We start from the raw sequence: 144,179 nt of genomic DNA, 5'->3' as shown, positions 1-144,179 counted from the left end.
TTGTTGCTTTCCTAGTAGTGGAAAAGTTCGTTAGGATCGTCAGAGGTGGCCATGGTCATACACACGGCGTACACCATCAACATAATGCAGAACCTCAGCAGGGTGATAATGCAGAACATCAAGAAAGTGAGTTAAGACAAGTGTTGTTTATTATTTTTTTTTTATTATTTTTATTATTTTTTTTTAAGTTTCTAGTTGGTGGTGGTTCAGACTTGGAAGAGTAATGGGTTACAATGTTATTGGAAAATAAGGCGTTACTCGAGCAGGCGGTTCTACCAAATCTGGACAGATTCCATACATTTTCATGTTATGCTAGAGTTTCTAAAGGGTTATTTTGACAATGGCCGCTCCAGCTGGCATACTTACTATTAAACGTGGAAGTACGCTCTATTAATTTAATGGAAATAGATCAAAACTTCTCTAACTTTAAGCTAATCCGTTCCTATCCCTTCTCTACTTATCCCTATCTTACTCTACTCTTCTATACCACTTTAAAGCGGCATTACTTATCGATGCGCAACTGGAGTGTGTATTGTAAAGTTTTCGCGTTCTAAAATACAGGTAATAATTCTTGGGAGTATGTTTAGTACAAGGGGTCCAGAAGCACGTAAAAAACACAAAATTTACAGGAGAAATGAATGATGCAAGTACTTCGACGTAACATAACGTAACCAAATCTAACCTAACCTACAATAAACTTACTTAAGCTAACCTAAGCTTACCTAATATTAGTAGAAATAAGCGAAATTCTATCGTTTTTTGGAAAATTATGCGGGACCCCTACACTAATTTAACATAAACTAACCTAACCTAAACTAACCAAATGTGAAAAAAATTACCAAGATTGTAACATTTTTTTTTAGAGAAAAGAGCTGGACCCCTTCTGCTAAACATAGGCCAATTCTTGCTTTCAAAACGGTTTTATTGCTTTCCCGGGTACAAGTGGACCGCTGCGAGGGGAAATTCGTTGGCGGCAATCGACTTTATTTGAAAACATATTCGGGTAAATAATCTTCGAATTCACTACCATTCAAAATTCATTTTAATATGCTGTGTATTGACAGAAATTACTTACATTAACACTCTCATTCCTTCACGTATCGTAGCATCGTATTTTAACTATAAACTTTTAGAACCTTCTACTTGAGTGAACCGAAAATAATAATAAAAATAGGCGCTTATTTCTCACATAAGTAATAAGGTAAAGAAGTTGGTTCATGTTTTATGCTATAAGCCTTACGTTCACACGATTGACTTCTTAAAGTCAATCTATACACATTAATGCAACTCCTCCCTTCAGAAGCACTTTCTAAGGCAGTTCCGTCACTTTTTGGCAGGCCATACTCGGACACGAAACATTTCGAGCCAGTGACCTGTAATCAAGCTTCTGATTGCCCACTATTCCTATTAATGTTTTTTACGGTCACAGTTCTTATCCAATCCAGAGCTTAAGCTTTTGCAGATCCGTATTTTCTCATCGTTTCATTCAGGTATTGTTCTACCCGAAACAGTTTTATTTCAAACAATTGACTATTTCTCGTCGCATTTTTTGTTTCAGATATACAAAATGTTCTATTGTTCTTTTAGAGCTATCCTTGCGCCGCCTGTGCTTCAAGTCCAGTCAATAGTTTTGGCGCTCCACTAGAAATAATTATTGAAAAATTGTAGGTCTTTCACTAATTTCCTTCCTATTGTCTTCTAAAAGATTTGCGCTGTGCGACATGAAAATATATCACTTGGCATAGATAAAATTCAAGGGGGCCACCAGAGATAATTGTTAAAAAATTACAATTCTTTTGCAATTTGCGTATAAATACTGTTTACGGATGTACGGTATAAGAATTATAGTGCAAAAGCACAAACCAACCTGTGCTAGGCGGCCACTAAAAAGCACGTATGTTATCTAGCGATAGCGCGGGGGTGCGTCCGAAGGGAGCAGACGCGTCAATGTTGGTAGGAGTACGCGTAAGCGAAAATAGTGAAAAAGAAGTGGATTTTGGCAAATGTGCGCGTTTCAATAGCACTTATTATGGCTTTACACTAGTAAACATAAAATACTGCGTCTATACACTGTGCAGAAATACACTGCTGCGGTAAATAACAACTAATAGTCGTCTTTCATATGCACTCACTCATTTTATCTACCGTAAAATACTTGTAATGATTTTATACTAGTAACCGTGCATTTGTAAACCTGAAATACAGCTGTATTAGTTTGTATAAAATTTTGTCGCCTGCAGAAATATGTTCCTTATGAATATATCTTTTCATACAAAGTATTCAATTTCACCTGTAAGTCTTCCAAAATATGATGCGCCAAAACTACACCAGCACCCATTTTTGTCCCGTTGCGACAAATTTTCGGTGTCCTCTATCATCGAAACGATGCACTTTCGGTCTCTTGTTCCTATTCTCAAATTGATTCTTTTGTGATTTTTTGTTCTCAGGTCGCGGAAACACCATATATATATATAAATCCATTTTTATACCAGTAATTGACGAATAGCTTTGCACATAAAAAGATTTTATTTCTTATGTTGAAATAATTTCTAAGTTCACAACACAGACATTTTTATCTTTTTCCTACCATTTTGTTTTTAAAATGAGGTGTCTTCAAAGAAGTTCATATTTTGATGTGCCATGTTGAATTGTTTCTTATATATGTGTGTGTCTTCTTGCCTTAAGTGTCTTCACTACAGCGAAATAATACTACCGCTAATTTTAGTTTCCCTGTAATATTTTAAAAACAAACAAAAATATTCAAAAAGTAGAAACGTAGTGAACTAGACAATACGATTTTGCATGTAATACCGTTATCACAACTCATCCATCTGCTTTCGATTTGCAACTATAGATAGATTTAGCATTTTTTTGCGGATTCTGTAAATAGCGGCGTACCTAAAGCAAATAGGTGAATTGTGGTAAAGCTGTCACATACAAAATCGTATTGTCTAGTTCACTACGTTTCTAGTTTTCAAGTACTTTCACTTGTTTTGAAGATATTACATAAAAAACTCTAAAATTAGCGATAGTTTAATTTCGCTGTAGTGAAGACCCCTAATGCATGTGAATGTGTTTTGAGCTTGGGTGGTTCTTCCAGGGGTTTGGAATACCCCTCAGTCGAGTGGATGGTTCGAGAGTTTTCCAATAGAAATTTTTAAATACTCGGTTTTTGAGCACGTTCATGTATAATTTTTCCGTAATACAACATAAGGGTATATATATATATATATATATATATATATATATATATATATATATATATATATATATATATATATATATACAGTAGAGCGTCGATTATCCGAAGTAATTGGGGGACATGGGTGCTCGAAAAACTGGTTTGTTCGGATAATCGAACTGTACATGTTTATTTGCCATGCGCGGAGCGGCACGCCTCAACTCTAAGCTGGCGCAGCTGTTGCTGTGAACAGCTTTGATACTGCCGCTACTTCTACAGCCAGTGCCAAACCGACAGAAGTATGCTGATTGTTGAAACACAGCGACTGGCGGCTTGGCCGGTCAGCAGCGCCTTATGAAGGCCCCATTAGAAGCAATGTTCCGCCAGCGGTGGCTCAGTGCGGCGACTACTGTGGGAAACTTGGTTTGGGAGTGAGGGGGATGATGGACGGTAGGGTGGGAGAGTAACAGGTGCGAGCGAGTACACAGTTCGGTTAAGCGATCGTTCGGTTGACCGACGTTCGGATAATCGACGCTCTACTTCTACTGTATATATATATATATATATATATATATATATATATATATATATATATATATATATATATATATATTCAGAAAGTTCTTGGTGGGGGATCAGTCTCACCATACCCTCCACCCCCCTTCGTAACTATAGAGAAGCTCTCGAATGGTTTTGCGTCATTATCTAAATAGAAATGCAATCTTTTAAGTAACATTTGTGGCAATTCAGTGTACCGTTAAGTTTGAATTGCAGCTTGTCAGTCCACGCACACTTCCTCCTCGCCAATTATGTGATCAAACCATTCACAGTTATCCATCCTTCAATCTGGATCGTCTTTATTCATCGCGTGTAGCGGTCTTGGAATGTACACCTTCTACTTTGCCCTCGCCAGAATGCGTATATCACTTTTGCGCGCTTCCTGGTTCACTGATTTTTGTGGTGATCGGGTGAAATGTTGCAACACCGCAGCATTGGACGCCGGACCTGTAGCTGTTCATGGTCGGCTGGATCTTTCCTTGTGCACATCTTTAACTATTCTATCGGCTTCGAATTCACCACGATTGCGGGCAATTTTTTGACGTGTTATTGTGTAATTCTAAACTCTCCCTGCCAATGCCGTTGTACCTTGTGAATGTTCCCGTACTTTCAGTATCATTTCAGTACAGACAGACCTAAATGAACAGATTTATAACTTTCGGGAACCTGGTAACATGAATAAGTACCTATCCTTATTTCCATTTCATTTGATGGGTATAATCACGTTAAAAGGAATACATATTCCAGCATATCTAAAACTGACATCACCGATAAAAAGTAAGTTGGACAATCAATTCCCAGGTCGGCAACACATTAAGTAAGATTTTTAGACAGTATGGTTTTCGCACAGCTTTGACCACCACCTCCCTCCGAAACGAAATAATGGTAAAGAACATCAGTCAGTTTGAAAGCTAGTACACCAACCCTATCAAAAAATCAGTAGTCTACGAGATAAAATGCCGTTACTTGTCTTGAGGGTTATATAGGCATGACGAAACGAAACTTAAAGAGTACGGATAAAGCAACACCTCAGAGATGCTTAAGCAAAATACTTTTTTAAAGGTTGCTTCAAAAATTTTATTTGGAGCCAGGAACGAAATAGATAAACTTGTTTCTGAAAATTTCTTTATTCTTTAAAGAGAAAAAAAATTCAGTTTAACATAGATAAGCAACAACTAGGAGGCAGTAATTAAAAAATATATACAACATATACACCAAAATTAAAACAGCAATATGAGCTAGCAACCTTCCCTACGTGAACGCTCTTCAAATTGAGCCATTATTCCATAGTGTGCTGCACCACCATTTGCCTAGCAACTAAGAGAAGTGTTCTTCGCACTGTCTTGTGCGTCTGTCCCTTTTTATTTTTTCCCGATGTTTTTATTCTTTTTTTCCTCCTACTTTTATCGTCCGTGGATTAACACCCTAGGGTAGAGCGGAAACCTAGGAAGCATAAAGGATTTCCAGGAATCACAACTACAAGTAAGTAATGTGATCGTTAAAATTCCTGAGCGGATTAGCATATTTTCTAAATTAAATGTCCTGATTAGTTCTACTAAGTAACAGGCTTGGCTGGTTTAAACCAGCTGAAAAAAAAAAAGTTTAAATCAAAAAACGAAAAATTTTCTTAAAAGGGTAAGTGTTCGTAAAATCTTGAACACATATTTGTGGGTTATAACGTTTCACTCCCTTATATTATTCATATATTCAGACCTAAATTCCCCATTCATTACTCAAAAAGATTAAACTACAATGAACTTACTTGGACTAAATTAGTTCTTCTGTACTCTACAGTATTTTGAAGTTGTTCATTTGTAATTCTGTATAATGGTTTTACTTCTGCAACTGTATATCTTTTTGTCCTTCTGAAATAACTCTTGATAAAGTATGTAAAGATCAGTACGCCGTATTTTCATCAGGCAGGCGTATCGCATTTATGCCCAATTAGTCCCGGTTTCGAGTTCAAATGGAGGACAATTTCTCTCGGATGTAAGCCGAAAAGCCGTTTGGATTCCGCTTTGAGTGTATGTGACCCCTTCCAGCATAACCTGGTTGTTGCATAATAACACCAAGGCAAAACAAACTTATTTCTGTCCATGTGTGATATAAATACATAGAGCAAATTATTTAAACCAAAAAACCGGGTTTAAACCAAAAAAAAAAACCTACTTTTTTAAAAAAAAAAAACATGGTTTTTGCCAACCCTGCTATACGCTCTGTAAAAGAAGCAAGGAAAAATCAAATATTTACATTGTGCTATCAGCACACATTTTTCTCTCAACAGTTTTGCGTACTCTGATTTATTAAATGTTTTCTCTTTATTTCAGCTGGCATATATAATATTTTTATTTATTTTTTTCTTTCTTTTCTAAAGATGATATCCAAGTTGCTGGGTATCTAAATTTGGCAGCTGATTTCGCTCACAACTTCACTGATGGTCTTGCAATTGGTGCATCCTATCTTGCTGGCAGAGGTATAGGCATTGTGACAACATTCACAATCTTTTTGCATGAAATACCTCACGAAATAGGAGATTTCGCTATTTTAATTCGATCAGGATGTGGTAGAAAGAAGGTAAGTGTTCGTTTTGTTTAATTTTCCGATAATTAATATAAAAAATATTAAGGAAGTCCAGTCATCCGTAAAATGCTGCATTACGAAATTCAAATAGGTGGTTATTATATATAAGGAGATAAATTTGTTACATACCTTGCATATAATTTTCATTCGTAACTTTATCATTTCAATGCCCCCATCATAACTGGCATCTTCTTGTGAGAATGTTATCTTTGAGCGTCTAAACTTCTCATAATGCTTTACACATTATTGGACAAAATAACAACACTTCTCAAAATCTACCAAATTTAAAAGCTCAAAGACACTTGATGATTCTTGCAAAAATAACCACATTTCTTACACAGACAACCACAGAATCGCTTTCTCAAGTTTCATACGTACATATGGTTGCTTGTTTGCAGTTTGTGGCTTAGATGCTCAAGGATAACATCCTCAAAAGATGCCTGTTATGATGGAGACATCGAAATAAGAATATTAATAAAAATTGTACAGAAGGTATGTAATAAATTTATTTTCTTACACAACCCAGTAGATACGGGCATATAAAATCAAAAAACAGTATAGCGTTTTAGGTAGTTAATATTTCGTGATTTGGAGACAATGTTCTTGTAGTCAATAGAAACTCAACTCTGAATTTCATCCTCACTTTCAAGTTCATGAGTAAATGTAGACATGTTCTCGAAATACGTTTAGTAGTATATAATTTATAATTACGTGAGTAAAACAATAACAGCTTATCATTTTATTTGTAGGCTATGCTTCTACAATTAACTACAGCTATTGGAGCTGTATCTGGAACATTTGTTTCATTGTTGGCAGAAGGTGAAGGTAGGATAATATATACTTGTGTTTTTCTTATATAAATATTAAACTTATTATGACACACTTTTCAATTCATACTAAGATCTCTTGCATTTCTGTGGTCAGTGCTTATATTTTAAAATTAAGTATAAACCTCTTCTAGTTAATAACTTAACGATTATAGAAAGTCCCTTCCCCTTTCTTCCGTGTCTCATATTGATTGGGTGGGATTTGAGTTTAGCGTCCCTTTCACCAGCGAGGTTAAAGAAGACATGGAACTGTAGCTTGTGGGATCCGAACCGTAGGAGTTCGCGCTGGATGTCCCATATTGAATTCGGGCAAGTGACTGATATGCATAGTTTGTGTGTTGCGGAGCTCACATGCACCAAACGTCGTACCTTTACGACTAGCAGTCAAAGAAAAACACGAAATTGTTTCATATATATATATATATATATATATATATATATATATATATATATATATATATATATATATATATATATACATGCATAATATATAGATTTGAAATATGTAGTAACCTGACATAGCACCATGTAAAAAAAAAACAACTTTATGTTTAGTTGGCAACATTGTTAACCCTATAGTATCACAAACTACGTCAAATAATGTTCCCCTGTCGATATTTGGATGGTACAAAATTTCAGCGCTTTTATCGATTAGTTTAAAAGTTACAAGACGTATCAAGATGAATAGTCCAACATGTATATACAGTATATATTTTCCAAATGGTCTGACATGTATATATACATATTTTCAATTGAGCTTACTCGTAAAAGTTCATTGAAAAATAAGAGAATTTCATGAAAAGGTGAAATAAACCTGTAAAAGTTAAGAGAATTTTAAGTATGGATCTTTACTTCTCAGTTAACCGATTTTTATATTTTATTTTATTTATTTATTTTTGCCTTACGCGGCTATTAGGTAGGGTATATTTTATAAAATAAGTATTGCGTTTTCCAAAATTTCTCTACTTATACACACACTATATACATGTACACTCATGTCCAGAATGATTGTCGCATATCTATAACTGTCTTCTTGTATGAATATAATTTGATGATGATTTTGCAGGGTACTTTTAATACTGATACTATGTGTATAATCGGGAAATGTATATTTGTGGTAAATTTCATAGGAAAAGAATTATAAATACGAATATTAGAACTAGTAAAACAAAATGTTGCCAAATGGACAAGAAAGTGTTATTTTCGTTTTATTGTTCTTATTTACTGCTCTTTTGACATGAAATTTGCCACATAGATGTCTTTGCCGATTATACACATACTAACATTATAAGAAATACAGGGCGAATTAGTTATCAAATTATATTCTTAGAATAGCATATTTATAGACATGCGACAATAATTTTGGACATGATTGTACATGCATAGTAGATAAAGAATTTCATGATCGGGAAAAGTATTGTTGTTTTTTATATATTATACATAGACCTGGAAATTTGTTAATCGTGACTGGGGAAACCTGGACGTCAGTTCGTAGTCTCCAAATAAGTGGAAACCCTAATATTGGCAAGCAGCCGTTAAGGTTTCCTACAGACGTTCTAAATGACTTTTCCCAAAGTCGATGGATAGCAAGATCACTGCCTTTATCTCAAAATGGAAATCCACTCCATTTTGTGATAATTGTTCGTCGGAATTTTAGGCCTTTCCTGAATGTATACCTCTAAATGATCTTCCGAAAGTCTCTGTCTTGCAACCGAAAAGATTCTTCCTATTGAATGACAGTTTTTTAGCGAAATCAATAACCTCGTTCCCAACCGAAGACGGTGCATTAACTTCATTTTAGGAAAGCAAAAACCTATTCACACGTTGATTTATCTTTTACGCTGTTGGTCAGCTCCTTGGAATTGGGCATAATTCTGATATGTAGCCTATATCTATCTGAAGAGTCCAATGAAAAGATTGATGAAGATTTTGTTGAAATCGATCCATTAGCTTTTGATTTAAGTAAAAGCAAACTGAGATGTTTGCAAGCGTACGTTGGTTACGTGTAGAATTAGAATTAGGAAACACCATAATTGTGTTTTTAGGTTTATAAATCCACAAAATGGGAGAGGGCTCACTACGAGTTAAGTAGTTAAGATAGAATGATGAGCTTAGATATAATAAAAATTGCCAATATCAGTACAGAGGAATGTAATTTTGATCATTTATTTTGACTTCATTGTACTTGATATTTGATTGCCAATATTGTGTGCTGTCAATACTATGTACCGCCGATGTTAAATGTCTTCTATGTTTTACCGTAATACCATTGAAACGTAGTTGTGCGAGTGCATAGTCGTATGTATGTCTAGAAGAGTAAATAGCATTTCAGAAGTGAGAATTTTTTTTTCAACAATTTTATACATGTATTTGTCAATATTTAACAGAAAATAAGAGTGAATATGAATGGACAGACTTATTTATTATTGCTAATATTACTAGTATTAAGACCTACTTATATCAGATCCAGAGAATCTCGTTCTTTCTTTTATATCCAGTTTGAAATGTGTTTATTCAGTATTGCTATAAGTGCTTCGTGTACGCATATTAGGTTTCAGAAAAAAAAAAAAAAATCATTGTAATAAATTTGTAAATATATCTACTCATTGACGTATCACTATACTGAAAGTTCTTAAAGGTAACAGTGCCAAAAATACCTGGGGCATATAGAACATTATAGATACCCCTACTATTCATTTCATAAAGATAGGCCCCTGACTTCGCGGTGCTGCCGTGACGTTCAGTCAAAACTTATATTTCATTGTCGTACCTCGTTGGAATTGCTGGAATGTTGTCTTTTCAATACTTAAGACATACAAATTTTCTTTGTACTATGTAGTGAGAAAAAAATAAAAATAAATGGAAAAGTGCGTATTTTTTCGTACTTTTTTTGGTAGGTCAATGTTTATAGAGCTATATCTCAGAAAAGACATCACGTGAAATAATTTCCTGTGTACAATATGTAGATGCATCCATTAACTGTAAGTTGTGAAAAGTTCAATTTTCATCACTTGATATTTTTTGTGTAATTAAAACAAATGTACGACGCTCTGATCTCCTTTACCATGGTAGGTAGAGAAACGTACAAAACACTGTTCGAAAATTTGGAAGTCTAGTGTTCCAAATATTTGGAACTATTAACAAAAAAGGGTTTAGTTGGTAGAGTATTTATTTATTATATATATATATATATTTTTTTAATGTTTACTTCAATATATTCTCTGCGTTAAGCGGTGAGCCATGTTGCAGCCCAATCTTTAAATTCCCCGCGCTTATATGAAGAAACAGCATACAGTAAATGAAAGTGCGGTAACACTGTCGTGCAGTGTTGTCGCGTTCAGGAAGCTTGTAGCGCGAAGCCTACTTCATAAGAATGTAATATGAAAAAGTATTTATTATAACCTTTCACAACATCATAAAAATATTAATGCATGTACACTCATGTCCAAAATTATTGTCGCATGTCTATAAATGCGTTATTGTAGGAATATAATTTGATAACGAATTCGCCTGGTATTTCTTATAACGTTAGTATGTGTATAATCGGCAAAGACATGTAGGCTATGTGGCAAATTTCATGTCAAAAAAGCAGTAAATAAGAACAATAAAACGAAACTAAAATGTTCTTATCCATTTAGCAACATTTTGTTTTACTCATGCTAATTTTCGTATTCTTTTCCTATGAAATTTGTTACAAATATACATTTCCCGACTCTACATATAGTATCAGTATTAAAAGTACCCTGCAAAATCAAATTATATACTTACAAGAAGACAGTTATAGTTATGCGACAATAATTTTGGACATGAGTGTACACATCTCAATGTAATCGAAATAAAACGTTGAAGTAACACATCCAAAAACTCATCTCTTAATCTATTTACTTCATTCACTTTCGTCATGGCTTTGTTGACTCATCGCTGCTCCAGCTATCTTCCCTAATATTTATAAACAGTGGCTCCATTTCTACCTCAAGATCTATCAGTATATACACTCTCCAGCTTACGAACATGTTAAAGGTTAAAAAGAAATGTACTGTAGCCTTGGCAATCATGTGTTCACCCAAGTTCTGCGATCAATTCCCCTGCCGAATGTAACACAGAATGAGTCCTTTGTTTTCTTTCAACGAAAGTAAACAATGCAATGAGTAGGTGACGAGGGCTGTATTTGCGTCTAATCACGTCGCACTGATTAAGTCTTCAATACTTCCCTTCGGTTCGTAGGCGTCAAAAACTTACACACACACTCACATCATATGGGTTAATTGCAATGAGACGGACGAATGGGCATTTATATTTTCGTGAGTATATCTTGTGCTTTTTGATTGAAAAAAACATGGGTATTCCTTCACGAGCGGTGGTATTACAAAAAGAAGAGGCAAAATGTTTAGCGATAATGAAATTGCAGAACTGATGAATGACTCCGACTCAGACGGTTATCAGTTAGTAATTAATAGTAAGGACATTGATTATTCTGTGCTCAGCGGCGTATCCGGAAGTGAACAAGATAGTAAGTAACTCTATTTCAAGTAAACCTGAGGCTGCGCCGGAAAAAAAAAAAAAAAACGCGTCATTCCTATTCAAAGGCAGATTCTAATGTAGCTTGGAGCTCTTAGATCTGAAAACAGATTTTCTGTGAAGTGTAAACTCATATTACATATTCACTAAGGTTGTATCATATAATAAACTTTGTGCGTGTTTTTGTTTCTGTGCAAGTGTATTTTGTACTGCGTGCAATAAGTGAAAAACTGACAAAAAGCAACAAATTTCCGAGGACCATCATATGCAAATCCAAACAAGATAAGAGTTCGCTTTTCTAATTTTGAACATTTGGTACATTTTCTGTATATCCTGTTAATTTCTAAGAAATTGGTTTAAAATCTGTGGAGATATTACATTTTAAAAATATATCTAAAAAGTGCCTGACAGTGTGCGTGACAAGTTTAAATACCCGTCCGGCTGAGAGTGTATACGCGCCAGGAAAATGTGGCAACGTAGCACTCCGTATAAACTGCTATAGCGAAGGGCGCAAAGCAGAGAAAATCATAATGTCATATTTGTGATTGATTATCTTTTAAAACAAGTCAAAACACTTTGGTTGAAAAAGCTACTTTAAGATCTTTCTAAAAGTTTTTTCAGATTGTTAATACACCGCAGCAATTCAGAGATAATGATGTCTCACTTTTTACTGAATAACAAGAAAATTACTACGTGTTGAGTAATGAAATTTCCAGAACTTACAGGTAATAGATGCACCTACATATCGTGCACAGGAAATTATTTCATGTTATCTCCTTTCCTAGATATAGTCCTATAAACATTGATTTACCAAGAAAGGAGGAAAAAATACGCACTTTTTCATTAATTTCTATTTTTTTCTCACTATACAGTACAAAGAAAATTTGTATATCTTAAGTATTGAAAAGACAACATTCCAACAATTCCAACGAGGTACGACAATGCAGTATAAGTTTTGACTGGACGTCACGGCAGCACCGCGAAGTCAGGGGCCTATCTTTATGAAATGGATAGTAGTTTAGGGGAAGAAATATTTAATTCTTAAAAGTACTTTTGTCAGAAATATATTATGGTACTCTTTGAAATGCTCACCTTGGAACCTTAATTCCTTCTGTAGAGTAATATTGAAATGTTTCAGTAAGTTTTTAATTAACTTTGATTTTCTGCAATATTATTAGCGTTTAACGGATTGGAATATACATCAATCGGTAGGTCTCATTAAGCTAAAATTATTGATATGGGCGAGTTTAAATCTGCATATACTTTTCAGTAATCAAGCTTTATATTATGACACTAGCAAGATGACAGTATATAGTGTGCTTAATGAGTAGTAATTCAAAATTATCTTAAACTTTAATTTTTGTTTAGCTATAATATTGTTTAAAAATGAGACATAACATTAATCCAAAGATCACCTAGAATTGAACAAAATGGCATGATTGAGGTGTTACACCCCCGTAACAAATAAGGTAAAAATTAGTATGTGGTGTGATGGGGTTTTTTGACACATGGCGTAGCTTGAATAATGCCTGGGTCAAGACACTCCTGGTACATCTTGATTTCAGCCGAAAGCTTAGTCAAACTCAAGCGTTGGATGCATTTCGAGAGAACCCGAAATGTATGGGATCCTTTATTCTAGCCGGTATCCATCCTGTACCGTGGCGACCCAGAGATGGTAGAGCATTGAAGTTATCACTAAACTTGGCACATATGAGAGGTAGGCGATCGAAACACTAGTATTTGAGGATTGCACCTTCATATAGCATGTCTTCCAACCTAAGAAATAAATTGACCTCCTTTATACATATCATCTTTCAAGGCTTTCTCTAGAAATTAAGTTCAACTCTTCGATTAAATAGATTTATTAAAGAAAATAATAATAAAAAAATACAAAAATGAGTTAACAGCATACCACTCGACTACGGCCGAGAATGATACTTTGTTTCAAATTTCTAGTCTAATTACAGCTGATTCTTCTTATAACCCTGGTGCTGGTCTTGAGTTCCCATGGAAAACTAGAACTAATAACAGAACCAGCCCTTCAGTATTTTACATTGAACTTGGGGCAGGGTTTGTGAAAAATCGAGAGAATTTTCCAAAATTTTCAAAGTTATCGTGGAACATTTACTTTGTTGAGAATTACCAAGATTTGAGATCACGATTGAGTATAATTTCCGACGGGAGGCTTGCTAGCCATGCAAAATCCCAAAAACTAAACGAATTCAATCTAATCCACTACCTTATGCTTTATAAGCCTGCCATGAGCGACCAACTACTAAAAGGGTTTCAATTGTAAAATCCATATCTTGGTGAATAAAAAATTGTCCTAAAATGCTCGTTTTTTGGATGTAAGAGGAGTTCCGTTGTTCAGGTTCTGTTCCTCGACGGTTAGACATACTACATGTTACCCGCTCCAGGGTTCTTCTCTTCGCCACTCATGAGCCGAGTACTTTACATGATGTCGGATATCGTACTCATCCGATGAAATTTCTCGCGGAAGAACTTCTCCACGACCTAGCAATGTCACACACCAATACCTCCGTCGGGGAAAAAGGGCACCCGCGCGGTTTCGAAAGCTTGCTTATATGTATACTCCGGAACAAGGTGATTTTCACCTTGAGCCCGCCTCGAGAGGGAGGGAGGGGAGCTTCCTCTATCCTAGATCAGGCCCCTTTAAAGTTAGAGGGCGAGGAACACAACGAGAGACAGATAATGTTTTCTTCCGTACCGTCTTATTGCCAGAAATTGAATCTTTTTACGAAATCATAGTTTTCCACCAACACACAGTTTTATGTGCTAAAACAAAATACAATGCTTAAAAAAAAATCCGTGTAGAATAATTAGCGTTTCATAACAGCATTTCTCTTCCCATCTCTGTTACACATTAGAGATGGCCACTAATTCTGCTTACCCACACTCAATCATCAGTCATTACCTGACATATACCTTGCTTCTTGTATTTCATTACATTCCTAACGCAAGATTCAAGAATCCTCTTCCCGGCTGGTCCAAAGTAAGTTTACGGCTTCGCCAGTAACTTACTTCGAGCCTAGGATAGATCTTTCACACACTAGGTATGATCACGCATTTAGTCGGCCAAGGTTCCTTTTGCGTTCAGTCAACCAAGTACAACTCAGTCTGTATCATGCTTCAGCTTTCTACTGTTTTATTACATAACTTTTCGGTGTGTACTGAACTCGATTGGTAGTCGAACGCAGTAGATATATTCTGTTTCAACCCACCAGAATAATGCTGTTTTCTTTTTCTATCATGGTGTCGCTGTGATATTGCTTTGAATGTAAAATCTGTCATTATCGACTTAATCATTATCCTGTTTTAATTTTTATTTTTAATTCTTTTTCTTTTCCTATAAGCACTGTTTAAACTTAAAATGAGTTTCTTATATGTCTTCGCTTCCGATGCTAAACTCGACTACAATTTTCGTCAACATCCTATGTCAGTGTTTATCGCTTGCAGCTCTCTTAACTTCACTCATTCGGAGTGTATGTATTTGGTTCCCGGTTAGTCTGGACAGGGCATAGGGCCCCAAAAATGTATTGTAACAGGGTAGATTCGCATGGGTAGACATACCTTAATCGAAAGATTACATAGTAATAACAGAATGGCACGCTTGATCGTAAATTCACGTGGGTAGCTTTCAAGAAAATCGAAGAAAACTTGATTTTTCTGACATTAAAAAGTTCATCTTTAACAGTCTGATGCAGTTGATAGTTTTTATTCTGTTGAAGGAAATTTAATTTATTATTTTTGTACTGTGTTTGAAACATATACGCTGTTAGTAGGTGGCAGATTGTATCAATTGTTGTTTATTTTTTCTTAACTGTGACACACACAGTATTAACAGTGACGCACATACAACTTGTAATAAAGGGGCCATGGTGGCTCAGTGATAAAGCGTTCGCCTCTGGTGCAAGGGGTCCCTGGTTCGATCCCAGGTCACACCAAGTGAACTTTGTGGTGGACAAACACCGTATGCATGGGTTTTGTCTGAGTTCTCCCACTTTCTTGATTTCACCATTTCCTTCATTTCTCATCAGCACCGTCTCCTTTAGCGTAATCGGCATACAATAACTGTGGGATGTAAACCTTAAAGATTTCTTTTTTTTTTTTCATTCATTTTTACAACTTGTAATAAATACACATGGAATGAATTAAGCTTTAAGAATGACATTTTTAAATCAGAAATGTCATTATGCATGTTATATTTACATTTGGGGATTTAGAGAGTATGTATATGCAATTAAGAGAAGTTAAGAGTAATATCCTCATGAATCTTCTAAACTTACTGTTTGATTGATACCGACAATGTATGTGTCAGTGCCAAATAGAAACATTCATTTCTCATCATTGATAATTTTTAACTTCTTTACTGTACTGTAAAATACGAAATTTTATATTGTTAACTGCATTCATATACTGGATGATAATCAGAGTGCATGTTTCCTAAGTAATTTAATACAAATATAAATCTTAAGCCAGTGTTTCTCAACTTGGGGATCGCGAAGATAAGCGGAAGATGAATGAACTGACCAAATTTGGTTTTAATCCATTCGCTTTTAAGGAATTTACTGTATCCACTATATACAAGAAATGGATTCTACTATTATAGAAATAGATAGATACCATAAGATCTCCGCAGTAGATATATTAAAAATCCCACACAAGCTTATTACAAACCAGAAATTATAAGGGTGTCGCTGGCAAAAGGATGTGATAAAATGAGGGTCCTATCACATTCCTATGAGATGTGATAGGAATTAGGTTGAGAACCACTGTCTTAAGTTAATATTCATAACTAGTGACTAAAATCGAATTGTTCTTCATATCTTAGGAGATGCTGCAGGTTCCTGGATTCTGCCATTTACAGCGGGTGGATTCATATACATAGCTACTGTTTCCGTTATTCCGGAGTTACTAACTGATTCACAGCTCTGGCAATCTGTGAAAGAAATTGTAGCGTTACTTGTAGGTGTGTACATGATGGTGTTGGTTGCGGAGTATGAATGAAGTATATTTCGTAAATCAGATGCATTTTTCTTCCGTGTTCCGGAGACAAGAAAGCGATTACATGATCGGTATTATTGTTTTATTTTTATCTATTAGTGCCAGAGTTTTGACGTAAAGGTGAGTGAAAGATTCAAACTGGGAATTTAATAATTAATGTATGGAAATGAGTTATTTGTAATATTATTTTGTACAGTCAACAGTTTGTCTTGTATTTCTTTTGTTTGCAAGACTTGTTTTCTACAGGTATGAAATTTTATTTTAATGGTGATAGAAACAATTCAAGAGTTTTCTTCATTATTCAATAATAAATAGGTATGGTAGTATTGCTTTCAGGATATGTAATTGCTGTCTTGTTGATGGCTACACATTTCTTGTATTTCTGTGATAATTCATTGTTACATAATATTGTGTAATCCTTTGGTGAAATTTGAAGTGTAGAGAGTGTGGTAAATGTGAAATGTTGCCTTGAGTAAATTAACAGCAGTCGACTTCTTCATGTGAAATTAAACATGATAAACTTTACGAGCTTCAAGAAACAGATTATGGAGTATAAAGAGCTATTTTCAAATTTGAATATTCAAAGAAATATCGTTAATGAACCGCATATAAATTGTTTCAAAATGATAAAAGTTTCCCAGATGTGTTTACATTTTTCTGTTATTTATGAAAATATTCTGAACAAGGGCTTTAATTATTAAAAAAATAAAAATAAAAAATAAAAAAGCATTGTTAAAGTGATCTACATCGCATCAGATTGTACCTTGTCTTATCATAAATTCTGAGATATAGTGTTCATTAAACCAGGAAGACAGGAATCCAGATATTGTAATTATTGTTATTATTAAGTATTCTGCGTGTGGGAAAGCCTTGGGACTAAAAGAAGGTAATCTTTTTAATCTTTAGTTTCGGGTGTAGAAATGTCTCTCCCATGTTTCTCAATCTTCAGCTTCTTCCTTTAGCTCCTAATATTTTCTTTTATTTTTCAAATAAATATTCTTCCTACTCGCTTTCCTCCCATGTTTTCCTCAAAGACGTTAGGAAGAAAATTTCTTCACAGGATGTGTCTAGTCGAATTGACCTTTTTGTGAAGGATACTATTTAAAAGTGTCCTCTTCTGTCATCTGTTTCAAAACATCTTCGTTGATTGCTCTCCCTGTCCATTTTAACTTTCTCCATCACCACATTTCGAAGTTCTCTAAATATTTCTTTTCTAATTTCCATAATATGCAAATGTCCCAACCATATAATACACTTTTTCATATATAGCACTTGATCAGCTTCTTCTTCCTTAGTCCATTGTTAAGCCAGCTAGTTATGAATGATCTTTACTTGTGGAATGCTTCTTTGGCTACAGCAACTCTTTGATGCAGTAAGCGTCTCTCGTCAAAACCTTTCTAATTTACATTATTTGAAGATCGTATGAAACTTAGCACCAATCACTTTTCAAAATGGTTGCCATGGGCCTTACCCAGTCTTGAAGTCGCTGGAGCCAATTATCGATGGCAGCATGCATGATTTCTAATGAGAAAGGCTGCTGCTAATGAGCGCTTGGTTGGCTATACTGGAATTTTGATTCGTGCAAACAAATCCGTCAAGGATTGACCATAATATGTATTTCAAAGGATTGAGGTTTACACAGCCAGAAGACAAATGATCAGGAGCAATGGAGTTAGATAGAGTCCTTTGGAATCACTACCAAATCATTCTTGTAGACCGGCTCAGAATTCTATGCAAACATTCATTGTTGATTATTAAACACCGTGTAGGACGTCCTTCTGCACAGTATATCGATGCAGCTATGTATTACCGTCGTACCATATGCTCCTACCAAACCCCCTACCTCTGAAGTAGAATTGCAAACCAACTGAATTCCCTCAGTTGCAAGCAGCATCTTAATGCATATGCGGTTGATAATTTGATGGTTGAAAGTTGCATGATCGTGAAAATAGTCTAATTGCTGTACTGATTTTCAGTATAATGTTGCAGAAAGCTTTGAATTTTATAACCTTGTCCATTTTAACTCAGAGGTGAGAAAATCTTGTGTAAACCAACAGTTCCAATTTGCTCGAGTGTGATGAAATTTTGGCGAATTCTGGCCGCCATTGCTTTCACAATCTCTGGTATACGTACATTTTATGAAGGACAGTCCTAAAGCGGTATTGATAACTCCAATTTCCATGAAGCTCTGTATAATCCGATGTGCAAACTTGTTACTAATTTGCAGCTCATCAGTTTGGAATGTTCTAAAGTGCTTTTCATAGTTTTAAAATGCTATTTCGTCTACATATTTTTCATAACAATTGCATTCTACCTTTATCATATAGCTGAGCACTCATTGCGTCTTGGACTCAGATGCAGTTTGAAGCCTTCAACACCGACTCATGCCATCTAACGAAACTTCATATCAGAATTTATGATGAAACCAGGTTGATTTACATTGTGTAGTATCTGATAACATTTTAAACTTGTACTCCTGAGTTGTAAGGAAAAGAATATTTCAAGTTGTTTTAACATTTGAGATGTCTGTGGACTATACAAGATTTACTTGGTACACCTACTGCAATTGTCTGTATTCAGACTTTTTTTTTTTCCTCAATCGAGTGAAAACTAATTTAAGGAAAAGACCGGTACAAGAATGTAAGATCAAATCAATTAACCAAATAGATAAAACTATATTTAAAATGAAATGTGAAAGTAATTTGAAGCCGTTGAATCTGGCAAAAAAAAATTCAAATATTATTGATCAATTGTGTTCACTTGACTCTGTTATATAAATGTTCTGATGCTGGATCTGCTTGATAATGTCTGTGAAATGAGGGGAAAACATGTAAACTTGAATTTCTTTGATCTTGAAAGATATACGCTTATGGAAGGGACATGTGAATTTGCTAGTTTAATTGCTGGTATATAGTGATGTGTGTGTACAACGATTTCTGCTTGAGTTTGAGTATGTGTTGATTGATTCTTGCCCTGACTTTTTAACCAAAGAATTAAGCACAATAGTGTTATTTCTTAAACAACGCAATGAAGCTGCTGCTTCGAATACGATAATATATTCACTAAGTTACTTAAGTTACTATTACATACAACGTAATATTTAATTCAGGTCATTCCATGTGCTCCTGTAGTTGTACATGTTGACTAAGTTTTTTTTTTCTGTCATTGTGCATCGTAAGTAATACTGTATACATCAATATATGGTCTACTTAATTTGAGGTTGCTTTTTTTAAACAAGTGTTTTCTAAAGCAATAATAGTATTTTCCTTGCACTTTATTCTGGCTATGTAACAGTGATACTGTTAGTAGACAATATAGTTAATACACGACAAACATTTAAAATAAATAAATCAGTTGATTTTTATTTTCCTCAAAAATAAATAAATCAGTTGATTTTTATTTTCCTCAAATAACATAATGCAAGACACAGAGTAAAATATAGTAATAATAATAGTTTTCACTAATAGTTTAGAAATTTCTATATTTGTGTTGCTGTATGGAGTTAACAGATTTTTAATATTGTAATGCGGCCCCTCTCAGATCTATCTTGCAATTTTTTAAATCAGATTAACTCCTCGGAACAAGGGTGAATATCGCAATATTTTGAGAAGCATATCCATTCAAATAAAATTATTTTCTCACACAACTACTCTATAGTTGTCAGCCAAAGAAAATACCCACCTCATATATTTCGTTTTGTTGATCTTCAGAACGAATAGACTTATTTCTAATCTTACACAGTTAAAAAAAGTGTTAATTCAACAAGGCTCTGTGTTCGTAAAGTTGTACTAAATTTTGACATAGGTCTGGTTCTATTCCAACTCCATCGAGGAGCTAGTGTCTCAATGGTAAAGCGTTCACCTCTATTGCGTGGGCCTCTTGATTCAATCCCAGCTCGCGCCAAGTGGGGTTTGTGGTGTGCATGTGTTTTGTCGTTTCTTTAGTTTCCTCCCACTTTTTTCATTCCATTATTTGATTCATATCATCGGCATAGTCTCTATTAACCTCAGTGCAAAACGTGGGACTTTAAAATAAATAAAGTTCAACTCCATCTGGTTTTGGTTCAACTCCTGTTTCCTGTTAAAATGGAAGTGGTTAAATTAAGTAGGTGACATTGTGACTTATAGTATGGAGTGATTTTAGTAACACACCATTCATATTTTGTGTACAGTTATCACATATTTAAACGGAAATGATCGTTATGAGCGATGACAAAGCTGGTAGAACTATTTATAACTGATTGCGGCGTATAAGTAAGATATATAGTCGGCGAGGAAGAAAAACACCATGAACTTTAGTGTTGCGATTTAGTAACCACGCTTCTTATATGAGAAAAGAGCATCGGGAATGTAAAAGTTGAAGTTTTTATGAGTTAATATATTACATGAACAAATTTAAAAAAACAGATGGCAGCACTTTTACTAATGAAAATTGTTAGAAAATTCATAGGCTCCCAAAAGTATTTTCGTGAAATATTACAAAAATTGTTTATTAGTTACAAAAATATATGTTGTATACAAATATCAAATGTATCCCGTAAAACCTTGTTCGTAGCTTAAAATAAAAACTAATACAAATTGTCAGTGCAGTTTACCTAAATATTTTGCTCTCTGCAAGGCAATGTGAACACTAGAAATCACAGTATAGATGTATCTGCCTGATACACAGAGTTTTAAAACAGCTGTGATACGTATTCTAAGTCATTAAGCAAAAATAAATAAAATAAAATATTTGTATGATCACTGAAAACAAAATAGTTACCAGCGTTAATATCTTAATAATTTGCGTTCATTATCCTAGCTGGTGTGTTACTAACAATACAAGGTATATATTGAAAGAACACGGTGGCTCTGTTCCTATTTCGGCGTTTCTTTGTCCATGCTTTTAGCTCTTTAACACTGGTTCTGTGTCAGCCCGGTTACATTGGGCCTGTGTTAACCTCAACACCAGATCTTTGATGTTGAAATAACACGCTAAAATGATGTATCGTTTTTTGAAGTGTACTTTGCCAGTCCTATTCCTTTTGCGAATGCCCGAATTTTTGAGTTGTAGGTGAATCTTTTATAGGGGTAAAGTTAAGAATAGCTTGGTCAGTGTTTTTCACACATCAAAATCACAGATGTTCTCGATTCGAAGAGGATAGGTTTTGAGTTTCAGAGGATTGAGACGAAACTGTGAAATTGAGAATATTCATTGGAGTATAAAATTAATGCAGGAACATTATTTTTTAATGCTGGAAAGGCAGATAGAGGTCTGATCGTGTGCAGTAACTTCTTCGAAGATAACATTACAATCTACAATTGGGCGGTATTATGCAACTACCAGTCAACCCACAAAATTTTAAAACATGAGTTAACCCTGCTGGAGGGTTCGAACATTTGTAAGGAATATACTAAAAAATCCTGGTAACGCGTTTGCGATTGGTGTGCCGTCTATGAAGAGAAAAGTCAACCCACATATGGTAATATCTTATAGGATCGAGAAACCTATATCTGCGATTTCCTCAAAACTGACTCGTTATGAGTTGAATGGTCGTTGCACAACACCGCCCAATTTTGTCATCAGTATAATGTAATTCTACTGTAAACTATTGAAATTAACATGATGTTTAATTTAGATTTCAGCTGTTTTTTATAATAAGTACCATGAAGAAAGGAAAAATATATATTTTCATAATAAAAATAGCTTCAAAAGTAATACATAAAATAGCCTCGAAATTTGCACGATTTTATAACGTACTTATCGAAGGCCCGAATAGTTACGTATTTTTACGGTAAGATTAAATAAAAAGAAAAAGCTAAGAACTAATACCAAGGGAACACTTTCTTTTCCCGTATTATAAGTTGAGAATCACTGTTGTAGATTACTGTACATTCATTGAAAGAAATGGAGTAGGGAAAGTAAGGAAGATATTTTATGCCTTGTTGATTTGTTATACAGATTTTTTTCCCCAAGATTTAAGTGTAGAATACAGCAAATTAATATCCGAGATTCTTGCATACTATACGGTATTTTTTCTATTTCCGATTCCAATTCTGCCTCATAATTGAAAATCACAAACGTTTAGAAGCAGAAAAATAATTTTTTGGTGTTGTACAATGATTGAACCGACAAGAGCTACTAGCAGTTTTCTATCATTGCTGCTATCAAATAGATGTGCTATATATAGATCGTAATTACAATGTAATAAGTATATATTGTTTTATTTGTTGTTTCCACGCTTTTGGTATTTTTTTAAATGTTATAAAGCAAAGTAATCAGTAAAATATTAAGAAACTCCATATGTTTATTAACTTAGTATACATGTACGGTTACGGAAATATAGTTGCTATTAAATAATAATAATGTTACACATTCGCCAGCAAAAATTCGCACTCCTCGCTTTCTTTTTGTTTTCCAGTTACTTCGAAACGAATTTATAGTTTTGGTTTAGGAAAAACGCACTTCTCTACATGGTATAGAAATTGCTGAAATAAGACATTTTGTCCTGAAGTTATTGCTAGAATATATGTGTTTGTATGTGGAGAGAATTTTTTATTTGTTTTTTAATTAATATACATATACATTTATTAAAATTGAATTAAGAACCGATAATTGTTAACATAAATTTGGTGGGTAAGCCAGGGACACCGATGTCGAACCGTTTATATTAATATGTAATGCATTTTACACACAATATATAGGAATTCAGTTTCATTCAACCATCAAGACTCGATTGTCGAAGTTTACTAATTATCATGATACAGTTAAGTTTCATCCAGATGCGTGTTAGAGTAAGCATGAAACAGGAGTGGTAAAATGTATCTGTAGATCGTTATATGGAAATTGATCTCACTTACAGATAGTAGCAAATGTTATGGGTAAATGTAAAAAAACAGTGGGATGAGGGACTAAGGGTACAATGATTGCTTCTAATTGTAATTTGTGTTTGTGTTGTTTAGATTCCATGCACGTATTTTGGTTTAAACTTCAATTATTTTAAGTTCAATATCAGTAACTTCTGGATATCTTAAATTCATTCATTACGTACATCTGTGATATTATAAACAGATGGTGAGTGTAGAGTGTATTAACACTAAATTACTTTTTGTATTTATTACAAGATGTAATAGTTAAAACAAAATTTAATAAACAAAATAAGTCATATTGTAAATGAATGAATGAAAAGTGTTTGCTGCTTAATGAAACATTTTTCTGTCTACCCTGTTAACAATTTTAACATAATTAGTCACTATCTGCGGTGTCTTCGTGATACTTTTGATATCGCCACTGTATTATTTGCCATTCTAGGATTTTAATAGCAACATATGAATACGACCTTGTTGAAAAAGAAAGGGAAAAAATAATGTAAAAATCATCATACAAAATTCATATTTGCAACATGTGAAAAATTCATCTTTTTATGGATGGATTATAGCTTAGTGTCTTTCTCAGCAGCAAGGCTGTATGAGATGTGGACCTACAGCTTAACGAGGGATCTGAACCACATGAGCTCCTCCCGGAAATCGAACTTGATGATATAATTGTTAGTTCTTTTAGGATATCCTTTTATATTATTAGCAGGAAATAGATCTGTTTAGTCAGTTAACGTTACTCCATACACAATTGCTGTATACTTGTGTTATTGTTTTCAAAAATAGTAAACATTTTATACAATTTGTTCAAAAAACCTCTCCGCAATGTATATAGATATTTGATATTATGAGTGCATATTACATACAATCTATCGATCACCAAACTTAACTTCGAGTGTTCGCAAATGAAATGAAATGAAATCTGTAAGTTTTACGTCCCACGGTTATGCCGGGTAGGCTAAAGGAGACGGTGATGATGAGAGATGAGTGAAATGGTGGAATGAAGAAAGTGGGAGGAAACGGGAGAACCCCGAGAAAACCCACGAGCGCGGTGTTTGTCCACCACAAAGTTCACTTGGCGGGGGCTGGGATCGAACCCGGGACCCCAAGCACCAGAGGTGAACGCTCTACCACTGAGCCACCGCGCCCCCTGAGTGTTCGTAAATATGTGTAGGAGATTGACCTCTGTCTTAAAGCTAAAGGAAATATTTTTCAGCATTTTCTGTAGTAGATAGTAGAGTGTTTGCTTGTATCTCTCTGCCATAATCTACTGCGGAGAGACTTTTTGAACATACAGTATTATTCCAAAAGCATTGAGGACTTAAAATATTTTTCGAGGGGTTTCTGAAAGGTTGTCACGTCAGGAGGGCCCGGACAAAAAGGCCCGAGTCAAAACAGCCTCGCATCAAATGGACCAGATATATTGCCTAAAAGAGCTTGGAAAGTGTAAATAGCTGTTGGATGAAAAATATTCTGTAGACAGTACCTGATTTATTAATGTTGAAAAAACATACATGTGGATCTGTATATAGGGTTAGTCAAAAGTATTACAACAGTCCAGTAATAACGACACGCTTAGACGGAGGAAATGTAAAACTTTTCAGGTGGGTATTGATGAGAAAACTGCATTGAATTGGGTATGGACTTCATAGCAGATACCTTGGATTCAGCCATATTGGGTATTACAAAATATTCTTTAAATGGAAAAGGGGGCGCGGTGGCTCAGTGGTAGAGCGTTCACCTTCGGTGCTTGGGGTCCCTGGTTCGATCGCAGCTCGCGCCGTGTGGACTTTGTGGTGGACAAACACCGAGCTCATGGGTTTTCTCGGGGTTCTCCCGTTTCCTCCCACTTTCTTCATTTCACTCATTTCTCATAATCACCGTCTCTATTAGCCTAACCGGCATATCCGTGGGACGTAAAACTTGAAGATTTCATTTCATTTCATTTAAATGGAAAAGGTTATGTTTGACACGCCAATTTAGGCTAGAATCTTCCCCAAAATGGAAATGTGAACTCTTATGTATCTCCATTCATTTATGGGATAGGGTGTGCTACGTTTGACATTTATAGCTAGTAGACAAAAAGATCTAGATCGGCAAGTACCAACGAGACACTTGAACGGAGAAAAGGAAAAGATTGCAAGTGTGTATTGGTACGAAAACTGCATTGAGTAGGGGTGTGGACATTATAGCAGCCATCTTGGATTCCACCATATTGGATATCTCACAATATATTTGAATAGAAAGTAGTACGTTTCTGACATATCAATTTAGGCTAGAATCTTTCCACAAATGAGAATCTGAACTCATTTTTTACCCATCACCCTTCTTGTACGAGGTAGGTGTGCTATGTTTGGCATTTGTATATAGTAGACAAAAGTGTCGGGAGAGGCCAGTAATAACGAGACGTGCTACTGAAAGAAAAGTGGGTGTTGGTGCAAAAACTGTATTGAGTGGGGATATGGATACCATGCCAGCCAGCTTGGTTTCCGCTACGTTGGATGTCACACAATATTTTGTAAATGGATAGAAGACATGTGACACATCAATATTGGCTAGGATCTTTCCAGAAACTAAAATCTAAACTCACTTTTAATATATCGCTAATTCTTTACGTTTGACATTAAAGAGGTGAAAATTATCTGAAAGAAGGTTTACGGTATTCCTGTGGGTAAATGTACAGTGCATATTACAGAGAGGATGAACAAGGCATATAATATTTTACTTGCATTTCGATTGTCTAACAATAGGCCACCCGGTCGTAAAAATTGGAAAGTGCATGCTGTATCATATCACAAAGAAGTCTTCTGGTTTCTTTCACAATGCAATGTTGTTAACAAGGGCGTAAATAAGGGCCCCGCAGACCCCGCATTGCGGGGGGAAGCCATCACGGGGCCCCAAATCGTGATGTAGGACGTAGAGAAGGGGCCCCATTCCACGTTGTCTGCGGGGTAGCCCCCAAGCCCTTAGTTAAACGCCACTGGTGTTAAGTCATTCAGGGATGTGGTTCGATGTGATATACCATGTCCCTAATGCATTCCTATAGAAAGTAATCCAGGAGTGATACACTGGAAAATCTTGCAGACTATTCAATCACACTGGAAAATCTTGCAGACTATTCAATCACACCTCGTCTTCCAAACCTTCGTTGTAGAAAGTTTTATGTATTGTCAAAAATTCCGTCTATAATATGGCGGCGCTCCGTCCTGTTGGAAACAAACTAACTAACTAACTAACTCTATGGCCTATGGAACCCGGAGGTTCAATGTCGCATTCACAAAAGCTCTCCACAGACTTCTATCCTTAGCTAACTGCATCCAGTTTCTACTTTGTATTCCAATCTCTGCGAGATCCATCTTAATATTGTCCTCCCATCTGCGCCTAGGTCTTCCTAATGATCGTTTTCCGATTGGTCTTCCAGTCAAGACTTTGAAAGCGTTTCTACTTTCTTCCATTCTAGCTACATGACCCGCCCACCTAAGCCTCCTAGATTTGACGACCCTAACAATGTTGGGTAAACCATATAAATTATGTAGTTCCTCGTTATGAAGTTTCCGCCATTCCCCATTCCTGTTCCTCTTGGGTCCGAATATTCGTTTCAGGATCTTGTTCTCAAATACTTTGTCTATGTTCTTCCCTCAGAGTAAGTGACCATGTTTCGCAGCCATATAGAACAACAGGCATGATTATTTTAAGCTTCAAATTCCTCGACAGAATTCGCGACAACAAGAGATTTTGAACCGAATAGTAACACGAATTCCCTTCTTTTAGTCGACATTTAATTTCTCCGTGAATATGATTTTCCTCTGTTAATATTGATCCTAGATATTTGAAACTATCCACTTTATCAAAAGTATTATTTAATATTTTAACGCATCCATAACTTGCTGTATTCCGGTCCCGACGCACTTCCGTGTATTTAGTTTTCTCTGCATTTACTTCTAAACCCATGTCCCTTGCAAGCGTTTAATAAGATCTCTGCATTTCTGTCTATTGTTCTCCTATCATCCCCTATTAAATTTACATTATCAGCATGTGCCATAACCTGGTGAATACCGTTCAACTGTAAGCCCTGGTTGCTATCTTTGATTTTCCTTATAGCGTATTCCAGAACGAAGTTAAATAATAATGGCGACAACGCATCTCCTTGTTTCAGGCCATTTTCGACGTGAAAGCTCGTGGACAAAACTTTTCCTACCCGGACTTTACTTTGGGATTCATTTAAACATATCGTAATTAATCTAATTAACTTTCTCGGTATTCCAAGTTCTGTAAGAACGTTGTATAATGTTTCTCTCCTAACCGAGTCGTACGCCTTTCTAAAATCAATGAATAGTTGATGTACCGGGGTATTGTATGCGATCAAAATTATATATGGAGAGTTGGTGGCAAGGAGAATTTGTTTATACGAAGCTCTGTCAAATACTTCTCATCTGTCCGATTGCCGGCAATAAAAAACTTTAAAAAAAATCAGTGTTGATGTTTCCTATCATCCTAACCAAACATTCAGTTTCTGTGGCTAATGGACACCGTCACTGTGTGGTTTCAGTTTGTTTCATCATCCAATGCGGTTTATATCACTTCACCTGACCGTTCAACGTAAATGTCGTTTCATCAGAAAATACAATCATTTATATTAATACTGATGTCATCGATATTTTGCTTCATTGCGGTGGTGAAACCCATCTGCTGTACTAAACGGACTTTGTAAAGTTTAAACTCACTACGCGATAAAATTGTTGCACTGAACTTACTACTATCGTATTGACAACGCTGGTTGTCGATGTTCGCAGAGTGTCCACAAAATATTGTAACACCTAAAAAAACTACCTTATTGCTACATGATTTCGGTCTTCCTGATCACACAGGACGTTAATCACTTCCACTTTCTGCAAAATATCGAATGTTTCTTTCGATGGTTGATTTCGAAACTGGGTTACGTTCGGGGAAAGTATCTTTAAATTATTATCGCCTTGCGATCTCCATAGCCATACATCATTAGTAACATAATACTTTGTTGTTCACTTTGCTCCATTCTGACCATCGACCCAGGCACAATTCTCCTTCCTTAGATACAACACTCATTAATACTAGTAGCTGCATGCGAAATTTCGCAATTAAGATAACAAATACAACTGACTGTTGCATTCTAAGGTTACGTAAAGTTGCAGTCATTATGAGCTAATAGGGGGCCGCGGTGGCTCAGTGGTAGAGCGTTCACCTCTAGTGTTTGGGGTCCCGGGTTCTATCCCAGCCCCCTCCAAGTGAACTTTGTGGTGAACAAACATCGTGTGTGTGGGTTTCCTCCGGGTGCTCCCGTTTCCTCCCGCTTTCTTCATTCCTCCATTTCATTCATTACTCATTGTCTCCGTTTCCTTTAGCCTAACCGGCATAATCGTGGGACGTAAAACTCAAAGATTTCATTTCAATTTTTATGTGCTAATTAATTTAATAAATAACCGTGTTTGTCGTCTTCTACTAAAAACTTCTGGCCTATGAACAGAAACTGATCCTGATCAGCTTCTTTTTATTTAGCTTCATTCTTAATGTTTGCAATTTCGGGCAATTGTGAAACACCCGTATGATTTACAGTATTGAAGAATAAATAACACTGGGAGCTATAATAAAAATGCTTTGGGTGTAATGTTTCATGTGACAAAATTTGGTGTAAGTATCTCTGATAGTTACTGTTATTCCCTATCAAAAATTAAGTGAATAATAACTTTTTTTTTTTTTTTTTTTTTTTTTTTTAGCAGTAACAGCTTTGCAAGAGATGATTGAGAGCAGACTTGAAGTTAAGAAAAAATATTTTCATGGCCTGTCTTAACCAAAAATGTCTTTGTTTCCGAGAAAAGCTGCATATCATGCAGAAGATATCAATTATAAAATATGTCGTTTTCATGATTGAACATGATCCCATTAAAAGCGGAAAAAAGATGAACCTTTCACAGTTTCTATTAAACAATAAACGTACACACATACTTCTGTTGCATAACATGAAAAGTTTCAAAGTTACCATGTTCTCATTGGAGTACCTACGAACAGTTCTAGCTTTTACATTTCAAACACAATCAATCTTTTCAAAACAGAACTTGTATCTATCATCATACATTACCATTGCGGGAGTAGGCAAAATGCCAATAATATCCGACTCTGTAATAAATGAAATGTCAATTTCAGCAGATTTGAATGTTTTCTTGTTCACATCTGATTTAAGGCCCATAACTTCAAATTCATCATGAGGTGAGATAATACTCTTAATACTGTCACATCATAACAATACGTGGTACTATTTCGGCGACCTTCTTTAAAATTTGCAAGAACAAAATCTCCTGATGCCTATTTCACCATTGAATTTTTCGCTTTGCAACTTGCAGCAAGGTATCTCTCTCTCTCTCTCTCTCTCTCTCTCTCACACACACACACACACACACACACACATATATATATATATATATATATATATATATATATATATATATATATATATATATATATATATATATATATATATATATATATATATATACGTACATACACTCAGCCACAAAAATATCTCCTCCTCCCCTACGTGCTCTAATTCCATTACTTGGGGTCCAGGTCTTTTGCAGTTCTGAGAAGGCCTAGACAGACGCAGCCCAACTTACATGTAACTGTTCTCGGCACTGACAGCAATTGGTAGCTCTGATTCAGGTAAAATTGTAAAGTAGGTGACTAACGAAACAGTTCTCCATTCTACGACGAATTTCTATGGTTCGGATCGTGTTTTCCAAAGAACACCATATATTTATCTTAATATTGCTGTGCATGTAATGTATTATTTCTTTATATATATATGTTTAGAAAAATAAAAATACTGACCACGCATGGATCAGAAAATGCTTGAAAGTAGCTGAAAATATAAAATCTAGAACAACTGCTGGAAATAAGTAAGTAAATGATTGCCTTCATTGAGAAACCTTAAATTCTGCTCATTCCAACATCTTTTTCTTTCTGAAGGAGAGAAGATCTTTCTTGTCACACTGAGTATGTATTGAAATTGAAATTGAAACATTTGAAAATGTTTCAACCTGGCCGAGACTCGAACCCGGGCCCGCCGAACAGAAGTTCAATGTGCTAACTACTTACCTGCCGCGTCACTTAACCTTTTATCTAAGCTTTTAGCTAGTTAAAGTCGTTGCATGTAAGTCTATACAAACTACTAATGCTCGTATGAGAAGACGTTCCTTATGAGTGTCACAATCACTTACTCGACATTTCCTTTAACTCAAAAGCAAGTTATATAGACCTTCGTCAATGAGGAAAATATCACGAAACGTTCTTCGAGTTGAGGATACCTAATCGTTTTTAACTGCTCCCGATTTACATTACTACTATCCCTCATCGTAACTTCAAATTTCCAAAGAGGAGGAGCCGGCAGCATTTACGCCGATCCCAAGTGCTTCAGTATTCGCGCGCTATCCTAGCCAGTTGAAGTTGGTCATGTAAAATGTACAGAAAAATTTAAGCAAGAGAATAGAACCTAATTAACCCCTGCGGGACTTCTAACCCGTTACTACTATTACTATTATTATTATTATTATTATTATTATTATTATTATTATTATTATTATGGATCCGTATAGTAAATCTACAAGCTTATTTTAATGAAGTGTTATGAAAATTTAAAAGACCCTTGGGCAAGGTTTGAACCCACGCCAAAAACTATTTTCATTACTAGAACGTTAACCTAGAACACGGCCACAAGAGCCAAGAGCAGTTGGCCTTAATTTCCACTATGTGTAGGTCATGATTCTTGATGTCCTGTCTGTATCGGCCAATAAGATTAGAGGATATCTGAAATTCTTGCAATCTCCCGCATACCGGTTTTTTTTTGTTTTTTGTTTGTTTTTTTCGTTTTTGTAAATTTTTCCTTTTTTTGTCTCTTTTCCTTCCCTATCCTTTCCCTCCCAAATTTTCCTATTTTTTTTCTTTTTTCACTTATGGAAATAAAGAAAAAAAACAAAACTACTATAGAAATCATTCGCAATGATGATAACTCGTCGGTTTTCGAATGCTCTAGGTAACCGACTAATAGTAACGCGACTGAGCGAATGTAAAAAAAAAAAAAAACTCGCATACCAAGGTCTGCGGGGTCGTTAGTTACGCCTCTGGGCCCGTTTCATATATGACTAATTAAGGAAACAATATTGACAAATCTGACAATAATATACAAATATATATTATTTCTAGGGCCCCTATTAGTAGACTTTTTTTTTTTTTTACTGAAATTGGCCTACGACTCACTATTGCTTTATTTACCTTTAGTGTGCTGTTCTGTTTATGTAATGTATTGAACCTGTTTGATGCTTCATTTATAATTTCATTTTCGTATCGTATATGAAGTAAGACAATTTGTCTTAAAATGGGAACCCCTCGAACGGCGAGGAGCTTCCTTGGAGGAGCAGTGACACTCTGCCCCCACAAGTTACGGCCCTGCGTCGTGGCAATCATTTTTTCTTAATTAAAAGGTATTGTTTACGTCATTGATGTTGTAATTCTGTTATTCCTTTATTATTATTATTATTATTATTATTATTATTATTATTGCAAAGTTGGGACTTGGCTACATAGGCCTATTTTATATTTTATGAATTTTCTGATTGGATTTCAAGTGTTTTTGTTGAATAATCAACACACTGCACTTCAGGGTGTTTGGAGGAGGGAAATATTATCCTGTTCCTTTTCATTTGTATACTTGCACGCTACACCAAGCCTGGATACTACATTTCACCTTTCTATATCTACGGGAAGTACCCTAAAGGTTATGATGATCATAAGAGAATAAATGATGAGATCAATGAACTTTGCGTATTAACAAGATTTAAAGTATCAGGTTATCAGAAAAGTCATGACGTATTTCGGTAAGGTATAACAAATAATGGTTTGTGGCTATACTAATTATTCGGATCATGCAATAGTTTGTCATGAATAGCTAAGATGTTGAGCATTTTGTGTAGTAATATTGATCTTTGTTTGGTTTGGTTTTACAGATTTTATCAGAGATGGCGTGGGTCAATGAGAACTTGACCCACCATCCACAGCGGCCCACTCTGACCCATGATCCACTACCCACCTAGGCCCACTCTGATCCACTACCCATGACCCACCACGAACCACTGACCCACCAATACATATCGTCATCAACTCTGACACATGATCCACGTCCTCTTTTCTACCGACTAAAGAGTTTATAGCCTACTTGTAATAAAACCAGGTTGTCAAATTCTAACTAATCGGATTTTGAATTTATACGGTCAATCCCTCAAGCACCGCTCTATTACAATAATGATGGATCTGATCTTTACGACATAAAATGGTAAAGTGTTTGTCATGGGCAAAATTACGATGAACTTTAATTATCAGTCTAATTATTTCCTTGTTGAATTATCGATACTTTTCAGTGGAAAAACGGATGAAATTTGAAAGTCTCAAATCAAGGTACGTAGACCAACATACAGAAGCTTACATTACAAATTTTATGTTTATTTTTCTCACAACTTTATCGGTTGATTGCCCTGTGCTCTAAGCGCTCCATATAATAAACAACCTTCAGCAATTATTATAAAGTGCATTATAAGCATATATGGATATATGAAGCGAAGCACTGTATTTTTTGTTGATTTCCCTTTCAGCAGCGAGGCTATATGAAACATGGACCTACTCCATGCCATAAACGTCGCCAACACCTAGTGGCCCTCTTGCGGGTAAACGTCGATCGTCAATATAGAGAGGAGTCGAATGATTGCTGCTAGTGTCCCACTGCCGGCAGGGTTTCGTCTAGTCGAAACATATCTCGCGTCGGGGTGTTGAAGTTACCACCGCGTAGCAGCGAGGACTTCGTTTTGGTCCGCGCTCGTTCGATTCGTCGCGGAGAATCACGAAGGAACCAACACGAACTATCGCCAGTCATGAGCATGCGATTATTATTATATATTATTTTTTCCTGACGAATTGTTCCTAAAGTGAGCTCCCGGGATCAAGAATAACCTCTGCCTCAACATCATGCAGTGAAAAATCTTGAGTGCGATAATTGTATGAATTTATGGCAACTGTCGTCGATCATTAAAAAGTGAGTATGGGAGAACTATGAAATAAATAGACACGCTTCATTTTGTTATAAAATTATATAGCGAACGCATTTTATCTTAACCCAAACAGTTATCGTCTCATATATACGGTTAAAGGAGCACTCTGATTGACCAAATTAAAAAGATCTCAACGATTTATCCCTTTACAAGCGACGTCTCCTTCACCGCCTCGACGATAATTCGGAAGAACACCCGACCAGTAATCATAAGGTTGGTGGTTCGAGCCGCCTCCGGGGTATTTTTTGGTATTTTTTTTAGTGTTTTTGAGACTCACATTAATGTAAACAAATCACAAATATAGGCGATTTAATATATTTTGGGGGAGGAATTTTGTGGTTCATTGGCGTTTTGTCGCGTCAGAAGATGCTGTCTACAATGCAGTGAGTAGAGAGGGTCGGTGGGTCAGAGTTGCGTCATAGTGAGTGGTGGGTCACGGTGGGCGGTGCGTCGCAGTGGGTCACATGCTGTTGGCCGACTCACTAAACTCGATCAATTTGACCCACACCAACTCTGGATTTGACACCACATAGAAAATGAATGGAAGACCAAAAATTGCATGTCCATATTTTATTGTTTTATTTCAGGCAAGGGAAGAACGCGCGAATAGTGTTTGTGATTTTTATTGTCCTCCATGTTTCTGTGTTTTCGTCCCTGTTCTTAAAGAGTTAGTAGAAAAACTGTAAAAGTAAGTAAAACGCGTCAAATTAGGAAACAAGGTACTGAGGAAGGTTCGTTAAATTAATTAACTTAAAAAAATAATCCAGTGCCCTGAAACACAAAATTCCAATCAATATAAGTATCTGTCCAATGCCGTGCCGTGAAACATCAGGGCCCGGGGCGAGAGCATACGGCAGCGCCTCCGTACATATGAGTTGTCAATTTAAAATTGACTTCTCTGGACTATTCTTTCAGCATAATACTTTACTATTTTAATGACTGAAATCAAAGTTTCAGCATTATTACACTGGTATCGTAAAAGGGTGTGATTACTGAATTCACTGCAGCTCCATTTTTTCCTTCTCCCAGAACAGTGATGTCTTAGAGAAGTGACTTAAGCGTTAGTTTCATAATGTTGGGGACGCGAGTTCGATTACGGCTGTGGCAAGTCACGAAATTTTTATAATCTACAAAACAGATACTTTGATGTATACTAACATGAAAAATATTGAATTTCTCTGGGTCTAAGAGTTGAAAGAACTTTCTTTACAGGTGAAATGCCAACAACACAAAATTACGTCATCCATATCAACCTTCGTAACTGTGTGGCAAGTAAAGATTTTGGACAAGAATTGATGAACACATAAGGGCTAAACACGCCCTTACTGCTGTAGTATGAGCCAAAAACAAGTTCCAAGGAATTGTTCTTAGCTGTGCACAAATTGCAAATAGTGATGGAACTTACAATAGAGATCGCTAGTCACGAAAATGATCCTATTAAGATGTCACCTCGCCTTTCTACTTAGAAGAATGGCGAAACAAAATGCATTACTGTTATCAGCTAACAAATCTTTATATTCCATTTCTTGTCATCAAATGATAATTCTATCTGTAAATCCATAAACGTAATATTATTGCGTTTATGTGTAAACCTAAGAAACATCTGACATACTCTATATCTTTTCTGTTCCTATGAATACCTTCGACTATGTTACTTTTTCTTTCCATTGTGGTAATAATAATAATAATAATGATAATAATAAAGTAATAACATAGTTACAATACCAATTACATAAACATTATCTTCCCATTCACAAAAATTACTAATTACCACGACGGGATTTGAACCCAAGTAGCTGCAATGGGAGTTTCCTGCTTCCACAATTTTTTAAAAACAAATCGCCCCACCCGGCGTAGTTTGCCACTGGCACCTCATGTCCTTTCGACGTATTCCAAACACTACAGGAACACAAACACAGAAATACTGAGGATAATTGAAATTCCGACCTTGCTCTTCAGAGGAACTCGAACCCCTAGTGGATTGCGCCTCATGATCAGAAGCCGAACGCCCGGGATCACTCTGCTAGTGTCACCGGTTCAATTTGCCACAAACTCCTCATATGAATATAAGAAAATAAATTAGTAGTTATGGAACATAAACATAGAACTGTCTATTTCTACACGAGTTGATACAATTCAAAGAATGTGAAAATAATTTGTCGTGTTTTCTTCTTTGGAAATTAGAAGTTATGGTAAAGACGAAATGTAAATGGGGACCACCCCTGCAACCGATGACCAGCACCGTAACTTAAATTCTTTTCTGGGGGGAAGCAATAATAAGCTTATTTGGGCCCTCTAAATAAAGTTGATTTTCTAATTATTGGGCCCCCTCTACCCAACTTTCTCTTAATCTTTATGGGCCCCCCGGAGCCTGTGGGCCCTCCCGCACGGCAAGGTCTGCGGTTCCGTTAGTTACTCCCTGGGCCCATTCCATACACGACAAAATTAAGGGGACAATATTGATTGACAATAGCCATACGAATAAATATTACTGAAATGAGTCCACGACTCATTTTTGTTCTATTTACCTTTTGTGTGCTGTTTTACTTATGTAATGTAGCGACCCTATTTGATGCTGCTTCATTTCTAATTTCATGTTCGTATCGTATATGGAGTAAGAAAATTTTGTCTCAAAATGAGCCCCCTCGAACGGCGGGGAGCTTCTCTGGGGAACAGTTGCCCCCCCAAAAGTTACGGCTCTGCCGATGACGTAGGCTCAACTTGAAGAACATTTCGTTATATTTTCCTCATTGAGCAACGTCTATTTAACTTGTTTTTGAGTTAAACAAGGAAATCTGGAGTAAGTCATTAAGACATCACACAAGTTGCTTATATTTTCTTATTTATGTTTTTATATATATTTTGTTTGTTGTTATATTTGAGTATCTTGTTTATATTTTTCCATGAAACGACTTTAACTAGGTATTAATTTGGGTGGAAGTTTAAATGGCGTGGTAGGTGAGTGGTTAGCGCATTGAACTTCTATTTGGTGGCCCGGGTTCGAATCCCGGCCAGGCTGAAACTTTTTCAAGTGTGTTTCAATTTCAATTTCAATGCATACTTAGTATGACAAGCAAGATCTTCTCTCCTTCAGAAAGAAAAAGATGTTGGAATGAGGAGAATTGGAGAAGGTCTCTCAATGGAGGCAATTATTTACAAAGTTATTTCCAGCAGTTCTAGATTTGATATTTTCAGCTACTTTCAAGCATTTTCTAATTCCTATGTGATCAGTGTTTTTATTTCTTTGAATATACAGTATATAATGAAAAAATACATTACATACACACCAATATTGAGATTAACATATGATGTTCATTGGACAACACGTTCTGAACCAGAGATTGATTTCAGAATGGAGAAATGTTTCGTGCGTTGTATTTTAGCCCAACAAGCTATGTCAATTATCGCCAACTAAAATGTAAATTTTACGCTGCGTTATACAAACCGGTACCCAATAAAGTCCCTGATGTTTTAGTACTATTCATAATAAGATTTTTATTCTCTTTTTTTCTTTGTCAGAACTTTTGACTCAACGCGAACCTCTAAATTTTTCATAGTCTCTCTGTTTTGTAGTTTCTTACAAAACCGCGTCCTGTCGCTTTTGTTTCCCAAACACCCGAAAGGCTAGCCTTTCGTCAGCATTCATCTACTTTCGTTACTTCGTGTTGAATTTGTGTATTCCTCATGGTTTTCGTCTGCTGAGGTTGACGGGAAAGCGATTGGCACCGTCCCATTCTCAAGATTACATGAGAAAGGAGGAAGGCGTTCTTGCAGAAGCTTCAATCTATTCTGGCGTGATGTTTAAACAGTGCATCATAAAATAAATCCATGTTTAAAAAAATAATTGTATCAATGTCCAAAAGCAACATTTCAGGCTGATGTATAAATAAATGGATAGGCTAAGGCTTATAGCCTTAATGGACACTACGTCCCTGGCAAAGTTCTTTAAAAATAATGGTAGAACTCAAAAGCTTTTCATTTTGTAAATTTCCCAAAGTGAAAAGTTGCAAAATTTAATGGTGGAATAGGCCTCTGGTCCAGTGTACTATGTTTCAGGCTCCTCTATTTCGACGAAATCGTCAGGTTGTGGGTCATCCAAATTATCATCAGATGATGATATCAGACAAGCAAGCATTCTTCAGCAAGCTTCTGCAAGAAATTCTTCGCCACTGCTCGAAGAGTCACGAACCTTCTATTGTTTATTCTTGGATGATCTACAATATAGTGACACTGAAACATCATAGTTAGCATGCAGTCCTTTATATATTTAAATGTTATCACATTTCATAATAGCCCCTTAATTTTTGACCCATGTTGCCATGCATCACCATGCATCATTTCACACATAACTTACATGGTCTGTAAAGCCCAAACCATCCTCTACAAAAACATATATTTAGTTAGTGAGGCATTTGATATACGAGATATAACAAAAGTTTTGCAAGAGAAAATAAAGTTTTTCGTTGAATGAATGCTTTCAAATTATTTTTTCTCTGAAAAACTGTCATACTTCAGATATTTGATATATATATATATATATATATATATATATATATATATATATATATATATATATATATATATATATATATATAATATATATATATGCATGCAATAGATATAGCAACAAATTTACTGCCTTGTCATATTTTTGTGGGACTTTGAAGTCACAGGGTTCTGCAAAACATGGGTGTTTCACAATTACCCCACTTGACCCTAATGATGATAAAAAAAATAATACATCTAAACTTAAAAAAATAGAAATCAAGATCATATTCTGACCATTAAAGCATGAGCCCAATAATTTCGTCACTTTCAGTGACAACATTCCAAAAGTTTTATTTTCAGTTCCAAACACAATCGCTGCTGAATACAGAAAGATAGGCTGACCTATTGTTAGCATTTATTTTTATATCATCTTTACATCATCTTTTTAGTTTCGAGAGAAGAGAAGAAAGTGCGGTGATCGTGAAATAATAGAACTCGAGGTTTCAATTGAGTTACAGGCTTCATGGCCCATAGATACAGAAAAAAAAATTTCGACATCTATCAGTATGTTCGTCCTGCTGTACACTCGCCTAGAGACCACGCCGTGTAACGTATCTTAACCAATGTCAAACTTTGGGTTTTTTATGTGATTTCTCGAAAGAGGGGAGGGCGAATTTTCTTCCTACCCCTAAAAATAAGGGTAGTTTAATTAAAAGCCAAAATTTGCGATTTCGAAAACGTCTTATTATTTTGTTCGTGTTCCATTAATTTCTGTGAAACGAATAAAATTATAAGGCGTTTTCGGAAACATTTACCCAGAGAAAATTTATCACCAGAAGTAAAATACCCCCTTGTACGTTTTTATTTATTTATTTATTTTATTTATTTATTTATTTATTTTTTTTTTTTTTGATTCATAAGACATTACTTATGCCACATGTTAGGGTTATCGATGAAATATTTGCTTATAAAATAACAAAATCGCATGAGTGACATTTCATGAATTGAAAAAAAAAGTAAAATACTCCTTGTGGATATTTTCATGGAAGTGTTTTGTGTAACATTATAAGAATAATAACGAAATAGAGCAAAATCGCCTGAGTAGTTTTTGAGAAAATCGAAAAAGATTCACTCGCAAGAATAAACTACTACTCGTAGATTTTTTCAGATCAAGTGAGTTTATGCCATATTGTCAGATTATTAATGAAATATTTAATTTTCAAGTATTAACAAAATTACCTGAATCGTCCGAAGAAAAAAAAATCAGTCCCAAGAGTAAACTAACCCTTCGCCATATTTCCCAGAGAAATGACTCATACCACTATATGGGGTTGTTACTGGAAAATGGATTTATGAAATATGAGCAAAATAGCCTGTCATTTTTGAGATAATCGTCGAAAAAAGAAATAATCGTCGAAAAAAGAAATAAACTCATCGGGAAGAATAAACCACCCATTCCCGATTTTCTCTAAAGAAATTACTTATACCTCATAACGGAGTTGCTTTTGAAGAATTGATTTATTAAAAATCGTTAGAGCTGTTTTTGAGAAAATCGCAACCCTAAGTAAACTACCTTTATTTTTAGGGGTAGGAAGAAAATTCGCCCCATTATGTTACACGATGTGGCCTCTAGACGAGTGTACAGGACGAACCCACTGACATGTCGAAAAATCATTTTTTCTGTATCTATGGACTATGAAGCGTGTAAATCAATTGAAACCTCGAGTTTTATTATTCCACGATCACCGCACTTTCTTCTCTTCTCCCGAAACTAAAAAGATTAAAAGTAAAGATGATATAAAAATAAATGCTAAACATAGATCAGCCTGTCTTTCTGTACTTAGCAGCCATTCTGTTTGGAACTGAAAATAAAACTTTTGAAATGTTGTCCCTTTTGTTGTCACTGAAAGTGACGAGATTATTGGGCTCATGCATTAAATGGTCAGAATATGATCTTGATTATTATTATTATTATTATTATTATTATTATTATTATTATTATTTTTAAGTTTAGATGTATCCTATTTTTTGTTATCATTAGGGTCAAGTGGCGTAATTGTGAAACATCCATGTTTTGCAGAACTCTGTGACTTCGAAGTCTCACAAAAATATGACAAGGCAGAAATTTATTCCTATGTCTATTGCATATATCTCAAGTATGACAGTTTTTGAGAGAAAAAATATAATCTGAAAGCATCCACTTTTCAACGAAAAAAGCTTTTATTTTCTCTTGCAAAACTTTTGTAGAGGATGTTTTGGGTTTACCAAACCATGTTAGTAATGTGTGAAATGATGCATGGTGGAGCGGCAACGGGCTATTATGAAATATAATGTGAGGCTATTATAAAACGTGATAACATCTAAATATGTGAAGAACTGCATGCTAACTAGGATGCTTCAGTGTCACTATATTGTAGAGTATCCAAGAATAAACAATAGAAGGCTCGTGACTCTTCAAGCAGTAGCGAAGAATGTGTTGCAGAAACGTGCTGAAGAATGCTTGCTTGTCTGACAGCATCTTCTGATGATAATAATTTGGATGACCCATAACCTGACGATTTCGTCGAAATAGAGGACTCCCAGCAGAGTACATTAGACCAGGAGACGTTGTTCTTGCAAATTTTAAAGAAGATCGCCGAAATAGTATCACATATCGTTATATTGTGACAGTATTAAGAGTCCTACCTCATGATGAATTTAAAGTTATGGGCCTCAAATCAGATATGAACAAGAAAACATTTAAGCTTGTTGAAACTGACATTTTATTCATTAAGGAGTTGGATATCATTAGCATTTTGCCTACTCCCGCAGTGGTAATGTCTGGTGATGGATGTAAGTTCTGTTTTGAAAAAGATTGTTGATGTGTTTGAAATGGAAAAGCTAGAACTGTTTGTAGGTATCCAATGATAACATGATAATGTTGGAACTTTTCATATTATGGAACAGAAGTGTGTCTACCTTTATTGTTCAGTACAAGCTACCTTAAATTATTTTTCGCTTTTAATGAAATGACGTTCAATAATGAAAACGACATATTTTATAATTATGTTCTGCACGATTTGCTTTTTTTATGGAAACAAATGAACTTTTGGTTGAGACAGAACATGAATATATATATATATATATATATATTAAACTCCAAGTCTGTTCTTCATCATCACTTGGAAAGGTATTACTGATAAACTAAGTACCACAAAAATGAGTTATTCATTTAATTTTTGATAGGAAACAAATGAGTAACTATTAGAGATAATTACACCAAATTTTGTCATATGCAGGGTGTTCCCACAAAAAAGTAAAGGTCGATTTCCCTGACACTAATTCTTGTTTTCCCTGACAAATTCTTGAATATAAGTGGGAAGATATGGGGTAAGTTTCGTCATGCACTTTTTAACGGCCTCTATCCCCATAGCCGTCCAACCACGCCTTTAATTACCATTTACATATTTGTTATGTTCAATATGAGTAATTGTTATTTACACATAATTTAACAAGTAAGTATAACATATATCTTAACATTGCAAATTAGACTTCTTTCCCCTTGAAAAAAAATAAAAATAAAAAGCAGTCAAGAATATACTGCAAACTCTCCCTGAGTCTAATACTATCAGTCCTAATATGATATTACCAACTCTGAAACATGTTAATCCTCACATTTACATTTTTAAACAGAATTTTGTTTTTCTTTCAGCTCTTGACTTTGTTCTACGAGAGCGTCTTGTTCTTGTTTGTAACTTAATTCCACTTGTTTTTCTCCTCCTTTCAGTTTCTTAACTTTAGCACTTAGTTTTCTTCTTTCACCTTTGATTTTACTTTCCTCTGCACTTCGGATTCGTTTTTGTTTAAGGTACTCATCATAGCGTCTCCGAGCTGAACGAACTGAGAAAAGCATTCTTCGATCAATAGTAACAGATTCCACACCTCCATAGTACATAATTGTATCATGCACCCGCCTCTGTGCTACCAGAGAATCTTCGATTTGGTTTTCTACAATAAGTGTTTTATTGACTGAGAACCCGCCCTCCACTGCAGCACTACCGTGGGATAAAATTAAACATATTTTTACAGCATGCCACAAATCGGAATATTCTTGTTTCTTGGACATTACCTTTGCAAAGAAGTCATCTAACCTGATGCTGCCCATCTTCTTTTCGTATTCTCTGAAAACTGCAAGAGACCCCTGGATTTTAATACAGAAAGACATAAATTGACACTTTGCTTTCTCAGGTACAAAATCAGATATTGTGTTATGCTCATGCAGAGTTTGTAGGATACGTTTCATCCTAGTCTGAGCACGTTGTGGGTTGTTCTCTTGTAGCTTGGGGTCCAAAGTTGACAGAGCACGTAGTAGTTTGTACTTCAAAGGGCTCTTTTTCGCAATCTTCTTGATTGTGTACAGCAAAAAGTTTCGACAGTCAAGCCTGAAAGCTAGTTTATCTCTATCTGATGATTTCAGTTCTTTCAGTAGTTTTCCTGTCTTAAAACCAATATCCACATTTCTTATTTCTAGTGAATTTTCGTTTGCAGTCAAATCCAAAGCAAGAAGCTTCACTGCACGGTCAGCAAATTTCACAATGCTTTGTTTGATACGACTCATTAAATTCCTTAAGAAAAACAAGTTCTGAGTACAGGAAACAAACAAATGGCTCAAGACTCTGGAATTTCATTTAAAATGGTTCACACCCTGTTATGACACTTTGAAGAAACATAATTTACACTTCTTAAAGTGTCTTGCACATTTACGTTCCCTAACTTTCCAGGACATTTCACGCAAAATGCATTTCTCCGACGTTTTCATTTCCCTGATTTTCCAGAATATGGGAACCCTGCATATGAAACATCACACCTAAAGAATTTTATTATAACTCTCATTATTGTTTATAGTCTTTAATCCTGTAAATTATGCGGGTGTTTTACAATAGCCCCATTGCTGTTTCAAAATAGCCCCCAATGCCGGGGCTGTTTGGAAACACATATTTTCATTTTTTCCTGGAAAACTAAATGTGATAAGGAAAAGCATGACTTATTTTCAAAGATGTTTATGTAACGTATATAATAGTAATATTTTCGTTTCTAACCCAAGCAGTCTTTGCTGTACACTCAAAAGTATGTTTTTTCGTTTCACAATTATCCCACTTTACCCTATTCTTATTGTTATATACAGTATGTGTGATATTTTGCGATTTCCTCTGGCGCCACCGCCACCAAACTCAGGAATAAATTTATCAGGTTCTGGAATCACTTTTTATTATTATTTTTAATTTTACAAAATCAAGCACCAGTAAAAAGTGGCCAAAAATTTTAAATTGTATATTTGTATTGCATTGTATATAATTAAAATTATTTTACATTCAATTATACCAAGGAAATAAAAATCGTATAAAATTATTCTATGAAATATCTTCTATCGCATATATACAAATCTAGTTTAACAGAACTTTTACATTGACAATATGGTTTTACAAAAAAATATATTTCTCTGAACTATGTACATAGTAGAAACTAGACTCCACAACTTCTTCATAAGCTAAAGTCACTGGTTCTGCACTACGAGATTATGTCTTGCGTATACTATTTCTATCACTTCATTAAGCACTGTATCAACAATTTTTGCACATAATAAATATCTCACAACAAATAATCCACATAGTACACTACAAATTTACCTTAATTATAAATAACGTCACGCGAGTTAATAATCAGTAACAATGCAGGATAAAGGAATGATCTATTTCGGCATTAACTAATGCCCAAGGAAAACGGAATATGCTCAAGAGGAATGTTAAGATTTTTCTATTCGGAAGAGCATTGTAAGAATAGTAAATATACCCTGTTAAGCATATAATTGCATTAATTCATATTTTATACATATATGACGAATATTATGTGAACTAGTATTTGGTCCTCACAAAATTCGGAATAAAGACATAGCTACTTACCTGAGAACGAAATTTTATACTATGACGGATGTTCTCTTAGTTTAAATGTGAAGGCATAATAAATCAAACAGATCTTACGAAACAAATACAGAAGAAATTGAAACACAATCTGACTCAACTGTTACTACTAACTTCATGAATGCTTTGATCTAACATTCATTTGTTTACCAACACTATAACTGCAGTTGTACGTCACGGAATTCAATAACTGATTAGGAATACGGCAAAATAAATACAGCACATCCAAGTAATTTATACACTATTTTTGTTATATCGTGCAAATGATATTTGTTAAATGAATTTTCTCTAAGATCACAATAACGCGCTGAGTTTAGTTCACATACATAAATACATTTCGATAAGGAAATAATAAACAAAAGAAAATAATGATAAGTTACAGTCCGCAATTGACATACATTGTAATTACTATGAAAAGACTTACTTTATGCTACCAGTTTTGAGTAATATTTTGGTAACTGTTTCAACGGCAAGTACCCTCCTTTTCAAATCGATAATTCTTCATGCTTATAGATGTTACGTTCTACTTCTACATATTGATATGTTCTCATCCATTCTATTCTGTTCCATAATTCATATCCTATTCTATATGAAAATTCTGCAGATTATGAAGTATTGGTAGCACTATAAAAACAATGTATTTGAATTAACTGGAAATAAAAATTTTGATCATAGGTTCTAGTTGTAGTTGAAATTAACACGACTTCATGTTTTGTGTAGATTATATGCTGCATTAATAATTTGGGGCAAAATGTTATATGCAATTTCGGTGCCAAATATCCTAGATACCACTGACTACTGTCAAGATGTTAATTCCTTTTTGTGGAAATCAAAACTCAATTCTTAATTTACACCTCTGTATTCATTTATAATGGAATTTATTTTTAATTGATTTATTTATTTATTAAACAAATTCCCAGATACAGCATAACTTTGCCATTTTACACAGGGACATGCTAACAAAAGAAAGAAAAAAAAAACAACAATAACAACTACATAGAAAAAAGAGTGTAAGAGTAAAACTATTCCGTCAAAACTCGTTTAATTGCTCTTTCAAATACTGGGTAGCTCGAAAAAATGTCCAAATCAGTTGTTACTTGATTATAACAGTTTGGTATTCTATAAAAAAAAGAGACTTCTGTATAATAGCCAACCTAGGACGGGCAAGATGGAATAGGTGGGTATTCCGGGTGATGCGGGAAGGGACACGTAAGGATAGTTCCTGAAGTAATATTTCCGATCTTGAGTTTCCATTAACTATTTTATGTAGATATTCAGGTCAGAGATAATTCGGCGTACTTCAGGAGTCTGAATATTAAGATGTCGCAAGAGTTCCTTCTTAGACAATATTCAAAGTGCAGGAACACGAAAACGGACTATAGCGATGAAGAAATTGAGAACAGAGTCAAGTCTGGAGAGATGTGTAGGTGCTGTCATGGCCCATACGGGAGAGCAGTATTCGATCTTGGGCGCTATTAAAGTCTTATAAAAAGTTGCTAATGAAGAAACAGTGCGTAGTTCGGTGAATCGATAAAGAAGTCCCAACATGCGCATTGAATTCTTTAGTATTGAGGAGATGTGGTCAGAGAATGTGAGTTTTGAATCAAAGATGACACCAAGATCATTATGACTAGCAGAATGTGTGATAGGGGAATCGTTGATGTGGTATGTGGAGGGAACAGGAGATAATAGTAATACTGTCACATTTCTTACTGTTGAGTTTCAAGTGCCACATTTTACACCAGCCTATAAGGTAATTTATGTCTTCCTGTAGAGCAATTGTGTCATGGAGACACGATATTTCTCTGTATAACTTACAATCGTCAGCAAAAAGCAGAAGGCCACTAGGTTGAGCTGATAAGTGCGTGTAGGGATCATCCATATACAGGACAAAGAGCAGAGGCCCAAGTACACTCCCCTGAGGCACCCCTGAGATCACGGGTTGGGAGTTAGAAGTCGTCCCTGAAAGAACAACTCTCTGTTTACGGTCCTTCAAGTAGCTTGGGATTAGAGAGAGAATTTTGCCATGCACATTAAATCTTTTGGAGAGCTTATGAAGAAGATAAATGTGACTGACAGAATGAAAGGCCTTCGAGAGATCAAAGTAGATTAACATCTAACTGAGTATTGTTATTCATACATTTGACTGCACAGGAAAGAAGAGTACTTAAGTTTGAGAGACTTGAGCTTTTCGGTAGAAAGCCGTGCTGAGAACTATGGATGTAAGGAGAGATGAATTTAAGTAGCCTGTCTTTGATTATTTTTTCGCAGATAATTGATATTACAGAAAGAAGAGATATTGGCCTATAGGAGGATACATGATCTTTAAGTCCTGATTTATATATTGGGGTCACGTGAGCTAGTTTCCAACTGGTGGGATAATACCCTTCCTTCAAGCATTTATTGAATAAGGTAGATAAAGGAACCGCAATAACTGAAACAGTTTTGTTGAGAAAGAGAGGACTAATTTTATCAGGTCCAAGTGATCTATGTGTAGATAACGATAGCAAGAGAGCCAGAACTTCGCCCGAGGTGGTAAAGAGATTGGATAAGATGTCCAAACAGATGGGGCGGAGAGGGGAAAGATGGGTTGTAGAGGGAAGGGAAGTAAATGTTTTGCAGAAGTAGTTATTGAAGAGGTCGGGTCTTTGATCATCACACGCTTCAGTATTTTCATCTAGAACTGTTGCCTTTATGCCCCGAGATTTTGTTCTAAATTTAATTACAGACCAAAAGACTTTAGGGTTACTAACAGTAAAATCACCAATTGAGTCCATGTATTCAAAATATTTACGCCGCTGTACCTTCTTGGCAAGACTTCTAATTCGAGCAAAGTTTTTGTATGTGCAGTCGCTCGGATGTGATTTCCATAGAGTCCAGGCAAGCTTTTTGTTTTTAAGAAGTTCACGAAGTTCATTGTCGTACCAGACCGGAAACCTGTTCGATTTTGATGCTTTCACCGGCACAAAGTCCTTTATAGCTGAGTGGACAACAGATGTAAATAAGTCCACAGCGTCGTCAACAGTTCCTACCTCTAACAAACACCAAGGAAACAGTTCAATAGCCCGGCAGATGTCACCCCAGGGGGCTTTCTTCCAAAGAAGTTGTGACCTACTTTTGAGGGGCTGGTTTGTAGTAGTGGAGGGAAGGAAATCGAAAGAAACATCCAAAGAATCGTGATCCGAGGGAAACAGATTTCTGCATGGGACAACACAACGAGATTCTAAGTTAGAGAGAATATAGTCAAGATTGCTATTATTGCGGGTATTATGCATATTATGTTGACCTAGACCAAGTCCATGAATAAAATTGTCCATGAAATAACTGTCGTTTCCACCTTTAGCGACGCCATTCTTGCTGTCCTGCCACGTGATGGAAAGGTTGAAATCACCCAATACGATGACGTCACCGTATGACAACGCATGTAACAGTGAGTCATGGCAAGCTTCTAAGATGTGCTGGGGGTGTTCTTGTGCGGCCTATAGAAGCACCCAATAAACACAGAACGACGCTTTGGAATAAACACTTCCACCCAAATGAGTTCACAATCCTGTTCGAGATCCAGTCTTCTCTTGCTTTTCCACTTATTTACACAAATCATCACTCCACCTCCACGAGTTATGCGGTCTTTACGATAAATGGTGAAATTATTAGAAAAGCTAATTTCACTGTCGTTCACTGATTCATTCAGCCACGATTCGGTCACTGCGAAACAATCCAGTTCCCTTATCTCACCTAGGTTCAATGAGCACTCAAGTAATTTGTTTTAATACTACGAACATTTTGATAATATATATTGAAAGCACTGGGATAATATGGACAGGGTGGGACAGGGTTTACGTGAATATCACCACAAAGGAGGAGAAAACAAACGAGAATGAGGCACTGTTTTTTTGCTTTTGACTCATACCTTGGCACAAAATCACTGGTAGTTCCTCCGTCACTGTTAGCAGTACCAAAGAGAGCAATTGGCGGTCCTCTTGGTATGAAGGCAGCAGCAATAAAATGAAATGATATTCCACTACACTTCAGTCCGTGTTTTATTGGCAATGCTTCACTTGGGAAAGTCACAGCACCGATACTACATGATGCAGCACCGATACTACATTTTAAATTTTGAATATAGACTTTTAGTTTCTATAGCCCAATGTCTGCTAATAAGTTATTGATTATACTTTTATTTTTTGTGCTCAAAATTCACACCAGGACTTCAGTTCTCATTAGAAAAAAAATTCGTACTTTCTTTCAGGAACTAGGTAGTTTAATGCTGAACCTTCGCATCTAAGATTCCGCATATAATTCCAACATCACGTGCTGGCTGTGAACTCGCTTCAGACGATATCGTCAATCATCCCCAACGATCAGCAAGTGACATAGATTCAAGTAGTCAGCAACATTTCTCGATAGAACGTGCCGGAACATCGCAGACGGCATTAATTTCCACCGATTGATCATCCATCATTCTCCTGGTCATTGAGAGACACCCACAAGTTCACCAACAAAGTAACAAGTTAGTTAGAGGAACTTGTATTTTATTTGTAATATTTATCACTATTGCATACACGAAGAAACTTCTATAATAAAAGGTGATTGGAAAGTCCAAATTCCCGTGTACCACCATCTTTTAGCTCTACCCTAAAAGAGATACAAATTTACAATATTGTGACGTGTTCAAGTGTTTTGATGATTTTGATATTACTGCATCAACTTCTTTTTCATCTCTGACATGTTCCTTAATCCTTATCTTCATATTCTTTCTAGTCATGCCAATACATTATTTATCACATTCGTAACTATGTATGTGGGATAATACATGAATAAAAAATGTAACAATACATTTCGTTCCGAATTGGATTTTGAATGCACAGAGAGAATTCATATCTTTAGAGTAGTCAGTGTTATGTAGGATATTTCATTCCGAAATTCTATACAGCACCATCAAATTATTAAAGAGTATATTATTGATAACTCTTGGCAGCCAGTACACTCATCATAATTATTATAATTATGTTAATTTCAACTAAAACTGAAATCTGTAAATAAAAACTTGTCAGTAATATTTATATTTCAGTTTTTCAAATATACACTGTTTAAATTGCTACCGACACTTAGAAATGAGCAGAATTTTTAAACAAGATAGAAGTTTAAAGCAGATGGAAATATGTCAATATATAAAAGTAGAACGTAACCTCTACAAGACGAAGAATCGTCGATTTGAAAAAGATTATAGCTGCTATTGAAATACTAATCAAAATATTACTCAGAAGTGCATCAAGTAAGCCTTTTCATAATAATAAAAATAAACTGCATGTACACTCATGTCCAAAATGATTGTCGCATATCTATAACTGTCATTTTGTAAGCATATAATTTGATAATGATTTTGCAGGGTACCGTTAATACTGATACTATGTGTATAATCGGGAAATGTATATTTGTGATAAATTTCATAGAAAAAATATTATAAATACGAAAATTAGAATGAGTAAAACAAAATGTTGCTAAATGGACAGGAAAATTTTATTTTCGCTTTATTGTTCTTATTTACTGCTCTTTTGATATGAAACTTGCTACATGCATGTCTTTGCCGATTATACACATATTAACGTTATAAGAAATACCGGGCGAATTCGTTATCTAATTTTATTCCTAGAACAACATATTTATAGACACGCGACAATAATTTTGGACATGAGTGTACAATACTCATACATAACACAATCTGAATATAAATATATATAGTATTTACTAACACAACAGTGCTTAATGCAACTAGGTATTTAACAAGGAAAAGTTTATTGAACCCAAAATCTTACTTTCCAATAAGAGAAAATAACTGTAAATTACTTTTTTATGTAAAGAAAATGTTGATCTAAAATAAATGGTTTTCTCTATCTTGTACACTTGTACAGAAGATATAAATGACCGATTTGGAAATGCTACTATCACCTGTATAGCTGCGCCAGAAACATGAAACCGGTATCGTTATCAGCGTAGTGTCTCAGCTTGCTGGTTGCCTGGGAATCATATCGGTGGTAGTAAATGTCGCCGAAAGTTAGACGCTATTGGGAGACACATCATAGGTTTTTTTTTTTTTTTTTTTTTCTCCACACTTTTCGAACCGAATAGTGAAAGAATATGGAAAATATTTTAACCATTGGATTGACCACAGTTGAAGATATTGTGGCCAGGCAAACACAAATGAGGCTCATGCAGAAAACAGTCGACAAGCGAATTACCAGCAACAGGTCCTCGTGGAATTCATTGACTGGCAGACCAGGAGAATTCACGGAATTAAATGTGGCGCAGCTCACTGTCAGTCAAGTGATTTGGGCTTGCAGCACGTACATAAGGGTCGGGTTGAGAACCTCCTCTCGCGCCTCATGCTGACGGTACGACAAACTGTTGCAAACTGTACAAAAGACATTGGGAGAGGAAAGGGTCAAAATGGAAGACGTCTGTCATTTTGGATAAGGTCTACCTTTATCTCACGAGTAATGGTAATATATGGACAATTACATAGCATGACACTTCCGGCAAGAGATCTACAGAAATTCACCAGTGCAGAGAGGTTTCATCAGGGAATCGTGATTGCTGCCGGATAACGTTACGAGAAGAAGTTGAAGGAAGAACGTAAGATGGACAAAAACATGAAGGTGAATGCTGCCTCTTCAAAAAACATCTCACAACTCCAACGTAACGGAAACGCATTCCTCAAAGCTGGTGATTCGATAAAACACAACCGGTGGCGAGCAGGGCTTTCCATATGGTAAATATAACCACCTTGAAAATCAGTCAGATATAGCCCGATCTCCTCAATCGTTAACTACACTAGGATTTTGTTTTAATACTTTGATCTTCGATTTTTATTTACTCATACTTTGATGTGCAACGCATTAAATAATTCTTGCTAGTCCCAACGAAAATACGAATAAAATGAAATAAACAGACCGTTCTTAATATACAACTGTTATTTCGAATTCTCATTTTTATATAGCTGTCCTGAGATAAAAGAAGTTGAACAATAGGATAAACTATGCATCCATAATTGGTAGAATAACTGATATAATGCTAAAGCAGCTGGAAGATTATAGCTGTAATGATATTAGAGACCACTGTTAGCTACTACAAATCGTAACATAAAATAGTAGAAACAAAGTTCCAACGACCAAAAGTATTAAAGAGCATTACGAAATAACTTAAGTGCTTAAGGGTAATTGCTACATCTCTGCTGTTTACACCGTTCCAAATTTTCACATTCTTGCAAGTGAAATGTCAATTAACAATATTTACGTACGCACCAGGACCAATATTCACATAAGTACCTGCCACTGAAAGAGGAACGGTAGTAGAAGTTTGAACTTGAGAACCATTGGTCCAAGTCACTTGAGCCACCTGACCAACTGGAAGACCTTGAATACTCTGAACCGGTAAAGTATGCAATTCAGACACCGTTACTCCTGTTGTACTTAGAAGTGACGCTGTGGATGCATCAGGATCATTAGTGGGTGTTTGAGAAGATGGTTCAGCTGCTGCTAGCTGTTGGGAAACACCAGTAAATTGCTCATGAATTTCTACACGTTGTGATGCGGTAGAATCGTCTGTGGTACTGTTAGTATTCGGTGTAATATGTTGGATGTTTTGTGCAGGTAAAGTAACTTCTTGAACGAACTGAATTTCATGTACAGCTTGATTGTGAACTTCTGCAATGTGCTGCTCAACTTTGGACTTTTGACCAAGCACAATGTGACATATAGAGCACTTGTAAGGCTTTGTACCGGTGTGAGTGCGAACATGAGCGATGCAATTAGATTGATTAGTGAAGGCTTTATGACAAAATCCACACTGAAACGGTTTTTCTCCAGTGTGTACACGAGCGTGAACTTTATAATCGTCTTTCCTAGAAAACTGTTTGTTACAAACCCGACACGTGTGAGGTTTGATTCCCGAGTGGATTTTCATATGTCTATCGAGTCGTGACTTTACAGCGAATGACATTGAGCAGAATGAACATTTATGTGGTTTATCACCAGTGTGACTCTTGATGTGAACTTTCATATCTTTCTTCCGCGTGAATAATCTGCCGCAGAAGCTACAAGAGAATGGACGCTCGCCTGTATGAATGCGAGAATGTTCCTTTAAGTAGTATTTGTCCGTGAACGACTTTCCACACTGATTACAAAGAAAGGGTTTCTGACCTAAGTGCTTCTTCATTGAATGTGCCTTAAGGGCACTGCGAGTGCGGAATGAACGCTTACACAATTCACATACACACGGCTTCTCACCTATATGGATCAACATATGCTCCACGCGATGACTGAAAGCTGAAAACAACTTCCCACATACCGGACAAGAATATCGCTTATTCCCATTTTTGCCAGGTAACTTCTTCAATTTAACTTTCTTTCCATTTTTCATATTAGCCATTGAACTTTCTTCCTGATCTTGTACTTCATTATTATACTTGTCCTTGCTAGTATTATTGATATTATTATTATTATTATTACTATTAGCTGTGGCTTCACTGGCTTCGACAGTACCGTTAATCACAACAATAAGATTATTATTTTCCTTTTGGGTTGCTGTTTCAGAATTTTCCTTATCATTTTCATCACAGTTTGACTGCTGCTGATCATTGTCTGCTAACTCACTAGGCTGATGTTGATATGCTGTTTCGTCAAATTTAACAACAATATCGTCACGGATGAGTTCCAATTTGTACTCTAAAGAAGCATAATCAACAACAAGATTAAAACACTTACTACACACTATTTCACTATGTAAATGAATGGAACATAGAGATTTGTTTAATATTTGTCCGACTTTTTGGAATACTGACACTCGAGATTCTTCTCCATCTTTAAAAGGCTTCAGTCTCGTAAACACATTGTAGCTTTCATCTCCATTACCCACTAAATGTTTGTTACATATTAAGCAGTGAGCTGCTGCAACCTGTGAAAACAAGATAAACTGGTAAATATGATGTTCAATGGGAAATTATGTAAAGATAATTAACTAGGTGTTGGGATGATTTGAATGACGGTAAGCTTAGTGGCTAATAGCAATTTGCGAAATAAATAAAAAATAAATAAAGGGTACGCGTCACCGTACTGAACTTCCTCGCTTCACTTCTTAAATTGAATCATATGCTGTGGTCATTACGGAAACGTTATTTCAGAAATATGAACAATTGGCGTTTTCGAAACACTGTATCAAAGAAAACACCTCCAAGAGCAAACTACCCCTTATGGATTGTCCCATGATAAATTATTCATGTCATATTGTAGAATTATAACAGAAATACTTATTTATGAAAAATGAACAAAATTATTCAAGTAGTAATAGAGAAAATCCTCCAAAAAAGGGAACAACCAGGAGTAAACTACCATATGTAGACTTTTTGATGCAAAATGATTTATGCCTATTATTTATGTATTTATTAATGAAACAAAACCAAATAAACCGAATACTTTTTTTGAGCAAATTATCCCAAAAAGATAACCACAAGAGTAAGCTATTCCTTGTGAATTTTTAAAATGAAAAATCGTTTTATATCACATTGTAGACTTCTTAATTCAATATCTATTTATGAAATATGAACATAATTACCTCAGCCACTTTTAAGAAAATCTTCCGGGAAAAGAGTAAACTACCTCTTTTGACTTTTTTAATCAAAAATGCTTTATACCATATTGTAAGCTCATTAATGTTAAAGTTATTTATGAAATACGAACAAAATTATCAGTCGTTTCTGAGAAAATAATCCAGGGAAAACTCACCGCCAAGAGTAAACTACTCGTTATGAATTTTCTAAAGAAAAATTATTTATACCATGTAATGATGATGATGATATTGTAGGGCTCTTAATGGAACATTTATTTATGAAATATAAACAAAATTACCTGATTCGTTTTTAAGAAAACTGCCTGAAAAAATTATCCCAAGAATAAACTACACCTTCTGGATTTTTCCCAGATAAACGACGAACACTAATATAGGGTTGATATTGAAATACTACTGATCTGTGAAAAATAAACAAAATCGTCATAGCCGTTTTCGCGATAACCATATTTTCTCACATTCATCCTTTAGGGAACTACCCTCATTTTTGGAGGTAAGAAGAAAATTCGAAGAAAGAAAAAAACTAGAGAATCGTATAAAAATCTTAAATTTAAAATTTGGCCGCGATATGTTGAACGGTATTATCTCTAGGCGGGTGCACATCGAGACGAACAAAGGAAAGATGTCGGAAAATGACTTTTTCGATATGTACGGGCTATGAAACGTGTTAATTCGTTCAAATCTGAATTTGATTTTTTTCGCCACCACCATACTTTTTTCTCCCCTGTCTTTGCTCTAAGGTGAAAAAAAAAAGTATTTATCAGCAGTGAGAATTTGGTTTATGGTAATGGCTACGTAATATAAATCATGTTTTGAAAGTGCTTCAATCCTGTTTACTAGAGAGTTACATATCTGGTCATATAACCTCTAAGAGGCTTTGAGGTTAATGGTCATACCTAAATATTAAACATGCATTTCTTAATTAACTGCTAACAACTGTTCAGTCTACTGTCTACAACGGAGAATCATTATAGGAAGATTAAGCTGACTTGGAGGTGCCTTATGTACAAGGGATGTTTGCATTCTACATTTAAGGTAATAAAGTAACAATACTCAAGGAAAGGAAAAAACAGACAAAATCACCAAGAAAACTGCCGTCAACAATGTACTACCTGTACAAAAAATCATCAATAATAAAAAATGTATCTAGTACGGAATCTATATTATATAAATAACCGTACAATTTCGAAGGCTAACCTTCATCATTATCAAGGAATTTCCATTGTAATCAGATCTTGAGTTCAACTTCGACTTTGACCTTTCAGTTACAAGGTAACAAAAAAAAAAAAAAAAAATCTTGCCGCTCTTGATGTCCCATTAATCATAAAGCCTGTCAGCGATCGGGAGTTAGTCTGATCATCGACCTTCAGTAATACAAGCACGTTGCGCACACAGCAATCATAGCTCGTCCAATGTCAAAGAGAAACGGAGGTATCGAAGCAGTCTGTTTACGTGTGTTTCTTGTATGACTTTAAAGTGGGCTTTCAGCTGCCGCATCAAGTCGTCGCATACGGCAAGGATTTGGGAAGAATGCCGTGAACGAACGCACCGCCAGCACTGGTTTCAGAAATTCCGTTCGGGAGATGTGAACCTTGCAGGGGGCGACCAAATGGGTGGATGACGAGGCCCTGAAAGTAGACATAGAGGAGGATACTGGTCTAACGTGTGATGAACTTGCAGAAAAGTTCCATGTTTCCGCTGAAATAAGTGGGTATCCCATACATAGTCGGCAGTCAACAAGGAACAATGAGTGACAGCCTGTTTGTCCTTGTTCACTCGACACCTGAACACACCCATCTTTGATTGCCTGCTCACTGGTGACGAAAAGTGGGTCCTCTATGACACTGCCAGGCGTACCAGACATTGGTTGTCGCCACGTGGCTCTTCTACACACTCAAAACCACCTATGTACCCACGAAAAGTGGGTGGAAATGTCGGCAAGTAGTGCATTACGAGCTCCTTCCACCTGGTGAGACAGACCATCACTGCTGAACTATACTCTCAGCAGTTGCAAAGGGTGAACTATGCGTTGCGGCAGAAGGAGCCAGCATTGATGAATCACAAGAGTGTGCTGTTCCTGCACGACAATGTCAAGCCGCATGTAGCAAAGAGAAACTGGGAGACCTTCAGCAACTTGGCTGAGAAACAATGTTCAATAAACCATATTCACCAGACCTTGCGCCAATAGATTATCACCTGTTTCATTCCCTCTACTACCACCTCCGTGGGAGATTCTTCGCAAATGAGGGAGACCTACGGAACGCACTCACGGACTTCTTTGTATCCATGACAACCGAGATTTATCACCAGGGTATTGTGCTTCAGCAGGAACGTTGGCCAAAGGTTTTCGATGCTGATGGAGATTACTTCGAAACCTGTAGGTACGTACAGTCACCCACATAAGTACCTGGACCCCAAGTAATGGAATTATAACAATCAGGAGTCCAGGTACTTATGCGGGTGACTGTACCGTCCACTGTATTGATCTTTGTTTATCACTGCTCTAGAATGGCGAGAACATTTTTAGTTACCTTATTCATAGATTTGAAGTTCTCTTGTTCCTTTATATTTCCAAGTTCCAGAATACACTTTGTCTCAGAAGATTGCTATTAAGATTTTCATATTAATTTGTTCTTATGTAAATTACCATAATGGAATTTAAAGGGATTATCTCTTTCGGATGGACAGTACTGTTGGATGAGTTTGGTATTAAAGTGAAAGTTTTTATTTCAAAAATACATTTTTTGGCATTTTTTTCTTACGTTTTTATGCATAAGAACGTTAGCATATTGATGTTCAAGATTACATCACAAGAAATGAAGTGACCATAGCGGAAGTTCCTTCAACACCATTGATAATGATGGAGATTATCCATCAAAACTGTACGGTTATCTATAGAATGTAAACGCTTGGTAAATAAGTTTTATATTATTATTGAATGATGCATTCACTGATGCTGTAAACACGTTGCTACATGAGTCATTCGCTGATTATAATGAAATTCAAAAACAAACATTCTTTCAATTTTCGGAAAAGATGCTGTATTTTTATTTATTATTTGCCATATAATAATACAGTTTCAGATAAAACTGAAATTATTTTTCATTGCAAGCAATTAAAGAAACATGAGAAGTTCTAAAATACTATCTACTAGGGCTTATATAAGGGCATTATCGCGAAATACCTCTGATAAAAATGTCCCATCAACTGCTGTAGGCATAAATTAGACCCTAGGAGTGTACACTTCTAGCGCCATTGCTTCACACTTCTACAAAGTAGGAAGTCCCGCCATTTGAAGTCAAAGAGGATATCTTGATTTTTGGTTTAAAAATGATATGCTTCTTATTTTTCTGCACAGTGAATCATATCCCTGGTCTTTGGTTGAAATAATTATTAGAACAGATTCAATATATATCTCCCGCGTTCAGAAGCTGTACCTCACCAAAGAAGACATCTTCAACGAATCCAAGTGCTGGAACTGAATTTTACGTGCGGTTTTGGAGCTGTACCGATCTCGTTGTTCGTACATTAAATCTTCTGATGCTTCGAAAACTAGCACCTGGATTTCCTGTAAACAGAATTTTACTAACACAACTAGTAAGTGAGTTCTGCCGCCAAAGGTAATGTGTAAACTTTTAATATGCTAATCAGTCATGTATCTATTTTTTATGTTGCACATGTACCTTATGTTTAGTTATAGTCATTTCTTTGTCGAACACGAGTCAGTACACGGTCTTCACACGTCCAAATTTAGCTGACTATTTCAAAATCCTAAGAAACACCGAGATCTATAAATCAAATCCTAGACTAGGCCACTCGTGTCTCAATCTTTAGGCATCACGAAAATCTTATATTATCATTAAGATATCTTATGTCAGAAAGTCAAACAAGTGAAGAAAAAGAAAGAAAGAAACACAACTTAGAATTTCCTTCCCACCCGTACAGCTCTCCAGTTTACATCTTCGTATCTGTAATTTAATTCTGTTTAATACTAAAATGGCTGAAAACAATGTTTCACTTTGTTTTTAATTGAACACATCTTCCTTACACACAAACAAATACATTTGAACAAAATACAGTATACAATACGTACCTGATTCAAACACCGTGTGCTTTCCGACCTAACATGAGCAGGAAATTGATCATTTTGTACAGAAATAGTCACTGGATGGCTAGTAGTAATCGTTGATAAAATTATAGCTTCTGTTTGAGAAATTAGACCTTCTATTGATTCTTCGAGACCGTAAGGATGTTCCATTGCAACATGTTCTGAAAAGTACAACAGTCATTTCACATCCTATCATTACAAAACAAAACATTATATATCAAAGATATTAATCTATTGTCAAAGATTTAAAAAAAAAAAAAAAAAAGGAACAAATACATTCAAAATATAATCACCTTGTTCTTTCTCTATAGTTCACCAATCGTAGCTAAAAATGACCCCAATATATTGCTTTCTAGTGTACCGAGTTTGAAAGAAATATGTATTTAGAAAATAAGAATACTTTCAATAACCGTTTCATATAGGTGGCATCAGTATTTACAACAGGCGGTATAGCCTCCATAAGTAATCCATTATGCACGGTATGCAAACATGAAACCAGTGTGTGTGAAGTAATCAAGCGGAACCATTGAAGTATCGCTGAAGTAGGTATGTGTATACTGAAAGATTATTTATTGGGACACCTAAACACATGTTTTTATCGTAAATGAAGTAATTTTCCACTATCCTAGTTTACCCGTACACCACCGTCGCTGACGTGTCTGCTCCTCAGGGATGCACCCACGCACGTCTCACTTCTGTGCTCATGCCGCGAGTGTGATAGCTCTTATTCTTCGATGAACTAATATTTTGGGACGCTCAGTACATAATTTATTAGGTTATAATTATGTAAATAGAATGTCAATAATTTTGCTTGTCAAAATTCAAAGTTAAAATCTTATTCTAAACTTAATTTTATGTAAAAATATGAGCAATCTCTGAAATTTAATTCACTTGATAATTTTTCAAAATGCTCTATATATTTTTTAAAAAAATTAGGTATAGTTTAAGGCAATTTCGTATTTAATAATTCTTTATAAAATTCATTTTCGTTTTAAATATAAAGAATTATATTTTATTTTTCATAAACAATTTCCTTAATTGATAGTCTTTCCTGATTGGCTACCCTGTTATAATGTGGTCACCATGGAAACTTGTTTAAAGGTCATTGTTTTATTTACTGTTGCTATGCATTGTTGCTACTCGGTAATATCCCAGTCTTCTTAGAGGACATTGCTGGGAATGTTATCCACTGGCATACTGAAAAAAATGAAATCTTTAAGTTTTACGTTCCACGGTTATGCCCTGTGGTCTAACGGAGACGGTGATGATGAAAAATGAATGAAATGGTGGAATGAAGAGTGGGAGGAAACGGGAGAACCCCGAGAAAACATACGCATACAGTGCTCGTCCACCACTAAGTCCACTTTGTGCGAGCTGGGATCGAACCAGGGATCCCGCGCACCAGAGGTGGACGCTCTACCACTGAGCTACCGCGTCCCTGGGATTATGAGATAACAGAGCAGTTGTTAAAGGAATTTTCCTTTCTTGTTATCCCGTCTCTATGCTGCATGGTGCCCTCAGGTGCTGTTTTATCATTGGTTGATTATAATTGCCTTTGTATTCCTATTGATGACTCATTGTTACCTTGTTCCAGTTAATTACTTTGGTGGGTAATGGAGTTGGTTCACCGCCTACTGGCGTCAAGTGTCAGGCTTATAACGTGTTTGTCAAAAGCCAAAATGCCATTAAGAATATGCTTCCATAAGAAGAAAGCTATTTAATATTATGAACATAGCTTTTTATTATACGAAAATTATATCAGACGTGATATATGACGACGGAATTTTAGTTTCAGTGTGGATTTGTATCAAATAAAAGCTTGAAAGTTAAATAGTAGTGCAGGTTGAGGTTATGCCGTTAATTCTGCACATCGAATTTTCCAGACCATTGTACTGCCTTGTGTTGGGTTACGTGACGAGGCATCCAACGAAACTTGAATTTACTTTTCTTCAGCACCTATTATGAAGGTACCTCGTGAGACCATATTAGATAAACTGACAATAGAGAATAATGTGTCAGTGTTTCAATCCCACTATCTTAGTAACTAACCTAGAATGCAATAAGGGAGAGAAAGGTGCAGATTCTAGTAACACATGACGGTGCCTCACAAGGTATTGACTCTTCGAGATTCGGTGTTATTATCCTATTTTAGGCAGGAGGTGGGGTAGAGCATAAATTTATAACCCCTATGTAAGAAATATATGAATTGACTTTACAATAAGGTGGTATAAATAATCCAAAAAATATCACGATCTTACGTGTTATATGCATAAGTAAAGATACGAAATGCACAGTGTGCTTCTTAGCCATGTAGTGCTGCATATGCGAAACATGAAGTGCTCAGTAAAAGCAATCTACAAACTGATCACGGAAGTGTCCAAAACTGTGGCACATGCAAGGTATGTTTTCATGTCATATCAAGTGCTATTCTACTACTCTCGTTTATGTGTACATCCAACGTCACTGACGCAGCTGCTCCCTACCGACGGATCCCGCGTGGACCTGCTGCCTGACTTGCTTACATAGCATTTGTTCTTTTAGGTTAACTCCAGGGTGTCTACTAAAATTCCAAAATGAAATTTCGTGACTTTTTCGTGACCTTTGCTTTTCCAAACCATAAAATTTCGTAACATTCGAAAACTAATAAGAGTACCTGTATTCTTTAGCACTTATCTACCTCTACTTTCAAAGGCTGTTCCATGGAACATTCACTCTATATAGTATGTTTTGTTTGGTAATTAACCAATAACAAACACTCACAAATTCACTAATCTTAAAATTACGTATCTAAATACACATGATGTACATATAATGACAAATCCTTAGCAGTCCTTTAAAAACGTCACACTGATTGTAAGTTGGCTAATATTGTTTTACCCTTTTTTTCGATCTCCTTCTGAAGTGCTTCAACTTCTTCGATCTGTTGTAACAATCTCCTTTTCTTCTCCGTCAATTCTTTAAAGTATTCTGCTTCTATCTTGATTTTCTGTTGTCCTTCGTGTTCCTCATTTCGTCTTTACTTCAAAGTTTCCATTCGTTTCAACGATGCATTTCTCATAGCCATAGACCATAGACTCTGATCATAGACTGTTACCGATACCTTATGTAAACCTCCACTGAATAGTACGGCACAATATACGGAACCTTGGAAAATTAAAGAATGTTCAGAGAGGTTCTCCACTAAACACTCTTTGTTAACAGAACATCCTCTTTTTACAGCACTATTTCTATGGAATATTGTAAGTATGCGTTTAGAAAATTCTACAAGTTTTTCATTATGATGGAGATTTTCAGAAGAAATACATCTAACCTATCTTTCTTCCAATTAAACTAACTAGATACTTCATAATATGTCGTTTTTCACACGGTGATAGATAACTTTTCTCAATTTTTTCTGCTTCGTCGTAAGCTACATGGCTTTCCGAGGTCAGTTCTTGTAAAGTACTAGTAATACGAGATTCTCTCAAAGAACTACTTGTCATCACATACGGAGAAAGGCATGTTGATCCCCTCAGCATAATCTCGCGTAATGGTGATTTTTGATTAACTAATGATGTAAGCAAAGAAACGAGAAAATTTCTCCAATTTTTTCTAAAAAAAAAATAAAATGAAAAGAATCCAAGTTCTTGTATTCCTTTGCGTGCTGCTGTGACACCAAAGCCAATGTCTAGAAGATTATGTCTGTCACATCCACGGCTATCAGTTGCTTGGCTCTTTTAACAGAAGACATTACATTTCTTCAAGAAGTGATTACCAATACTGTGGACCACAGAATACACTTTGTCAAACATGAATGGTAAAAAACTCTTGCCCGATTGAAAATCTGTCAGATTGTGTTCTAGTTCTAACTACTGATTACAGGAATAAAAGTTTCACTTGTAGCAGATCGTCGCTAACTTCTGTAGAACGTGCAAATTTTGTATGCCCGGAGGTTTTGAAGACACTTGATTGTCATATTTCTTCACGAAGGGCAACATCTCGATCGCTCTTCCAATTACCTTTGAATTTTCGATCCACATAATAGAACATGTTTTTGACGGGAATATAGAAGAACCTGTGATACGCACAAAATCTGCAAGCCTAGAGGGAAAATCTCTGAAGAAGTAGTTATTCACTTCTATTAGTTAACTTTTCGGGAAAGCTGAATAAACTGGTCAGATGCCAGCTGAAGGACAATCTCAAGAGCGAATTTGGGTGCAAATTAGGCCGGATTTTCATTAAATGCGATAGAAGCGTGCTTTGATTACAATTTGGTAGTGATTAAAGCCGACCACAGACATTTTTGGCGGTGAATTTTAACGTTTTATAGAACAAAATTTTCCAGTCTCTACTTCTATTTGTAGATTAAAAAAAAAAAAAAATCGTAACCCAAAAGCTAAATTTTGTGACTGTTTATTGACTTTCATGACCGTTTTCTGATTTCGTGACATTCATGACCGATAGACACCCTGCTATCAGAGATGTCGACCCCCGAAGGATAAAATTTATGGAAATATGAACAGGATCACACGAAATGTCAGACGAGAAGTAATAAAGGTCATCAATGTAGGGTGATTGATTAGGGCGAAAAACGCAGTTAAATTCTGTACTATATGAGTTTTTGTACTCATGCAATATTAGGTAAACAGGAAATAGAGCATAATATGGCCGTGTTCCAAATCCACTCTCTTGTAACTAACCTAGGACGTGTATGCTCCAGTAATGGATGGAAATACAAAATCGTAGAGCGGAACTAATAAGAGGGGAGTTGGAACTCAACTAAATGTAGTGAAATGGGGCATTATGGAGGGTATAAATTTGTAAAGTCCACAGAAGAAATACGTTACTTGATTTCATAACAGTATTGTACAAATAAGCAAAATCTATCAGGAATGTACTTATAATAAAGTAGAAATGAGACGCCTAGTACCAAAATCCGCTACATCCATTTAGCTTAGTATCGAGTAATTTGCAAAAAACGTGTAGTGAATCTCCATATATACACGTACAATGTTTTATATTTAAACTAGCTTTTTAGTACGATATACCGCGCTTTCAAACAAAATACCGTTTCCATGGGATTTCTTTGATCAAACATATAACAAACGATATATAACTCAACTTCGATTTAAAAAAAAAAAAAATGGATTTTGCAGCTTTTGATACTAGGCGTCTCAAATACGAAATGGAAAGCGTGCTCTCTACCACGTAGTACTCCATAAAAAGGGCATGATTTGCTATGTGAAGGCAGAGTACAAAGCATGGTTGTTGGAATTTTCCCCAGCCCAAAATTCCCGATAGGTTTTCTTTAGAAGGGGGGGGGGGGTAAAAACCTACAATAAAACCCAAAAAAGCCCACCTCAAAAAATATACTTCAAAATTTGGATTGAAATAATAATCTGCATACAATTATAAGTACTTTCTTTAATCGTACTTCTCAGTGTGTGCCTAGTCACAAAGTGGGCTTAAAATATGTATTTACCACCAGAACAGAATACCGTTGAAAGCGAAAAAGGTTTGGGAATCATTCATAATGAATTTTGTTTGTACTCGATCAAATTCGCTATAACACTGTTCAACTGTAATCTACTATATAAAAATGAAAAGAATCTTGTTTGTGCGCGCAACACGGGAAAACGGTTAAACCGTTTGGAATGAATTTTTGGAAGCAGTTATCACGTACCTCAAACTAGATTTTTAATCAGGTTACTTTGATTAAAATGCGTGTTCTATGGAGGGAGCAGATGGTCAAAATGTATGCGAAAATCCTAGTACCCCACCATTATGTCAAGTTAGGAAGGTAACATTTTTTAATGTATACTTCCCATTAAAAGCAAGTGGAGCAGCGTGTCAGTGGTTTTGAGAGTTTCCATTTTAAGTGGGGAAGGGGAGCATTTTCTATAATATGAAAGCGATTCTACCTGTTGTTTCTGATCGCATCACACGGAAAACGGTTAAGCAGTTTGAAATGAATTTTTGAACATACAATAGTTAGTACCTACTCTGGACTGGAATTTTACGTATATTACTTTGATTTAAGGGCGCATCCTAGAAGAAGCAGAGGAAGTTCAAAATTCATGTTAAAAAAAATACAGTATGTCATCACGTCAAGTTAGGAAGATGAAATTCGGTATATAAAAAAAATAATTGAGTTTTGAGTTTTACGTCCCATGGTTATGCCGGTTAGGCTAAAGGAGACGGTGATGATGAGAGATGAATGAAATGGTGGAATGAAGAGTGGGAGGAAACGGGAGAACCCCGAGAAAACACACGCACACGGTGTTTATCCACCACAAAGTTCACTTGGCGGGAGCAGGGTTTGAACCCGTAACCCCAAGCACTAGAGGTGAACGCTCTACCACTGAGCCACCGCGGCCCCTCGGTATATAAATACCTTGGAGACAAGTCACTTCCTGTTTCTGAAAATTTCAACTTTAAGGGAAGAAAAAGGATGTTTTCTATAATTTCTTTCTTTACGTTTAAATCAACGATGTCTATTGCTTGTGATCGCGTCACGAGAAATGTTTGAACAGTTTGAAATGAGTACATTTCCTTTAAGAGAACTGCAAATTTCATGAATATAAGTACCGATTCCCTCTTGTGTGGCAACCAGGTACAGGAAAGAAGTATTTTCGTATGAGTTTTGTAATTTTTGATATCCCAAGGATGTGTATTTTTGAGGAGAGCTTCGCTCTCAAACCCCCTGTCTAAAAGTTTATTTATCAATTACTTTAGTAGGGCGTTGTTTATAGTGCTGGTTCGAAACATGAAAAGACAAGGTTTTATTGTTTTCGTTATTTCTGAATAGTATGTAGGTAGCAACACTTAACAGTTGGAAGATACTATAGGGTCAGGCAAAAGTTTGGATACACCCCTGTAAAAGTCGAACGGTATGAGGAATCATAATGTCATTTGGTATGGGGTGTCTATAGATGGAGCGCACCACGGTTTTCGTTAATTCTGAATGTGATCTCTGTGGTGTTACTTTAACGCAGTAAGAAAATGTGGATGTACGTAGCTTGTGAAGAATAAAGAAAGCAGGAAATTAACAAATAGTTGCAAAATACAATTACAACTGAAACTGGGAAATAAAACAGGACTAACTGAAAATAATGTACATTATTATAAGTAATTACGAAAATAATGTTTAAAATAACTTCATTTTCCTCCGATCACGGGGGCTGTCAGTGAAGCCCTAGCCTTAGGTTATATTGAAGATTGTAAATAGCAGTTTTTAGGTGGTTTGTATCTAATTTTGCCTATATACATAGATTTACTGTACGAATTCCTGGGCCGAAATAAGGGGAGGGCTTAGGGGGCTATAGCCCTGGGCCTCCACTCTGATTAAAATCTCAACTGGCTATACAGGGTGAACGGTAACTACGTGGACAAACTTGGATAGGTGATAAAGCAAAAAAAAAAAAAAAAAAAAAAAAAAAAAGCCTAGTGAACATAGGGAAATTCCGTCCCGTCTAGGAGTGACAGAGTGTCGAAAGCGTGGGAACATGAACTTCAGAGGCCAACAGCTTAAAAAACATATATCGTAGAGAGTGCGGTTAAAAACGTTACTTAGAAAGTCATACCTACTCTATTGAAAAATGCATGTTTGAAAACGCAGCTACGTGTGCGCACGGGATACTTCTTTCCTTTACAGCATGTCCGGGAATCCTCCGTTCCTTTGGGGAATCCCGTGCGCACGCATAACTGCGTTTTCAAACATGCAGTTTTCAAAAAGAACTTTCAATAATTTTCAATAAGTGACGTTTTTAACCGCACTCTCTACGATGTATTGTTTTTAAGCTGTTTGCCTCTGAAGATCATGTTCCCACGCTTTCGACACTCTGCCACTCCTAAATGGGACAGAATTTCCCCCATGCTCACTACGGCTTTTTTGCTTCTTTTTAGATGTACAATCACCCGTCCAAGTTTGTCCATGTAGTTACCATTCACCCTGTATAAAAAGAATCATGAAGATACAATCATCATCATCATCATAAAATAAAATATGACCAAAAATAAGAAACATATACCCTTAACTTTCCTACTGTACTTTTACAGAAATGTATTAGGTGAAGAAAGCAGGGACTACATATTTTTTCTAGCTCTGGGCCTCCAGATGTGTTAATCCAACCCTGACGGATTCACATATTTGAAAACTTTACCAGACACATTTGTAACAACATTTTAATTGACTAGTGTGTAAATAATCGAAAAATGTTGTTTTTTTACTTGTAAGATGCGTATCTACGCAAAAATATATTAATGAAAGTCTAACCTGTTAAGCATGCATTCACCCTTATCAAGCCATTAAACACAGTATTCAAAATGAAGTGACGCTTCTGAAGTCACTGTGCCCGAGAGTTGAGATATCCACATACTTGTAAAACTTACTTTAGTAATATATTATGTTATTGGAATGCAAATGCGAAAGCAATAAAAGATACTGAGATATTACTTATAACGTTTTTGGTAACGCACAAATAAATTTAACAGACAAGGTAAGTGTCTATGCCATACACAATGTTTCGCACTATCCTCGTCTACGTGTATACTCACAGTCGTTAACGCACCCACCCCCGTGCGGAACTCTTTCCTTAATTTTGTGAATGGCATTCGTGCTTTTAGTGACCACCTAGTATAAGTTGGTTAGTGTCCTTTCCACAAGATTTCTAGTGCTTGTACAATAAAGCCCTCCTCAAGTGAATCTGCACAGATAAATTCAAGCCAATACTCTAAAAATGATCGTTTAGAATACAGACAGTAGATTTACAATAAAAGAAGTATATGTGCAATGAATTTATGTATGAACCCGTACAATAAATCTAGGAGTCATACATAAATTCATTGCACACATACTTCTTGTACAGTAAATATATTAATAATAGTAATACGATGACGAATACGATCTTCTGAAATAATCCTACACTGAGAAATGCAACATCGTTTGTAAAACACAGGGGTTTGACGAAAAAAAGATGTAACAAATTTCTGGTGGGACACATCTGTATATCAGCACCGAAATCATCTACAGCTAATACTACATATTTCTTTTAATATTCTCTTAAAGACTAATGGTTTGTTATCCAATCTTAATTTTAAATATTGTCAGCTACTAAGTTACACAATACGATTCTCAGGATAATCATATTATTGTTTATATTGTTGTGTAACACATATAAAAGCACTATTAGAGCTATATATAATTACATTTTTTAATTCGATGGTCAAACAAATAATACTGTACTTCACTCTATCTTAAATGACCAACTTGTTTACATAGAAAATAATGAAAAATCACAGATGGAATACCAAACAAATAAGAAAAAAAGGACTATCATGCAGTGTTGCTAACAAAAGCATTCAGAAAGTAGCTAAATCACTCACAGAACTTAACCTCTTTCCGAAATTATTGCTAACAGAATTCAATAACGAAACTGACAGAATATTTCATAATTGTGTGATTTTGGGGGGAAAAGTATAAACGTACAAAATTGCTAATTTTTAGTTATGAACAGTTTCATAGCATTCACAATCTGTATTTGAAATTGTACCTTTCTGATAGAGTTGCCAGACTTTACATTTTCCGGTAGTGTTCCATTTGTCTAGTACGTTTTATGTATTCTTTTCTTTCTTTGTTCGTTTCCCCGGAAAATGGTTTTATCCGTTTCTAAATAATAATAATAATAATAATAATAATAATAATAATAATAATAATAATAATAATAATAATAATAATAATAATAATAATAATAATAATTTTATTGTCCTTGAACCAATTATGGCAATAGACAACGTCAAAATATACATCAAAATTACAATACGTTAAAGGCGAGTTTTCATGTGTCCTTTACCTCCGCGAGTTGCGAGCGATTGTGCTAAACAGCCAATGAAATCACGCATCGGAGATGGCGCGCTACACTCGCGTCAGAGTAGAAATTTGTTCAATCCTGACGGAAGTAGCGCGCGTACACTGTTGTATTCACTGATTAAAATGGCGGAGGTAAGAACAACGTTTGAAGAACTGCTCGTAGAACAAGTAAGAGGAAACGAAATTTTGTACAACCTTAAGCACCCGAAGTACAAGGATTCAGTATTAAGGACAAAAACATGGCATCAAATTGCTGAGAATATTGGTATGGGGTGAACCTGGAACCTGGGGCGAAGCTGGAAAATGGGGTGAACCCACCACATTTTCCTAACATACTTCCGACGGCGGCGTTTTGAAATACAATATATTCCAGGGAAAACGATAGCTCTCCTTCGGGAATCCATTATCACAAATTGAAGTCGCAAACTTTCTATTTTACGCATGCGCATTAGCTAGCGAGTAGTAATTTGGCGCAATACACGCACGGATGTATGAAAACGAAAATAATTTACGGTGAATACGCTACATGCGATGCTTCCGTTCTAACGCGGGCATGAAAATCCGCCTTAACTGTCACATTTAATTTGCGTAAAGTATTCATCTAATGAATAAAACGGTCTTTCTAATAGCCAATTGTATAAATTATGTTTAAATACATTCATGGGACTTGAAGATAATTCACTTGGTAACCCATTATACAATTTTATGCCTAGTACATCATAGTTGTTCTTCGACTTATTGAGTCTCTTATATGGTACATCTATGAGTTTATTGTAATACCTTGTATTGTACGAATGGAAGTTGTATCTGCACTGTAATTCAGGTAGTCTGTTTTTTACAAACAAAATAGCTGTAAATATATATAAATTTAGCACAGTTAATATTCTCAAATTTCTAAATAAAGGTTTACAATGCGCTGTTTGTTGTGAATTTGTCATAATTCTAATTACTTTTTTCTGTATTAATAGGATATCATTCATACGTGAAGCATTTCCCCAAAAGAGTATACCGTATGAGACAATACTTTGAAAGAATGCAAAATATGCAGTTCTTACGTAACCATCCGACACATAATGTTTCAGTCTTTTCAGAAGGTAGACAACTCTAGATAATTTAATAGCTATATACTGAATATGTGGTTCCCATGATAACCTACTATCGACATAAATACCCAGAAATTTTACACTATTTGTGATGTTAATATTTGGAACTTCTCTCAAGCCGAATAACATGTGTTGTGTTTTACTTTTATTGAGATGAAAACAATTAGCTTCAAAGCACTTACTTGCTTCAGTTAAAACGCTATTTGCCAAGTGTACAAGGTTATCTACATCGTGGTTTATGTTCACATAAGTGGAGTCATCAGCATACAATATTGATTGAGCTTGTACACAACTTGGTAGATCATCGATCATTATGGTAAACAACAGTGGACCAAGCACCGACCCTTGAGGAACGCCACACTTTAGACTTTTCATTTGAGACTGTATACCGTTTTTAAAGACAACTTGCTTTCGGTCTTCCAAGTATGTTTTAATTAAGGTCAGTCCAGTGCCATTTATACCGTAACTAGTTAATTTATTCGAGAGTAGACTGCGGTCTACGCAGTCAAAAGCTTTGTTCAGGTCACAAAATGTAGCATGAGCAAAGAACCTATTTTCAAAAGCTTGTGTAACCTCTCTCACCAGCACGTCAATGGCGTTAACTGTTGATAGGCCTGCCCTAAAACCAAATTGAGATTTACTTATTAAGTTATACTCATTAAAAAAAATACTTAGCTGAGAATACATAGCTGCCTCTATTATTTTTAGAAAATAGGGACTAGAGAAATTGGTCGGTAACTACTTGGATCACTCTTACCACCTGGATATATTAATATATATAATGTATTTAGTATATATATTAATTTATATTATATATATTATATTTAATATATATAATGTATTTAATATATATACATTAGTGCCTTTTTAATTAGAGGAACTGATTTCTCACACACTGTTAACAGAGCATCCCAACGATGTAACGTGGTATTCAGATGAAAAATAAAAGAAGTTGCATTTTTCTATCCTATATAGCCGTCACCCTAATCTTATCATTAAGAATAGTTATGTTTCGTCTGTCAACCTCGTCTTTATCATTTTGCAATTTAAATTGATCGTGATATACTGATGTCAGTGACAGAAGCTAGTATGAAATAGTACCTTCTAAAATAGTAATTGTGTAAAATTATAAAGAACTGCTAATGGATTTCGATATGTCCTACTAGTATTTTTGTGTGCTACATATCCCAGACAGCACAATGCACGTACAGTACACGTATAGTACATGTACAATTGCACGGATGCAACATGTGCATCATCTATATAAATGCACGCCTGTACATGTGATGCGCCTAAGCGTCACAGGTCCTATTCAACATCACTTACACGTAATGCACAAATGGTTTACACTTACCGCACAGTTATTTACACGTAGAACGTATTCGATTTACATGTAGTGTAAAGGTGATTTACACGTAGCACACAGGTGATTTACACGCAGTACCCAGGTAATTTACATGTAGGACAGAGATGATTTACAGGCAATACTCAGAGAACTTACATGTAGGACACAGGTGATGTAAAAACATATCCAAAATGCAACGAAAAAAAAAAGAGTTTATATATTTGGTACCGTACGCAGTAACACCATCTCTAACAACACAGACATCACCTTCCAAGTATATCAGAAGTAACTAATAATTGACAGTAAGAATTTGACTTTTGGAGTTTATTATTTGCAATGAACAAAGCTTTACGTAGTATATTTGACATGTTTGCCAAGTAACAAATAACGCAACATGTTCTGCCGTAATCGGTCATGAAAATAATTTTGTAAACCGATGAACTGTGTGACAGTAGTTACATCAGTACAGTGCTGCCACTTGTTGAGCTTATATCCTAGCTCGCAGACGTTACGGTGTTTTTACAGTCATTCAGCTGTCATTCGTTAGTCTCTTTAACGCCATCTGGAAGGAAAACGACAACTTTCAATTAAAAGTACTATAGTCATATTGCATGTTTTAAATACTAGGAGAATGAAAGTAAAAGTATACACTTGCACGGTATTATGGGCGTGTCATACACATGTGCAGTAGCTTATTTAAATGTGCTTCATCCACGCAAATGCACATGTTCACATGCACGACTTAATCACGGGTTATGTACTAAGGATGGCCGGATCAGGATCTGATTGGGTCCGGATCTCGGATCTGGACCCGGATCTCGGATCTGAATCCGAAATTCGAAAACTCCTTATGTAACAAAGCTAAGATTAACAGTTATCTTGTTGAAGAGGGTTTACGGCAGCATAGAAAATTGTAAATCCAATTACTACAAGTAGTACCTCTGACAGCCCCGCATTTCCCATCACAAGCGCCCTTCATCCTGACAAGTGGGCAATTCACTTGCCCACGATGACTTTTTAGCCGTTTCAGTAACATCTCAGTTTGGGTTTGGTGATCATGCTTCGGTTAACCTTGACTATCACCATCAGCAGCTATTAGAGAATTAGAACTTATTTCTGTACTAGATAATATGAGTAACTATAGCTTTTCGTCTATAGAAGACGGAGAGTATGGTACTATCGCAAGAAATATTTGATACATAAGACATAGATTGTCAGTATTTAGGAGCAACTTTTAAAATAATCAGTTACCTTAAATGTGCTACTGTTTAGCCGAGAATACCCGACAGCCACGGTCGAGTGGTTTGCGACATTAGGCTGTGGATCGTTTGCTGTGAATGTCTTGGATTCGAATCCCGCTTCGGGCATAGGTGTTTTGAACTGTCCTCGTTTACTTTTATGTCTATATGGTGTCGTAATGGTTACAGTGTAATCCGTGCAAAGCGTTCAGCAGGTTAAATAATTCGATAAAAAGTGTTATCATTTCATATATAAAAAATAGTGGTTAGCGCGTGCCTTCGGTGCCCGTGGTCATGGATTCAATTTCCAGAGAGGCACTCAACAATTTAATTGACTGCCAATAATGACTCCCAAATGTAATTTTTGAAAATGTAACATGTATTTGAAGCAAATATTCGACGTGATTCCTTTTCCAAAAATTATATTTTACGAACCAGACGGACAATTGTGTATATATATATATATATATATATATATATATATATATATATATATATATATATATATATATATATAGAGAGAGAGAGAGAGAGAGAGAGAGAGAGACTGATATCTTAATCTTAACTATATATGTATCGTGTAAAGCCAGAGTGAACCAACTCCACTTTCCGCCGATTTGCGGATTTAGTATTATTTGGGTAGTGTAGGTATGGCTCAATTTTGTAGAGGCAGAGAGAACCACCGGAAGAGTGTGTAAGATAGCGACATCAGGTAACGAAAATATCACCATTCGAAAACAACCTGTATTTGTTTATGCCACACTGAACTAAGGAACGTAGAACATGGCTGTCAGCAGAAGCAATCGTGAACTAAGGGCTAAGAAACCTAGCTGTAATAACATGGAATTTCAAGAAGACACGAGTGATATTAGTGTTAGTGGATCGGAATATGCTCCTAGCACTGACGAAGGTAAGGAAAACTGTTACTTACTACTTTCTTAAAAGTAATATGTAATATTACTACATTGTTGCTTTCCAGTCGCTATATGTTAAGAGCAGAATTGTGCCATAGTGAACTAAAGGAAAATTGTCCAAATAATCTGTAAATGAAGAATTTGATGCATAAAAATTCGCCAAATGCTAGAGATGAAGAGTGGCTACATGACAGTGAAAATACTTTTGGTGAACACATGCACGCAATGACTCTATGCATTAATTTTGGAGATAGTTCACTATGGCATGATAATGTACTCTATATTAGTTTGGAGATAGTTCACTATGAAACGATAATGTATCTATCGGGCCGTTCTGTTTTCGGTTCTCACATTTCGCTGGGCTATGACTCCAGCGTTGCCAAGTTGCCAAAACAGCCGAATGCTTCGCAAAGTGCTTGTTCTTACCACGGAACAAAACGACCAAGTATTTTCTTATTTTTGTAGAAGCGAATAAATTAATCATTTGTAATGAATCAGATATGAGGTTCTCTCTGGTCCCCTTTGATCTGATCCTCTGGTGTTTTTAATCAGAAATGCGGTTTCCAAACAGACATTTGTGTCAGTTCATATTATTAACATTTATTTTCAATATTTTACTTCATTTTTGTCTTATTGGTAAAAGAGGAATTCATTGTACTTTGATTTGAATTGTTATTTATGGTCAGTAGGCAACTAATGCTCAGGCCAAGAGAGGGAAGGGGAAGGATGTGAAAAGGCGGCAGTTTTGGCCTTACAGAAGATACCATTCCAACATTCGCCTGGTGGGACTGGGGAAACTCAGGGAACACTTCAGTCAGGATGGCCTCTTGTAGCAGGATTCGTTTGCACGCAAGGCACCTAGTGCTGCTTGGCAGGCAGACACTCTACAGGAAAGTGAATTCGAATAAGTGCAAAGTTCCATGGTTGGAGATGAAAGAAATAAATTTGAAAAATATAATCCTGGAATAACATATTACAAGACATCTTTCAATATGGACGAATATGATTCCGTCAACTTTAACAGAAATGTGAAAGGACGACCAAAAGATCTGGGTTCAGTACATTTATCCTCTTTGTATCCTTCTGGACATTCCATAAGCGCAGCAAAGAAGACAGATCTTCTTTATCTCCTACAGTTTGTTCCACCAGTTCACCACCCATTTTACTAGAATCTGCAATCAGTGGAAGATTGTCGTGCTGAAGATCATGAACTTGAAAATTACCATAATCATGGTTTCGACAATGATAATGAATTTCATATCGTATAAAGAGTTTCCGTTGTTGCATTGCTAAGGTTTGAAACATTTTCTAAAACTATTTTCCTATGTTATAATACGTAGTTGAGTGCACTAGGTACAAAATCGTATGTAAGTATAATGCCAAACTGAACTAACTACAAAGCACTGTTTTCCGATATATTTTTCATGTCACAAAACTTGTTTCTTTTTCTCATTCAAATACTTTATGTACACATTTTTGGTTCTTTTGTAAAGCAAGTTCAGAAAAGAAACTACTAAAAATGAATGTCCAGGATTTTTCAATATAACGCCAACTTTAACCATAATTTTCTCCATGATGAACACTCTGGTGTTTGGTTCACTCTGGTTTTACACGATACATAACTTATAAAACCACATGAGCTGACATAAATTATTGAGCACTTACTGTAGGGCTACAATGAATAAATTTCGCATGATTGTAGCTTTCCGGAACTAACCGACAGGAAAATTAGCAAAAGTGAATATTTTTAATTCTTAGGAGGTCTAAAGAGGGGATGAAGAATTCCCCCGTTATTTAAATGGGCCTTTATTTGAACTTATAATCTCATGTTTTAGATACCAGGTACTTAGAATTGGAATAAAAACTTGAAATTCAGTACGCTTGTACGTTTTCGCTAGTAATACCTAAGTAAATCAGTAAAAACAAAAAATTCCAACTTTAGAGTGGTTTTATAGGTAACTGAAAAATCTTTCCTATGTTATTTATATGGGACACCTTTTACACCCCCTAATTATTGAGCACTTCCTGCACGGCTATAATCATTAAATTTGACATGATTGGAGCTTTTCGGACCAAACCCACAGGAAAATTCCCAAAACTTAATATTTTTAATTTTTAGGGGGTCTAAAGAGAGAATGAAGAATTCCCCCGTGTTATTTAAATTGTCCTTTTTTTTTACCTATAATCTCATGTTTTAGGTACTTAGAATTGGAATAAAAATTCAAAATTTGGTATGCTCGTACGTTTTCGTTAGCGTTACTTAAGTGAATCATCAGAAATAAAAAATTCCAATCGTAAAGTGGTTTTATAGGGAACTGAAAAATCTTTGCCATGTTATTTATAAGGGACATCTTCTACACTCCAAAATGTTTAGGTACTTCCGGCAGGATTAGAATGATGAAATTTGATATGATTGTAGCCTTCCGGGACTAATCCACAGGAAAATTGCCAAAAGTGAATATTTTAAATTTTTTAGGGGTCTAAAGGGGGCTGAAAAGTTGCCATGCCATTTAAATGGGCGTTTTTTGGGATACAAAATCTTATCTTTTAGATAGTTGGAAATAGGAAAAGAAACGATAGAATTGTGGGTTTAAAAGGTGCAAAGCCGTAGGCCGAGCAAAGACAGTGTGTATGGGCGAAGCCGCCGGATAGGCAAATTCAGGAAATATGAGGAGCAAGTTCACGAAATTCAATGTTGATGCAAAGGCCGATAGAAAAGAAATGCGAGGCCATAGACCGAGCAAACTCGGGGGCTGAGGCGGTGCCCCCAGCTAGCCAAAGGCTAGTATAGATATAAATATAGATAGATAGATATATGTAGATATAGATATGTTCGTTTTCAATAAAGGGGAATTAATTTGCATCAAACTTGTTAATTCACTTGAAGGTTTGATCGTTTTCATTATATTAGGTATCTTTGAAACTGGTGTTAGAACCTGCACAATACTCAGTTGTATGTAATTCGCAAGTTGCATACATAGAATACAACTAAATTATAAAATTTCGGAAACGATGACTAACGGCGATTAAATTTTCAGCAATGATGAAACAAGTTGAAGTAGGAAAAATATCGTTTGTCCTTGTGTGTGATTAATTTATTAATTTAAATTTTTTGGACGTATACTTGCATACTTTTCATGAAAATTACAGTTTTATGTAAACATCAGGTGTTTGCTTATTCGTGGTCAATATTTTACTTTATAGTTGATAGATTTATCTCATGTTTACTGGTTACACTGCAATAGTTTGTGTTGACTATTCGGGAAATTATCGGGAAATCCTAGTAAGTGTACTAATTGTGGTCAACAACATAAGGCAGATAGCAATGACTGTCCTAAAAAACTACGACAGAGGAAGATCGTAGGTATTAATGGCAATTAATAAAATTTCTTTTAATGAAGCCAATAAGCTAGTTAATAAAATCCAATATAAGTCTAATGCAATACAAACATATTTCCAGGGAGAACTTTCCAATAATCCGGAAACAAAAGATTATCCCACTCCTATGAAACCAGGCACAAATTTTACTTATGCTAGTAGGTATACTTTTTCTACTCCAGGTTCAAGCAATAATATAAATATTATAGAGTCACCCCCAGAAAAGAAAAGACGAAATGTTACAGATTCACCAAAACTAAATTCCTTTTCTTCTCGGAATCTATTTCATAATGGTAAGGATTCTAGAATTCAACAAACTAAAAATAGTTGTTCACAAGTAGAGGTTTCGAATCAAAATGAAACAAAAACATTCAGCATAAATGATGAAAATCGAACAATTAAGAGGAAAAACAATAGGTATTTGACAAACGCAAATCAGGATATATTTCCAAAAACTCCTAATATTAAGGACAACCAGAAAATGAATCTCGAAACTTGTAGGGCTATTACTTCAATTTCTTTTAGAAATACATAAAAACAGGAAATTTTGATAATGCAGTCAATACTAATATTAATAAGAAATATAAAAAAAGAAGCAATTAGATAATGTCTATCAAATTTCTTTGGTGGTCCTCTAGCAAATAAATTTGATACACATCTAGAAAACCTATTAACATCAATATACTCATCTCTTCAATTGACTTAACATGGAATATAATAAACTTAGCAGATTTACAATAATCCAGCGGAATTGTCAAAGTGCAAGGGGCAGAATAAACCATATTCATCACTTAATTCAAACTTTTCAACCCGACATACTTTTACTTCAGGAAACTTGGTGCAATTCCATATTCCATCTTCAAATTAAACATTACACGGTTATCAATCAATACAGATCAGACAATTATGAAGGCATTGCTATTTGCATAAAAATAATTACTCATATACCACATTCTCTTTACCAAATATTACTAATTTCCCTAACATACAAATTCTAGATGTTACAGTAAATAATATAAAATTTCTAAATATATATATTCCTCCTAAGACTCACGTAAGTGATAACTTTTGGGATTATTTATTAAACAATAACTTAAATATAGATTATATAGGGGGAGACCTGAACATTCACCATTAAATATGGGGTTCAAATCGAACCGATAAAGCTGGAAAATCATTCTTATCAAAATTAGTGGAATCCCAGTATCTCTAAATAATGGAGCTCCTACCAGAATTTCTTCCACAGACTTAAGTGTCCCAGATTTATCAAAACTTAATTATTATATTGATACAGAATGGTGAACATACTTCACACCATGTGATAGTAATCATCTACCCATTATATTCACAACTCACTTTTTTCAAACTAAAGACATCAATAATTATGAAAAAATTAGGATTTAAGTCGAAATTACAAAAAATTCATTCAAAAATAAATTGGACAGATTATCATCGTATTCTGGATGGGAAAATTTCCAATTCATCATCTGAATATTTAGGCCAACATCCTTCACAAATATTTAAATTCATTAAATCAACTGTTTCTATCATTAAGAAAACCACAGCAATCACACCTGTTCCTTCATATAAACAAAAAGATAAAATAAACATAAACCTATATGGTGGAATCAAACTTGCCAACAAAATATAAATATGGTACAAAAGTCTTATCATACTTCCATTAATAATAAAACTAGAGACAATTTTCTACATTATTGTGCACAAAAAGCTAAATCAAAAAAATAATAATACAAAGTATCAGAAGACAAAGTTGGCAAGATTTTTGTAACCAACTTTCTGATAGGTCTTCGTTGCATCATATCTGGAATTTCTGGAGAAAATACACAAAAAATATGTCGAATACGAATACTCCTCTATTACATTGGATAGATGTCGAATACGAATACTCCTCTATACCTTAGTCAATTACATTGGATAGATGATTTCCATCAAAACCTATTACCACCTTTTGTTAACAATTCAAGGCTTTTATTACAGAAACAATTACTATGTAACAAAAATCCTGTTTTAGATAAAAACTTTACAATAAGAGAATTAGAACTTGTACTCAAAAATATCACAAAAACTACTTCACCTGGGTTAGATGTCTTACATATCCTCACTTTAAAAATTTAACAGAAAAATATCTCAAATTATTTTTAGAATATTATAACAATATTTGGAACACCAGCGTCATACCCCTAGAATGGAAAAAAGTATTAATCATCCCGATTCCAAAAGCAAAACAATCAATTGGTAAAGTAGATAATTATCGTCCAATTTCACTCCTCTCTTGTGCATATAAGATTTTCGAGGGGCTTATACTTAATCGCCTGAATTGGTATTTAGAATATAGCCAAATTCTGCATAATAATATAACATGGTTTCGCAAAAACACTTCAACCTATGATGCATTGGCCCCAGTAATTCTAGATATTCATCATGCATTTTATTCCAGAAACTATCTTCTAGCAGTTAGCATAGATTTACAGAAAGCTTATGATTCTGTAATTTTAGATATACTTATTAATAAGCTATATGAGTTAAATATACCGAGTAAAATTATAAGGATAATACATAATACTTTAATTGATAGGAACATATATATCAAAATTGGTGATACTTATAATGAGGCACGTACTACATCGATAGGGCTACTGCAAGGCAGTAAATTAAGTCCTATACTTTTCAATATATACATTAATGATCTAATTAAATTAAACAAGGGAACAATACAACTAGTATCATTTGCGGATGACATACTTATCACACGAACGACTTCAAACCTGGAAATTGGTAAAGAAAGAATAGAAAACTTTCTTAATTCATTAATTTCTTGGACACAGCTTAATGGTTTTGAAGTAAATTGGGAACAATTAAAATTCATAATTTTTACTAGACGAAAATTGGTACCGACAATAACAATTAATATACAAAATCACAAATTATCGAACGAATCTTATATTAAATATTTAGGATTATTTTTAGACAAAAAATTAAATTGGAATCAACATCTAAGATATCTTACACAGCAAGCAGAGAAATTTACAAAATTATTTCAATGTATAGCAGCTAAGAAATATGGTATCAATCCTTTCAGTTTATCAAATATTTTAAAACATACAGTAATGGCCAAGTTTACTTATGGAGGAATATTTTATTCTAACAATCTCAAACAATTCTATAATCGAGTAGAAAGCATACTTTATGATTTACAAAAAATCATTTTTTCACAACCAAGATTTTGCCCTAAACAAGCACTTTTAGAAGAAACCAATTCAATTCCATTAACGATATTAGTACAACGAACGGCAGAAAGGTTTATTTTAACAAGATTTGGTCGCACCTCTTCATTAATAATTAATAAGTTACAACAAATAGAAGAATTATTTAATAGGAATAAAAAGATACCATATCTCAATAATAGACCATGGATTTATATAGCATATACTGGACTTAAATACATACAACCATTTATCCATAAGATACCCCTTCTTCCTTGTTTTACATGGCAATGTACTATCAATTTAGTAAATATAAATGTCACGATTCCGAATTTTATAAAAATCGAAAATTCGGAATTACGTAATAAAGTATATAAAATATTTGGGAAGAAGAAATTCAAAAATTACGCACAGACACTGTTTTAATTTATACAGATGCATCAAAATACCCAGATTCTTCAGTGGGCGCTGCAATATTCATATCATCTAATAATCTTACTCTTAAATATAAATTACCATCATCTTTATCAATTTTTGAAGCAGAAGCTTTCGCTATTCGTAAGGCATTATTATATATTTTAAAACATAAAATACATATATCATGTATATGTACTGATTCACTTAGTGTCCTTCAAACACTGCAAAATACATACTGGAATGCAAAAGTTACTTGGACAATTTTAAATATAAAACATCTTTACAAAACACTTCAAAACAAGAATTACACTGAACAGTTTTACTTTATGCCTTCCCATATTGGCCTAAAATATGGCGATCTTATTGACAATGAAGCAAAGTCTGCAACTAGAATTAGAAAACCATATTATATAAAAATTCCTTATAGAAGTTACCATTATATTATAGATACACGTTTTTCAACAATAGTAAATCAATTGCAACAAAATAATAAATTATTATCTGGAAATACTTATTGGGAAACCATCGTACATCATTCCCATAAACCCAGGGAATTCATAAAACATTGGGCAGGAAAGGAAATCATTGCATATTATAGAATACTTTTAGGTACAGCACTTACTGCAATTAAATTATTCCAAATTAAAAAAAAGGAGACTTATCACTGTTGGTGTGATAAGGGTATAGGCACTCTAGATCATTTATTATTCGAATGTACTTACTTACAAAACCAAAGATCTACATTTCTTCAAAAATTAAATTATGGGACTATATAATTACAAATATATTATAGCAACATATAATTGGAAAGCAATTCGAAGCATGATACAATTTATTCTCCTTAATGGTATAAATATTTTTAAAAAAGTAAAGGAAAACAATAAATTAGTTAAATATAAGAAGGAATATTTTTTTTTAAAATGTTGATAAAAAATATCAATATATATATATATATATATATATATATATATATATATATATATATATATATATATATATATATATATATATATATATATATAAACACAAAAAAAAGTATAGAACAATTTCGAAGATGAATACAAATAAATTGCTTGAAATATTCCTTCCATTGAAGAAGATAGTAACTTAAGTCGAAATGTTCAATAGAGATCACCTAACGAATTTAGCATTTGGAGCTTACTAAGACTACATTTAAGTCGGAGGCGAGAAAAACACTGATAATAGTGATGAAGAAACAAGGTTCGTATAGAAAGAAAGAAGAAAGAAATTATCGGACAAGGTGCTATTAATCACAAGAAATATTTAAGAAGAAAACTTATATGTATTGAGAATAAAAACATGACTATTCCCGTTGAATGGTTAATAATACCATTTTGGACGGTTTTAGTTTGGATAACTCAGATTGGCAGTGACAGAGCACCAATATATTTGGGTTTGCATTGTGTTGATCCACCGGCGAGCTATGTCGATATATGGACATCAATTTCAACGATAATATTTTCTATCTGTATGTTATATCGGTTTTCTTACTGTGTACTGTGGCCACGTGTAGCACCAGTTGTTGCTAATGGATGTATTATGAGGTTTTATCAGGTAGAGTATTATGTATTATTAGTATAAATGCTTGAAATTTTTCTGTGAACATATTGGCTACTAGCTGAAATATCTGTTTACCACACGGTTAGAATGTTTTGACATCGTTGTTTGCGAAAATTTTAAACCTTAAAATACGCATTTCAATCAAAGTAAAATGATAAAGTCCATGTTCAAAAATTCATTTCAAATGTTCTGATGAGACAGACAACCTTGACGTCACTTTTATATATAAAAAAACAACGTAAATTGCCCTCCCCATCACCTGTTAAAAGTGGAATTTCCAGGGTGCACATCTACGATATGGATCCATATATACTTCTTTTCCATTAAATCGACTATTTACACCATAAACTATAATTTTTGCTTTGTCGACTTGCATTCTTTGGTAAAGATTCACTTTAGGAATCTTACGAATGCCACAAAAACTATTGTGTAGAAGAACATAACTAACTTATGGTAGGTTTCCAGTAAAAAGCACGAATACTATCTAAAAGACAGTGAGGGCAGGAGCGCAGAAGGCCCGCGCACCTATACGTAAGTAGGGAGTAGGTGCATCAGCGACGGTGGGTATACACAACTTGCATAGCGCAAAATCATTGTATATGGCATTAAAGTACTTACCGTACCTGTTGGATTATCTATTTGTACATTATTATAGATATTAGAGATAAGATTCCAATATGTTTTCATTGCTTCCACGTTGTTCTTCTAGATGAAAGTAACATATACTTACGTAAATTTCCCAAATATATGGATCTTTTAACTCTCGGATACTTCTATGGTTGCGTACCACGAGTTAGTACCCTGCCTTTAGATACTTAACTTCACATCATTTCACTTTGTATATTCTGCTTAATGGCTACCCTATGGAGAAGTCTGAACTTAAAAGGTTAAGCTTTAATTATAGTATTTCTATGTAGATACACATCTCACAAGTAAGACCACAACTTATTTCTATTATTTACACACTGATCAATTAAAATATTATTAAAAATTTATTCTGAAAAATTTTGAAATATACAGATCCCGATTGTAAATCGCCATCATTTCCGTAAACGCTGTGGCACATGCAACTTATGTTGAATAAGGAGATATATATACCAAATTTTATCTCCCTAATAAGTCCCTAACCTTAAGGGACTTCAACAAATAACCATTTTATCACAACGTTCGCAACCTCATCTTTTCCCTACCTTTTTCTTCTATTTTATGAGAATTATCAAGAAACGATGATAAAATTAATTGAAATCTTTTCGTTCAGTTTTTCTTCCCACTATTATCCTGTCAGCTCAAGGAGACAATGATGATGAGAATGAATGGAATGGTGGAATGAAGAAAGTGGGATGTCTCGGGATAATCCTTAGAAGCCCCCCCACACATGGTGTTTGTTCATCACAAAGCCAACTTGTCGCGATCTGGGATCGAACCAATGGACATAACGCACTAAAAGTGAACGATGTACCACCAAGATACCATTCCCCTTTCAAAAACCTCTAAAAGCGTCTTTGATTATTTTAAACACAATTCTCGTGTCTCAACGCTGAAATTTTTAAATGAAATGAAATCTTTAAGTTTTACGCCCCACGGTTATGCCGATTACGCTAAAGGAGATGGTGATTATGAGAAATGAATGAAATGATAGAATGAAGAAAGTGGGAGGAACGGGAGAACCCTGATAAAACCCACGCACACGGTGTTTGTCCACGACAAAGTTCACTTGGGTGCGAGTTGGCACAGAACCAGGGACCGCAATTATCGGAGGTGAACGCTCTACCATTGAGCCACCGCATCCCCCTAACCGTACATGATTCCGAGATGTAGCCATCTTATTATAACAACTGCAACTCCCCCTTTTTCTTCTCGCCTTTTTTATTCCATTCTAGACGAAATATTAAGAAAAACGCTAAAACAAGTTGTTAATTGTTTTAAATGGGAAGTCCAAATACCAAATTTCATACCTAATTTAGTAACTACGGATGGTCATGTGGTGTTATTCTGACTTCATATCGAGACTATGCTCAATCGAATTATTTTTATGTATGAAGCAATTACGCAAACGGAGAAATACTCAATCGCAAGCGTGTTTGAATTATGAACGTCAAAAATTCAAAATTGAACAGATTTTTCAGAAAGTTTGTAGTAACCTTTTTCTGGGATAGGCGCTTCATTTTTGTTTTTTTAAATCTCCAGCACAGTGATGAGGTCAAAACGTACGTATTTTGCAAGTTAAGGGCATTTGTTAAGGAGGAAATTAAGGATAATAGCGTCTTACAACTTTCAAATTGCCTTCTGTTTGACACAGCGGGTCGATAGGCTGATCAAATATATTGCTACCCCTATTCGACTGTAGTCATCGTCTTCCTCAATGCATAAGCATAGTCTGACAGGGTTTGGAGTACTGCTCAGGATAGTTCAGCGGCCGGCTGCTCTGCTATGCGATCTGTTTGAAGCGCCAATACAGCGCGATTGACTACAAATTAAATGTCGGTGGTGTAAACTGATATTTGTATTCACTGCCAGTGTCAACCTGTGAGGAAACAATATTTGGTTTAACTTCATTTTTAACAATAAACGGATTTTTGGACTTCTAACCCGCGTATTTTCAATCACCCTTGCGATCGAAGATTTCTCCGTTTGGGTAGTTGTTTTATATCTAAAAAGGAGTCGATTGAGCATAGTCTCGATTATGAAGTCAGAATAACACCCTACGCCCTTCCCTAGTAAGTCCAAAATGGGTTTTCCCAGTGCTCATAAAAGTTTAACAATCTAACACGTGTAAGAATCCACCTTGAACCCTGAAACTTGCTCTTATCTTTATGAGTATTTAAAAACCAATACATATGCTAACACAAACGCTGTACATATGTGCAATATTGCGATGATTAAAGTACAGTTGAGCTTTATAATACAGATATGTTTAAAAGAGTGTTTTGTGGATAAAATAACCCCAGACCGTCATATTGGATACAGACACTGAGCTATCACTTCTATCCGGAAATAGCTATCACTTCTTGATTGATTGATTGAGGTTTAATGGGGACATCAGCGTCGAGGATATTTTTCTTTTTACAATCAGCTCACCTGCAGTAAATAAAATTATAAAAAACTAACATATAAAAAATACAACAAAAATATTGCTGAAAAGAAATAAAAACTAAAGGAAGAGATAAAATAATAACATATGAGAGTTATAACATATATAACAATAACAATAAATAGTAAATATGAATAATGATAAATAGTAAAGGTGTAACAACAATAAATAATAAAGATAGAACCATACCAATGAATAGTAAAAATAGAATAATAACAATAAATAATAATAGAGAAAATATATAACAATATCAATAAATAGTGAAAAACAGTAAAAAGTGAGAACAAAAAATAAAAGTGCAGCAAAAGCACAAACACGAGGAAAAGGCTCAAATAAGATCAGAGAATGTGATCAATGTTAGAAGCATGCACAAAAGAGAAGACACTCTCAACAATAGTAATATCATTGCCAAATGCGTATCAAGTGACTATCAAGTGTAAGTGACAGTCCGTGAGGCTCTCTGAGTTCAGAGTATTCAAGACATTCGAAAGAATGTGCCGAATACTCAGTGGGACAATGCATTTCTCGCAACATGAACGACTCAAACCACGCAATAAATAACTATGCTTCAGATGAGAGTACCCGATACCTAAAGCGTTAGGAGCACATCTCGACGAGAAGGGCGAGCGGATGTACGCCATTCTCCAAGGCGTAGTTTAACTGCGTGAAGTTTATTTTCATTTGCCTCGTCCCAGTCTACTTGCTAATGAGAGCGCATCAAGGTATGGAAATAGCTATAGAGATCGGTGCTAGGAAGACTATGCTCCATGCATCCAAGCCAAGGTGGTGTGCTTGACAGTTGTGTTAGTATGTTCGTTTCTCTGAATGCCGACATAATCCGGCACCCATCAGCACACATCCGGCACACGACCCTGTAGCTCTAGCTGATGGCGTCTCACAAGAATGTCTTGAATGAGGGCGCGCTTACTGAAGACATTCTGTAGGCTCGTAACTAATCGGCGCAAGCCAGCACACGATGCTACGATAGCGTAAGCGTATGATCGAGGGTAGGCTTAATTGAAATTAATTCTGCAGTATATAGTGAACACAGGCGATGCAGACTGAACTCTGAGTTGCTCTCGTCAGTGACAGGCACAGCCAACAGAATTTCCATCCTTAGATCCATCCGTATAAAACACATTAAAATCAGTGTACCTCTCTAATAATGCTGTAAACTCTTGCTGGTATACCTGGGAAGAGATGTGCTGTCTCGAATGCGAAGACAAGCGAAAGTCAAGTTTTCAAAGCAACCGTGAGAGTACAGTACAAAACCTAAGCAACGAGAAAGAGGGTCATACAAATTCGTCAGAGAGAACATCCTCACATGCACGGATGTACCATGGGCGTGTAGCACTAGGTCGTGCAGCATTGCGCTCGTAAATCCTCTCACCACGGAGACAAGGTCAATAGGAGTGGTCAGGAATATAACTCATGCACAGAATAATTGAGGAGGAGTCTCCCACGACGAAACGTTAACGATAGTTTGTTGGCCTCATATAAAGACTGGCAACAGCACTAGTACGGAAGGCGCCAGTAGCTAGTCGAATATCCAAACGGTGGAGTGTGTCAAGTTCTCTTAGGATTGAGAGAAGCGAGCAGACGCATAAGCAACTAACCATAGTCCAAATTGGAACGGATTAGACTACGGTATAAGCGGAGAGTACAATCAGTGCCCCATGTGCGGCGGGACAGAACACAAAGAAGATTCAGAGCGCGGAGACGAGGGTACTTAAGAGAACGAATATGCGGTGAACACGTCAGAGAATTGACAAAGATCAGACCCAGAAAACAGACCGTATCAACAAACAACAAACGAGTGCATCCACATAGAAGTCCAGGTCAATAACGTGAGTTAGTTGGCGACAGAAGGGACAATTGAGACTTCTCAGTTGACAAGCGAAATCCTGTCTCGTTCGACAAGCGAACAAGATGATACAAAGCCATTTGAAGTTATTGAGTAATGCCGCGATAGTGTCGGGAGCGACAATGAGTTACGAGATGGTCAACAAAAGCAGACCACGGACAAGAGACTGGAGCTGCGAAAGAACACTGTTGACGGCGATAGCAAACAACGTGACACGAAGTACACTGCCTTGTGGAACACCATTTTCTTGGACAAAACGCTCTGAAGAACTAGATTCTACTCGCACTAGAAAATGTTGCTCCTGAAGAAAATTCACAATGAAGTGAGCCACATGTCCACGATGAACCCAGTCATGTAGTTGTTTCAATATACCGTAACGCCAACTCGTGTCATACGCCTTCTCTAAGACAAAAAAAAATAGCAACAAGATTTTCTCTGTTGAGAAATGCGTCACGAATCTGCCCCTCAAGATGAACGAGCTTGTCAGTAGTGCTTCGGAAAGATCGAAATCCACTCTGATAGTTCAGCGAGGGCGAATTAGATTTCAAATACCACACCAGGCGCGTATTTATTAAGCGTTCAAAAAAGTTGCAGACAGTTTGGAAGAGTAATACGTCTGTAGCTCATGTGACTAGTTGCGACTTCCCTAGTTTCATGACGGGATGAAAAAGAGCCTCACGCCAATAGAGTGGGAAAAATTACTCTAACCAGACGCGATTATACAATTGTAATGTAAGCTGTGTATCGCTGGAGAGGTTGCGCAACATTTCATAGGAGATGCAGCCAGGTTCTGGGGCAGTATTAGACGATTCATGAAGAGCATAATCTCAACAAACGTAAAAGGGGCATTATAGTTCGGTATTGGCAGTGCGGAAGTTTAACGAGTTCCGCTCTAACCTTTGTTCAAAAACGAGCAAATACTGCAGTGTAGTGTGCATACTCAAAGATAGACGCAAAGTGGTGGTCCAAACTATTAGCTATTTCTGAAGGGTAAGTCTCTAACATACCGTTCACAGATAAAGCACAGTCGTGAAGAATTATTATCAGTAAGAGAGCGAACACAACCCCAAATGTAGATACGGCGTTCGACAACTGAGGGACGAAACATAATTTTCCAGCTTTGACACATCACGAGTTTTATAAGGCGTTCAGCCCGAGCACGCCGAACATGAAATTGCTAAAGATTATCACCGGTTGCTTGACGATTAAAGGTATCAGGAGCTGATCGACAAGCCAGGATAGCCTCAATTATTTACACAGACCACCAAGAAACTGGCCGGCGGGAACGGTCGCCACCACATTCAGGAATGTAACCACGAGTAGCATTGAGAAGAGTGCTCGAAAAAATAAATCTTCGAGTTTTACGTCCAACGCTTATGCCGGTTAGGCTAAAGGAGACGGCGATGATGAATAATGAATGAAATGGTGGAGTGAAGAAAGTGAGAGGAAACGGGAGAGCCCCGAGAAAACCCACACACACGGTGTTTGTTCACCACAAAGCTCACTTGGCGGTGGCTGGGATCGAACCCGGGACCCCAAACACCAGAGAGTGAACGCTCTACCACTGAGCCACCGCGGCCCCACGTTGGCTCGAAAGCCTCCGCTACAGCAGCTACAAGAAGTTCACGACACCAATAGAACTCACTGAGCGTACGAAAGTTAGTTCAGTCATCACGCTTCAGATTGAAATGTCGGACAGGAAACTGAGGAAAAACAGGAAGACCATCGACGAATAACGTAAAGTGATAATTGCCACAAAAATCGGGATGTACTCTCCACGTCACCGAGGTCGGGACAGACCAGCTCTGCACATGGAGAAATCGATATAGGAATACGTACTTACTATGAACAGTGGAGAAATGATTTGCACTGCTATCATTGAGGATGAGGAACCCACTTTCCCCAAGAAAGTCTGCTACCTACCCTCTCCCTTGGGTACTGGCTCCTGGAATGGTCCTTAAAGAAACAGTTGATAACAACCTCATTCAGAGCACACGTCGCGTTCAAGCGCAAATTCATAAAAATAGGAAATATATACTGCGACATGGATAGCCTTAGTGGTTCGGAAATCAAGGTTTGAACTGTATTTTACCTCTGCGCATATGTACGCATATATATGACTGGCGAGTTGATAGTTCCATAAGTATTCATACACACACAAATGAAGAAAAATACCTTACACAAATTCTTATATATATATATATATATATATATATATATATATATATATATATATATAGAGAGAGAGAGAGAGAGAGAGAGAGAGAGAGAGAGAGAGAAAGGATACTGATGAGTGCATACAAATTACAATTTGATAAAACACGAACGCTTGAGTGAACAACACTACACACACACACTTTTAAGATATAAAACACTGGATTCAACGAATAATAAAAGAAAATAAGGAATATATTCGTATGAAAAATGAATGAACTTTGAATATAGCCCTCAACACATAGTTATTTCTCACGTTACACACACTTGGAGAGTGTTCACTTGGGTAAGTAGATCTCACTATATATATATATATATATATATATATATATATATATATATATATATATATATATATATATATATATATATATATATATATATATATATATATATATATATATATATATATATATATATATATATATATATGAAAACCTACTTAATGTTGGATAAATCAGTAGTGTGCTCAGACTTTTGACAATGATTATATTTCATATCTTCAGACTGATTTTTCATAATTTTCCAAATAAAAGACAAGTTAATCCATATAATTGATTTGTTAACCAATCAATTTATTTTTGATATAGTAAAGGTAAATTATATTTGTATGATAGTTTCATCAACGGAAATTTACTATATCATCACACGTATTTACACAAAATTCACAAACAATGCGTTCTTTATCTGAAAATTTAAAACTTCGAATATCAAGAATATACTAGTTAACACATGGTGATATTTCACATGAATGCAGTATGAAAGACGGAATAATTTTATGAACAAATTCGTTATTCCTTAATAACATTGGCCAACAAGGGTTCGATAACATGGATAAAAACTGTTTATTCTTATTGCACTTTTGTGCTGAATTCAGGTATATAAAAGAAAATTTTCCATCACATTCTAGTTTTCTCTTATTTTATCTTAAGCGCTTCCAAATGAGTGATATTTGTAGCGATGGAAAATATTTTGCTTGCATGTTGGCAGACCTTAATGTTGATGCTGTATATAGTACAAAAGTAAAAGACATTAACAAAATCAAGGACAGAATAAAAGGTGTGATTTCCAATATTGCCCCGAAATATGCGTTCGAGCACCAAACTGTGCTATTGAACGTTGGTTTATGTGCTAGTTAAGATTTTGTATAACGAAAACTCTGACCAAATGCTTTCTCTAAAATAGTGTTCACATAATTTTGGCTCACCTTGTATTATATATCAACTTCTTATATTATGGTAAACTTATTGTTTTTATATATACTTATAAAATTACAATTATACTTAATATTTTGTGTTATTGTTGATCTGCACTTGAATATTTTTACGTACTCTAGAAATAGAGATCAAAGAAAACAATGTAAAATCATTACTCAATGGTCCTTTTAATAAGTCAAATCTATATATAAATTATATGGCAATGAGAAAAATATAGATTATCATTACCAAAAACCTTATGTGTTGAGTGTTTTCCTAGTTCATATCTGAAATCTGCATCCCAAAATTAGTATAACACAGTACTTCCTCTTATGTAATGAAAAGGGGATTAAAATTTGTTGGCCGGTGTAATTTAATATTTTTCTGCCTAAAGTTTGTGATATAGATTTCTTTATGTTTTCATTGAAGCACTACAAAAAATTCAACGAGACATTTATCATTAGACAGATGCACCAGTGTAAAAGTTCCACTATTATGAAGATATAAATATTGATATTGAAGGTTCAACGTATATTAGATTGAAATGTACTAGGTCAAAAGATATTAGATTGAAATGTAAATATACAGATATATTCCCTCTAAAAACTAAGTTCACTCATATTGTCCTTAGTAAATGATACTCAAAAACACCGCCACTGGAATCGTAAACGTCGCCTCCGGTGCTGTTTCTTGACGGGAGACCCAAGAAATTCTGATTTCTCGCACGTAGTCTCGGTCTCGACTAAGTTCTCAAAATTCTGCATAGTTGATGGATATAAAAATAATTCCAAACATTTGTACTTAAACCTTCAAAACATATCACGTTACTGTACGTCGGAAGAAGATGGGGACACGGAGCTTCCCACAACAATCATTCAACCCAACATTTTTTGCACAACAAATTGGTTTTGTGTAATTCTGAATCTACCTACATCCATTACATCCTGTTGACGATTAAAATCGTCAAGGTAGCATCATTTTCTACACAACAAATAAAACATTATCCAGTTAGACAACAGACAAAAAGCCGCTATACTAGTGGCAAAAAACGTCCCTACATTCTCACTTTTTTGCATACCGTGAAACAACAAATGGAAAACTGATCTATCAATTATCATAATTTATAATGACTACTAACATGTAACTTATCCTCACCAACGCAAAATAACAATAAATGAATTCTATTTATAATAGTACCGACATTGTAATGCAAAAGATACCTGAAGAAGAAGAACAAAGAACAAATTCACAATCGAGGAATTATAACATGGCGGGAACGCTTGCGGTGAAAAACAAAGAGAAACTTCTACGCAGTGACACTTTTATCATCATAGGTGCCCACGTAGGGATACCGAGCCGCTCGTAAAAAAAAATTGATAATTAGAAAATTGTTATTTTTTCAATTCATCTTAATGTTTTATTTGGTTTTATTTTTGTTCACCGTCAACAATATTGGAACCTGTGATTTATTGGCTAGTAAACTGTAGCCTACTAACACTTTGTCTCTTGGTATGAAAAAGAACTGTATCGGTTTTATTACTTTCGCCTCTGGTAAAAATATGTTCAAGCTTAAAATTTAACTACCTAACAACAAAACTCATCCTCTTTGTTTTTTATAGGGGACGTTAAATTTGTACTTTGTCTCGGCGCGAATAACTTAGAAACGTCTACCTATAACAGTAGCGTTACAGAATAAAATATCTACTGCGTCCACAGTGTTAGTACTTTTGCGGAAACAGAATTAATTTTGCACCAGTGTTTGGTGATGCTCAACCAAATATTGCAGTCTATTTCAAGAACTGTATCGATTTTAAAATTACTCGAACACACTAACAAATCTCGATTATCATAATAGAGTTCGGACCATCCTGGATCCACGGGCGTCACAGGGTCCGCCCCCTAAATGTTTGCTGTTTGACCCTAAAATTTTCACGGTAGGTTTGCAAATGAACTGTAATATGGTTGGATCGCCCCCTAACTTCTACCAGGCTCCCCTACATTTTTGAACTGGCTACGTTCCTGGTTCGGACATGTCGTTAATTTTAGAGATTTAATATGACAAGATAGGCACAACGTAGGTTTAATACTGTATAATGATTTATAGGAAAAACTTCGTTGTTGAAATCATAGTAGTTCTAGTGTAGTGAAATGATAGCAGCTCTTTATTTACTTATTGGTAAATTGTTTGTTTATAGACAATTTAATATTGTATTCAGATTATTAACCCTCAAGCTGGGATTTAAATGTCTACTTCTCTGCTCTACTGGCAGTATTTAAATAATGCTCTGCTAGTAATGTTTCTAAAGTTTTTATTTAAAGTATTTAAAGAAAACTCCATATACAGCAGAGCACGGAGAATTTTTAAGGAGTTAGACTCACCAAAAGGCCTTTACATATCTACCCATTCCGTGTGTTTATCCGCCCGAAGACAATCACAAGAATGTGTTGATGAATCACCGCCAAATATGATCAGAATGTAAAGGGTCAGAAAGAAGTTAGGAATGAAAATCGCTTATGAAGACGTTTTTTACGCCGGAAGTGGTAGAAATCAACCAATTCTGGCTTTTACGTTGATCACTATAGAGCAAAATTGTCATAGACAATGTTTCTTTCAGAAACAATGTTCCGTGGGTCATACTTAGTACTTCTTGGGATTACTATTCTATTTATAATTATAGTATAGACGTATTATTTTGGCCTCCTCCGGGAAGGCAGTGCCCTCCAAAAACACTAGTCATAGATGGCAAGAAGCGGTTTCCTCCAATCGATTACGCGTCAAAGAGCAGTTTCATCTTTATCCTTAGCTCTCTACTATAATTAGAAGTGGCAGAAATCCATTACAACTTCCAGTATCGATATTAATCTATGTAAGTAAATGTGTGTTCTAACATCAGGTTGAATTGTCATTATTAATTTGTTTATTGTTAAAAGGGTTAAATTTACTTAAAATTAAGTGGTTTTTGCATTGTTTTCAATCCAAAGTAACCAAATCTCTGTGCTCATCAGATGCTAGGTGTCACCGTTGGTTTCACCTGTGCACTGGTGCAAATCCCGGGGAATTACGGTGACATGTCCCCTCCAATCTTGGAACTGAGGCGGACTGCCCCCAATAATCCGATTTGAAATGTGTTTTTTGGGGGGGGGGAACATGAGATGATTTGTGTCCAATTGCCACAAACGAAAGCAAAATAAAATTGATGTCCCCCCAGAATAAGCCTCAAATCTGCCCGCTTCCCAATGTTGAAGACAACTCTGGTCCCTGATCCTCCACAGGATTGCTTTTAACTTTACAAATATTTTGAACATCCCTTAAGAAAGACAAAAATAAACAAACAAAAAAGGAAACGGTCTTACTTGTAGTGAAATAGCAACGCATATACAGATTAGTCATGGTTCTGCATATGACATCATGCATAACATAAGTGAAACCGTGTGAGAATCTGTTAGCACCTACTGGACTGTTATACTAACAAAGCTGAAATGTATCTCAGGCTACCATCACTGGAGATGAAAGATGGATTCATCACTTTGAACTAGAGAGCAAACGCCAGAGCATGGAATGGAAGCACCCCGGATCTCCCATAAAGGAATTCAAGAATCAACTTTCTGCAGGGTAACCTTCACAATATTTTTTGAATCATAAGGGCCAATTCTGAAACATTACCTGGAAAATGAGTCAACAATAAACAATAAAAGGTACGGTGATTTGCTGGTAAGCAAGTTGAAGCCTGCAATTCGTAATAAACGCAGAAATCGAATGTTGAAAGGCTTTCTTGTGTTGCATGACAATGCACGTCAACATACAGCCGTCTACACCGCTCAAACTCTTCAGACGCTGCGTTTCGAAGTGTTGGAGCATTCTGCATACAGTCCCAATCTCGTTCCGTCGGATTACCATTTGTTTGATGCTCTCAAACGCTGTCGATTCAGCTCTAATCAACAAGTGAAGGAAACTACATTCGTGGCTTGCTGCGCAACCAAAAACCTTCCCTGCAGAGAGTATCGGAAAGTTTGTGCAATGGTTGACCAGGTGCATTGAAAAGCAGAGTGAGTATGCTTTGCATAAAATAATATGAATTAAAACATTCTACTCTTTTGGTGACTTGTCCACGTAAAAGGATACCATCCTCAATGTACATGAATATTAGAAAAATGATTTTTCTTTACGCTATTAGATATTAAAAGTAATAACACTACATTATGCAAACTATAGTTTTAATTAGAACATAATCTAATTGATTGGGACATAATTAAAGTTCCAATTAAAGAAAATTGACGAGATTTGGTTACCCTTGACTGTAAACAATGCGAAAACCGCTAAATTTTAAGTAAATTTAGCCCTTTTAACAGTAAAGAAATTGATAATCAGAATTCCAGTCTGACGTTAGGATACATATCTACTTAAGTAGAGAAAAGTCGTAAGAGGAGCGAGAAGCATTTTTTTTTAATCGATTTAGCGTTCTAACAGTAGATGCAATCTTCTCTTTTGACCCTATTCAACCCGAAAGCGGTAGAAATAAACCACTTCTTGTTTTTACGTTGATCGACATTGAATAAAAATCGTAATAAGTGGCGAGAAACTGTTTTCTGTAATCACTTAAATGTCCGAAGAACATATTCCAATCCTACTTTAAACTGCTAAAATCGGAAGTGGAAGAAATGAATCACTACCTCTTCTAACGGCAATCCTTATAGAATAAAAAAGTATAGGTAGCCATAAGTGGTATTTCGCAATGAATTAAGAGTTGCCGAAAGAGTATATCCCGTTTCCACTTTAATATCTCTATTAAAACAATACGTGATAGAAAAATCTATTCTTTCCGGTTTGAACAGTGATCTCTATAGAGTGAAAACGGTAGTGGATATAGAGAAGCTATTTTCTGCAAACCACTAAGTGTCTCATGAATATATTTCATTTCACTGTAGTCTTTCTACTTAAACCTGAACTGCAAGAAGAACACTGCTACTTCCGGTTTCAATATTAATTGAGAAAATGTCACACCACACAAACCAAACTTCTTCACAGTCAATATGTAAACACTGTATTTAATCTGTATTTTCAGTGTTACACTTTAGCCCACAATCCGAATAATTATAATATAGTCTACTACTTTTTACTAAAATCCACTTAAACACTCCATCTTTATTTTGCTTTTTTTATTATAGTACGTAAAGAATTAAACATTTACACCTTTTAAATATTGTACATGTTGATTCTACAAAATGGATCTTCTGTTATATATTAGGTTTTTCGTTCCTATGACAATCAATAACACATATCATCAGATTATCATATCGACAAGATATCAATAATAATTTCAGAAAAGAAATTAATTTCTTTTCATGTTTTCTTCTTCTTCTAACTAGCTTGTGCATATTTCAATAGTACCTATTGCCCGTAGATACAAGAAATGATATTTAAAATTACATGTAGAATACACAATATCGTTATATATCATGGCGCTCTAACAATAGGACTTTCTTTACAATTAAAAAAAGAATCCTGGATCGTTAAATATTACATAATAATTACCTAAATTTTTGAATGACCCTCATATACTAAAAATTATAATTCATATAAATATATATCACATTCGTTTTATGTTAATATCATTTTCATATTTATTTTAACTTTCATAATTAATTTTATTTTAAATTATTCATAAACTTCATCGACAAAATGAGAAGGTACATTCAAAATATGGTATACGAGTTATTTACTTTTGAGTCCTAATTAAGTTTTTCATTTCGATGCCATTAGTAATTATTGGAAATTAAAAGCTAACAAAAAATATATTATTCATTCGGGCATAATTAGGAAGTTTTGAAAAAGATATTATCGTGATATTCATATAAATATTCTTTTGAACGAGAGAGAAGATTGTATATATTCAAACAAAAGTACAAATTATAAATGAAATACCGACAATGTTTAGAACGAAACAAATTAATCAACACAATAACAAAAATTAACACAAATAAAGAAATTATCATATTAAGTATTAATTTAAAGATTAAATCTCATTCATGTTAATTTTGGATACAACTTCAGAAGGAATCAATGTCTTAACTACCTGCATCAATTTACTTTTAGTATATTTTGAAGGACGCCATAATTTTAGTTCATCAATATTACGTCAACCGAAAAGTTGACCTGTTTTCACATCCTTTAGTTCGAAAACTTTAGGATTAATTTGTTTAATACATAAATATGGTCTTATATGCAGGATTTTACTGAACTTTTTTAAGAACACAAAGTCATTATCAAACACAATATAAATAAAGAAATTATCATATTAAGAATCAGCATAGTTATCATAACTTTGATAAGCATTATTCATATTTTGGATCTTTTCTTATATATTATTTATATTATCTTCATAGAATTCAAAAAAGTACGAATAACAAACAAAATCATAACGATATTTACAGTGAAATAAAACAAGAATCAATTGAATATATTCTTTCGGACGCCACAGCTTTAGTTTAGGTTATATTGCCAAAGGGTTCAATTAAGTTGCATTGAATTACATAATCATGAATGTAGTACGGCGTGTCCTTTACTTCAACGGTACTATGGTTTTTATTTCGAGAATTTCTGCCATCTAGGGAACTATTACGAAATCCATTTCGATGGAAATTAGATCTACTGTTTGCCTTACTTCTAAATGTTGTACGATTACTATTTCTGTTACGTCTGAAATTAGGTTCAGTTCTATCACCGGTAAAATTAGGTTCAATTCTCATTCTTTTTACTGGTGGCGAAATGTCGTGACTCCTAACAGGGCTGTACTTGTTCCTTACACGATATCGACGATAGTCTGTCCTACCACGGTTTCTGTTCCACGAAGACTCCCTCTGGGCATCCGATGTATCACTGTCCTGTTTCTTAGAGACAGCCTCATCAATCCAGCGACATGAATTTTGTGAAGATCCTGAGCCACGTTATCTAAAAGAAGCTTCTTGATTATTTTCCTCGTCGTTATCCCGGTCTTCTACCAACTGAATGTCTAACGCTGCTTCAATTACCATTTTCTGATAAAGAGCCATTTTAATTCTTGATGGATCCAATCCTATTTGAAGAGCAGTCACAGCGGACTCAGTGTTCATCAGGCCTTGCACCTCTTCATCCGTTACTTCTCGAAGTTGATGACTGGAAATATGAGGCACTACTGGGTTTTTTACAGGACGTTCTCGACAGACTACATGACTTAGAGGCTCAATAAGTGGACGTTCTCTGATCGCCTGCTTCGTAAATTCTTCACCTTTCACCAAAGCAACAAAATCACAATTGGAAAACCATCGTGCATGCTCTTGCCATGTTATCTCCCTTATCCCAATGCATAAGTCCTCCGTCACAATGGAAGTATCTAACATTATCACTTACACCAACATAGTAAAACTCAGACTGGGCCATTTCTTCTAGAGTTTCTACCACTTCCATAGAACTTTGTACAATTGTAAATTTGGTGTTGATTTGCTGTGTTAACTGATCTAATTTATTATCCATTCGCTGAGTCATAACCTGTGTAATTTGTTCAAATCTAGAATCTATTTGCTGCAACTTTTGTTCAAATGTAGTATTTATTTGCTGAAACTTGGCATCCATATTTTCTTGTATTTGTTCCAGCTTGTTATCCATTTGCTTCTGTTGCTGCGACATTTGTTGACCTATTTGTTCCATTTGGTGAGGCAGTTGTGACCTAACTGTTTTATAAGGTCAGCCACGTTCGCTGCTGCATTCGTACCTGATAACTCTATATTATCACCTTCTTCATGTATACTTTCACTTCCGGTAACACTCATTTTAATGTTTCTGTAAATTTTTCTCTTACTCCTTAACAAAACATACTCCGTGTTGCTTGATTTGCTTAAAAAAAAGGTTACGTAATCTTAAAATCAATCTAAAGGTCCTGGTCAGTAGATTAGTCTCTATTAAGTAACGTTATTTCGTTCTTGAAGCGTGCCTACTATACTTCAACACAACTAGTCAAAAATCCTTATAAGGAACCACCACATAAAATGTAAGGTTCATAAGATATAAATCTTGCGGTGGAAGACACCACATAAAATGTAAACACTGTATTTATTCTGTATTTTCAGTGTTACACTTTAGCCCGCAGTCCGAATAATTATAATCTAGTCTACTACCTTTTACTAAAATCCACTTAAACACTCCATCTTGATATTACCTTTTTTTATTATAGTACGTAAAGAATTAAACATTTATACCTTTTAAATATTGTACATGTTGATTCTACAAAATGGATCTTCTGTTATATATATATATTATGTTTTTCGTTTCTATGACAACCAATAACACATACCATCAGATTATCATGTCGACAAGATATCAATAATAATATCAGAAAACAAATTAATTTAATTTCTTTTCAAATTTTCTTCTCTTCTAACTAGCTTGCGCATATTTCAATAGCACATATTGCCCGTAAATACAAGAAATGATATTTAAAATTACATGTAGAATACACAATATACGTTATACAGTGTAGGGGAGAAATTGCTTCTTGTCTAAGACTGTATTTAATATTTATGCTCGGTATCCCGCCCATAAGATGTGTATTTAAATGGCTAGTGCGTTCTCGGACTCCCGGCTTGATGGGTTAACATTGTAAATATCACCGATTCATTTAATTTACAATGATGTTCCCTTCCACTCTTCTTTTTCAGTTTATAATGGCGGGCATATTATTGAGTTTGACTCTTGAATATATTTGGATTCCATTACACGTTGCTATCAATATGGGAATATGCGAATTGCATAAGGTGATGTCTATGTTTTCAAACACTATTATTCTAGCATTTTTTTTATTTCTCAGCAATGTCTGCTTATTTGCGTTCCATTTAGTTTATAAATATAAGTCCATAAATTTTAAGGTAAAGTATTACAGAAATTACAAAATTGTACATTTAATTACAGTAAAATACGATATTTTAAGAAAGCTGAAAGTAGGATAGCCAGATCTTATGTTTTCTGGCACAATTTACCGTACCATGTAAAGCCATGAGAGCCTTTCCGTGGCAGTCTTCGCAAGATTCTGCATACAACAACGAAACGAAAAAAAAAAAATGCAAAAAATTATTATCACTACTTCGTCGTTTATCGCCAACTCAATTGAAAATTTTCCATTGGGTTGACGCAATCCGTTACGGAATACGCTCGCATAGCTCATATTGCTGAAAATCTTCCTTATTATGAGAGGTAAGACCAGGAGCGGATTAACCCGCCGTAGCAAGCGCCGCGGAGTCACACTCCGCGTATAGAGAAATATTAGTTTTCTTAAAACTGTTAAAAGAGTTTGTGCTGTAAAATATACTTGCGCAATTGTAAAAAAAATGCAAAGAAAATATTAAACAATTTATTATCGCTTCAAAACAAAACACACATTAAAATAAATCAGAGCCGTGCCGTAGAAAATCAGCGCCCGGGGCGAGAGTATACAGCGGCGCCCCCATACATATATTCCAAGCAATTCCTCCTATCTTTTTCCTTTTTTCTCCCGAATTTTTCGCCCCCTTACTTCGGCGCCCGGGGCCTTCGCCCCCCCACGGCACGGCCCTGAAATAAATAAATACTGCGGAGTGAGATTACGCGCCGCGCGTGCTTTGATGTTACAATTGCCCACGTGTGCTATGGAGGGTTAAAGACGAAGCCAATGTTGTTCAGGCTTCGGGGCTCCCAAGCTCAGAGTGCCCCCAAAAATCCCTCTCTTTAATACTGAAATATAGCAATCAACTTATTATATTATAGGTTTCAGACCCATACAATTTTCATTTTTCCGCTCGCTACGCTCGCGGTATCACTAGAGTTAAGTATTCTTCCACCAGCATTTTTACGATACTTATTTTGTGAGGGAGTGAGCTATTTTGGGCCTCTATTACAAAGCAAATTACTAGCTTGTGATGACAATTCCTTTGAAATATCACTGTCATTTGAATGTCGTTTAATGATATAATACACTTCTTTGCAGAGCAAAAATTTAGGAAGAAAACTTTTCTAACAATGTAGCCTTGTACAGCTCTACCTATTTGCATGATTTTTCTCATATTACTCTATTAGTACTTCTACAGGGACTGTTGTCCATTTGGCTTGCATTTGGCATTTTTGTGTTACACTACAGTATGTGAGTATTTAACTGTTGATAATGAACGTAATTTTAACTAATTATTGTAAACTTGGAGCACATTAAAATATTACAGCATAGTTCTCGGTGTTTCGATAAGCCTATGAGGCTGTGGAAGGCAGCAAAGAAAATTTATGCGCTGGAATTATTCGTAACATATGGCCCCCTTGAAATAGTGGGCTTCAAGACCCCAAAAGCCTTAATCCGCCCCTGGATAAGACCATAATATCTTAAGAGAATTCGTGATTTCCAAGAAGATGGCGAGATTGGTGAAGGCATATTTTAGCCAAGGATTTATAATATAGAGGATAATGGTCTTAGATATATTTCTCCCATTAACTTAGTGATGCCGAAAAACAACAGAACATCAGTAAAACTAATTGACTCTTCTCTTTTCTGCTATCGATGTTCCCTCAAAACGTTAGGTTCTTTCTGTATGAATATAAGATATTGTGTTTATTTTTAATACCGTAAAATGGGGATACTTTAATCAAATTTCATCTGTAAACGTCAATATCTCAAAGTTATACTTGGTGTGGGGGTACTTTGATCATCTTTGATTTTGTCATACATATCAAAGAAACCAATCGTAAAAGCTAGAAAAAGGAAAGGAAATGTCCTTTAGGTTATATGCAGGAGATGGAAGAAGTAAATGACATTGCAAATATGCATGAACTGTTTATAGTGAAAATGTAGCTGCAATATGGCAAATTGGACGATCCGAGAGTTAGAAACATATAACGATACTAAATAGTGAAACATTGTGAAACAAACAAACTGGTGAGATGTTCATATAACTTGAAGTTCCATCTACTGATTTGGCTCTTCGCTCAAAGTACATAACTCAAAAAATGGCAAGCAAAAGAAGAAAACTTAAGAAAAGTTAATAAAAGATCTTTAAACTTCAATAACTTGGATATCCGTCCCATCGCAGTCTACATCATTGGAAGGGTTAGAAAGAATCCCAACCATATCGTCTGGCTGGATGACGCAGATATTATCAGCAACGAGCTTGAACTCTCTTTTATTTGCACAATACTTACGAGGCCTGCGATATTATTTCGGGATCAGTCTGTTATTTGACACAAATATTTGTAAGTTTTTTTTCCCTCGCTGGGAAGCAAACTTTGTTACAATATATTGACCAACTTCGTAAACCTATGGCTGCTGGGAAACAAGTGTTGCGGCATCTCCGGAGAAAAGATGGTCTTCTATCCCTGGCATACTCGTATCAGTGGGGTCGTCGCTGTCAAATCTCCTGGTGTAGTTATAGCCGTAGATATGCTACATCCACGTGCAACATCCGGTCTTTTCTTCGTGTTGTGCAATTTGCTTGACGTACCGGTACCGAATTGCTGCTCTTTGTGCAGAGTGGTTAAAGTATCTTCGACACCTTGGATGGGATCTTCTGCAGCATGTTCTGTGATAATCTGTTAAACACTTGTTCACGATCAATGGAGTATATTCCACATGTTCAGAATCCATCGATCAAATTTCTCTTGAATGCTGATGTCATGTTGCAGTTGTGATTGTGGGTATGTGTTGCATGTGCTACTATTGGCGTCCATCTTCTTCAGAGTTTTCGTCAGTAGAGTAGAGAATATGTTCTTTGAAACTGTGCTTAATCTTGGGTTTTGTACTTTGAAATCAGAGAGACATGCGCGCCAGGCTTCCTTCATGGGTTTGAGAAACTCAACATCCAGCGCGAAATGACATGACAAATTTTCACCGATTACCACCTTTCGACTTTCTAAACGTTTCGCGTGTAGTACAAAGATAGTTTTGAACCAGTCACGGAATATAAAGCTCCATCCATCCATCCCATCGCTTGATCAACGTTGCCCCTATGCGTGTAATCAAAGTTACACCTTCAATTTTAATCTTCTATAACATACATGGGCACATACCTCATTTCAATTGGTATATATTCTACACTTACCTTTGTAGGTGGGAAGTTTTGCAGACGTTAGTTACACTTAAAAAATTAATACATATTTTCACTGCAGATAAAGCACTTCCTCATAGGGTCACGAGCGAACTTGTCGACACCTGGGTCGTAAGTACATGACGTGGTTCTCAGGGCTTCCACATTCGCAGAAATAACTACGATATATTTTGTATTGGTACTTCTGGGTGACTCTCTATTCACTTTGGAAGTTTTGATCAAAGTATTCCCAGGATTTAAAGTATTCCCATGTAAAGGTACATCATTTGATTTAACGTTTCTTTCAGCAGCGAGGCTATATGAGACATCGACCTTCATCTTAACATGGGATCTGAAGCACATGTGAATCGAAACCGAGTCTCCCGCACCGAGGACGGTATGATATTCACATAGCCACGAGAGTGCTCCTAACAGATTAAAAAAAAAAACTAGCTTTAGGCACCGTTGTAACCGTATTGATATTTTAATTTCCATATTGTTCCTTCTACTTATTTTTTCAGGGTTTCAATGGTAATGATTTAACCTTTGATGTAGTCAGCAAGGAGGCATGACCTTCCCAAAAGGGCCGGGTTTTCTATATATGCTAAAAGAAAACCGAAAATCTACTTTCAGAATATGAAAGCATTAATAACTCACTATACATACATACAAAGAGTAATAGGAAAAATTTGAAATACAGTTTTATTTATTTATTTATTTTTCAAAATAATTTCCACTACATTCAATACATATTTCCGTCCTCCGAAACCAATCGTTAAACCAGATCTGTCAAGTTTCAATAGGGAGAAGGTACACCTGTTATCCCAAGCCCTCAGAAGATCCTAATGTAGCGAACATGCAGCCGGAATGGGCTGAATTATACGTTTATTTAAAATAAATTTATTATTAAGAAACTGGCATTTCTTAACAAAAAGAGGAAACATCCGGACAGTGTTGTTATTTCAAAATAGACAAGCCTATTCAAGGAAATCAACCAGCCTAAAATCAGAAACAGACACGTAGATGTCCTACAAAAGCATACTTTCACCTAGTTATAATTGAACATTCGATCTAGTAAACACGGATACTCATCCATATAAAAACTACGGTTTAGAAAGTTCACTTGTCTATTCTTTTCTCGATATTGGTGAGTGTATGCCGTCCACTCTTAGTGCAGTCAAATTAGCAAAAAGTAAGGAACAAATTAGTAACAAGCTGAAAATCGATACAGATGTTGGGAATGATGTTCTAAACATTCTAAAAGTCCCCTGCAATCTCAGGTGACCTTGGCCGCCATATTGGAAAATGGCCGCCGTAAGTGTCAAATGAACAATGCCCAGATAAAAACAGCAATATCTTCGTTATGGTTGAACATAAAGAGATAAACTTAGTGTCGTTTTATAGAACATAGATAACACAATATTTTTAAAGAGAAACAATGTCTCATAAAACGCATACTTTTAGAAATATTTAGCTCTAAATTCTAAAATTCCGAAAACAACCGTCAAACATTTAAAATTTTATTGAACTCAGGATGTAATTGTTAACAAGTTAAAATTTGACACAGATGTCGATAAAGGTGATTTAAATGACACATAAAATCCCACAACTCACATATCACAGCATATCCTAAATCTATTCAAATCAACAGTTGTAGATTTTGGAAAAATAACCTTACCATTAGGATTCTCTTTGAACGAGGATGTTGTTTAATATATCACACGATCATGTTGCCATTTAAAATAAACAAGTTGATTCCAAGATGGCGAAGGACAACCTTAAACACGTCATAATGTTTCCCCTTGTACCACCATTGATCCCAATTGGCTTCGGATCGACTGCATTTACAGTTTCTCAAATATTTAGCCCGGTCCAGATTTTGTATTTCACTTAACAAAATATTATCTTTCAATTACTGCGGACATTTGTACATTTTCCAATATGGCGAACGAAGAAGTTGTGGGATTTTAGTATGTCATTTAAATCACCTTTATCAACATCTGTGTCAAATTTTAACTTGTTAACAATTACATCCTATGTTCAATAAAATTTTAAATGTCTGACGGTAGTTTTGGGAATTTTAGAATTTAGAGCTAAATATTTCTAAAAGTATGCGTTTTATGAGAAATTGTTTCTCTTTAAAAAATTGTGTTATCTATGTTCTATAAAACGAAACTAAGTTTATCTCTTTATGTTCAACCATAACGAAGATATTGCTTTTTATCTGGGTATTGTTCATTTGACGCTTCCGACGGCCATTTTCCAATATGGCGGCCAAGGTCACCTGAGATTTCAGGGGACTTTTAGTATGTTGTTTTAGAACATCATTCTCAACATCTGTACCAATTTTCAGCTTGTTACTAATTTGTTCCTTTCTTCATTAAAATTTGAGCTTCATTTACTGCACTATCTGTGCAGTGCCTCCTCAAGTGGACCCGATGCCCAGCATTGATGATGTAGAGATCGACACCCGAAGTCCACGAAGCTAAGTCGGCATACGTCCATCTCTCAGAAGACGTCCAGTTCCAGACGACCTCCAAGGGGGACTCCCAATCCAGAGTCCAGATCCTAAGAGGGAAACTACAGAGACAGCCGTCAGCGATTTAGCCCAGGACCTACAGCGTCCCGCGCCAAGCAGCGAGTGAATCGTCGAGACTGGGAGGCAGCGCCTAGAGAAGAGGATAGACCTCCGGCGAGTTCGTACCAAGGACTTCTGCAGTCGACTCCAAGCCTTTTAACAAGTAGTAGTGTGTCGTTAACATTTAGTTAAAGGGACACCTAGCCTCTGTGCCTATGGACATCAGCAAGCCAATACACATGAGTAAGCAATAATATATTTCAATGTTCTTAAAAAGGTTCTTTTGAGGAAAAAGGAACCAAATACTCTATTTCACTACACATAGCCTTGCATTGACATGTTTATATTTTAGACGTCTCAGTGGATAGCCTTCAGCTAAACGAGACGGCGGATCTATACCGGGACCCTTCAGGTCAAAGCGTTGATCGGTTATCAAAATTCGGATAATTCCTTTAACTACTTTAATTACCCCGGGTCCTTCATTACTTCATTCCAGTATCTCATCATCATCTCTTTTACAATAAAATACAAAATCCAATATCTTATATTTTATTCAAGGTACCTGCGTCATTCTGATGCGTACTTTATGAGTTAGGTAATTTACTAATTTAAATAAATAATCTCCTGCGTAACAGAGTACTCTATTGGGGGGGATTGTTTTATAACTCCTCTTGTAAAAGGGCTTGTTATAAGTAATTATTGGAAAACGGCATCCCTTTCAGCTTTATTTTCACATATGGAAACAGTGCAAAGTCGCAGGGAGCAATGTTTGGACTGTGAGTACGGTCTTCAAGAAGTTTCAGTCCTATAGTGTTCAAATATTCGGTGCAAGTTTTCGCGCGGTGAGCTAGAGCATTGTTATGATGGAGGAATCAGGTGTCTATTCTTGAATTTGGCCGTAGATCCTTCATAGATTAGATGACTTTAGACAGGCACTGTTTAATGCATCACTTAACTGAGACTTCTTTTGTGTCCAAAATGACACACTCCACAATTCCACTCGATTTGAAAAATACAGCTATCATTTACGTCTTGAACTGATCCGGATTTTGACAGCTACAGGTGTATCCTCATTATCAAAGAGCCAAACTTTGTTCTGACTCTTGGTTGGTACACCATAATAGTGCAACCAAATATCGTCACATGTCACGATGTTGTTCACATTCGAGATTGTACCTTATCAACATTTGCAGCATCTCCTGTCACTATGTTACACGTCGTGTCATTTGCTTTTCAGTCAGACTATGCGATACCCAGAGAGAACAAAGCTTTTTCACGTGCAAATGATCATGCAGAATCGAAAAGATTTGCTGCTGTATTTATGCCTAAGGTATCTTCAATCTGCTGGTAGGTAACTCACCTGTCTTCGTCAGGCATTTTCCTACCTGCAGTAATGTTTTCCTCTATAACTTACGTTTGTGGCCTTCCTGCCCTCTGAGCGTGCTCCAGAGTAAAATATCTCCTTTGGAATTCTTTGTATCACCTGAACATAGTCGTATGATGTGGACGGACATCCCAGTGCAAATCATTTCTTCTAAGCATGATCTACCTTTAAACTAAGCGCAAAGTGATACCGCAAAACTGCTTGTACCTCATTTCGAAACCAAGATGTCATAGCAAGCACTTTAAACTGCTACTGATAATGAATAACTCAGCCCATAGACTTGGCGCAGCGGTTTACTGTGCAAGTATGAACATGTCTCAGCCAGTGTTCGTAGCTTGAGGGAAATTTCCGTAATCTAGATAAATTTAGCAAAAAGGGAAAAAGGGGATTTTTCGATAAAACGAGAAAATCCTGGGAAATTCTCGTAGTGACTGAATGACAATAAACTCTCAAACTTTCTTTGTTCTTAGGAAATAAAGTAATACTATAACAATAGTTTGTGTATATATGTGTTCAAAGTGGCATAAATTTCAAAATTGCATCCATGATTGACTAGGTGAATTTGTATGTATTAAAAAGTAAAAGAAAAAAGAAGAAGGAAAATCAAATGAATAAAACGCATGGCACTTTCTTTAATATAGTCTTGTCACACAACTTCTGTCATAGGAATTGGACACTCAAAAACAAGGGGAAAAATTTATAAGAAAAGGGAAAAATTTGTTTCAGTTGAGGGAAATTTTCTTAAGGAAACCTAAGAACACTAGTTTCAGCATGCACCAAATAGCACACTCCTAAGACACATGGTTGAAACATGGTCGAATTGCAGAACTTTCTTAGTACCCTTTGTACATATTACACATGCCCTTGTCGCTGGTCTAGTGGGTAGTGTGTTAGTTTTTGGTGTAGTCTACGGGATACCGGATTCGATTCCCCGTGGAAATACTTTGAAATTCAAATGCAAAATATCTAAAATGACAAAGGTTAGTGTCGAATCCAGGTTTTCGGGTTCGGGAAATCTGCTGATCTGTTTGAAATAACTTTTGGAACGTAGTTATTAACGATTTCAAGTTAGGTGTTTAACTGAAACTTTGAAGGCGTATTCTAGGGGATAGCGTATTTCAAAATTCATGGCAAAAGTAGAGTATCTTACGGACTTCTATTATTATGTTTTCATTGAAATGCTTTTTCTAAGGAGCAAAGGGACTTGCTGTACATATTTTCCAAAAATTCTTCTGCCCTTGCAAAGAACGGGGATTTCAGTTCGTAGTAGGAATAGTAATATACTAAGCCCACTTACTATACTATTCATATAACCGGTTATTTAAATTATATCACATTGTGCGAGTATATGGTGTGTGGTAATAGGGAGGGAATATGTTTTCGAGTAGACAACGATTGTATTGGATAATTTGCTCCTCTTGATATATTTTCACTACGCCCTCCCTCGATCGAACACCGTACATCAATTTGAATGATTGAGTACCAGTCCTTCGTGACCCTATTACAAATACAAATAAACACAAATTCTACAGCATTTTTAGCGTTTAACGAAAAATATAATAAAGTGTCCAAAGATGAGTCATAATAATATTGATAGGTCTTATTGAGCTGAACAAAGTAGCATGTGGGAATGTTAAAGTTCATGGAAGTTTTCATGAAAACAGAAGGAAAATACATATACATACCTAGAAATTGGTATTTTTCGAGAATTATTGTGAAACTGGTATTAAAATATATTGTTGAGTTGATTTTAGTTTAACGTCCCTTTCAGCAGCGAGGCTATATGAGACGGAACCTACTGATTAACATGGAATCCAAACCACATGAGCTCCCGCCGGGAATCGAACCCGGGTCTTACGCAATAAATATATTGTAATGCCACATGCTTGTGTTTACAAAGATTCTACACTTGTTCCTATTTATAAACAACAAACACGTGCACTTTACTACGGAATACTACGATTGTAGACGACGGAGACAACAGCTATACTACCAGTCATATGACGACGAGGGAACAGAAGCGCCACCGCCTCACCTGGAGCGTCTATACAACTAAGAGGATTCCATGGACAGGCATCAATCTCAGCTGGTCAATCCCTCATTTTAGCTTGCCCGCATCTCTAGGAGATACCCAAGTCAAGCCTCTAGTTTGCTTCGAAACTCCTCCCGCTTAGCTTGCTTCAGAGTTTTGTCGGGATTCCTATCCTCAGCCGCTTAGCTTGCTGCGGAGCTCTGTGATTCTTAACCCCGTTTGTTTGGGGATTCTTAATTCACTCCACCTACCTTGCTGCGGAGCTATGTCGAGATCCTGCCCTAGGCTCCTTGGGCCTTGGGTCACCTTTCTCTGCCTTATATTAGAGAAGTTACATCATTGTAGTATTTGTGTAAAGTACTGTTTATAGAGAATTTTTAATTGTAAAAACCGATAGTAGGAGACGATGTACTCTACCTACCTTTACACAGGGACATCTTTACAATAGCCTCATTAAGCTCATCATTGTGATATTAGCAATATGATAGTACGTATGTAGTACGGTTAGTGAGATATAGTCTAAAATAGCCATAACTCTTACTTTTTAAATTTCTGTTTACCTAAAATACAGGGTGAGTCAAAAGTCCTTGGACACCTGGGTAAGTTTGAAAATCGACGGGAAAAGTAAAAAGTGAAGATGGGAACAGAGGTTTGATGAGGGGCCGCAACTTTCGGAGTGTGTCATTCATGGCCGCCATCTTGAAATCCGCCATTTTGGATTCAAGTCAATTTTTTAAATGGGAGGGGGGTGTATGACACATCAAATAACACTAGCTTGAGCTCAGGAACATAGTGATGTAATTTGTTTTTTTCTATCTTTACAGTTTTCAAGTTATTAATGTTCAAAGGTGGGAAATTACCTTGATACTGACCCAGTTCTTTCTTTGTTCTAGGTGATCTAAAATGGGTCTGACACGTGAACAGAAGATTGAAATCATCCTTATATCAGGGGAACGCAGCTACCGAACAATAGCAGCTGACTACAACAGACAGCACCCAGACAGAACCGGTATCGCACAGCACAGTGGCTCACGTGATCACCAAATTCCTAAACGAAGTACCCGTCGTGTGTCCCTAGCATGTGCAATAAGCCAATCCTCCGTTGTCTGGATATTGCACGCCAATCAGTGGCATCCTTACAAGCTGCGCATGCAACATAAACTGAACGAGGATTACCCTGATCGCCGATTGGAGTTCTACATGTGGGCTACTGAACAACACGAACTGGATCCTGTGTTTGCCAAGGGCACACTTTCAGCGACGAGGCGTATTTCACTTTGAACGGGGAGGTTAATCGAAATAATTGTCGATACTGGTGTGACGCAAATCCGAACTGGGTTGACCCGAGTCGAGAACATAGTCCAGTGAATGTGATGGTGTGGTGTGGCATATGGGACACCCGCATCATTGGGCCATTTTTAATTTACAACACTTTAACTGCACCACAGTATCTGATGCTGCTGCAGGACCTTGTGTTCCCTGCCACACCGAACGCTGACGGCATTTTTCCATCTTATTTTCAGCACGATGGAGCCCCTCCACACTATGGACTTGGTGTCCGTGAATAGTTGGATGAACAACTGCCAGGGAAGTAGATTGGTCGCCGTGGTCCCGTGAAGTGGCCGCCCAGATCCCCTGACTTAACGCCCCTTGATTTTTATCTATGGGGACATCTTAAGCAGATAGTGTATACTGAGACAGTCATTTGAGACACCTGGAGGAACGCATCCAGCAAGCCTGTGACCAAATTTCAGGAGACATTCTCCTCCGTGCGCAGTCAGAGTGGTTGCGGTGACTACAGTTGTGCATTGCATGGGATGGACAATACGTAGAACATATGTTGTAGCATTCAGTATCAAGGTAATTTCCCACCTTTGAACATTAATAGCTTCTAAACTGTACAAGATAGAAAAAAATACACCACTAAATTTCTGAGCTCAAGCTAGTGTTATTTGATGTGTCATACACCTCCCTTCCCATTTAAAAAAATTGACTTGAATCCAAAATGGCGGATTTCAAGATGGCGGCCATGAATGACATACACTCCAAAAGTTGCGGCCCCTCATCAAACCTCTGTTTCCATCATCACTTTTTACTTTTCCCGTCGATTTTCAAACTTATGCAGGTGTCCAAGGACTTTTGACTCACCCTTTATTGCCCAAATATAAACACTAATAACTAACAGATTGTTGTTTGTCTTTTCCTGATGGTGGCACATATACTCTTTATGCACATGACATACTACTTGTAAATATTGGCATTTACCCATCACGAGACAAATTCTTTCTATTGATTGACTACGTAGATCTGTAGTTACCCACTGCCGGACTTCGCGTTGTCATCGCGAAACTCAACCTGAAGAAAAAATCGAAAAAAAAAAAAAAAGAAAGAAATCCCTAAGTTTTTACATCCACGGTTATGCCGGCTAGGCTAAAGGGGACGGTGATATTGAGTAATGAATAAAATGATGGAATGAAGAAAGTGCTGGGAAACGGGAGAACCCTGAGAAAATCCACACGCACGGTGTTTGTCCACCATAAAGCTCACTTGGTGCGAAGTGGGATCGAAACAAGGACTGAAAAAAAATTCGAATCTCTGTTCGAAGATGTTGCTATAATTTAGTGATCGCTCAGTGTAAGTTGAATATAGAAAAATTTAGTAAATTTTATCATTAAATAACTGTGTTTTTCTGTTTCAGGGGAAACATTTATTCTTGGATCCATGTTACGCGAAAGATATCGTAAGCCTGCTCCTGGCCACATTTTTTGTGTTGATTCACTTTGGACCAGCATGTATGCACCTCTAGTTCTTTCTTCTATAAGTTAGCATAACGTTATTATACCACAATTATCTCCATAAAAAAAAGCATGAACTGAAATTACATTTGTGTCTATAAAATCACTTATACAATGAAATTTATTCCAAATAAACTAATTGAAAATTAACATACTACCAATTCGTTTTAGTACTTTATTTTTCATCATTAAACAAAATAGAAGGTTACTCCATTTAAAAAAAAATCTTCACTAAGGACAAACGAGCTATGAATCTCTCGACGAAACTTTTCTTTCATACGTATTCAATTTAATTGAAGACCTGAATTGCAAAACATCCAAAGTCCTTTTTTTTTTTTTTTTTTTTTTTTTTTTTTTTTTTTTTATTTTCAGTTTGTTTATTCATTGGTATCTATGTTCCAAGGCCTAATATTTGCTTATTACACCCTTATTTCAACTCAAAACTTTTTCTAATAATAAAAAAACTGAATAGATGTTATTCAATACATAGAGATTTTTTTTTTTTTAACTAGGACGAATCACATCGTTGTAATGGGAAAAGTAATGACAGAAAAATGTTATTCGGCTATGATGCTTTATTTGATTTTGTTCGTAAACAACAAGCAATTGAACTTACCGTTAGTAAATTCAAGGGCCTTATGCAGAGTCATTCTGACGCGTTATTAGTACCATGCTAAAGAAATAGACTAACATATGTTTCCTGCAGTAGTTAGTCCTTTAGTATGACGCTAATATAACGTGAAAATGACTCTGAATAAGGCGGCAAATGTTTAACCCTTACCCAGGCGCGTTGTAGTATAATGTAGTTTTTACAATGTGACAACACTGTTTAGGTTTTCAACTGCCACTCGAGGTATTTGCCCATTGTTCTCTAAGAACTGAGCTATTGCAGCTGAATGTGTTTCATAATTGCCCATTGTTCTCTAAGAACTGAGCTATTGCAGCTGAATGTGTTTCATACGTGTTTAATTGTTAAAGTAAATAAATGGTCATATCTGGAAATCCCGTAAGATTAGACATGCCTTAGCTAGCAGAAGGCTAGTCTATATGAACTCGAAGAATTAATAAAGAATAAATCTTAATGCAAAATTATGTAAAAGTCATGGCAAAAGTTTACAAGTTCAACAGAAAACATATAGAATAACAAGAAAAATATTAAAAGAACAGTAATAATAATCGTACCAGTTATAGGTTAGAAACATAACAAGGCTCATAGATATCTAATTCAATCACACAACAAAAAACGAGAATACGTTACTCCCAAATGTGCTACCAAATTGTGCTAAATTATTATTTGCTAATGATGTAAAACTCTATCGAAGAATTTCCCAGCCCTCCGATGCTCTCGCACTACAAGAAGATCTAAGCGCACTACATACTTGGTGTATATCGAACAAACTTAATCTTAACATTAAAAAATGTAACGTTATTACATTTACTAAGAAAACTAATAATCTCATATTTAATTACAGTATAAACAACACTCCTGTACAAAGAGTGGACACTGTAACTGATTTAGGGGTCACTATTAGCTCCAACTTTTCCTTCAACAAGCATATCAATCGCATTGTTAGTGAAGCCTACAGAAACCTCGGCTTCGTAATCAGACTTGGCTTTGACTTTTCAAATACTAATGTTCTTAAAACCCTGTTCAATAGTTACGTTAGATCCAAACTTGAGTACTCTTCAATCATATAGCATCCCAACAGTCAGAAAAACAAAACACGTCTTGAAGCGATTCAATCTCGTTTTGTGAGGTACTTAACTTATAAGGAAACGGGACTATATCCAAAATTCGAAAAATATACCGACCTCCTTCGTAAGCACGATATCTCATCTCTCGAAGATAGACGTACCACCTAACTTTTGATTTTCTTAATGAAATTATTGCAAAATAATATAGACTCTGAGTATTTACTATCCCAGTTAGAATTACATGTTCCATGTAAACGCACGCGTCCTAGAAATATTACTTTTCATTTAGCTACTGCTAGAACAAATACCCTATATATGTCACCTATTAGGAGAATGTGTTATATTTTTAACTCCTATGCTGAAAGTAATCCTGAACTTGACATATTTAATATAAATGACCGTTCTCTAAGAACTATTGTGAAATCCTATTGAAGATTCATTAATTAAAAAGGTCATATCTATAAATGTGTATTTGCAATTATATAAGTGAATTCTTGCATGCTCTAACTATGTACAAACTGACTAGGTCACTATCATTAGGTAATATACCTGTTGTGATCTATATGTAACCATAAATAAATACAGTGAAACCTCTCTAAGGCGGACAGCTATGGGGAATCAAAAATTGCCCGCTATAGAGAGATGTCCGCCTTAGAGAGGTTTCCATATTTTATGACGTAAATTAGTAAACAAGGTAATATGCAATTAGAAAAAATATTTTTGCATGAATTATGTATTTATGAATACTACAAAAATGCCTGCATTGTCTACCGCCACTCAATACTCTATGTTCAAGGCACAACATGAAAATAAGATGGTATAATGTTTTAATTTGTGAGTTAATTGTAGTCCAGTAGTGTCTTTTTTGAGACAATATGTGTACCCGCAGGCCAAAAATACCAAACATGTCTTCTGCTTGGTTACAGATTCTAGCGGGACAGTACCATAATGTATCATTCCAAACGGTGGGTAACTGTCAATCACTTTTGTGTCTAAAAAAGCTTGGGTGGGAGTGGGATGCAAGCAAAGGACATGAAAGTGTTGTTAAACAGAGACTTCGTCTGGCTTGCTGAGCAGCCAGTTGAGGAGGCAAAATGTCACAATGCTTCCTTGATGACACATGTATGAATTACTAAAAATTTATTTTTACTGCACTTTTCAACTTGTTTCTAGAGAAAGTGTCCTTAATACGGAGGTAAATAATATCTATAAAAGACAGGAAAGACTGTCCGTATCCGTACTAGAGAGTGTCCGCTTTAAAGAGGTTTGTCAGTATGTTTTTTTCCTATTACAGTGTTTGGGGATTACAAAATATGTCCGCTACGGGAAGTGTCCGCTTTATAGAGGTTTCACTGTATAAAGAAGGTGATACTAGACCAACGGTAAAGCGTTGATATGTGAAACCAAAAGTCTCAAGTTTATACTCTGGTACTCGTAGATAATATCCTACGACAAATCTCTTTACACTTAATAGAACAGACTTTCCCTTAATGGCTGTGAAGATGCATTTTGTGCGAAGGCTATTAGAGTTGATTTTGAGTTTAACGTCCCGTTCAGCAGCGAGGCTATATGAGACGTGGACCTACTGATTAACGTGGAATCCGAACCACATGAGCTCCCGCCGGGAATCGAACCCGGGCCTCCCACGCCAAAGGCGCGTACGCTAACCGCTTAGCCACGGAGGAGCTCCGAAGGCTATTAGAAGCAAAACAATATGACATTAGTAAGATTCACCAGGATGATACAAATGTGCCTCCTATAATACATTTGCAAACTGTAAAACGGCCAATGATCTTGAATGTTGTTAAAATAATCGATAACTATTGGGTTGGTGCGGTTTCCTATATCGTATTGTCAATTTTCATGAAAAATGGGATCTGGTACGACAGAATTTGGATCGACTGAAAGTCCAATTTTAGATCTAATGGGAAATTTATGTAATGCAACCAATTGTCACGCATACTATGTCACAAACTCCGTACATGTTTAGAAAATAGGCTGAGCTACCAGTCAGATAGGAGGCACTGTATTGTTGATTGGCAGTACCGCAATCTTTTTCTACTCGCGACACAGCGTAAATTATCCAGGACTCAAGACAACAGACCAAAACGTTGTTCCTTAAAAATAATAATTATTATTATTATAAAAAAAAAAAATCTTATACGACAAAACTTATAGATACATATTGTAATCAACCTATTACTGTTATTATTACTAGTCGTGGTGATTGAAGTAGTAATAGTAGTTCAAAAACAGAAACTGAATAATGCATTTATTAATAATTTATGAACATGAATTAAAATTTATTATAGCTAATAAGTGCAATTGATTTAAGCTCTATATATGAAGCCATTCTACTGCAGAAAGTACACCATATTTATTACTATTAAATTGGGTGCTGGGCCGAAGACTCTGGCCTTGTTACGGTATAGTTGAAAATCGTGTCTAATTAAAAGCCGAATTGTTTACATTTATAAATTTATTTATTTTTAGTTAATCCACCAACCACGTCAAACTCCATGCCATATTCATGTCGTTATTCAAGGACTTCATAATACACAATACTAGTTTTAACTCGGCAAACTACCTGCGCAATTGCAACGCGGATAGCGACATATATTAGCCTCATGGAGGCAACCTACACTGTAGTGCAGTTAGTAAAATTAATTAGCATGTCCTTTTGTTATTAAAAAATTAGCGTGACACAGACTGGGACGATTGTATTTTATTATTAGGTCTATTGTACTTATACCTTCAACGTAATAGTTATGCCAGCTTAACTGCACACAAGAGCTGACTCATGAAGGAATCGTTGATAATGCAAGTCTAATTTCTTCCGACGGTACTGAATCTTTTCCTCTTTGATGCTTGAATTTCTGTCAATGTCGAAAAGCACTCTTTATTCAACTATGTATTTGAAAGTAACTTGGCGTCTGATCGTGCCAGGAGTGAAAGGAATTTTTGAAGTTTCACTAGTAGCTTCTGAACCCATGCTTATTTGTATCTCTATATAAGAGACCCGAACAACACTCGAGCTAATGTGTTTTTCTTGACTTGGAGGTCGGCCTATGTTGACGAGACGACAGGACATCCGAGCTGAGTTGAGTACTGTGAGCAAGACAACAAATTATCGTCTCGAATATTCACTCAAGCTCGTGCTACACAAAGGCCTCCTCAACGTTGTGACTCAGATACAGTCAATTCACTCATGCTTCTCTCTCCGCATCCTTTCCTACATATCTCTGTTCCGGCTTGGTTGTGTTCCTCTGCCGAATGTACGGACGAACACCTTATGAAATGAAACAAAATAAAATTGCAGTGTGGCATCCTACGGTTATGTCCGTTAGGATTGGAGATAGGAAAATTGGAAAGCATGAAATAGGAAAAGTTAGCTATAATCACCGAGGGGACGGTAATAATGACACGAATGGTAGTGTTGGAATGAAAAAACCAGGAAAGGAAGAACGCCGAAAAACGCACGAACACAGTATTCTTCCACCACAGAGTCCACTTGGCGTGGACTTGGTTCGAACCAGGGACTCCATGCACTAGAAGGATTACTTAAAAAATACTTTTGAAAAAATGTGCGGATTCTATCCAGTTTTAAGTTATAACGTTCTTCAAAATTAAAACCTATTGCAAACTTTTTGCTTTTTAAAGCGAATTCTCTCTTTTGTACTCATCATTACATATTTACCATGGGCGTGATTACGCATTTATGAATTCAGTAAGATAGAATCATGGTAGTTTGTCAATGATACCAGTTCTAAACTTTTCACTGCATGAACAATGAAATAAGATGTAACTGTACCATTACCGCCTAAAGAATGCAGTGTTGACCACGGACGACCGAACAGAAAATATGACGTAGTACTTTTGTCCCGGCTCCTTACATCTATAATTCGTTCTCTTTTCTTCTCTGACCTTCTTTTCTCCACTAATTCTAATGTTTCATCTGTTATCCGCGGTTTTTAAACTATTCTGCTTTATTTACTCATAGCATCTATTTACCTATATATGCTACAATTTTCTTTTTAATTTATGTCCATCTGAATAAATGTGCTTTCTGTTCCTCACCTGTTTTTTTTTTCTTTTTTTCTTTTTTTTTTTTTTTTCGAAAATTGATTTTTGATGTGAAGGTCTTTTGTCAGCTTTTGTATGCTCCACTTCCTTTTTCTATGCAAGAAGGTATAATATTAGGAGTAGGTTGTAATCTCTGACAATGCTACTCCAAAGTAATTTGTTCACTTTCATTGGTTTTGAAACTTTCCCAAATATCTACTTTACTTTCTTGTCTGTTGTTCTCATACTTCAATTTTCTTTTTCGACAGAGCGTTTGTCCTCATAAGGCAGACATAATTCTGCTCTGGCAGAATTCAATTAACCATACATCTCCTTCATTTCTTCTATTAATACTTAATCCCGATTACCATAGTTCTTCCCCTTCATTAACTTCTGTGTTTCAGTCATCCATAAAGAATACGTTTTTACTCATCCCGGACCAATAAAAGAACTTTTGTTTGTTCGTTCAAACGAATAACGCTAGAGAAACCCTTAACAACGTTAGAATCAATTTATAATTCAGTCATCAATTTATACATTTCATGATAACGAATCCACGCAGTACCAAAAGAAATAACTCCAATACTACCCTACTTTATAGGAGTTACACCCATACAAGTCTATTGCGTGGGAAGTGTAAATGTTCATTTTTTGATACAACTTCAAAGAACTTACTTCGACAGCTATAAATTCTTAATTCTAATAACAAAATAAATAATTGAAAGTTCTGAAAATGTTTATTTTGTGTCGTTACGTCAACTACATTTGAACCCCATGTAACGTAACTTTAAAAAACAATGTATTTTTAGACAGGTCATTTGCCCAGATGTATCTTCATGTTTGTAGAAAAGCATAAAATGTTGTTTTCGATTCCTTGATTCCAAATTACAATAGTTAGTAAATATATATATAAAAAAAAACATGTTGCAATAAACAGAAAATAGAAATGATTACTTCAAAGATAAATATATAAATCTATTTATATTAACATTTTTATCTAGATGCATTAGTTTATTCAGCTTCATAATTTTAAATATGTAATTTACACTAATGCATCATTCCCGTCTTGATCTTCCTTTTAAGAAACAATATTCTATAGAAGAAAGAAGAAAAAAAAAAAACGATTTAACATACCATGTTAGGAAAAGATATATATTAAGTATTATCAACTGCACAGTTTTCTTTACTGTAGCTCTTAAGATAGCACACACTGAATTCTGTTGATTCTAAAATATATTATTGGACACAGTCTGATAAGACAGTTAATAAATATTGAAATCTTACAAAGTTGCAAGAAAATAAAAAATAATTATTTATTCAGTACAAAATCATAAGCCAGCTTAGATATCGAGGAAAATAAAACTTACTATTTCTAACAAAAATAAATAATTTTTCAACAAAATAAAATAAAGTATTTTTTTTAAGTTAGCAGATTTTATTTACAAGCTATTCATTTCTTCCATTATATTTCTATTTACTGTTCCTCCATAGCATGTATTCACCACGTTTTGTTACTTTTGATTTTTGTATTACTTCTTGCCACTGCAAAGTTACAATTTATTTTTTTTAAATGCTGATTAAGTTAATTGTTTCATTACCACATAATCTTCGTTAATTCTATTGTTCAAGTTTATTTGTGACTTTGGTATTCATTACAATTTCTACTGTATCAAATAATTCATTTTAGGCTCTAGTAAGGCCTTTAAATTCACAACGACAAAATTATACATATTTTTAAATCAATATTTGTTGTATTTCATACTTTTTAATCTTAAATATCCCAAGTCATGTTTTTCTTCATTAATAAATACTTATATACAAAATTTGAAAGGAAGAAAAGTAAATCTTACATTATCAGAACATACATTAATTTAGATCAAACCATGAAATATTTGTAATTCATGCGTAACCAATTCTGGCTAACTTACTAGTACCTCTTAACAAATTCTTCTAACTAACGTATTCAAAAAATAGACAGAAAAATTGCTGAGTTTAATATTCGGACATGCAAAACTTTCACTTGTTTCTGAATCTTTATACAACTAACGATCCTGGAATTAAGGTAACTCCTATATTTCATCAGGTAACTAATGCATAATACGATAATCACAAAATGCATAAGACGCAAGTATTTATTTTATCGTACAGTTTACACGCACATTGCATTAGGCTTTTCAATATCCACAAACTATTTACACAACAAACTGTTTTACTTGCTTTGCATCCAGAATTTCAATGCTTTATTTTGTATTCCTTACGTACTGAAACTTAATAAAAAGAACATACATTTTACGTTCTATATATGCGTATTTACGCTTTGCGTTTACTTATTTTCCTTTCATACAATGTAATACGAAGATACGTGCCACCTTTTCTACACATTTCTATACTACTTTCAACATACATATATATATATATATATATACAGTAAAAAATATTTTTGAGCAATTATCTTATAGGAATGGGGAAACACTCAAAGGAAAGAGCTTTTGTTTCTGCATATTTACCGGTCTTTTCTCCAAATAGCTTAATCGATGATATGAACTACAATATTATATGCCATTAGTAGTTCTGGAATTCCAAAACAATATAACGAGAGGTCTTCATATACAGGATGGCATGTTTTATAAGACCCATAAAGAAATATAATAAATTTTAAATTGCTACACAGACTGACAAAACCGGTTTACCATAACCAGCAACTAAAACGTTTCATTTCATACAGATCTGGTTACCCTTTCTTCCTTACATGGAAACTATACACGATGGTGACTGGACACACCAAAATACTAGTTAGCAGATGATTCAATCTGCTAACTAGTATTTTGGTGTGTCCAGTCACCATCGTGACCTGTTAATATTTTGAAAAAGTTCGTTGGAAATAGTTCACTAAAAATTGGTGCACCACAACACGCCAGCGCTGCTTATTTCGACATGTACACAACGAATACTGTTTACAATAAAAGTGTAAAAAACTTCGGTTGGTGACTACTGTAAATCATTTTTCATCAGTTTATGTACTATTTTAAAAGTTATTAAATTCCTTTATGGGTCTTCAATGTATGCCTTTCTTTATTTACATAGTTCTGTTTTACAACCTTGAATGGAAAGAGAGATATTGCAAGTGAAGCTGCTATTAACTTGGTACAGATTTAAGATAGTTAGTATTACCTGGTTAATGGTAATTTCGAGAATTGCCGTAATAATCAAAACTAAGAAGAGCAAATACTACTAAGACGCACACGCTTCTGTAAACCTTGGCAATATTCCAAATTGTTCATCTGGAACGTATACTGGATCAGCGTTATCGTTCATTTCATACAAGCCTAGAATTTCCTTTGGATTATTACACTTGTGAACACTGCGCATATGTTTGTACAGATTCCCGCAGTTTGGGAAACTCCTTCGACACACGTGGCACCGATACGGTTTCTCACCCGTATGCAAGCGTTCGTGCTCTGTGAGATGGCCAGAGTGACGAAAACATTTGCCACAGTAGTTACACATGAATGGTTTCTGATTCATGTGTACACGCATATGGACCTCCAGACCACTCTTTGCCACATAGGATTTGCTACACATGGAGCAACGAAATTTGTTCCCATTATGAAGGCGCTTGTGAGTCTTTAACACATTGGCTGTTTTGAAAGAAGCATGGCATACATTACACATGAAAGGGCGTTCCCATTGAACGGCCAAATCACTCGACTTTTCACACTGTTTCCTATAAACTCTGCAGCCGCCTTTATTCTTTCTCTTCTGTTTGCCATCACAAAAACTAGAGTCACTATTTACATTGTCCTCGTTTGAACAATTCATTACATTATTGATGTTTCTTCTTCGAAATTTCATTATTTTCTTGCAATTTTTGGACCTGTAAAGGAAGCAAAATAATGTAGAATATTTAATTATCTGATACTACAGAATATACAAATGGTTAACGAGACGCAATGACTTGTAACTTTGTATATTAGAAGCTTTAGAAGTGCCAAATATTAACTTAAGGTTCATAAAGTTTGATATAACGATGGTTTACATCACAATGATTGCAAGGAAGATTGTCTTATAAGATGCACACTAATGTGGAAAAATAGTACATATACTTTGAATTACTTTCTTTGAGGTTAAATATAATTTCTAATTTTACGCTTTAGTTATGCTCTTTAGGCTAAGGCCACTGATGCGAATTAATAGTGATTGTAAAATAATTGGTGGAATGTGATTGTAGGAGGAAAGGGAAAGCCCCGAGAAAGCCAACGAGCACGATGCTATCCACATTCTTGCGTGGTTGGGGATCGAACTAGGAACCCCTCGAAACAGAAGCGAGAGCTCTAGTATTAAACACAGCCCTCCTCTATTTCCCGTAATTAGTATTGATGATATTTCCTTCCGTGTCTGGGTAAAGTTGGTTGCTTAGTAAGTGAGATGGAAGAACATTTGCATGTGTGAAAATGTTCCCAAAAAACATTGCTAAATAATAAAAAATACGCAAAACAATGAAACTAAACCCAACTCAGTATGTCCTGGCAATCACGCTTTCGACGGATTATTATTGCAACAGGCAATAAAGAAACTGGGAAGTCGGGATAACCCCAGCAGAGGAACTGTATCAAGAGGCTGGACCTGAACTAGAATATTGCGTTTCATGTTTAAAATGAGTATCAATATACTGTGTATTGTCTACAAAATCATACTGGCTTCTATAATGATTATTTCGTACGCAAATATAGAATGAAATGAAAAAAATGAAGTCTTTCCGCCTTATGCAGAATCGTTTTGACGTCTGATTAGAGTCATACTAAAGGCCTGACTACTGCAGGAAACATACGTTAGTCGAACTCTTTAGTATGGCACTAATCACGTGTCAGAACGACTCTGCATAAAGCCCTTTAAGTTTTACGTCCCACGCTTATGCCGGTTAGGCTAAAGGAGACAATGATAATGTGAAATGAATGAAAAAGTGGGAGAAGCCCGAGAAAACCCAGGAGCACGGTGTTTGTCCACCACAAAGTCCACACGGTGGGAGCTGGGATCGAACCATGGACCCCAAGCACCGGAGGTGAACGCTCTACCGCTCAGCCACCGCGCCTCTTTACGCAAATATAGAAACAAGCAGGAAAACCATCCTCTCGAGACTACAAGTAACACAATAAGGCTCGAAGTTCTGAACATATAATGATAAAGACGCTGTTATAACAACAGTTCCCGTGGAAAACACAACATTTTAAACTAGTATCGAATCCCAACCCTTTCCTTATTTTTAATTTCCTTATAAAATATTAGATTATGTGTATTATTTTCATATTAATAAAAACTGAAACTAAAAAATAAAGAAGGAAAAGTTACTTTTTAATGAGAAATTTGCTTATGAATGGGAAAAATATATACACACATTGATCATTTATTTTAATTGACACTTCGACTTTACATACGCTTTTTCAACGGAACATCAACAGCTTCAGCAGTTATCTTGGAAATTGAAACAACTGGTCCCTGATCATACAATTCCAGTTGTCAGTGAGTAAGGAACTCATATTATGTCTACTCAGTCTTCTATTTTATCTCACAACAGTAAACAGGTGTAACAACTACACTAATGGTGGCGATGCTGGTGCCGTAGTCATCGGTGTACTGAATATCTTTCATTCCCGATATACATTCCTGGTTAGAGGCAATTGCGGTCCAAACTTTCTTCCCTTACTTGATAGCCATTTTTCGTTACATATTCTTCGTGCTGAAATATTTTCGCCGGCTCATTTGATTCAGCATTACAATGAACCTGACAAACCAGTGCTGATTGTTGCTAGAAAAGTACCATTATCTATGAAGCTTCATCTGAATCCGAACTGACGATCGTGGACATTATGTAATGGAATCCCTGAACAAGAGTAAGATTCTCGTCCTTAATGACGCTAGTTCTACACACATTTCTACTAGAGCTGATACTTTTTCTGGCATTGACCTTTCCCTGTGTAGTGCCACCCTCGCTGCTTCCTTGACATGAAGAATGCATCCAGATCTCTGAGGCAGTAATTATTCTCCTGTAATCACTAACAGACTGTCTATTAATAACCTCATCTCTTCCACGCCTCAACTTGAAACATGCACATTAGTCAACATTTCGCGAGCTCAGTGAATGTAATTTTTTTTTCCTATGTTATCCCCGTATGTGATGCTGTAAGCTGTTCAAGCAGATTTATTGACGATGCCCGTGGATTCATTCCATGACACTTTCCGCGAAAACCATAAAGCTATCCTGGCTCGTCGGTGTATTCTTACCATTTTAATTGGTATCCACTGTCGAGAATATTCACTAATTTCATATTCTAGATCTCTAATTAAGTACCTGAAGTGCCAAAATTGGAAATACGTAATGTTTTCAGTTGGCAAGTTCCTATGCCAACTGCCCGGCGTTGAAATCACGCCATAAATGGTCACTGTGCGACTACGAGTGTGAGTTCCCCTAATAAGCAAACGGGGTCCTACAGAAATACACATATTTGGCCGATATTTTTCCTGCACATTATTCTGTTGAGTATAATCGCTTTCATATCCATATCAAGAATTATTTCAAATTCCGTAGCACCACACGGACGATTATATATAAGTTCCCTTCTCGGCTCTCGAGTTCGACTGCCTTGCATGAGTCATCAGATACTCATTCAAAAGATTGATCACATGTGCAAAATGTTGCGCGATTTTGAACTTGCATTACTGTAGCTGTTTAATGGCATCTTGCCAAAGCAGGCTTTGCCAAGATGATCTGATCATTTCAACCCGGAAACCGAAAATCACAATGATAGCCACAACTCATTACTCCTACAAGCCTGTAAGCTTTTTGAGTACATGTGTGATTTAAATAGTTACACTATTTGTTCATCAATTTGAAATGTGGATTTAGTTACTTCAGGCAACTTATAGACAATGTTGCTCATTCTAAAGCCGAAATCAAACAACTTTTCTCATTGTCAGCACCTTGCTGCTAGAGAAGGCTTATGATACAACCTTGCGTTGCGGGATTTTAAAACAGCTTTTTGAATATGTATATTCGTGGCCACATTGCGTGTCATAACATATTGCTAGCCGAACAATTTTTTTGGATAAATGTGAGTTCTAATCTTTAGAGCGCATTCCTCAGGAACTATGTTGTATCCCGCACGGCACTGATTTAGTGTCACACTGTTTGCTGTTACAATCAGCAATGCTCTTTCTCAGATACAGGCTTCTGTTTATGGACTACTGTCAGGGCGTCTACTAAAATTCCAAAATGAAATTTCGTGACTTCTTCGTGACCTTTTCTTTACCAAATCACAAAATTTCCTAACATTTTCAAGAGCGAATTTGGGTACGAATTAGGCCCAATTTTCATCCGTAGGATAGAAACATACTTTGCTTGCGATTTGTTAGCGTCTAAAGCCGACCACAGACATTTTTGGTGGTGAATTTTGACGTTTTACAGAACAAAATTTTCCAATCTGTACTTACATTTGTACAGTTAAAAAAATTGTGACCCAAAAGCTAAATTTCGTGACTTTCATGACCGTTTTCTGATATCGTGACATTTTTGACCGATAGACACCCTGTACTGTATATTGACAATCTACTTATTGATAGCGGTCACAATACCTTCATGGTATTACTCAATAGCTTCAACTTGCATTACATAGTGTTGTTCGCTGGTCGAATGAGATAGGCTTTCGATCTTCTAGCCAAAAAACTCAGTGTATCGTCTACTCATTCTTGCTTGCTGAATCAACTTCACACTGTCCACGATCTGATTTTCGGCTAAACATCGATGCTTTCCGCTCTACTCCAATTGAAGCAAACAAACCAATGTAACCTATCATCGTGAAAAACTTCAGCAAAATTATGCGGTCCACCCTTGCAGTTTTCATCAGCGCCGGCACAAGATAAACGACTGATATGCAACACTTCCGCGGAATACGTGCCCATGGTATGTTCGTGCCACCGAACCTCATCATGAACAAATGTGTGTGGCCGTCTCTTCTTTTGCTACACGGTCGTACTCCTGCACAATGGCTGTTGTATCCGTCAAGCCTCGATCTATGGACGTTGTCTCTTACCAAACATTACAGAAGTACCTAGAAATACCAGCAAGAATTCGGAGCGTTAGTAGAATAGTGACCTAATTTCAATGTGGTGTATATGAACAGTTTCAAAAATGAGAATTTTCTTGACTGTTCCTCCGCCACGGAGGCAGCTTAGATTGTAGTCTGGATTGTCTGTGCTCAGGCTTTACTGCTGAATTAACAGCAGTTAAGCTTGTTCTTAAATCTTCAAGTTTTACGTCACACGGTTATGCCGGCTAGGATAAAGGAAACGATGATGAGAAACGAATGAAATGGTGGAATGAATAACTGGGAGCAAACGGGAGAACCCCGAGAAAACCAACGCACACAATGTCTGTCTACCACAAAACTCACTTGGTGCGAGCAGGGATCGAACTAAGAACCTCATGCTCCAGAGGTGAACGCTCTACCTTGAGAACGAACTTCATTCCTTGTTACGTCATGTCAGTGGAAGCTTGTGGCCTACCCAGACTAGTGTGCAACATTCATTAATTTAGGTCCATTGCAGAAACTTGCCGAAGTAGTAGAGTCCAATCACAGTTCCAGTAGTGTCACACTCCTTTTGCCCAAAGCCCTTCTAAACACTGAAATTCCACGAAGTCCACTGGATGTGTCTAGAGACTTCACAAGTATTTCGTTGGAAGGCATGACTTGTATTCTAGTAGTTTCTTCATATCTCGTAGAATGCGAGAGACGATCTTGAGGTGTACGATGAAGCTGTCCTGATATATGCTAATCATGTTGATCTTGTCTTCGTATATTTCTGGTAGTTCCTGCTCGTAGATCGGCCTCATAGATCTTCTTCTGGTAGTACTGCAAATTGATTTTGTTGAGAATCTTCACATTGAGAATCTTGTTTGCCTCGGTGACAATATCCAGCAACCACCATGAACATATTCGGGAAATATCTCTGCATGCTCGGACTCACTTTATTTAGTGCTTCGTGACTGTTTCTGTATATAATGGCTCTTGGCTTGCTGTACTTGCAAACGTCATCCAATGTAGTGATATACCGTCATGTTTGGCTTGTCAGATGCCACTTGTACAGCTTCCGAGCATTACCGCTTGCTATCCTGTCGATAGACATCGGTAAATTGACGACCGCTAGCTCTGAACAGCTTTTCAAGATTTAGCCGTTTGTGCAAGGTGCAGTTGAGAGTTTTCAAAGTGTCATTATCTATCTTTGGTTCAGGGGATTTTCTTGCATGGTATTCTGCGAAGTTTCGCCTAGATGCTGATGGTGGCTTGTATGCACGGCCATGTTCTCGTCTCCTTTATTGTAGAACCGACGCCGTCCGATCACATTCGTGATTAAAATCGATAAGAAATACTTGGAAAAGTTATAAAATGTACCGTTCCCGAACGTAGCTCAGTTTGGGCGGGATCTCTGTCCTAGTAAGAAAACATTCTCTCACACTGTAAGCATTCGCTCACATTTCACACCTACACTGACAGATGCGAATAAGGAAGTTCGAGCGAGTTCATTCTGTGCACGGGGAGAAGGAAACGCGTTTCGCCAAACATACGTGCAACAGCCTTCTGTAAACTACACAAAAATATTAATTTGCACACATTCATTTCTGAAATGTAGGAATACTTGAATCCCTGCAACGATTTCTGGTCAACTACTCTATAACTACCATTGTATAACGTTTCTCATGATATAATGAGAAAATATATAGTTACATTTAAATGCTACTGACAATACGTTATTTTTTCTCTCTCAATATATATGCGAGGGTACACTATTTCTATTTATATAATATTTTCGTAGACCCCTAACTCACCTGTTTCCTTCTACAGTAATGTAAGCATCCTTTGCATCCACCTGAAACATTAAGAGATTTTTTTTTAACTTTTCGACTTAATTTCATACTATATTTTCTCTTATATTAAACATTTCATTATATTTTCTATTAATATATCATTAATTGTCAGATTTTACTTCTACACAGAACTTTGACAATAAAAGAATTATATACATATTTTACAATAACAATAATACCAATAAATATATTGATGGTAAAAAATATAATTTTACTATGGCCATTCATTCTTTAAAGTAGACACGGACGTTCGGTAATATAAAAGGGAATTGTACACTTTACTTCCAATCATATAACTTGAAGCTTATCATACTTGAAAAAAAAGATTTAAACTGTAGAATTTTTGAAAATTAAATATTTCCGTTTAAGTCCCAGATTATGCTCGTTAGGCGAAGGGAAACGCATGACTACGGCAAGTAAATGATGGAAAAAATGGTGAAATGAGAATATGGGAGGAAACGGGAGTACCTCGAGAAGACCCATGGGCACGATGTTGTCCACCACAAACTTACTTGGCCGAGGAGTAAAATTACTAATACAGACAAAGTTTTATTGCTTAAATGGTTATCTTCGTTAGAGAAAGGAGTCTTCATCTGTTATTGATAATCTACAAAATATTTAGCATGATTCTCTATCTTCATACTCAAGGAGCTTAAGTAGCGGTTATACTTTTGTACGAAATACTGGTCTACGCTATTCATTTCAAGTATATTAAAGTAAAACTGCCTTTAACTTTTTGAAACTAAAGTGAAAACTCCATGAACGGATGAAAAGAACAGGTTAAAAAAAAAAAAAAAGAAGGTTGCATACTTCAAAGCCTAGACTGACATACTTATGTTTCAAGTCTTCCGCGGTTCGTCAATGAAGTACGAATACTAAATAATAAATGAATACGAGACATTAAAGGAAGATCTCAACTTCCTGTAATTTAATGTTTCACGATTATGCATCCAGGCAAAGGGGAAATGGTGAAATAAAGAAAGTGGGAGGAAATTGGAGAACCCCAGAGAAAATGGGAGGAAACTGGAGAACCCCAGAAAACTCTTACACAATGTTCGTCCGCCACAAAGCCTACTTGGTGGGAAGAGATATCGAGCCAGAACCCCCACGCATCAGAGGTGAGCTCTCTACCACTGAACCACCGCACCCCCAAAATCCGGACGTGTGTCACTATAAATCATATTGAATGTAAATTTAACTCCACCTTTGACAGAACTTTCCTGTTAACATTTTAAATAAACCTTCAACACAAACAAGATGGGCAAGATTAAGTGCAACTAAATGAAAGCATTTTTTTTTTTTTTTTAATCTAAAGTAATTTTACAGTCAAAACGAGCGATCAGTTCACCTCGTGTGATTGAAACGCACCTTCTGGTAACGATCAAAACTTTATAAGATCTTGGACATTTAAAGCAAGACAAAGATTCGTTTGGGAACGAGTAAAATCTTAGGTTTTTTTTTTTTCTTTCTTTTCTTTAAGTTTAAGTTTAACATTCCACGATTTTGCTCCGAACCCAAGGGAGACGGTGACGATGATGGAAGTAACAGGAAACAGGAGAACCGCGAAAAAAAACCTACGCCCACGATATTTGCCCATCACAAAGCCCATTTGATGGAAGCTTGGATCGAACCAGAGACTCCACGCGTCGGAGGTATAAGAGTTCTACTACTGAGACACTTAATATGGGTAAGGGACTGTGATTGTTGATTCTCATTACTTAGCGTACAAAGATTTTGTTTTTGAGATATAGTAACTCAGTGGATAAACTAAAATTAATTTGTGATCTATATTATGAATAATCTAGCAAGGAACAACCGTAATTTATTTATATAACAAAGTTCCAAATACATTCTCTACAACCAATAATATTAACAATGGAAAATATAAGTGTAAGGAAGTAAGCCTGGGTCTTTATCTAATGATATCATCTCGATATTCGCTTGCAGGAAACTGCAGGAAAACAATGAAAAATCCGCACTCGGGAAGACCGTCTGTCGTGTTTGAAACCAAAGGTTCCTGACTGAAAGGCAAGAATGCAAATTACTAGACCAGTCCCTAATATCATATATGAACACTGAATTCCTATATTTTCTACGAGGGTAATTCGGAAAGTAATCTCCGTTTGGCCGTAAATAAAAAATCCGCAGATATGTTGTTTTTAAACTTACATCTGAAGTGCAGCTGTCTTATATTTTTAAACATAGTCGCCACACAAATTCTGCACAAAACTCGACTATCTAGGAATTCAACCAACCTGTCACAGCATTTTGAATATTCTCATCGTCAGTCAAGTGCTGTGCCCCAAGCCACATCTTCATGTGAATGAACAGATAAAAATCAAGAGTAAAGTCCAGGCTATAAGGGGGATGGCCGAAAATGTCCTATTTAAGTATGCGCTAAAAGTTTTGTGTTCCCGAGCAATGGGAGGGCGAACGTTGTCATGCAAGAACACAAGCGAAGATGTCACTGGATCGCGATACTTGTTCTGGATGCCTGTTCTCAGTTTCTTCAAAGTATTACAATAAACTTCAGAATTAAATGTACCACGTTCCATGAAGTCGACAAGCAAGATTCCCTTAGCAACCCAAAACACGGTGGCAATAACCTTCCTCTTTGACATTCGATTAGTTTTGTGGATTTCTGTTAGGATTTTCGGAACCTACCTAGCAAACAACTTCCGATATCCTAATTTTCCAGTAATTACCTTGTACAAAATGGTTCGAGAAACCTTTCGAAATCGTTCAGAAAATTCCGAGATTGCGAACAGACGGTTCTCAAGAACTACGTTGTTAATTTCATTGACGAGATAAACTATAATTATTTCTTGGTTTATCATGAACGTTTGTTCTTTCTTTGATAAATCTGAGACTGACGCACAACATCTTCACTCATAATGTTTGGGACGAATACAACATAATTCACCACGAAAGTCTGCAAGTAACAGATGTTTGTCCAAAGAAATCTTATCACTACTGTACCACGCATTTGGCGGGATTTCCTACTGTAGCACTAATTTTGTGCCATAATCGACACACTGACTGCTCTCACTTGCACAGCTAGAAGCTTACTGTATCACAGACTGCGTGATGTAACAATAGTGACGCTCGGTCCACTACTACCATCGCCAGCCCAAAACGGTGGTTACTTTTCGAATCACTCTTGTATTCTGCTAATCTGGTATCTTAAGGTGCTATAGGGAGAATGTGGTTTTGTTCTATTAGTTGCTGAATTTGCGATTTCAGCCTACTGAATGTAATTCAGGATTTTTGCCTTTCACGCATACAATATTTCTGACGCATTGTTCTAAGTATTGAATATTCGCCTTTTTCGCTACCTTCTCGTTCTTCTCCATTACTGCACATTACATTTTAATTCCAATCTCTCCTCATTCCTTATTGTTATTCAATGCTGATCTTGCTACAAGTTTATGCATTGCAATATTTAACACGCCAGACACGACATCGACTTCACTCCCCTACACCCTCTCTACTCTTCATCGACAATGTTTTTGTTGTAAACAGTAAGTTTGATTTTCTTACGTCCACGCTAGGATTCCGTTGTAAAATTCCATGCATTTGATGGCGAAGTAACGAATTTAATACTGAAGTAACGAATTTAATACTGAAGTTCGTTATTTCGAAGATGCTTGTTACATTATTACTAATTATCATTATCATTATCTATATTCGTAGAAAGATATATATAACATTTCTTTCTCTCACATTTAATATTTTTGCATGTCCTGCTTTCTGTTCTTTACTAAAATCTTCGCCTGAAACAGATTTCAGTACGAGCCTTCTCTTTCGCTCCATACGCAATTGAACATCATTATGATATTTTGTTTAAGCAAAGCCTGGGATTGGTATTCTTCTCATAAATAAATAAAAACATGATACACCGAGTGAACTGCACGATTGAACCGAGATTCGAACACGAATCTCCGGCTTACTGTGCCGATGAGTTGCTCAGACCGCTTCTCGAATAGCCATATATTCTACCACACGAAGTCGATGCTCAGCCACTCACATCACATGAACTGTACCACAATTCCCGTTGTGCATGGATAATCCTATGTGTACATTACAGAGCACCTCTGACGGTTCAATTTTGATGCTCTGTAATGTACACCGAGGGCTGCAAGGACTCAGTGGTAGAACGCCTACCTCTGGCGTTTGGGGTCCCTATTCGATCCCGGCTTCCGCTAAGTATGCTTTGTAGTGAAACCATGCGTGGGTTTTTTCGGTTTTTTTCCGTTTCCTCTCACTTTATTATCTATCTAATCATCACAGTCTTTCGTAGCCTCGGTATATAGTCGTGGAACTTTGAAATCAAATAAATAAATAAATGTACACCGATCCAGTTGTGCACTTTTCCATTTTTTGTATGTCATTGAATTCGCATCTATCGAGGAATTGGTGTGATAAAAAAATCAGGTACTTCCTCAATTTACAATATACAGTATGACCATTATTTTTTCACAGCCGCAGATTACTTGATGGAAAGCACTTCACCATCCAATTATACGAAGTGCTTTTGTACTGCTCTACCTGGTGGGAAGTTACTTTTTTTTCATTGATAGATTTACCGTTTGTACTGTATGTTTAAGTACCATGGCCACTGCTGCAAAATGAATCCATGATCAGGTATTGCAAGAATTCTCCAGGAATTGGAACCCTAACTAAAGACATAATCGATAAAACTACTAATGGTGCCTTCATTCTAATCGATTATGTATTTTGAGTCTCATTCTACGCGCATTATGTTGAAATTAGGTATGCTGACGACCAAAATAAGTAACTTAAGTAATAATCGAAAAAAAAAAAAAAGTATGGTAAAAATAATCTGAGTTGTTTAAAATTAAAGCAAAGGACGAACCAAAACAGGCTACATTTAATAACTGCCCACTGGTTTCATATTAACTTTACCTCTTCAGGAAGATATTCATCAGTAGTAGCCGACTCGTCATCGATATCATCCGGTTCTAGCTTTATTTCCACCAGAGAAGATCTGTACCTTACAGGTAGCTGGCGGTTTCGAGGCCTTAATTCTAATGAGACGTTGTCGTTTTCTTCATCCAAATCTGTGAAATCTCCTAGGTGCCGAAGAAGTTCTGTGAACAGATTTAAAGAAAAGAAAATTACCCATTTTCAGTACATGTTATTACAAATTATAACGAAAGTCAATTCCGACCGAAAGTATCCGACCTTTTACTATAAAAAAGAAAACATACATGAGTTATAATAAAGATCACAATGCAAAAATGAAAAGTATCACATATCTAAGGAACTGAGTATAAAGTGCTAAAACAGCATTTAGTATGGCGCAGTTTTGTATACATTACTACGACTAGTTCTCAAAATATTCAATATGGTCCAATACTTCGACTAGATAAGGCACTTCCTTAATACAAATTAATTCCTCGTTCTTCCTCCTACTATATTAAGTTGACTGCTTTATTTCAGTACATATATCTACAAATAGCCTCTGGGTCGACATAATGTAAATTCATATTAAGAAATTACCGATTAAATAAACGGTATTTACATCTGAAGTAAGAAGTAGTGTGGAATTTCTAAATTCTATTTTCAAAGCCATCTAGTGCGTGAGACATGAACTAATTACATAATTAACCATTCTCTAACGTTACTAATTATGTAGTTACTTTTTTATCAGTGATGTAAGAATATAAGGTTCTGTACTTTATTTATAAAACATATGTATCTGAGTATTTACATTGCAATATTATTAAACAGTTCTTTTTCGAATCTTTTTATATTTTTATACGTATTTGCAACAAATTTTAGATTATCGTAAAAATTTGACTTACGCAAAAAGCCCTGGAACCATCCCCGGCGTAAGCATATGGAAGTTTACGAGTTTCACTCAAGGTATGCGTGTATCTGTCTAGATGTATGTGCGTGCATGTGATACTTTATTTCTTCGTAAGTATTGGCCGGATCTCAACGAAATTCGGTTGGCAAGTGCCCCACGGAACAGGCACAAAGATCACTATATTTGGTGGCCGGGCTCGGCTCTTCTTTTATGTGTGACTTCTTTTCTTAGTAACTACTGGGAAGATCTCGAACAAATTTGGTAGGCAAGCAATTCATGGGCTAACGAAGTGTTTCCCAACTTTTTTATTTTTTTGACCGACAACACACTTTACTGAACGCACACATCGCAACACATTTACCTGACTTTTATTAATAGTAATATAAATTATGATACTGTACGACTAGAAGTTTTTATGAAGTAGTTACTCTATGTAGTACTGAACATTCTTCCTGCCACTGGAGGCGTTGATTGGAACAGTCTGTCTCAAAATTAACTTTAACTTAATCATTAAATGTATCAAGGCTTTTAAATTCTAAAATTTCGCGACACACCATATGAAACCTCGCGAGACACCCGTGTGTTGCAACACGTTGTTTGGGAACCACTGATATAGGGAATAAAGATCGGTGTATTTAGTAGCTGGGCTCAGTTCGGCATGTGTGTAGCACTCTATTTCTTGGTAACTATTAGCCGGATCTTAATCAAATTTGGTTGGCAAGTAGACCACTGTCTAAGGAATAATGCTCGCTATATTTGGTGGCAGAGCTCGGCCAGGGATAGGCTTGGCTCGACTTATGGTACTTTATATCTCGCTAACAAATAGCCGAATCTGAACGAAATTTAGTGGTCAAGTAGTCCATCATTTAAGGAATAAAGCTCATATTTGGTAGCCGAGCCGGCTTGGCTAGACTTGTATGTGGTACTTTTTTTTATATATATATATAGGAAACTACTGGCCAGATTTGAACGAAATTTGATGGGTAGCCCATCGTTTGAGGGATAAAGATCACTATATTTGATGGTCGATCAGAGATAGGCTCGGCTCGGCAACAGAGGCTGTGTTCCACAACTTTGTACCACGGCTTAAGTCTAAAACTGCATACGAAAAATTTTCCTTTCAGTCATTTAAGGAAACTTAATTAAACCTGGTTTTGTTATCATGAGTTATTTTTATTCGTCATTTACATAGCAGATCTCAAAATAATTCTGTTCGAGAAAACATGACAGAAGTTATTCCAGAAAGTTGAGCTGACATAACACACATTTTATTATAAAGCTTTACAGACTACGATAGATTACAGCCTACTTGTCAGCACATAGTCTCCTGAAGCCCTTATTTCTGGCTTTCTAGAGCAAGTTAGTTCCCTTCTTGTAATTCAACTAATTTCATTACCGAAAATTCTTCGGTCCAACGGGAATAGAACGGAGCTGGAAGCATCAATCTATAGGCCATATGAGGGTACTATAAACAGTATACCAATAAGATAATAATTAGTTAACAAAACTGAATTTAACAACACGATTTTAAATGTGGAAAAAGTAAAATTAGTGATTATTATATGAAACTTATATCCAAAACATTCTATAGTTGAGTAAACAAAATTACTAAGCTAGCCATTTTGGCTCAGCAGACATAACTAGTCGTACTACATATAAAACTCATTTGCTCTCAATCAATTAGAAAAACTTTCAAAACAGATGTACATTTCCATACAAAAATTATTTACTTATGTAACAAATTTCAGAAGTTCGTTGTAAAATTCCACAAGTGCTTGGTAAATGCTCATCAATGCACTTTATGAAGAAATAGTTCACGCAGATATACACTAATGGAGAACTTCATTTAAAATATCTATCGTTCTTGAACATATGAGCAAAAAGTAGTTATGAAATGAGAACTCTAAGACTCAAAAATATTATTTAAATAATTTGCTACTGAGAGCCTGTGAAAACACCAAAGATTCACAGACACATAATGCAACTTTTACTTTCACTGCACACACACTTAAAAAAGAAGTATAAACTTAAAAAAAAAGTAAAAAAAAGTAAAGAGAAAAAGGAACTTTTATCACCCGATTTTTATTTACTTTTTTAGAGAGGCATTTATAAACATGTTGTCAAAACTGAAACCAGAATATATAAAATTTATTCGGAAGATTCTGGACGGATGTCTCTCTCTCTCTCTCTCTCTCTCTCTCTATATATATATATATATATATATATATATATATATATATATATATATATATATATATATAAGGGTCTGTGTGCGTAAGATTCCAATTTTAGATGCAGTAATTTTGCTTTAAAAGCATGGGTCATGATAAGGGCCGATTTCTGCCTATCAATGAATTTTTATAAAAATTGATACCTGTTATCTACACGATATTCCGCGTCAAAGGTCGTTTAGATTATGTTGAGATCATTTCCGATTGTCCCTGTAGAACGTCCGGAAGTTACCCTTAACTCCAAGCTTCGAAAAGCCGACGTAGGGGCGTGAGAAACAAATTTTCGTGGAAAGCGCCAACATGATGGCAAAACTCTTAATAATGTTTTGTTCTGCTGATAAAGGCACATAAAACAACCAAATAGCAAGACCACAGGCTGATTTGTTACATCATGAGAGCAATTTGTTTAGGAAAAAGCATGTTCGGTCAACCTGTATTTCGCTATCAATATTCGTTTTCGGAGTTGTAGTAACAAAAGAGCGGCCACTCAGAACAACACCAAAAATTGCCAAACTGTAGTCTGATATGTCTATTTGACCATACTAGAGACTCAGATTGATCTCGAAGTCCGCTATATATAAAACAAAACGTTGCACTTGAAATCGCATGTATGATATGAATCCACAGTAAAGCACAAAAAAATCAATTATGCAAACAATAAACTATCAAAGGAAAATATGTGAAGACTTTTGTGTTAAATATCGTCCTGATGAATGCTTGATCGTATTCTGCATCGTCAGTTCAGTCATCATCCACTTTACCCTGGGCATCTTCAACGTAATCCTCCTAAGATGCTGGGCCATGGATTGCGGTTGGGTCGTGCGTGCGAAACCCTAGATACCAGAAGACCGAAGCTACGTGAGCACAGCAGCCTATCACACTTGCACCGGCCTTACACGGGGAGAGTATGATTCCAGAATATCAGCAACATCGCACTTTATCCAGAGATTGTAGGTGCAGGAAGCCCTGTGGCGAGAATGAATTTTAACATGACTGACATAATCCTTTTGCTGATTAAGAAATAATTCATGAGCGAATCCAGTGTGCACATGCTCCCTAGTATAGCTTTATGCTTGTTTGAGTTGGAAAAAGTTGATAGTTAGTTTACGCAGCACCTCTCCGGACTCCGGACAATACAGGAATGACAACCTCCATATATTGTAAATAAACACACTCAAGACAAGCCTACTAAACTCCTAGGGACAACAACATATCCTATGTTTATGGCACAGATAGAGATTACGTACACCATCAAGATACAATCGTAACAGTATTAAACAAGAAATAAAAGGGACTATCGAACATAAATTCATACGAGAGACGTATAATAACAAATTAAACATAAATTAACAAGTATAAGGACAGACTGAACGTAATTTTACACAATCTTAAAAAAAAAAAAAAAAATGTACAACTACAATGTATCCTTACGGATAGAATCGGTACGTTACATCCTTGACAGAAATGTATATATGTTTCTGTGTATGTGTATGTTTCGCCTGGGCATTTATGAATGAATGAGTCACTTTAGCACAGTTATTTTAGCATTTTATATTTGGTATATAGTATAGATAAACAAGAAAAGGAATAAAACTGAAACATACAAAATGTAAATTAAAAAAAAAAAAAAAAAATACTGAAGTAATAAAAAAGGTTTATGATATTACTGAAAGGAATTCAAGCTGAAAAATCATGTAAAATAATTTGTAACGAAAAATATGCAAATAGAAATAGTAAAAAGGATGAGGCCTAAAAATTTCAATTGCGTCCCATAGAATGTTATTCCATTTAACGGCGCGATGTGTAACTTCTAGTAATCTACAATTATACACATTTATTTCAATAGCAGAACATGATATATGGATAGCTACCGCTATCTGTGTGACTACATTAAGGAACTTAACCGCCATATCGAAGAAATATTATTCAAAAATTCGTTATCGTTCAACAGTTGTCGTGAACAGTAACGGACGTAGGTGCAGACAGAACATTACAAGGTCCACTAGCGTGATTCTAATGTTAGGTGTATGAAAAACAGATAAAACTTTAGACGCCCAACAGAGATTTTAACAAAATCGGAGAATCTCATGTTGGGGGCTCTGGTGACCCAATAATTATCACAGAGTCATGATTCATACACCGTTGGAAAGCTTATAGACCACAGACTCCAACGAGGTAACATTCGTGCGATTCCCGCCATATTTGTAGAAGGCGTAGACCTTAGCTATTGATGATTATCGTAAAAAGAAATTTAATTTACGTCAAAAAACTGAAACTCCAAACATTCGCCAACTTTATCCCTACTCCCCCATATAAGCAAGAAGTGCAAATACAGAATATTTCCATGTAGTGGCCTACTTCATTGCTTCACATACCAATTTTTATAAGTGTAGCCCCAAGGGGAAAATGGCTCCGAAAAAAAAAAACCTATTGAAAAAAACTACCCTTATCCCCCCTTCCTCCGTGGTACTCCCAACATACATAAAATGCACACCGATGGAAAGATGCATCCTTCAGGAATACATTGGTACCAAAATTATCTTTCTACCTTAATTTATGGCAGATCGATTGAGGTTTAAAGGCCCGACGCAGCATTCGTTCAATGGGCGTTCAAAGGTTAAGTGTATTGATGTGGGGTTTAGCGTAGACGGCTAAAATGAAATTTATAGTTTAACGTACTATAGTTATCACCTTTAGGCTAAAGGAGACGCATGATTAATGAAAGAGATCGATTATGAGAATGTGGAAGGAAGTAGAAGAATCTGAGTAACCCTATGGACATTATGAACAAACTCTCACAGCCTGAAACCGAACCAAAGACTTATAGACGGTTAAAATAGAGAATTTTGAGGATTCTTATACGAAAAGTGTGTTATATTGCATTATTATATTCCGAAAATAAACACAATAAAATACAAATTAAAAAACGAAAAATCCACCCATTCATGAAGTTTGAAGGTGGAGCATCGTCACCTTAGAATTTCTCATATTAACCATTTTCTCCTCCTAAATTACAGGCGAGAAAAACAGGAAGAAATGAAACTAATACAATAAAACATTCACAAACACATTTCTGAATACATCTTGACAAGAGTATCTTTACTTTTACAAAGCTGCCACCTCGTACATTTTGTTAAGATGAGCAAACATTCACCTATAATGTGCCCTGGAAATTGTAAAAGGACTGTTATATCCCTAATATGATTTTGGCAACAGGACTGGTTACTAAAATCATACTAACAATCCTTTTAGGATCCCCACAGCACATTATAGGTAAGTGTTTGCTCATCTTTACTTTTTTTTTTAATAATGTTTAACTAAAAGCTATTTTTTTCTATTTTTAATTGTTCGTAATTTTGAGAATTCATGCCCAAATATGTGCCATGAATACTTTCATCATTGTTATGAAGACAATGCAAATGTAAAACAAATAAAAGAGCGAAATATAACATACCTGTAACCACATCTTCATTCTTAACTTTATTTTGAAGTTTCTCAGTATCACTAGAACGGAGGGGAGAGTCTGAAGAATTATCACTGACTCCTCTTTCCATTTGAGTTGATTCACTCTTCGTAACTGAACTCTCATCCTTTATTGGAATCACGGAATTTTGAACGTTCGAAACGTCAGCTGGGTTCGTAGTTTCACATTGATCTGTTACAGTAGTAGCATCAGCGGTGGAAACTTTTACTTTCTGCTTATATTGGTCTCGTTCTTCGCGAACTTTAGATAATTCATTTTTCAGTCTTTCAATCTCCGCTAAAAGGAGAGTGTTTGCTGTTATTAGATCGTGTGGAACACATTCATTGCACGTTTTATTTTCATCATTTGCACTTATCCTGCCTTCTTCTGAACTAAAGTCTGTAGTGAAACTTACATTTTTACCAACAGTTAATTCTTCATTGATTGAGCTATTCGCAGTAGATAGCTGATCCTTTTTGTTTGAGTTTTCATTACTGCCTGCGACACTGAACTGCGTGTCTACACCTGTGTTCTTCGTTGAATCATCCTTCAATCCTGACCCATTTTTAAGTTGGTCGAACGTTTTTCTGGCCTTCCTTTTGTACACTTTAGTTACTTCTTTTACTGTTATATCATCTGCTTCACATTCAAGAGGCAACACCGCGTCAGGTACAAGGATTTCATTTTTCTTCGCATCTATTTTGCTGATCAGATCATGTATGCTTACCACATCTGATTGATCATTTTGTACGTTACATAAATCAAGGTTAATCCATCCATTTTGACTCGGCACAGATGCTGCATCACTTTCAGCGCTTCCCAAACTATCACCAAGTAAATTAGCAATGTAGTCGTTTGAAGGAGTAGCTTTCTGGTCACATATGTCTGGAAGCAAGAGTTCATCTCCCACACTGTCAATATCATGATCAATATCTAGGCTATCGGGTACAGTCTCAGGTACTAAATTATAATCAGGAAGATTTGGTACCAGATAATACTGATTTGAATTTCCATCGTGGTTTGAATCCGGGTAAACAACTAAATTATTTGGAATATTGTCATCATTTGTACACTTCTGAAAATCGTCCAGGGGCCAATGTGTTGTGTTATCATCACATACTGAAGCCTCATTGTGATCGAATAAAAGTGACTGCAGATCAAGGGTGCCATACATAGTAGTATGATGATCGTCCATTAACGACTCCATTGTAATGCATATGCCCCTGAAAGGATAATAAGAAATTTATAAGTTTGAATATATTAAAAACATATTAATTATATACTAAATAATAATGTAGTATCTCAAGAGAGTTTCTTTTATCTTTTTAAAGGAACATTAAAAAGAATATTCAATGTATAATACTATGTAGCATCTCTCTGATATGTAAAATATTTGTTTTCACCACTGTTATATCCACTGAAAAGTTTTACATTAAGCCACTTCAGTTTAATATGTTTTAAAATGCCTCCCACAGACAACAGAACACTATTCTACAGGTCAAAATAAAGTATATATATATATATAATTTTGGAAAAATTCTTCGGAATTTAACGCATTTATAAGGATTTCAAAGAAGTTTCTACCTAAATATGCACAAACATACAATGATATATACATCAAATTAAAGAAAATTTTATATAGAACCCAAATCTACTCACAGAAGTTACATATCTTTATAACAATTGATGATATTCAACAAAATATGACGTCAATTGTTGAGCGAAGTAAAAAATGAAATGAAATCTTTGAGTTTTACGTCCCACGCTTATGCCGGTGAGGCTAAAGGAGACGGTGATGACGAGTAATGAATGAAATGGTGGAATGAAGTAAGTTGGAGGAAACGGGAGAACCCCGAGAAAAACCATGCACACGGTGTTTGTCCACCACAAAGTTCACTTAGGGCTGAGATCGAACCCGGGACCCCAATCAGCAGAGGTGAACGCTCTATCACTGAGCCACCGCGGTAAAGTTCCTTTTGTAGTATAATCTCTTTGAGTAATGAATGGGGAAAATTTAGATCTGGCTATAATACGAACAATATACGGGAGTGAAACGTGATAACCCACAAACGTGTATTCATCAAGGTTTTACGAACACTTACACTTTTACGACCATTTTTCGTTTAAACGGTTTAAAAAAAAAAGCTGGTTTAAACCAGGCAACTCTGAAAGAAAGTAATCAACCTATCTACTTACCCGACTTCACTCGCTGCCGCTCGCTCGGTATTACAATGTGATGGTGTATTGACAATTACTAAAGAAAGAAACGAACCTGGCTACTAACCCTTTACTATATGAACGCAAAAACCTTCCCTGAATACAATGTTCCACTGCAAGCTAAATTCTTGATATCTTCTTCTATACGACAGTAGCTTCCAAAATGTACAAAAGATAAAACCTATGTAAAGTATATTTTGTAGGCATTTGTGTTGTATCGCCGGACCACACAAGAATCGAAAAAAAAAAATATATATATATATACTACCATTTGGTTACATTTGATTACGTTACATTAGGTTGCTGAATACCGAAACCTCTCGCGTATTGCAAATAGTGCACACTTCTACATATCTTTTCCCGTATTAAACATAACTTTACTGCCAAACTTACAGACCTACAAATCACACAAGGACCTAAATCATTATTTCTTACCTCATTTCTCCTATAAATTTTCCTAATTTTTTAAAATAAAAAACTTAACCCACTATTTGCGTATAAATATAGGTCCTGACGTATGTTATAAAAACTACAATGAAAAAAAAAACCTGTGTTAGGTGGCTACAAAAAAAAAGCACAAAGACTATCTAACCGAGTCAGACCAGGACGAAGCTGGTGGGCCCGCGTGATAGCCGTTTTTACAGCGTAAAGGAGCACGCGCGTCAGCGACGATGTGTATGCGCGCAAGTGAGGGTAATTAAAACAGGTGGGTTTTGGCAATGATACCAGTTTCAATTGCACTAACCAATACCACTAACCAGGCCTCTCGGTCGTGAACCTCGGGAGTGATCTGTGTTCTAAAACCTTGCCCGTATGAACGCATGTATTTATATGAATAACGGTTTAGTTCTCCAAAAGTGAATATTCCCAAAGAATACAACTTCTCCCATTAAAAAATAATAATAATAATAATTTTAAGGTGATACAAGTCAATTTCCTGTTGAATTACATATACAGTGAAACCTCTGAATAACGGACACCAATGGGAGATGAATTTTTTGCGGTATTGAGAGGTGTCCGTTACAAAGAGTTTCAGAAATTTAATTTCTCAGAACGGTAATTGTATGCAGTAATATACAGTGAATTCATTATGTATGAGCGTACATACGTAAAATTCAATACGAAAATAGTCTATTTAGTACGTACTTGAATTACTGGGAGGGATGAAGGAAAAAAATCATTTTTGTTAAATAATAATATTGCTGGAGGATGTGTTAATATATTCGTATACCGGTACTGCAAAAGATAATGCTAATTTTCTTAAGTACATGTAATTACTCTGTAAGCATTTCTCATTTATTTCAAATTCTCAGAATCTTCTCAAAAGATGCGTTAGGAACCAACTAATCGGCTAAACTCTTTTGTTTAGCGAGAAAAGGCATAATTTCTCCTCTACAAGGGTAATAAAACTCATTAGCAAGTGTCCTATCAGAACCCTCCGCATGGTTGCGGAAAAAACATGTGTGTGTGTGCGTTTGTGTACTGGAGCGGTATCTTCGTTGGCGGAATGGATGACAACGCATATGGGAGTACATATGTTTATTGACCCAGCCCCAGTCACTAAGAATATCCTCTTAGAGACAGTGAAAAAGGAAGCCGGAAAAACTCCAACCCAGACTTGTTCCAGTATCATCAGTAAAAGAAAAATGTTGCTTGTCCAAAAAAACGTAATAGAGGAAACAATGCTCGTTGAAAATGTTATTGTAAAACAATGTTTTGTTACCTATGAAACTGTCGGGAAAGATGCAAGGCCCGAGGCAAAAGGACTAAATTTGTTAGGGAAGGGAAGATAGTTCACATAAAATTCTTGGCCATACGATTGACTCTGCATGAGTGTTATCGCGTATTGAAGGTTTTCTAGGATTTCCACCAGAAAGCAGTTTATTGAGGGCAGAAAAAAGAATAATTTCAAGTTCAGTTTGAAGTTGTTCTATTCTGTTTGATCGTTCACCAGGTCTAGACTCATGATAGATACGCTTGTGAGGAATAATATATCGCAGAACCGAGAATAACTCCTGTCCGTTATGAAGAGGTTATTGAAAGGTCTGGGGGGAAAAAAAGGACTGTCCACGTCCGTATCTGAGAGGGTGAGGTTTTGTTCCATAAGGGAATATACATTTTTGCAGGAACAAAAAAAAAAAAAGTCCGTATTATAGAGGTGTCCGTAAAGGGAGGTTTCACAGTATCATGAATTTGGGTGAATATTACAATGCCCGTGTCAGCTGACACCCCCCTGCAGTCACAATAAATTACATACTATTAATTTTCACGAACTCTGTCCACATTTTACTAATCCTACGCTAACCCAACCCTAGCCGGTGCAATTTTACTATACGGATCCACAGATTATAAAATTTACAGAAAAATGAAGGGAAGTCTTTAATTTGCCTGTTTTATCTCGAGAAAAGAGCCCTGCGGGGCTTCTAACTCGCTCCTACTGCTACTCCTACCCCTACTACTACTTATATTATGGATCCGTATAGTAAATCTGCACGAAGGAACGCCTGAACCCACAATTTTTGCATCTAAAAAATCGTACATTTGTATAATTTTCTTTCTATCGACAGCTCACCAGTTTGTGTGGCCACTATCTACAATTTGACTATTACACGGAAGTGGATGATGACAAAATTATCGTCTTGGGCTCTTAAAATAGAAATTAGATAAATATTACAATTTTGTAGATGTCACAAGCGCTTTGAAACTTACTACAGTCCAATCCAAATGGAAGTCGCACTCACTTGGACTCCACTTGCGGAATACCCTTTCAAAATTACACATTGCTCTTACATTCTGATAAGAGTAAACGTCCTTGGATTATCCACTTCATCCACCCGAAATGCAACGAACAACCGGTACCCTTCCGGCTTCTCCACGCTAAACCACCATTATTTTTGTTCAGCTGAAAACTTTAAACTGTCTTTCCTCCTTCTTCTCCGAAATGTTGTTATACAGATGACCACATTCCGCATCAGCCTTCGCGAAATCAATGGAACTCAACAAAGCGCAAAAGACCTTATGCAGAATCGTTCTGAAGTGAGATTAGTACCATACTAAAAGGTCGATTACCTCAGGGCCGCCCACAGGGGGGATGTATGGCGCAAGCTGCGCCATTGAGAAAAAATTTTGGGGGGATTTTACTCTACTTTCGAACTAGCAATTTTACTGTCGGAATAGCATTGAAACACGATTTTGAGAAGTTAATTTTCAAAAATTTTCCGGGGTGAACCCCCGAACCCCTGCTTCGATACTCGATGAATGAAGTACCGTGCAAGTAGCCGTATGAAAGGTTGGTTCGTTTTAAGAGAGAAGGGCCGCCCACAGGAGGGATGAATGGCACAAGTTGTGCCATCGAGAAAAAAATTGGGGGGGATAAAAAAAATTGGGGAAGAATTTTACTCTAATGTCGAATAAGTAATTTTGCTGTCGTTAGAATAACATTGGAACACGATGCGATTTTTTTTTTTAATCTCGAGAATGAATCCCCCTACCCCCTGCTTAGAAACTCTATGAATGAAGTACCGCGCAAGTTGCTATATGAAAGGATGGGCTGATCGGTTTATCACTTTGTGTAGGTAATTTACCCATTTTCTGCTGGGAGCATTTATTTATTTCTTATTTATTCCATGTACGACACTTAATAAGTAATGCTGTTAATGATAATATTTTGTATAGTTTTCTGTTTGTGCGATTACATTTTCCAGGGCCTGCAGTAAACTGAAAGCCAGCTCAAAAGTGGCATCACTGTGTACAATGGAGACTTTCCGTGAGAGGTCGCTCCAGTAGTATTCTATATATTCAGCTCCATGTATTGTACAGATTGAAGGCAGCTAGGCAGTTGTTCGTTTTTCGCAGATCCTGGAAAATGTAATCACACTTTCACACACAGAAAACTATAGAAAATATGATCATTCATCATATATCAAGTAGTAACAGAATAGTGTTACGTATTATATGTCGTCCATAATAAATAAATAAATAAATAAATGTAAACGTAACCGAACAATAGATCGGTTAAAATAGCGCCAAGAATTGAAATCACAAAAATGAACGCCAAGTTCTGATGAACAACAGTTACAAACACTCAAGGAATCACTTTCAAATTTAGATTTGAAACTTGCCTATGTTTTCTGTTGAAAATTATAAAGTAGTTTGACATAATTATGAGGTAGTGGTAACCATACAGACAACAGCCATGTTTCAAATCTAAATTTGAAGTGAGCCAGTGAGTGTTTGTAACTGTTGTCCACCAGAACTTGGTGCCCATTTTTGTGATTTCAATTCTTTTTAAGGCCACTCGTACTTGGCTCTTTTACAGGATTGTTTTTTTGTTGGATATCACTTCTTTTTGTAGGCTAATTTCGAGGATAACATTTTCTTCTGGTATCAAACTCAATAACTTGTAACTTGCGTCTTACTTTTCATGTACAAGGGAATTATATCAATATTTTGTAAAGAAAAAAATAATACTACTAATTGTAAGAAAAGAATACATGTGCCATACACAGTGCGTAGAAGTTTTTATACCCTTCAATATCCTTATAGAACATATTTAGTATTGTACACTACTAAGACTACTAATAAAAGTAATGCCATTTTTATAATTACTACTGCCCCTACTACTACTACAAGCATTCTATAATACTAC

At 35.7% G+C, this 144,179-nt stretch overlaps 4 protein-coding genes across 5 annotated transcripts in view; 2 read left to right on the top strand and 2 right to left on the bottom strand.

Moving 5' to 3' along the window:
* Catsup (zinc transporter catecholamines up) overlaps positions 1 to 23,856 on the top strand; it is a 24,639-nt gene extending 783 nt beyond the window's left edge. Inside the window, exons 1-4 of the mRNA XM_081741052.1 lie at positions 1 to 126; positions 6,114 to 6,313; positions 7,069 to 7,144; positions 16,517 to 23,856. The exon at positions 1 to 126 is cut by the window's left edge and continues 783 nt beyond it. Of these exons, the coding sequence (XP_081597178.1) occupies positions 1 to 126; positions 6,114 to 6,313; positions 7,069 to 7,144; positions 16,517 to 16,692 (578 nt within the window). The 3' untranslated portion in view covers positions 16,693 to 23,856. The remainder of the gene's footprint in view (positions 127 to 6,113; positions 6,314 to 7,068; positions 7,145 to 16,516) is intronic.
* Positions 23,857 to 44,992: 21,136 nt separating this feature from the next.
* On the bottom strand, positions 44,993 to 67,163 carry LOC145671808 (uncharacterized). Its single transcript, XM_081741045.1, has 3 exons — positions 67,031 to 67,163; positions 57,830 to 58,005; positions 44,993 to 53,067 (listed from the first exon to the last, which is right to left on the bottom strand). The coding sequence occupies exons 2-3, from the start codon at positions 57,992 to 57,994 to the stop codon at positions 51,391 to 51,393; spliced, it is 1,842 nt and encodes a 613-aa protein (XP_081597171.1). The 5' UTR covers positions 57,995 to 58,005; positions 67,031 to 67,163; the 3' UTR covers positions 44,993 to 51,390.
* A 13,398-nt stretch (positions 67,164 to 80,561) lies between these two features.
* On the top strand, positions 80,562 to 110,259 carry LOC145679674 (uncharacterized). The gene is made up of 3 exons (XM_081750248.1): positions 80,562 to 80,885; positions 97,948 to 98,043; positions 110,018 to 110,259. Exons 1-3 carry the CDS (start codon positions 80,631 to 80,633, stop codon positions 110,123 to 110,125), a joined length of 459 nt encoding a protein of 152 aa, XP_081606374.1. The 5' UTR covers positions 80,562 to 80,630; the 3' UTR covers positions 110,126 to 110,259.
* A 7,168-nt stretch (positions 110,260 to 117,427) lies between these two features.
* Positions 117,428 to 142,475, bottom strand: LOC145671798 (uncharacterized). 2 transcript variants are annotated; one of them, XM_081741034.1, is made up of 5 exons: positions 142,273 to 142,475; positions 137,306 to 138,537; positions 130,714 to 130,898; positions 125,749 to 125,789; positions 117,428 to 119,745 (listed from the first exon to the last, which is right to left on the bottom strand). In XM_081741034.1, exons 2-5 carry the CDS (start codon positions 138,519 to 138,521, stop codon positions 119,103 to 119,105), a joined length of 2,085 nt encoding a protein of 694 aa, XP_081597160.1. In that variant the 5' UTR covers positions 138,522 to 138,537; positions 142,273 to 142,475; the 3' UTR covers positions 117,428 to 119,102. The 2 variants fall into 2 exon arrangements, with proteins under 2 accessions (XP_081597160.1, XP_081597150.1); XM_081741024.1 differs by having other exon boundaries at positions 142,241 to 142,474.
* Between the last annotated feature and the right edge of the window lie 1,704 nt (positions 142,476 to 144,179).

This window comes from Thermobia domestica, chromosome 2 (genome assembly GCF_964235325.1).
Source record: "Thermobia domestica chromosome 2, izTheDome1.hap1.1, whole genome shotgun sequence".
NCBI classification, from domain to species: Eukaryota; Metazoa; Arthropoda; class Insecta; order Zygentoma; family Lepismatidae; genus Thermobia; species Thermobia domestica.
The sequence above is the reverse complement of the archived record's forward strand: the minus strand, read 5'-3'. Positions and strand labels throughout refer to the sequence as shown.

What these genes read in the sequence shown, in the direction of transcription:
- LOC145671808 (XM_081741045.1), bottom strand. Translation starts at nt 57,994, where the DNA reads ATGGAACATCCTTACGGTCTCGAAGAATCAATAGAAGGTCTAATTTCT. An exon ending in GCACACGGTGTTTGAATCAG is followed by an intron (nt 53,068 to 57,829) that starts GTACGTATTGTA and finishes TTGTTTTCACAG; the next exon opens with GTTGCAGCAGCTCACTGCTT.
- LOC145679674 (XM_081750248.1), top strand. Translation starts at nt 80,631, where the DNA reads ATGACTATTCCCGTTGAATGGTTAATAATACCATTTTGGACGGTTTTA. An exon ending in GTATTATGAGGTTTTATCAG is followed by an intron (nt 80,886 to 97,947) that starts GTAGAGTATTAT and finishes CTTCTTTTTCAG; the next exon opens with TTTATAATGGCGGGCATATT. An exon ending in GAATATGCGAATTGCATAAG is followed by an intron (nt 98,044 to 110,017) that starts GTGATGTCTATG and finishes TTTCTGTTTCAG; the next exon opens with GGGAAACATTTATTCTTGGA.
- LOC145671798 (XM_081741034.1), bottom strand. Translation starts at nt 138,521, where the DNA reads ATGGAGTCGTTAATGGACGATCATCATACTACTATGTATGGCACCCTT. An exon ending in GAATGAAGATGTGGTTACAG is followed by an intron (nt 130,899 to 137,305) that starts GTATGTTATATT and finishes ATCTGTTCACAG; the next exon opens with AACTTCTTCGGCACCTAGGA. An exon ending in ATGAATATCTTCCTGAAGAG is followed by an intron (nt 125,790 to 130,713) that starts GTAAAGTTAATA and finishes TTAATGTTTCAG; the next exon opens with GTGGATGCAAAGGATGCTTA.